The sequence below is a fragment of the Ascaphus truei genome, chromosome 4 (genome assembly GCF_040206685.1).
Source record: "Ascaphus truei isolate aAscTru1 chromosome 4, aAscTru1.hap1, whole genome shotgun sequence".
In the NCBI taxonomy this organism is placed as follows: domain Eukaryota; kingdom Metazoa; phylum Chordata; class Amphibia; order Anura; family Ascaphidae; genus Ascaphus; species Ascaphus truei.
This window is the reverse complement of record NC_134486.1, coordinates 264357473-264501651: the sequence shown is the minus strand read 5'-3', so window position 1 is coordinate 264501651 and position 144179 is coordinate 264357473. Positions and strand designations below refer to the sequence as shown.

General features: G+C 43.4%; 2 protein-coding genes and 1 long non-coding RNA gene across 4 annotated transcripts in view; all 3 read left to right on the top strand.

The window, feature by feature from the left end:
- Nucleotides 1–48043, top strand: part of RRAGD (Ras related GTP binding D) — a 51342-nt gene extending 3299 nt beyond the window's left edge. The window contains exons 2-8 of one of the 2 annotated variants that reach the window (XM_075597447.1): nt 9235–9530; nt 16146–16345; nt 24035–24149; nt 28242–28384; nt 29860–30002; nt 41584–41660; nt 45455–45589. In XM_075597447.1, the coding sequence (XP_075453562.1) occupies nt 9235–9530; nt 16146–16345; nt 24035–24149; nt 28242–28384; nt 29860–30002; nt 41584–41660; nt 45455–45460 (980 nt within the window). In that variant the 3' untranslated portion in view covers nt 45461–45589. Of the gene's footprint in view, nt 1–9234; nt 9531–16145; nt 16346–24034; nt 24150–28241; nt 28385–29859; nt 30003–41583; nt 41661–45454 lie in introns of both variants that reach the window. The other variant, XM_075597446.1, reaches the window with a different exon arrangement.
- An 11266-nt stretch (nt 48044–59309) lies between these two features.
- Nucleotides 59310–61847, top strand: LOC142493417 (uncharacterized). Its single transcript, XR_012801101.1, has 2 exons — nt 59310–61254; nt 61630–61847. It is a non-coding gene; the product is annotated as an uncharacterized LOC142493417 (long non-coding RNA).
- An 18457-nt stretch (nt 61848–80304) lies between these two features.
- UBE2J1 (ubiquitin conjugating enzyme E2 J1) lies at nt 80305–128660 on the top strand. The gene is made up of 8 exons (XM_075597444.1): nt 80305–80430; nt 93794–93867; nt 108098–108229; nt 108335–108419; nt 110629–110734; nt 111854–111977; nt 121390–121491; nt 127344–128660. Exons 1-8 carry the CDS (start codon nt 80400–80402, stop codon nt 127614–127616), a joined length of 927 nt encoding a protein of 308 aa, XP_075453559.1. The 5' UTR covers nt 80305–80399; the 3' UTR covers nt 127617–128660.
- Nucleotides 128661–144179: the final 15519 nt, after the last annotated feature.

Below are 144179 nucleotides of genomic sequence, written 5' to 3'. Positions count from 1 at the left end.
TTTATAATCTATTTCCTCTCTCATAATAAAAATATGATATGTGTAGCCATGCCATCTGTGGCTACTAGTTTGTTCCCTCCTGGCAGTAAGTCCTTGTACAAGCAGGCCTTGCCAGTAGTTATGGGGGTTTCCCCCTCCGAGGAGCTGCACTTGTGTCAGCGGGAGGCGGTGACATCAGTCCTGGGCATGACCAATCATGAGCCAGACCTGGTGCCCTCCTCCTGGTAGTACTTAAAGGCAGGACCGCCCTAAATTTAGTAGTGCCTGCCCCCACTTGAGGAAGGCAGGTCACACAGTGGAAAGGCTGAGATTGGACCTTCTCCTTTGGGGGAGAGTGAGTGTAGACCATTCCTCTGCTAGGGGGGTGGGGAGGAGCTAGGACGGCTGTGGGTGCCCTTGGCCTGTAGTAACGATCCAAGGACCATCATCCGGCAAATAGCTGAGAGTACTGCATCAGACAGAAGCCTACCGTGTAACTGTGCTGTACTGAGTGAATAAACCGTTCCTGTTGTTATATACCTCCTGCCTGGTGTGTGACCTTAGTGGGGACAGAGGTAATAAGTTCTACCGTGGGAGATCACCTTCAGTCCCTGGAGCCTACGACAGATGGAGGTGCTGCACTTCTAAAGAGGTATGTGGGGTATGAACCCCAGAAGCCTAGTCCTGTGTCCCCATTAGCATCGGCGGACGACTCGGCCCTCCTATTGGAAATGGGAGAGCAGCAGTCCTAGGGACCTTCTACTGCAGGTAACGTGAATAACATTATGCAATTTACCAGGGGAGCGCAATCTTTTTTTTCCCTGCGCCCCCCTGCCGGCTATTCCCCTCTCTTTGCGCCCCCTCCTTACCTTGGCGTCATGTCACGTTGATGACCGTGTTGCCATGGCGACGCGTCTCTAGGAGCAAGGTAAGTGCAGTTTACACAGAGGCCTTCAACGCTTCCCGGGCACTTGCCTAGTTGTGGCTATCTTTGTTCCTCGCAGCCTCCTTTATAAGGTTGCACTTCCTGCTGGAAGTTGCAGAGCAAGGTTCCTGTTTCTGCAACAGTCCTACCTGTTCCAGCGTATTCTTTTGTCCATGGATTCCCTGTTGCTGACCTGACCTGAGCCTGTGACCCTGACTGCACCTCTGCCGCCTGCCTTGACCTCAGCCTGCACCTCTGCCGCCTGCCTTGACCTCAGCCTGCACCTCTGCCGCCTGCCTCGATTCTCTGCCTGCGACCCGATTATGTTAACTCTAACAGGACTCTGTCTCTTGGCTTGGTGAATATATATCCCTACCTCAGCCCTGTGGGCCCACTTTCGGATGTGAGATAAGGACCCTTATACCATCTAATGAATGGGTTGTATGTCTTCCTGCACCACAAAGTGCCCTGCTTAATAAATATGCGCCATAATATATTCAGTGCTCCCCATATTTCTGCCTGGTCCACCAATTACAAATACAGGAGCTGCTTCTTAAGGGTGAAAAAAAATCCTGTCTGTACTTTGTCCTCTATTCAATATGCTGTGGGCCTATATTTCCTGTGCTGACGGCCAAATCAAGCGTATGGAACTTGCATCTCCTACAGCAATAGGGGGAGATGTGTGTGTGTGTGTGTGTGTGGTGGGGGGGGGGGTGGGGGTTGGAGGAAGGGTTGGAGGCAGAAAGTAAGCAGTTTAAAACAAAGTAATGAAGTTCTTACAACATATTGGTTCTTAAACACCAATTGTTAGTGTAGCCCTGTGTAGTTTTGGGGTTACATGCCTTTCTCCTCCTGTTCAATAATCCCTGCTAAGGGCAGGTTGCCAGGAGTAATCATGTGGTTTTTCCCCCACCCCATTGTGTTGTGTAGTATCTGGTGAAGGTAGTGTCATCAGGGGTGGTGTCTATTGGAGCTATTTAGTGCACAGCACTTCCTGTATTTAGGGAGTGTCTCACCCCACCTGAGTGAGACTGGTCTGACCCAGCAAACTGTCAAGGCTTTGGCAGCTTTTGTGGCCATCCCTTAGGGGAGAGGTGTGGGCAGGCTTTTCCCCTTACTCCATCAGGGAGTAATGGAAGAGCAAGGACAGCTTCTAGAGCCCTGACTAGGAGTGAGTGTCCAGGGACTTCCTTTGGGTTGGCAACCTAAGATGAGCGGCTAGACACCGGCCACTATGATGGGCAGTCTGCCAATGATGATGCTAATAAAGGATGCCAAAGATAAAGATCGCTTCTGTCCTGATTGTGGAGTCATTTGGAACGAAGGTGCACACAGAGGTTCTCTTTCAGAGACTCCTCCCTACTACGCTGGGGGTCTGGAAGAGATGGAGGCGCTGTACCATGAGTGAGTATAACTCAGCACTACCTCATAAGCCAGTCCTGATGCCATCCCCCATACCATCGCGGGAGACTCAGGGATTCTGTAAGCCAGCAGGTGCACCACACTACACCTTTATGGAACAGGGGTCAGTTTCCACATAAGGGGGTCAATATGAGATGGGCCCGGGCAAACACGGTTACATTTGGAGGCGCTGCTGAGATCAACAGGATAGGCTTTCAGCTAGGCGAACTGATGTAGAGACATGTATGCTTCCAGGAAAGTGCTGTAGAAGGAAGGGAGCCTAAGGGTAGTCAGGGGTAGGATGTCTACTCGCAAAGCACACCCTAGATGCCCTGTATGGTGTGATATAGATCTGGAGACAGGGCTATTGCTGTGTGGTCACCTGGAGGCGGGTAGTCGTTTGATGCCTAAGGGGGTAGCCTGTTAACATGGTCAGGAACTTCTGGTAGGGTCAGCGCTATGTGTAACCGACGATGGGTGATGGGATAAGTACAATAGGGCAGATCCTAAGTACTTCTAGCCAGTAACCAGACTATACACCGCAGAGCACTTACACTGGACTGATACCGTGTGCAGCGTACACGAGAGAGTTTAGCCTAGCATGAGGTAGTGCATTACAACTGAGGCATATACACTTGAGATACATGTAGATACATGCACGCTGGCATACTTTATTGCATCAGCATAGCGGCTGCCCAGCAGAGAAGCACCATGTGCGCAGTAAGAAAAGAAATGAAAATGGTGGCTATGTGTGATGTGGTCCCGCGCGGTGCGGAGAGCCCAAAATGGCGGTTTGCGCCAGAAATGAGAAGCGTGTGTGCTGTGTGGACAGCGGAGGAATCGTGTGTGGAGACACCTATAATGAGTAGGTTGTGGAGTGGCGCGAAAGCCATGGCCGTGCCCTTTTTGTCCTGCCTGAATTCTCTGGGTGCATCAGGGGAGGTGACCAGTGAGGACATTGTGATTGTGTGTGAGATGGCAATTGCCCGTCGGTGATTACTACGCAAGTCGAAGCTACTGTGAGTATGGACTGCAGTGTGTTCCAAAATGGCAGCTCCCACCAACCTGAGAGACCGCGTGGGCTGTGTGCAGAGAAGAATTTTGCAGGGACTTGGCCGGGAAGTGGCGCGAAAGCCATGGCCGCGCCCCCCTGTACTGTGACAGGCTCAGAGCCGACTCTGAGTCCTGACGTGTAGCTGAGTGACCCTCCTCTAAACTCCACCAGAGGGAGGGGTCACTGCACGAACCAATGGGAGAAAGATACCCTGAGTGAAGGAGGAGCCAGACGTGAGCTTTCTCTCCTTCAGTTGCGCAAAGTTGGCGAGCGAGAGAGACTGTTGTGTCGTGTGTCTCCCTTACCAAGTGCAACTATTGACAATAATATGGCGGACTTTGACATTCACCCTTACCAACTTCCAGGAGGCTTCCTGGTAGTGAAGCCTCGTGGTGGACGAGAAGTCCTCCGGTGTCTATGCTTGCAGTGTAGACTACCGGGAGGCGGGAGGCATACATCCAAGAGTTCTTTAGGAGCCAAGTTCAGTAATAGCCAAACCATTACATTTAATACTCAACGACTCCATTTCCACAGGCTCAAGATTGGCTTAAAGCAGATGAGGTACTGTACCTATATTTGAAAAGGAAGTAGATCACAGCCGGGGAATTACAGACCTGTAAGCCTAACATAAATAGTGGGGAAGCGCCGCTGAAATTACTTCCCTCCGGAGGGTTTTTTCAAATAAATATGAAGATTTGTGTCTGCTACTCTGACAGTCAGTAAGGATCGCCAAGTTTCTGGTGAGAGCACAATGTCTTTGAACAGGATTCAGGATATATTTTCACCTTCCTTTTATAAAAAAGCTAGCATTCTCATTTGCGGACCAGTGACTATTATTGGACATTTTGTTAATTCATCATGTGTTCTTATTTTTGTTGTTACTGCTTGTAGGAGATACCAGCAGAGGTGAAGACAAGAGACTTGCTTTGGAAACATAAATGTAGGCTTTTATTTAGCCATAAATGCAAATGGGCTGTAAAGAAAACAGGGCAAGCAGTATAAGGATAGCATGTTCCTAGCTCAAACTTCCATCCATGAAAGCTTATTTATATATGCACAACGTGGGTTTCCTTTTCCCTAGTCAGGGACCCATACCTGAGACCTGAACACAGCCTCACAAACACAGCTTCCTCTTTCCAGTAACAGCCAGTGTGTTCTGGATGTCTTGGATTTTGAAAGGCCTTTCCCTGACGGGCTTTAGCTGTGCTTGTTAATTACCTTGCCTTTACAGGAAGGTATTAACTCCTCGCTGTCCGAGGTCCAACAGTCTTGCTGGTAGTAGGCTTGCCCCTACTACACGGTTGTATGTAATATGTATTTTATTTCTGTATATGTGAAAATTAATACACAATTACCTTTTTTTTTTATTTTATACTTTTTTTTACAGTTTATTAGGAACAAGTGGGTTTTTTCCTTCTACTTTTGGATTTGGTTGGTTCCAACTAGAGAACCTACGCTCCTACAATTAGTGATTTATATATATTCAGAAATTCCTTCTCTGTCAGCAGAAGATTAGAACGTGCTATATTCCCAGCATGATGGGGTTAACTTCTGCTGACAGCAGTTTCCAGGTGCAACTAAATAACCTGAGCTGCAAGGTTTAAAAATACAGCCTGTGTCTTGCACAGAGGACGGAGAGAGAAGGCTGTCAGCCTGAGTCCTGTTACAATGTCAAATATGCACATTGGACCACCAGCAAATTATAATTCAACTTTTGATATGTTGTGTAGTCTGCTAGGGTGCACCACAACACAGACAGTAATCACGGTCTAAAAATTTTATTTTAGATTACAATGGCCTTGTAGGCTACTGCCCTGGGTAATGAATAGGACATTCCTGGCAATATATCCCTGTGGAGGAAGACACAATACCCCTTTCGGCACTTCATTGGATGTGTACTTTCAGAGAGCATACACTTTAGTGGGGTTATTTTTTTATGCTATAGGATTGTTGTTGTCTTGCCAAGTATGTCTCTGAAATGATAAAAAATATCAAGACCACTGTTTTTAACAAAGATTCTTGTCTATGTTTGGGGACACACGTTACCCATGTTTAAACAGCGTGTGGTGTATTCCCTATAAAAATATGTACTTTTATTGTAGTTATTTTTATACTAGAGAGTAGTTTTGCTTTGCCAGGGATGACACCTGTGTTCAACCATGACAAATTCAGGCGTAAGGAGCCTTCCTATTATTTTGGAAAAAAGAGGCCTCACATTTGTATGTTAAGCTATACATATTTGGTATCAGTGTACTACTCAATGGACCCAGGGCGATAACATATGACAGGGGTGCGCAAACTGGGGGGCCGCCCTCCAGGGGGGGCACAGGATTTTGTTGGGGGGGTGCGGCGGTTGCAGCGGCCCCGTGCTCTTCCCCGAGGCATTTAAGTTAAATGCCGGGGGTCCGCACGAGGCCTCTACAACCTCAACTTACTGGGGTTCTGTAGTCTTTTGGACCCATTGCCATGGTAACGAGCGTGAAATGATGCTGAGGGGTCACGTGACATCACGTGCTGGGTGCTCGTGTCAGTGAGAACAAAAGTTAATACAATATTGCACATTATATTTACCTTCTTTGGAAATGTTTCCGAACTTCAATGTTGATTTCTGAAAACATAACAAAAATGCTTTAAGTACACAACAGACATTCTCCACAGTCTGCGCATGTGTGTACTCATACTGTAATGCACATGTATCAATGCATTACCGGACTGGCTATTCGTGTCATTACAAAAGTTAATAATACTGTATATTATATTTACCTTCATTAAAAATCACGCCAACTTTACAGGTGACAGGCAGCCAGAATTAGCCACAGGGTTAAAATCAGGTTGAGATTGTTGCTGATAGCAGTCGGTTAGATCCCAAATGGTATATTTAACTTGCGGGGGGGGGGGGGGGGGGGTGTTCCTGTTGATACTCTTGAAACTCTTGAAACTCAGATTGTGGCTCATCAGATGGTGGCTCATTGTGAGATTGGGAAGTACAATTATTCTCATTTCTGGTCCCGCTTCTCGCTCGTACCCTTCTCCTTTGTCCATGGCCAAACATACCGGCACATGCTGGTGGCAATGACCGATAACCCTGTTTAATCCCTGGGCAGAGCGTTGTGCGAACAAAGCAATAATTACTTGACAAAATACATCAAACTGTTTTCTTCCATCAGTGGCCAGGTGCATTTCTGTAGTATTCATAATTGAGAATTATATAGTCATATATTTCTGATACAGCGGCTTTCTTAATTGCTCGATCATTAATTGCTAAAAAGATAATATATGCAAAACTGTCTTTATGTCTTTATGAAGCACCTGACATATTGCACAAATTGTCCCCCTCTCTCTCTTTCTCTCTCCCCTATAAACTTTCTCCAACTCTAGGTGCCCGAAAAGCAAAGTGAAAAAAAAAATGTGGTATATTTTTTGTAATTTTGTACAAGAATACTGCAACAAAAACCGCTACAACTCACATTTGATAACGCTTTGAGTGATCAAGGCTAAATAACAATGGGTTCTTGTCAGATGCTGTACTGTAGCATCAGCAGACAGGCACCTGTTCTGCGAATTGTAAATTCTCCCCCCACACCCCCCTATAGGCAAAAAAAAATGTTCACTTTGCCATCTGCTGGACAGACGAAGCAATGTTAAATACTGGATGTGAAAAACAACACAAAGAATTGCCGTGAGTTAAATGGGATGTATATTGATTATATCTTCCAAACAAAACGAGAGATGTCCGCACTATTGTTGAGGAAAGCTGGAAAAACAAACAGGCCACATCTGTATATCGTTTTCAACCTCATCTACTATGTAACTGGAAACTTATAGGGCAGGTATCACACATAACCTGTGATGCTTTTGCTCCAGATTTGCTTGTTTACATCCAGCAATTTACTACCATGTGGAGTTGAGGAATATATGCTCAGCAATTTGCTCCTACCTACTTCAGTATTTGTAAGACTTTCTTCACAAACTAAACAAATTGGTAGCTTTTGATTAAATTTCCACTTTATAACTAACTTTTAATATATCTTCTGTGAGCCACTGCCTGTGTTTAAGCAACCTTTCTAGGAATTCTGTATCTTTTAGATTTGCCCTTCCTTTTTGTTTGTTTTTGTTACAATTATATGCTTTGTTTCAATACCTGTATGGCATAGTACTGTATATCAGGGAAAAAAAACTTTTCATTGCACCCCATATTCTTCTAAAATATTTTGTTGCATGCTGGAGAATATGCAGTATCTCTTAAATTTGTATATGTTTTATGAAAAAAGACTATTGCTAGGGTGACCATATTTTCCCTGGGAGAAACGGGGACAAATTTCACGTAGGCGCAAATGGCAGATGCCAACCACACGTGCAAACTGCAAGCACGAACTGCATGCATGAACTGCATGCGCCCATCGTGCATGTGCCTGAGTGGCTGGCAACTTGCCGGCAGTGCATGTGCAATGGACGCTTACCGACCACACATTCGTCATTGGTGCTTGCCAGCTGCTTGTGCGCATGCGCGATCGGCACTTGCCAGCCACTCATGGACATATGCAATGGGCGCATGCCATCCGCTTGGGCGCATGCGTGATCGGTGCTTGTCGGCCAAGCATGAGCACGAGAGTCTGACAAAGCGCTGTAAAAAAACGTGACTTTCTTTTTAAAAGTCGGACCCAGCACAAGGTAAAAAAAAACAGTACTCTCCCGGCTATACCGGGACATCTGATAACCCAAACTATTGCCCTCTCTTTGGGATTGTTGTTCTGTAGATTCATTCTTTTGTGTTAGTGCTTTATTTTCAACGCATCATACCTTCATTCTATAATACACAACACCAGTGGTGGTCAACTCCAGTCCTCAAGAACCCCTAACAGGTTTGGTTTTAATGATATCCCAGCTTCAGTACAGGTGGCTCAATCAGAGGCTCCGTCGAAGACTGAACCTCTGATTGAGCCACCTGTGCTGAAACAGAGGCTGATTGAGCCACTTCTGCTGAAGCTGGGATATCCTTAAAACCGACCTGTTTGAGAGTCTTGAGGACTGGAGTTGAGCACCCCCTGGACTGCACTATGATAGCCGACATATTACCATCAGTTAATATGGTTGATGTGCATGAATGTACTGTATGGAAATTATATGCAATAATGATATAGGCTTCTAGACCTGAGCACTAGATGGTATTCTCTTCTGGGGAATTTATAATTACATACACCACTTTTGCATCCAAGCTATTTGAGTGTTGTTTATATCACAAATATTTGGCTAATTTAAAGTTGGTGTGTTAATCTGCAGTGGCGGTATTATGATATAAAAATGTAAATGTTTACAATACATGTTCAGATGAAGACCCCCATTAAATATGTTGCAAAGCTGCCTGTCGGTACTAGAGAATATTTTAGTTCTGTTCATTTTAATGGAGTGGTCTTTTCTAGCACTAGCAGCATTGCATTATATTGCTTAAAGGTTTACTGTATTCTATTAATTTTTGATTCACAACAGATATTGGAAGCATATTTTCTTAGTCAGTTGTACATATGTAGCAAGACTTGCTGTCTCCAGAGCTGCGTCTGAAAAAGCTAAAAGCTGTGGCTGTAGAAATGGAAATGGTTGCGCTGTGGGGGGAAGGGGGGGTTTCCATGTTTCCGAATTGAACACTCTGCAGAGATAATCCTCCAGCACTGAGGCAGTCACGGTCCCGTACCTTGCCCTGATTCCGAAAACAACAAGTCTTGCTACATCTGTATGTCTAGTTTAATCCTTTAAACATATCAATGAAAGTCTCGAAATTAGAATGAAGATAATATCAGGTTTTTGTAAGTCAAAATACATTGAAGGGGATAGGCATATACCTCCTACTAATGCTAATGTATTATTAATCTTTTTTTAGTCTTAGACTTTACTGATCCCTTTAGCACAGAGGTGAAGCCAAGAATTCTACTGATGGGGCTACGTAGAAGTGGGAAGTCCTCCATCCAGAAAGTAGTCTTTCATAAAATGTCGCCCAATGAAACCCTCTTTCTGGAGAGTACAAACAAGATCTGCAGAGAGGATGTTTCCAACAGCTCCTTTGTGAACTTTCAAATTTGGGATTTCCCAGGACAGATTGATTTCTTTGATCCGACGTTTGACTATGAAATGATTTTCAGAGGGACGGGAGCACTTATCTTTGTCATCGACTCACAGGTAATACTGCAGAGAGCAGATATCTCTGTTACTGTAGAATTACCAGATAATTTTAGATTTAAAGGTTTGCTTCAGGTTTTTATCAGAAGAATACAGCAGAATTAGTTAAATTCTACATACTAATAATACAACATAGGCTCACACCACATACTGTACCTTGTATAAGTTACGCTATCATTTAAAAAATGTTTGTCGAGAAGAGAAATAAACTTGAAATCCTAATAGAAGAAAATATCTGAATGTAAAATGTCTCAATGCGATTGCATTTTAGGTAACAATTTCTCAATATTAGGATTGATTTACGAGGTGGATAACAGAAGCAGACTGCGCCCACATCATTATATTCTATGATAAATCACGATTTAGGGATCAATGCTAATAAGAGTGCTAGATCAAGACACAAACATGGATGAAAATGTAAAACTGTTTGTGTTGTATGGGATAAGGTATAGCCTGTCTCATAACTATTTTTGTTATAACAACAACTATTTCCTCCAGATATGTGGCACAACCATGGGAACCAGGTTCGCACCAAGTTATGCCAACATATTTATGGGGATATTTATGTGGGAAGAGAACCATATTTTTGTATCTGGAATGGAAATGAGGAAGACCTTAAGAAATTCAAAAACTTTCTAAACACAAACAGTTGGAATCTGAAATTCACATCACATCATTCTTAACTGCAGTTAATTTATAACTGCCGATGTTGAAGATGTTGCTCTTTTTTACTGGTGTTTTCCTTGCTCTGTTTTTTTCCTTTCGCCTTCCTCCTCTCTTTGCTCTGAATCCTCTATTTGCTTTCTTCTGGATGGCAGTGGTGTTTCTTGCATCCAGAGGTTCTCTCTATTCCTTTCTCTCTCTCTAGAAATGGATCCAGTTAAAAAACTCTGCGGTGGTCTAAAAAACACATGGTATGTTTTTTAAACTCATGTTGTTTCTGTTGTGTGTCATGGAATCTGTTTTCATGTTTTTTTATCTGGATTACTTTTATGATAGACCAAATTATTTTCTCCATCATAATAACTACATACTGATATTTATGACTATATCTCTCATCCTGGTGATAACCAGGGTGACCGATATTTTTTTCTGTAGAATTCTTTTGGTCTAATGTCAGAAAACATTTTGATATTTTTGGCCTTTATTCTTTGTTTTATTAGACCCTTTCCTAGTTTTGTCTGTCTTATTTGTCTTATTTGATGTATGTGTAGTATTTTTTTGAGTAACATTTTCTTGAATTAGAATAGTCCACTCCTGATGTTTAGAAACTGATCTCTCTGTTTTCCAATTTCTCTGTTTGTTTTGTTCATAATCCTTTTTGTCCCTAAAGAATTTCTTTCATTTAGTGTGTATCACTTCCTTTTCTGCCTTTATGTTTGTTATGCCAACATATTTATGGGGATGTGGGAAGAGGACTATATTTAGTCCCGCAACCCATTTGGTGCAAACTTGGTGCTATGGAAACGCTATATAGATGATGTGCTATGTATCTGGAATGAAAATGAGGAAAACCTTTAGAAATTCAAAAACTTTCTAAACACAAACAGTTGGAATCTGAAATTCCCATTTTCAAGTATTAATACTACTATAGATTTCCGGGACCTAACTCTATTTGTAGAGAATGGAGCCATTAAGACCAAAACTTTCTATAAGAATGTTGACGCCAATACGTATCTGTTGGCCTCAAGCCACCATAATCCATGTTGGATAAAAAAATAGACCACAGGGTCAGTTTCTGAGGATCAAAATAAATTGTTCACAACCACATGTGTTTGGGGAACAAGCTCCCAATCTTCAGAAAAAAATTATAGGAAGGGATTACAGCAAAATAAGTATTTCCAAAGCTTTAGACATACAGTAGCTAACAATACTTGTAGAGATAAGCTTATCGGTATGAAAGGTAAAAAGAAAAAGGACTCAGTGTACAAAACTGAGTTTATTCCTGTCAGTACACAGTATAATGAAATGGTCCCAAGAATTACGAAAATACAGTACAGGTAGTCCTCGTTATCCAACGTTTCACTTTACAACGAATGGCATATCCAACGCTTTACAATGCAACCCTGAGGACTGTTTTTCAACGCCTGAATGCGTTATCCAACGCACACCACCACTGATTAACATGGGACTCACTTTACAACGGTTTCACTATCCAACGCTACATCCAGAACGGATTCCGTTGGGTAATCGAGGACTGCCTGTAATGAATAAACCTTGGGGAATCTTGCAGGGGAATAAAATACTCAATGCAATTTTACCTAAACATCCCCAGATTGTTTACGAGGGCAAAAAAATGTAAACTCACTTTGGCACTTAGCTGTCCTATTAGTATTCAAAAAGCAAAAAGCACCATGTGGTTAAAAGATTTGAAGGAATACTATATGTGTCCTAACTGCGTTGGTTGTAAGCATAGTCTTAAATGTAATGATTTTAAGTCCAATATAACGGGTAAAACTTTATTAACTGTTAAAGTAGCTATATTGTATACTTATGGAATGCCTGTGAGGGTTACAATACGTCGGAAGGACTGGTAGTCCCCTTAAAAGAAGGTTGCCCGAACATGTATACAATATAAAGAAAGGGCTGGTGACACATAGTGTCTCTAATCATTTAAAAATCAGACACCATCAAATCCTGGAAGACATAATATATAGAGGGATAGATTGCCCCAAACCTAATTGGAGAGGTGGCGAAAGAATTAATTTAATATCCAGACGCGAAAGCTTCTGGATCTATACCCTAAGAACATTGGCCACTGAGGGTTTAAACATTGAATTTGATTTGGCATCCTTTTTTAAAGTGAATTAAATAGTTCTTTGACTGCAAGTTCTGATCTCATTAACACCTTTTTAAAGGTGATAAGATTTTTCCACGAAGCAACTATTTTATTATTTTACTATAACTTTTTATTAGTATTGTAGTGATACAGTTTATGACGAGATTCTATTAGGGAATTTATAGCAGGAGCCAGCACAGTCAATTCATTTTGATCCAATCCATCTCTAGGGGGAATGATAATTTCTGTGCAGTATGTTTCCCATTGTGATGATTTGTTAACGTTGTCCCCTGTAGTTTAACATGTTTTTATAGCCCAGTGTCCCACTGTGTATTATAGTTTGCAGAGGAGCGCATGGGTTTATTGTATTATCTTCCATGATTTGTCCTAGCGATATTTGTGCAGGGACTCAGAGGGTTAATGTTTTAGCGATACATAGGTAGCAATGTTAGCACAGCTCCAAACCCATGAGGAAGTGACGTCCGAGTCACGAAACGTGTAGGGCGGAGCTAGTTGCGTTCCTCAGCAGGGAGAAGGGGTTATCTGCATCGCTGTGACGTCATCGGGGGAGGGTCTGACTCGAGTCGAAGACTGCGAGGAGAGCGAGAGGAGTGTGACGCCGACCCCAGCTGTTGGCGCCGAACGCCTGATACCCATGCTGCAGAAGGCGTATTTGAATCACGCGCCGAGACTTGAAACACTAGTTTCCAGTGGTTGAGGAGCTTTTCTTTGGATCAACGAACACTATTTGGGACTGATCTAATTATCCTAATCCAGGAATGGTATTATTGACTTTGTCTGCGCCAAGGGTTTTTTGTTCTCTTTACTGTTACATTGTTGTACAAGTCATTTGGATTGACTTGTTGTATGTCCCTTTGGCTGCTATACTAATAGCTGACATATTAGTCACTATAATATTCACTGACCATTTTCGGGTTATTACCCATTAAGTGTTATAATTCTTATTAGTCACAATTTATTCTATATTGTTTGTGCTCTTTAATCACTTTCGGTGCATTAGGTAGTAGCACCTTATTGTTTTTTTAAAATAATAGGTAGAGTGCTTAGTTGTATATATTTTTAGTATTAGTGTTTAATTACTTGGTACATCAGACTCCGCACAGAAATCAGAGCAGTAAATCTGTGTTTAAGGCGGGATCCTTTGAATCCGTAAGGATTATATCAGGTATTACACGAAAATCAGTGAGAGGTAAATCTGTCTTTTGAAGCAGAAGCCTTAGAGTCAGTAATGTGTACCTCAAACACTGCAGAAGAATCAGGAAGACATAAACTTGTCTTTGGAGTGGAAGTCCCAGAATCATCAAACATTAAATAAGGTATTGTATGGAAATCAATGAGAGGAACACTGCAAGCGAAAGCCTTGTCAGTAAGGCTTGGTCCCACCTGGCTTCTGCAGCGCCCGCTATGGCAATATACCAATTAGGTACTAGCTCGTTATGTGGAACATGATAGGTGTAGACCAAAATGCTAATGTATAATGCAATTGGATATAAACAAAAACACTTGGTCACAAATGACCTCTTTCCATACTTTCATATTTAAGACTGTCATGTTCGATGGCTTCACAATAAAAAAAATAGAGCGATATTTCAAGCCAAACAACTGTTTCTCAAGTGTTACTCATTGTTTTCTTAAATACATCCATCTAATGCTTAGTTTGTTACATGAGTTTTAAGTAACCCTACAACTGTAACAACTTTGAAAGCATTACCAGAATTTGTTACTATGTCTTGGCTTCCATGTAATATTCAGGACATTAGAAATGTATCAACGATTAAGTGCTTATAGGGCTTAGGCTATATATACCCGAGTATGGCAGCACATACTCCACTCCTGACGAAGCGGCTACAGTAATGCGAAACGCGTTGTGTACGAGTTAGAGACACAGGGAGAGACGGTCAGATGGGCTATGCTGTGCTGAACTCTCACTCACACGCAGGCATGGAGACACGGAAGCAGTGACGTCGTCAAGCTCCGACCGGAATCGGCACCAAGCGACGTGGTGGGATGCCAACACCGGCCGTTGAGGGACCGCCAACACATCACAGAGGTTGGTTGCGGGAGCAGACCACCAACAAGCAGGATTTCAATCACTGCATGTGGAGGATCAAAAACCTGTAACTTACCAGCCTGCACAGGAGTAGCACAGCCCATGGAACTTCACTGCCATTTGGACTGTTCACTTAGATAAGCATTGTTAGGCACGCCTATGGAATGCAATCTTTGTTTTTTATTGCATCTAGTGATTTATGTTATTAAAGTTTGGCTATTGTTCTCCCATGCGCTTCTATCACACACACAATCGATTTTCATGGATCCTTTGGATTTCAGGTGCTTGTCGGTGTAGAGCTGTATGCACATTGAAGGAGGACCCTAAGCTGATCAATAAATACTACAGGCAAAAGGTAGAAGCAGTTAAGCTCTCGTCAACAGTTATTCAGCAAATCTCTTCAGGCAGGAAAATTAGCTAAGGGGGAAAAAATCAAACATTGTATTATCGCATAATAAAAACCAGATACAGTAAGCTGCACACCTAGATGTTCCTGTCAAGAGTAAACACAGAAAATACCCGTTTTGCCTTCCCTGTTAGGGCTGCTGAATACTGGGAGATTATTTGCTATTTTCCATATCTTGTTATTAGATACAACATGTTTTTGGTTTGCAGGTAACTGGATGAAACTTGCTGAATACACACTACATGTTTACATATGCAGTGATGTTTCACTTTTAAAACATTTCAGAATACCTCGCATCCTCATAAAAAGGAATATGCACCGTGAGTATGTATGCTGCTCACAGCTAAGTGTATAAAGCTGCTTCTGTTTAGTGAAATGAAAAATCCCAAAACTGTTTTGCTTCTCTTCAATAATTACTGTTATATATAATGTATATTTATGTAACACAGGCAGGTCACTCATGTGCTGTATATAACCAAGAGTAGGGATATGGAAAATGTTCGCTTACGTTCACAAACCAGGCGAAAGTGTCCTTTTTTTTATTTTTGCGTAAAATCTTAATTATCACCAAAAATTTGGGGAGGGAGATCATCTCAAACTAGGTTTTCTCACTTATATTAGAGCCATTACCACAGGGACAACTCACTTTGTAACTGCACTGCTGACCCTCGCTGCCATTCTTAATGACCTATTATACTTACAGTATATACAGGCAGTCCTCGGTTATCCAACGGAATCTGTTTTGGAAGTAGCGTTGGATAGTGAAACCGTTGTAAAGTGAGTACCATGTTAATCAGTGGTGGTGGGCGTTGGATAACGCATTCAAGCGCCGGATATCGCATTCCGGCGTCGAAAAACGTCCCACATGGTTGCATTGTAAAGCGTTGGATATGCCATTCGTTGTAAAGTGAAACATTGGATAACGAGGACTACCTGTACTAGGAATATAGAATATGTACAGATGTAGCACCCGTTATTCAAAGCAAATTTGAACGCAAGATTTATTGTGTCTCCATTTGTTTGTGTTAAAACTTGCATGAAATTAACTCTGTATCACAACTTTTTGGGTCCGTTAACACGATTGCACTTTGAATAACGGTGCTACATTTGTATATCACCATTATCTTCAGTCATTGTCGATGCACTGCTGGATGAAGGCCTCCCCAATGACCTACTGGAGTTATAAGCCTCTCTTCTCCACGTTGCTCCAACAAATGTTATCTAAATATTCTTAGTGTACTTTTTCCACTATTTGTACAGTATGAATTGCTTTTAATACTTGAAATGTTTTTAGGCACTTCCTTGCCAGATGCTGTGTGAGGGCTCATACTGTATTTCTTTTTCCCCTGTGATTCGCAGGATGACTATATGGAAGCCCTCGCTAGGTTACACCTAACTGTGACCAGCGCCTACAAAGTGAACCCTGACATTAACTTTGAGGTTTTTATCCATAAAGTGGACGGTCTGTCAGATGATCACAAGATAGAAACTCAAAGAGATATACATCAGAGGGCAAATGACGACCTTGCAGACTCTGGACTGGAGAAAATCCATCTCAGGTAGGACACTGTAAACCAGTGTGGGTGATGGGTTACCGTGCTGATTTTAATTCTCATGGTATCATAGGAAACATACACGTGGCTTTGCCTCTTCTCCATCATGGCTAAAAAAAACAGGGTTGAACAGGGTTAACTTTCCTTAATCTCGGAGGGTAAAGTTGTCTGCCGAGTTTGACCATCAGAAATGGGGTTAGGTTTGGAAAGTATCACTTTTAAAGGTTCTGCAGAACAACATAAAATATCAGCAAGCTCAATCTTGGACAGTACATGAAGATTGTGTTCTACGGCCGTGCTTATAGTGCCGACGGCACCCGAAAACAAATGCATTGCCGCCGCGTGCGCTTATAGTAAGCACGACGTTGCCGTCGCGAAAACTGTTAGCCGGCAAAATTTGATTTTTCAAGGGCTGTTGACTCATGTGACGGCCCTTGAACCAATTAAATGGCCGGAAACTCGTGATGTCGCCGACCCGGCGAAATATAACTTTTGCCGGTGGCGACAGGTGACGTCACCCGTCGTGTCGCCGTTGACGGCACTATAGGTGCGGCCTAATACATAGCAAGTAATATTATTTAATAAGCTTGAATACATTTCAAGCTTTTAAGCATTACTCGTAAGTGAATTTGAATGTTATAAAATGCAGCTGATTTCAATCAAATGTATCTGTGGGAGAGGTGGGATGCTTTATTTGTTTCTCTTTCCATAGACTGACAATACAATTCACTATAGGAAAATACTTCTGGGAGATCAGTTGTCTTTAGCTCAATTGTTGTTTGCAGAGGCTCATAAAATAAATGACATATTGCAATATTACAAAGATACGCCCTTTCCTCTGTTGCTCGACTGCTAAAACTCTGACTCCGGCCCTTATTCTCTCCAGTCTCGATTACTATAACCTCCTGCTGTCCGGCCTTCCTGCCTCTCACCTATCTCCCCTACAATCTATCCTAAACGCTGCTGCCAGAATCAGTCCACTTTTTCCTAAATCTGTCTCGGGGTCTCCCCTGCTGGAATCCCTCTCCTGGCTTCCTATCAAATCCCGCATCTCGCACTCAATTCTCCTCCTCACTTTTAAAGCTTTATACTCTTCTGCCCTCCCCCGCCCCTACAACTCGGCCCTAATTTCTCGCTATGCACCACCCCGACTCTTCCGTTCTGCTCAAGGATGCCTTCTCTCTACCCCCTTTGTATCTAAAGCCCTCTCCCGCCTTAAACCTTTCTCACTGACTGCCCTACACCTCTGGAATGCCCTTCCCCTCAATACCCAACTGGCACCCTCTCTATCCACCTTTAAGACCCACCTCAAGACACACTTGCTTAAAGAAGCATATGAGTAGCACAGTGGCTAATAATATACACATGATACATAAAGCTTGGCCCCCTGCAGACGCACTTACCAGAACTCCCTCCTACTGTCTCTGTACGTTCTTCCTACCAATTAGGTTGTAAACTCTTCAGCGCAGGGACTCCTCTTCCGAAATGTTACTTTTATGTCTGAATCACTTATTCCCATTACCTGTTATTTACATTTGTTATTTATATGATTGTCACGTGAATTACTACTGTGAAGCACTATGTACATTAATGGCGCTATATAAATAAAGACATACAATACATATTTTAATTATACATTTTTACAGCATCATGACAAACTAGCAAGATAGCCAACCTACCTTTTGTGTTCTCAAGATGAGCCATTTATGTATGGTACAGTGCCTGTTTGTAAAACACATAGTGCTGTATATAGACTGGTGCCAAGTCTCCCTAGGCCACTAATTCTCTGGCCCATCCAGCACAGTACGTCCCAGTAAAGAACGGGCAGTGTTGGGAGTAAATCCTTCAGGGCCTGGGTATGTTATTATATGTGTGTTACCTAATACAGTTCAGGAGAAGCCTGGTATTAAAGGGGGTCTATGCATGATAGGAGGCCGACTTACAAGCCACTCCCCTGGGAAGGAGGGGGTTTCCCTCTAGAGGTTAGAGTAAGTGTTTATGGGAGTTAGTTCTGTGCTACCCTCCCTGCGAGGAGGAAGCAGTAGTAGAGCCTCTCCTGGATAGGAGTGGGCTGAGGCCTTGCTCTGTTTAGGGGGTAAGGTATGCTGAGGAGGGTGCTTAAGACCTCAGCCCTGGGTACTGCCTTCAGGGAATGGAGCCTGTAATGCTGTACTGAACCAATAAAACCAAGTTACTGTATATCATCTCTGGTGCAATGCTTGCTGTGTGATCACATGAGAAGAGTTGCCCGTGAGGACCATCCTGGCTGCCCCAGGATCCTCATAGGATGGAGACACTGCGCTGACAGAAGAACCATCATGGAGAGCCTGCCCTGATGCCTCCAGATACCACTCCGGTGCTCTCAGGCCATCTGTTCCACCAAACAGGTACGCACCGTACCAGAACACATTTGGTAGTGACATGATCTCCATTGGGGGGGGGGGGAGGTGCTACATTTGGAGGCGTTGCTGAGATACCATCAGGACAAGCTTTTGCAGCAAGGGAAGGCGGTACTCTCCTATTACTCAATTTCAGAGGGCCCATGGGTGTAGTGTCCGTAGGGGACTTTATGTGATCTGATGGACCGGACTCTCCACTAAATGGAGCTACAACGTGGACCCCTCCTCTCAAAGTACGTGCAGTGCAGGTATAGTCGCTCTATTACTAAGAAGAGGGACAAGGTCCCACAGGCTTCACCAAAGGGAACTGTGGCATGCGCCATGCAGTTTTATTCTCTAAAATAGATTATGTATAAGCGGGCAAGCATCTGAGGACTGGCGCTTGACCTTCAGGCAGCCAAGACCTCTGTATTAGGAGCTGCAGCTATACTATGGCAGTCCCCACCCAGGGGGCTGCCGTAAGGCTCTATTACTAAGACGTGGTGTGGGAGCAGTGTGCCAGGGGATGCATGGGACCTGCAAGGGCCGGACCCCGGAACTGCAGCTTGCACCGTGCGATTATATTACTAAGAAAAGGTGCAGGGGCAGTGTCCCAGAGGCTTCACCAACGGGAGCTGTGGCCTGCGCCACACAGTTTATTATCTGATATAAGTATTGTGTGAGCGGGCAGGTATGTGAGGCGCTTGACCTTCAAGCAGCTAGGACTTCTGTTTGTGGAACTGCAGCCATACAAGAGCGGTCACCACCAAAGGGGGAGCTGCATCCTGTTCTTTTCCATTGAAAAATGGCGGTTCCCCCCGAAATTGGGAAAACTGCATGGCAACTTGTGCAAAAGTTGCAAGGAATTGTTTGCAAATGTCTGGGATTGGCACGAAGCCTAGCCGCGCCCTTTTTGCAGAATTATCCGCGTTTAGCGCAAGAGCCAAGCTGCAACCTGTTCTCTACAGTCGTACTATTGAATTACTAGAGGGAGGAGCTGAGGGTGTGTCTACCTACTGCTGCACAGCGGATGTGGGGATTTAACCACAGTCGCAAATGGTAGTATTGCTGAACAGACGCCCGCCTACTCGCTCCCTCCCAACTAGCCGCCGACAATGGATGCGAAGCAAGGCACTCATTTTGCTCTCCCAGTAGGTCTGCTACTACTTCCTAACGATGGGGAGAACTCGCTCCAGTTGGTCTGCCCGTTGTGCGATCGGGTGGGGCCTGCACTGGGATCCGCTTCCCGGTGCTCTGAATGTGATGAACCATACCTCCGCCTCCAGGGACCTGGAGCGGAGATCGGCAAGACCCAGCTGCATCTTGAGGGGACTGCCTGATATCACCAAGTGCTGATGGATATGACTGAACAGCCATCCAAGACTCGCCGGCAAGATTACTGGACTCTGCATTGCAACCTGGTCAGTTCCGAAATACAGTATGGGAGCCGCAGTTCAAAAAGTATGGACTCCGGAGCGGGCTCTCTGGGAGCCATGGGAACTGACATCAGCGGTCTCTCCACCCAGGCCGGTTTGCGATGGCGAGAGTCCCCTTCTGCTCTCCAGTCAGTTCCTGCTCTGAGCTGCATCTTCGAGGAGGCGAGCCATTGCCTGGACAGGCACGGCCGAGCGATGCCCGCCACTCCCTTGGTGCCTCGCTCTCCACAGGAGGTACCTTCCACCGCTGGATCCACGAGCTTCCGGCAGGTCAGCAAGGGTGTGTCCGTCGATGAGGTCGAGGCCTCCAACGATCCTGAGGTAACGACCTATTCGTCCATCTCGAGCCCCAACATCTACCAGGGGATGTCGATCACCACTGGACCAAAGTCCCCTTCAGTTCCAGTGTAAAGCCATCTGCGAGGCCTGAGGTCGATCCATGGCCTATGTGGCTGCTGCCTACACCGAGTGGCCGGACGAGAGGACCAGCGCGGAGGGATCTCCACTAACGGTACCGGCCGGTACTGCTTCTCTTCCGGATCCTACAATCGCCTCTGCTGCTCCGGTGAGTGACTCTACAGAGAACCTTTTCTTGTTGCAGTGCACGGCGCGGAAGCAGGAGCATGGCAAGTGGAATAGCCCTTCTGCCATTCGGAGAATGGGAGGCCTTGCTAAGCCTCCGCCTGCCGCCGTCCCCGCTCCTGGACGCGGACAGTTGCAGGCCCTCATACGGACAACCTATCCGGTTGCCACCCAAGTTGAGGTATGAACACTCTATGCCTGGCTGAACGAGACTGTGAGGTGCTGGACTCACCCCGTTCTGCCCCATCCTGACCATTCCCACAGTCCTGAATTTCGTCCCCGCGGAGCTAACAGTGACCACAGATACAGGCCCCGGTCACCGTGACTTTTGTCCCCGGTAATGACCGTGGCCTTTTCCCCAAAAGTGAAGGCTAAAGTGTCTGAAGGGACAGAACTACTACCATGATGGGATCCATTATACAGTTGTTATGTGTTGCATCTGAAACGGTTCGTACCTTGAAAGGGGTTCCCAGACAGATCACTGGTTGGAGGAAGGCCGGTTCACCCCTGAGCAAGAGGCTAAAATTATGTGAAAGTGTTGCGCTAAGATGGAAGCAGGCCTTTTCTCTTCTCCAGGGGGAGAGGAACCCGTTAGTGAGCCCCTGTGGGAGGGACCCATATACTGTGTATTGCCAGGTCAGGCATACGGGCATAACTTAACAAAAAGCAGCTGTGCTGATAGGGTCCTGGTCCAAAGGTTTAGACAGGAAGGGTATGACTATCCTACCTTCCTGAGTTTTTCATGAGGTCAGCAGAGATTTACCGGTATAAGTGGGTGCGCGCAGCCATATTAGATTATATGAAGCTGCGGACCAGCAGCAGTATGCACTACAGCAGGGGGGCGCAAACTTTTTTCCCTGCGCCCCCCTGCCGGCTGTCCCCTCACTCCGGCGCCCCCCCCCAACCCCAACTTACCCGCGCTCCGGGGCAACGTGACGTCACATGACCTCGCAGCGTCATTTTGACGCCGCGTTGCCATGGCGACGCAGGGAGGAAGCCGCCGGAGCCACGGTAAGTTAGGTTTACAGAGGCCCTGCAGCTCCCCCGGCACTTAATTTAAGTGCCTTCGGGAAGCGCGCGGGGCCTCTGTAAACCCCGCGCCCCCCCGTCGGCAGTGTCGCGCCCCCCCTGGGGGTCGCGCCCCACAGTTTGCGCACCGCTGCACTACAGGGAAGACAGAGCCTGCTATTTAATGAAAGTGTGGCAGGTAGGCCGCAACATACACTTAGACCAGGTGGAGTATATTGGGGAGTCTGGATGCAAGCATTGCTATTTGGTCACGATACCGGATAGTGAAGGGAACCTTGTGCGCAAGCCAGATCCCGCTCACTATTACTGACTGTTACAGTACTGTTATTTAGGGTAAAGGTTCCTCCATTAAAGGTGAATCAGTTATGCCAATGTTTTAATGTTGATTGCTATTGTATTTTTATTGTATAAAAATGTGGTGGGATGTTATGCCCTCATGCGAGGTCGTGAGGAATTTCAAACCAGAGGGAGCGTTTAGTCAAGTCTCCCTAGGCTACTAATTCTCTGGCCCCTCCAGCACAGTAAGTCCCAGTAAAGAACTGGCAGTGTTAGGAGTAAATTCTTCAGGGCCTGGGTATGTTATTATATGTATTTTACCTAATACATTTCAGGAGTACCCTGGTAATAAAGGGGGTCTATGCATTATAGACCTACAAGTCATGATAGTCCTACAAGTCACTCCTCTGGGAAGGAGGGGGTTTCCCTCTAGAGGTTAGAGTAAGTGTTTCTGAGAGTTTGTTCTGTGCTACCCTCCCTGCGAGGAGGAAGCAGTAGTAGAGCCTCTCCTGGATAGGAGTGGGCTGAGGCCTTGCCCTGTTAGGGTGTAAGATTTGCTGAGGAGGGTGCTTAGGGCCTCAAGCCCTGGGTACTGCCTTCAGGGAATGGAGCCTGTAATGCTGTACTGAACCAATAAAACCCAATTATATCATCTCTGGTATGATGCTTGCTGTGTGATCACGTGAGAAGAGTTGCCTCTGAGGACCATCCTGGCTGCCCAAGGATTCTCATAGGATGGAGACGCTGCGCTGACAGAAGAACCATCATGGAGACCCTGTCCTCCCCATACCATCGCAGAGCTCTCAAGCCTTCTGTTCCACCAAACAGGTATGCACCGCACCAGAACACACTTGATAGCGACATGATCTCCCTGGGGGAGGGGGGGAGGGGGGAGGTGCTACAAGACTATAAGGCAGAACTCTATTTTAAATCAATTGTTTTTATTAAATGATTTTTTTATTTTTTTCAATTACATAATATGGAACATCTATTATGTACACCCCCGGAAGATTTAAAAAGCAGAGATCTATTGGAAGCTTCTGCATAAAATAGGCAAGACCTGATACTATAGATATACAGTAAATGTAGCACTATGGAATGACATGCAAAACATGGCACTTCCACTCCCATAGATACGGCCCATGAAAACTATGAGCAGATGTACTACTGTAGTGCCGACAAGTATTCTAAAACAAATCTGGGGCTATCACCAGCAAGACCCGGGTACATGCTGGGTACATGCTGCAACATTTCAGTGACATTTCTGCAGACAGACTAATGGCCCACCGGATTGACAGCGGGGTTCCTGGCAGTCCCATTCAAACTGAATGGGACTGCCAGGGGCCCCTGCTGTGTTAATCCGGTGGGCCATTAGTCTCTGCAGAAATGTCACTGAAATGTTGCACCATGTACCCAGCATGTACCTGGATCTTGTTGGTGATAGCGACAGATTTTCCCAGGCAAGTTTAAGGCAAGTTTTAGAATACTCGTTGGCGCACCTGTATTTGCCATTGGCCCAACTACTTTTATGGGGCTGTCTGAGCATCTCCTGATTTATGAGTTTTTATTTTGTGGTCCTTTTGTTACAGTAGTTTTGTTGAAGGCATGAAAACTGCCTGGATCCTGCACAAGTACTTATTTTGGGGCAGCATCTCTAACCAATGTGGTGAGTGTCTGAGTGTCACAGTTTAAGATGTTCTGCTCTGGTGATACTTGTTCTGCATCTACTGTACCTACTTCAGCTTCTCCTGCTATGGTGACACGTACAGTACTAATCATCTTACCCCAAGTGGTAAAAACCAAGAGTTTCAGGATTCCGGTGATCAATTGTACTACAGTGTTGCACTATACAAATAGCCAGATTTATAATTTAAAGACATTGCTGTGTTAAATAGGAAATGTTACTACAAGCTATTTTACACTGGGAAAAAAAGCTCCCCAAAGGTTGTGTTTATAAAATTAAGCTTATATACTTTTTTTCCCCTGTTTTTCAGCTTTTATCTAACCAGCATATACGACCATTCAATCTTTGAAGCTTTCAGCAAAGTGGTGCAGAAACTAATTCCACAGCTTCCAACACTAGAAAACCTGCTGAATATCTTTATATCTGTAAGTGACACTTAGTTTTCCTAATGTACTGTAGTAACAAAGGAGGGAGTAGGTGTTATGATACCTTTTTTTATTGGACCAAAAAGTAGTTGAAATTTTACAAGCTTTCGAACCTCTCCGGGTCCTTCATCCGGTATCGGGATAACATGTCAACGACTTGTTGGTCCAATAAAATGTATCATACCACCTACTCCCTCTCCCTCCTGTGTTACTAATGGAAGAAAGGACCAACACGGCTACCCAGCCTTCTTTGTTTTCCTAATGTATTGAGAATTTGTCTACATGTGATTTTATGAATGAGGATACCTACTTCAGTGTACTGTAATTTCGCTGTAACATTTTTCTCCATCCCCATTAACTAAACTACTAAAAAAGTTAATGAATAACTTGCAGTATTCCTGGCTCAGGGAGGAAAAGCTGTAACCTAGTGTTTTTTGTGGAGCTGATTTTGTGTGTGTAATTAACGCAGGATTCTTAGTCCTTCATATCCCTATTGCTGAATAGAAAGAATGAACGAAGACTGGAAGAGACACTATTATCTTTTAATGAATTATGATGGAATCGGTGAGGTATCTGATGTCACCAGTAGCTGACATTTGCCCATAAGATTTCTGGATTAGTGCACATGCTTGCATTATAAATACCAGGTCAATTCAATCAGCTGCCCTCCAAGGTTCAAAGGAAAAGCAAATAGCCCCAAGGCTACAACGGGAATAGCGCTGTTTTACTCACTGCTTCCTGACAGCGGATGTCATTTAATTAATGCTTGTGCAGTTTTTACCGTATCTTCGTTGAAAAACTTTTCCATTTCAACGCTCTGTTTTAAAGATTATTGCTGTAACTGTTACAGGGGCATAGTGCAGAGTTGCAAGTCTATCCAGTAAAAGATACACTCTATTCCGCGGCGGTTTCAAAAAGTGATGCCACACGGCGTCTCGTTGCCATGGTAACACGACGTCATGACGTAGTTGCCATGGCAATGAGATGGCGTGTAACGCCACGTTGGTGACGTACGTGACGTCATTTGATGCCGCGAATCGGAAGGAGGAGGCGAGCAGCAAAAAGGAGACAGCAAGAAGGCGCCCGGCATATGCAAGTGACTTCCCATCAGGCCCGATAGACTCGAAAGCGCTGCAAATGTATATAGGGGCGAACCCATAGGCCCGGGCCTAATGGAAAATCTGCCACTGACTCTATTAGAGAGAGCTGGGCTTCCTTACAATACATCTGATCTCAGACACGCTATCAGAGAGGGCTGGGCTTCCTTACAATACATCTGATCTCAGACACGCTATCAGAGAGGGTTGGGGTTCCTTACAATGCATCTGATCTAAGACACACTATTAGAGAAGGTTGGGGTTCCTTAATGCATCTGATCTAAGACACACTATTAGAGAAGGTTGGGGTTCCTTACAATGCATCTGATCTCACACCCGCTATTAGAGAGGGTTGGGGTTCCGCAGAAATTCACAATATAATTATAGGGTTCCTTAACCAAAAAAAGGTTCAAAAACACTTGGTATGGGGAAAATTAAATCAATAAAAAAAATAATGTAGTAGCTGTTTTTAGAGTAATGTGATAATCCACAGACTGTTGCAAAATTGTGTTTGAAGCTTCTATGCTTTATATGCATAAAGGAGTGTTTTACTCTGATGCCTATTTTTTATTTTTATTTTTTACTTGTAGCTGCATCAGACGTGAGGAACTTGCTAATCAGTTTTAATGCAGAACGTGAGCCAAAAGGTTTATGCTGCCAAAATAAGCGACAAAGACACCGAATCAGATACATTACAATGTAATATGTAATAACCCCCTTCATTGCCCCTCATCACAAGAGGATGACCTGAGCAAAAAAAGAATAAAGTACTTTAATATAGTGCTGCTAACAGACACAAGGTGAAAATGTCTCTAAGTATTTGTTTACTTATTTCTTTTTAAAATATTTTACCAGAAAGTAATACATTGAGAGTTACCTCTCGTTTTCAAGTCTGACCTGGGCACAGAGTTATAATGACAAATACATGGTTACATTAAATGAGCAAAGGTTATACATTCAACTTACAGATGTTTACTGGCAAAAAGGGAGATTTTTTGCCTTTATACATTCTCTCTGTTTTTGTGCTAATACAACAATACCGATACAATAAATTCCCAATAGACAGTCACTAAAATCGGGTGACAGTGCTGACCGCTCCGTTCGATCCCATAACCTCTATCTTGCCCTCTAAAGTCATTCTAAAAAGTTAATTACATTACTCACAAGGCTGTGTTTATGTTTAGGAAATACTATAGAGCTTGGTGAACTATTTTCATTTCATACAAGACGACCGTATTACTAATGTCTCTCAAGTCTGTGTGTTATGTAACATATCGGCCCTTAACTGAGTATCTGTGAAGTCACCCAGTGTCACTAAGTGTGCATTTAATGTGCTTTTTTACATGCCCATACCATATTTGTTTATTATTATTTATTTCTTAAGACCAACCATAAAGGCTGCAACACAGGTCATATCAATTATGAGGGAAATCCTAATACAGTGCAGGGATAACAACAAATAAACAAATGGAGGGAAGAGACGTGCCATTCTACGTGAAAGGAGGGAGATTTAAACTGATGGCATGAGGTCAATTTGCACAGTTTATATCTAGGTGGCTGGTCTAAATACGTATTGTTCCTTAGGCCGTGCATATAGTGCCCGTGACGGCGATGCAACGTCGCCCAAAAACAAATACATTGCCGCCGCGTGCGCTTATAGTAAGCGCGACAGCGACAATGCGACGGAGCGTCGCCAAATTTGGAAGCTGGCAATATTTGATTTTTCAAGGGCTGTCGCCTCATGTGACAGCCCTGAACCAATCAAATGCAAGAAAGCCCACGACGCCGCCGCAAAGCGAAATATAACTTTCGCTAGCGGCGACGGGTGACGTCACCCGTCCCGTCGCGGGCACTATACGCGCGGCCTAAAGCAGCAACCTGTGCTGATTCCCCTTTTTCTGCACTTTTGTTGCCTACTTTATGGGCTCTCATCTTGCCCTTTTCAAAGCCGTTATGAAATATTAATTGCCTGGGATGTTAAAATCAAGCTCCCCCCAGAAGCCCAGTGCAGTCTGCAGGTTTCCCTGGTAACCCCAGAGGCTAGGAGTTAAGAAATAATCATGGTTCTTAACATTAACTTTGTTTTTGTTGTTGTTTTTTTTTAAAGAGCAGGACATGCTCAGGGGGCAAGATACTAACATTATACGAGGTAACCTTATATAGGCTCCTGGGGGGAACTGCTGCTTTAAGTTCTTTCGTTTTAACTACTGTATTATTACAGCGTGTCTCCAGATATGAAAAGAAACCTGTCCCTGAGGCGGATTTAAATAATGATGTGCTTTTTGTAGATTGGCCTTTTTTGCCGATAACGTTGCCTTCTGAATGCGGATAAACCAGTTTACTGAGCCCTATGTGACAGAGGGAATGTTTGAATAGAAAAACTGAAATAACACACAGTAACTGTTTGTTCTGTACAACCTTACAGTTATGCTGCATGGACCCTTCTCCCATAGAGAAAACATAAACCTCTGCTGCTTTTCACACTTTTGACCACCACCTACTCCTGGAAATTCTTCACCGGTGCACTATTGCATGCAAACTCCCATTGAAGTTATTGGGACTCCTGTGGAATTTTCCGTGCGTAGTGCTCCAATCGGCACTATGGCAGTTTCATGACTAACCCCCTGAGTCTCCAGTGTGTGTTAATACTTAATCTGAGTTAATTATCAAGGCCCAGGTGCAAGTTGTTTTTATAATAACATTGCATTGGTTAAAGTATGTTAGATTCAGATTCTCCGCTACATTTTGCCACCAAACGTGGGAACAGCTAATAAAGACTCTTCTGCTTCCGTCAACAAAACTGTCTTTGTCTAGTAAATGTCTGTGCTTTACATCGGTTTAAATGATCCTCCATTTCATTCGGCAACAGCCATTTTTATTTATCAAGGCCTTAGTGTTTCAGTCCTATGATAACAATTAATTGGTAAAACCCCCTATTGAGTAGCTCAAAATAATATAGCATCAGTGTGCAATAACTCTGTGTAATCTGCTGCAGAATTCTGGGATAGAGAAAGCATTCCTCTTTGACGTCGTCAGTAAAATCTACATAGCAACGGACAGCACCCCAGTGGACATGCAGACCTACGAGCTGTGCTGCGATATGATCGATGTGGTTATTGATATCTCCTGCATCTATGGGTGGGTGAAGCCCTTTATCTATGTCATTTCAATACAAATACACAGTGTAAAAAAAAACCAATGTGAATATATATTTTTTTTTTCTTAGCCAGGGTTTATATTATTAAACTTTCAGTTTCTTAGAATATTCACTCAATATTTTTTCATGTTCACTGCAAATCACTATTTTAGATGTCATTTAAAAAATATATCTTTCCCAGTATCCAAATGTTTAACATTCACATTATGTGCTCCCCCTCATTACATCCTCTTGATTTGTATTCTTCTCTTTAAAGCTAAAGCACATGAAGCTTAACTTCCACAAATTAAATAGCAAATACAAATATCACTTGTGAGCACATTCACATGTCTCAGGTCTGCAACCCTGCTCTTCACTATTATCTCCTAGTATACAGTGTTTATACAGTGTATGCAGTGGCTGCTAGGGATTCTGGGAAATGACATGGAAATGAGCACACCAATTAAACAGGTTCAGTAAGTAGTCAACACTTAAACAGTTTGCACAGTCCCCCAAAATCTTTGATTTTAGTTTTTCCATCTGCTTTCTCCCACTTCCCATATATTTATTCCCATAAAACACTAACACTTTCCTTGTGCTCTCATTTTGATAACAGAGAGTAGTTACCAGGCAGTGCCACTGAAAGCTGCAGACCAAGCAATATCCTACATGTGTGGTTTTTTTTTGTTTCTTTTTAATAAATCAGTTCTGTACCATGAGAAAATACTTGTAGCATTTTTTTTAGAACAACTCTGACAACATTTGTAATGTATGTTATTGTAACAAGCCTTTTTGTTTCTCGATCAACCATTTACAAAGTCACACTGACTGCAGAATACTCCTCTGCAGCCATTTAGTGAACCCCCGGAGCCGAATCTTCTCCGATCGATCACAGGAGAATGGATGGATTTGGCAACTTAGCCAATTACTTATCATTGTGTGGATTATATTGATGCACATATTAAAGGGGGAGACAAATAATAATAAAAATAAACCGGCAGCTTGGACGGCTGCTTGAAAAGCAGGGATTTTTTTATTTTTGTAAACAAAGTGGAAGCTCTTTTCTGTTTTTGATATAGAAAAACAAACTCACCTATTTCTAATTTATATATGTATATTTTATTTTATCCATATTTCAACTGTGCATAAAAAAAATAAGCAGCAAGAAATAATAAGGAAGAGTGACCCAGGTGAAATGTGGTAATGTGTATATTGTATGGTGCATTTTTACAAACTACCCATTGAATTGAACTCTGGTGGTACTTTCCTGTATTGCAATTGTACCAATATTTACCATCTCAATGACGAAAAACGTATTAACTTATAAAATAAGAGTATGTGGGAACTACTCATTTGTACATCTCTGATCTGTAGAGTATTTCACACTGGTTTGCAGTATGTACCTGAGTAATAATATTTGAATGGATGTTACTGACCTTACATTCTCCTTAACATTTGTTTGTTTCTTTCTTTCCAGGCTGAAAGGAGCAGGGACACCTTATGACAAAGAATCACTGGCAATCATAAGGCTTAACAATACAACGGTTTTGTACCTAAAGGAGGTGACAAAATTCCTGGCTCTCGTTTGCTTTGTCCGAGAAGAAAGTTTTGAAAGGAAAGGTATTTTTGAAGCCTTTACATTTTTTTTTCTTTTAGGGAGAACTGTTAATGTATGTGTAGCACCTTTACCCCCACCCTCTGTGAGATTGGGTCGCTACCTGTACGTTTCCTTGTGCTGTGCATACCTGTGAGGCAACAGGAGGGCTCTGAGTTGCTCTGCGATGGTGTTGGGAGAATCAGGTCAGGTTTTCAGGGTGCTTCATTCTCTGTTGGCAGCGCCTCCAGTCAGCGAGGATCCTGTATCTGCAGGATGGACCATGCTGACACTTCTTTATCCCAAGGCAGTGAATCACACAAGCATATTTTTCAATGTTTATTGCATATTCCAGATCTTACAGCATGCATTGCTTCCCCAGGGAGGTTACCTTAAGGCTTGAGGCCCATCTAGGATCCCTTCTGCTGCTCCTCCTGTTCCCCCTTGTGGGATACAGGGTAGATGATGTCACACCACAGGGAGAGGAAAGAGACACAATGATTTCTGGGAAAGTGCCAGTGTCACGAGAGAACAGTACATATGTACAATAACCGGGCCAGATTGAACAAGACTAGGATATAGTAAACTGAATGAGTTTATTTCCTATGAGCAGAACAGACAATACATCAAGCAAATAACATTACATAAATATTTACACTTACTGGGGTTGGACAAGGAGATATTCAGCCGAATAGCAGCTCCTTAGTTGTTATAGGTCACAACAAGCACAAGCTCAGGAATAAGTGGTGCAAGCAACTATATAGATGCAGGGCTCCCATTCCTAACATGGCAGTTCAGTTATTGGTGAACAATTATCTTGTCCCAATCACAGGTTGCCAGGTAATACAAGAAGCTGGGTTTACCCAGCCCCTCATTAATACACCCCTCCCCTGTAGCTACTTGGCCAGACCATTTATAAAAAAATATGACATGATGCCTTTGTTGCCATCCTGTTTAGCCAAAATGCTTATTGGGCAGGGGTCTTTCATGTAGGGTGTTACGTTTGACAGGTCACAATGGTTAGTACTCATCTGTGAGAGCTGGCTGCATATGCAATGAGGCGAGTCACCTCCATTGATGTACAGGCTTTTTCTCACCTCTGAGGAACTTCTCCAAGACAAAGCCTTTCAAGTAGCCTCCTTTGATTGTACAATTACATATAAAAGCTGCCATTTGGCAAGCTTCCAAACCTATCCAAAGTTATAGTAAAAACAGCGATAACTCATAACTATATTTCCCATATATTAAATCAGCTTAACAATATGTATGCAACCTGTGTTCGTTGCATAGGAAAGCATATCCAAATTTCAGCCTTGTAGCACAAACACATACAGAGATATGGTTCTATGGGGTTTACATTATGACAAATACACAGTTAACCCTTTTCTCCATGTCAATACATAACATAGCAATTAATTCTGCTTAAGTGGGGGAATGCAGATCAACATATACACAGATCCCATTAACCCCTCATATCCATATCATGATAACAGGATATATACAATAACACACTACTGCTGGGGAAATACATCTAAGACCTGGGGCCATTCTGCTGAAGCAGGGGGATGCAGATCAACATATACACAGATCCCATTAACCCCTCATACCCCGATCATGACAGCCAGTATATACCCAGGGGATGGGCTTGTAGCCCTGCCCCATAACAGGGCAGGTCTGATACTGATAGGCATCACATTAACGGCATGAGACCCAACCAGTATCCTCTCCAGGGTGACACTCTCTAGTTGTTGCTAGACCCGCCCCTGGATACACTTACTGTACCCAAGGCTGTAATAGCGAACTAGGCCTTTATGAGGAATTACCCCTTCCAGTGCCTGTCCCTAGCAGGACTTATACTGTTAGGGCCCAAGAGAAGTAATAGCGGCTGGAGGCTATGCTATATATGTTAAAAATATTTATAGCTGTAGCCCCTTCTATCGGCCACACTGATAACACGTCTCCTACAGAATGTCAGTCTTTCCAACAGTAGATATAAAGATCTAGAATTTGCCTAACCAAGTGGGTGTTATCTGTGCTGTGCTATTAATAATACTGTGCTGGGTGCTCTGAATGTGGCTGTGCCCAGCCTGCCAGTCTGATACACAAAAGAAAGTCAGATACACAAAAGAAACCTCACAGCAAGTCCAGTATTCATGTGAAAATATAGATCAGCAAATCTACAGGAGGCATATTGGGTCATGTTTAGTAGCTGGAATTTACAGCCTATTCAGATTACAGATTGACCGTTTTTGTTGATGAGATCTTTTCAGATTAAGCGGCAGAAACATTTTGGGACTGAAGGGATATGCTGATCCCAATGTTGGCACTTGATCTCAAATTGTGTAAAGCCTTATGTAGGTTTACTCAAGTAAAATTGCAAGTGCTATGCTAATGGGATTCTTTCTAGAAACCTATAACGGCAAAGAAACTATGTCTATTGTTGCTATGTTTTTTATTGGAAAAACAATAGGAGCTTGATATGAAAATGTTGGTATCCTCATATTTTATGTGTGCTAAAGAGTACTGATATGATGGTCTAGCCAAAGTATAAACGAAACTATTTGTTGCTTAGAGATCTTGGCAAAAATGCAATATTGAAAACCATATTTAAACTACAAGCTGTCAGTCGAAACCTCATTCCACCCCTCAGCATAAATGACAGATTAGTTACTTGAAGACAGACTCTTACACTTGATATCATCTCTGGATTAAAGCCGCAATCCTTCCTACAATGTTTTTTAATTTAAAGTTTACCTGAAACAAGAGGCCCCTCAGAGTTCATCTGCAGTCCTTGAACTCCACTTCCCATGATATTTGCAGATGTTTAATGCCTGTTTTAACAGAAAAATGAACAACACAGCCGCAGGGTCACAAATAGAGAGTTGTAATGTGACATCGCAACTTTCTAGTGGCTGTGGGAGCCATCCTTGAACTCTGGGCCATTTTGTGTCCATCCGGCAAATATTCTTTTCCAGTGGACAAAACAGATCAGTAATCGTAAACCTGGCAGCTCCCCAGGCATCAGGGGACCACAAATTAGCTCCGCAGGCCCCCACGGTTCAGCTCCGCAGGCCCCCACGGTTCAGCTCCGCAGGCCCCCACGGTTCAGCTCCGCAGGCCCCCACGGTTCAGCTCCGCAGGCCCCCACGGTTCAGCTCCGCAGGCCCCCACGGTTCAGCTCCGCAGGCCCCCACGGTTCAGGTAAATGTGCAAATAAAAAACAAGCAGCATGAATTGCTGCTTTAAGGGACAGAGAAAGTGGGCACCAAACAAAACTGAAATGCAACCAATCTGTAGCTAGGTACGAGGTACTTTGGGTCCTAGATGTGGATGCTGACATTCATTATCTCTGTAGAGAGCAGCAAGTTCATTTGAAAAAGGAATATTCCAACCAGATGTACTAAATAAGCATTAAAAGAAAGTGATTGCAGACACCATTTGACACATGCATAATCTCTATTTCATGGTGCTGCATTCTATGAGCTAAGCCAGCTCAAGGCATTACATTGAGCTGTTAGAAGCTCAGTGGCAAAACCTAGAACAAAAGTATTATAGTGTATAAATATTTAGGGGGAAAAAAACATTAAATGGTTGTTGTCAATTCAGTGTTGCTTAACTTGATGTTGATAAAACTACCTTTAAGAAAAAGCTTCCATTAACTGATTGATTGTTCCATCACAATTACTCCTAGACTACTGCCAGGATATACCTCTCTGTCAACGTTTTATGCAGTTGGTATAAGCTTATAGGGGTCCACGTCATGATGGATTTGAAGCAAAAGGTGACATCTTAGGCCGCGTTTTTATAGTGGCCGCGACCAAAAGGGCGTACCTCTGAGGCAGGCCACAGAGTGCGCGACCGCGCGATTCTCGGACAGACAACAGTTTGTTGCGCGACGGCCAGATCATGTGCGCCGTTCAGCCAATGAGCGCGAACCGCTCACGTGATGTCACGGCCATGCCTCCCCGTTGCCTCGGACCTCAGTACCGGTTTTGCGCGAGGGACAGGTGCACGTGACGCCACGTGCTCTGTTGCGCGCGCCCACTATAAACGCGGCCTTACGGTCATTTGTATGTCACTTCCCAGAATACCTTGCTGCAGTGGAAGCACTGTATGCTAGGAGCTAATGGTGAAAAGCATTGCTGTAGACTGATCTGAGACATGTGAATGTGCTCACAAGTGATATTTTAATTTGCTGTTTGCTACTGTATAAGGTGGATGTTTTTTGTCACTTTTTTACTCACCATAACTTATTTAAGATGTGGTTGAAACCTATCCCAGCTTCAATCCACTAGTGTCACCTATTTCTATGTAACAGTCACAGTCAAATACGTAAGTCATAAACATAAGGATCATTGTGGTATCTGCTCCACCAGAGTTTCTTTTAGCCCTCGTTTATTTGGAATGTTTAATTTCCCCCCCCCCCCCCCTTCTTCCTTTTAACATTTCAAGGATCAATAGGAGTCCGCTTTTTTTACTAGGGTATTTACTGCTATACCGGTCCCGGATTGGCTATTTGATTTTCGCGCCATATTCACAGGCTCCGTAGCGACGCTAAGGGTTGCTATGGCAACGCTGTGCCTACTTAAAGCCATCAGGAACAGAGATCCGCCTACCCCCGAAGAAGTTCTGTAGCAGGAACGAAACGCGCGTCGGGTATGACGTCAGTAGCGCGACCGACAAGCAGTTGCTCAGTCCTCCTTAGTTCAGCATTTGACTATTTCTCATACACTTACCAGCTTTTAGCTAACAATGATGTGGGCCTTACATGGATCCCACTAGCTAGTGGTAGGGAATATAGAGCAGTGCACCTCCAGCAATCAGAGCGTCTCAACTTTTTTCAACCAGGGCTGCATCCCTCTCCGCCATGTGAACCCTCTTAAGATAGCGCCGCCACAGGTGTTCCAGAGACACTAGAACCCTTCCCCCCCCTAGGGTAGTATGGTCGAGAGAAGGGAACCCTTGACAGGGACTATATGGAAGACCTATTCTCTCGCATGCGTAGAGGCTTTCAAGAGGATTTGGCAGCAGCAATAAAAGATATGAAAGCTGAAATACACACTCTGGCGAAACGAATGGAAGCAGTAGAATGCAGAGTGGAAGAGGTGGGGGTGTCGCAATCTGCTATGGAAGATGACATGTCCCGACTGGGACTCGAACTGAGAGCTCTAAAGGATCAGGTGGAAGACCAGGAGAACCGAGAGAGGAGACAAAACCTCCGCATTTGCTATATCCCCGAAGAAGTTACAACTGACCTCCTGGAAGATTTCCTGAAGGACCTGTTCATATAACTTGTCCCTACCTTGAACAGATGCTCAATTGAAATTGACAGGGCCCATAGGGCTCCAGGCCCAAAGCACACAGACCCCAAGAGGACGAGAGACATTTTGGTGAAATTTCACTCCTACCGCATAAAAGAGCTAATTCTGTCTGCAAGTCGTAAAAAGTCTGAATTACTCTTTCGTGGTTCGCTACTCCAAATCTACAGCGATCTCTCCAGATCCACGATCGACCGCAGAAGAGAGTTGAAACCGCTCACTGAACTACTGCGAAGCAAGGGAATCCGGTATAGATGGGGATTCCCTTTCAAAATCATCGTTCCCCAGAATGGCAAATTCTACACACTCTCCTACCCAGAGGACACAACAAGGCTTCTCAAAGACCTGGGCCTCACGTTGCCCGAAACCGCGAAGAAGGAGCGACAGAGAAGAGACCCACAAGAGCAAGAAAGACAGAGACGCGCCTCTGAAAGAATTGCAGAAAAGTCTCTCGACTAATCAGTCGACCATGATCTGTCCCGCAAGTATACGAGCCTCGCTGGTTTGATCACCCCGGTGGGTGGGGGGCGGGTGGCACCAGAGCCCTGCCGCCTGTGGGAGGCGGGGGGGGGGGGGTCCGGGACGCTGGGGCCTATGGCGAGGATTCGGAAGGAGCGGATGCTGCATTAGGAACTGTACCTCATGGTAGAGCCTGGAACTCACGGGTTTGATTAGACGCAGGTGTCCCCCTCGAACCCGAGTGATCGATCAGGGGTGGGGGGGAGGTTCGTGTCCGCGGGGGGTTCAGGGTTTCCGACACCTTTGTGGCTCTTCATAACACATTCTGGCTCACAGAGCACCGGGGGATTTCCCGCTGCCGACCCCCATCCCCTCCTGGGAATTGTGTTAAGTGTTAAGTATATACATAAGCTTGAATCATGAGAGAAAAGTTTAAAATGTAATAGGTAATACAGAAATCTGTTTCCCCCTCGCCTGTTGCCCCCCCTCCTTTTCCTCCTCCCCCTTGCGCCCCGTCTGCTACCTCCCCCCCTTCCCCCTCCTCGCCCCTCTCCACCCCCATCCCCCCTCTCCACCCCCTTCACCCCTCTCCACCCCCTCCTCCCACCCTCCTCTCCCCCCCCTTACCCCTCCCCCTCCCTTACCCCTCCTCCCTTCCCCCTCCTCCCCTCCCCCCTTCCCCCTCTTCCCCCCTCCCCCTCTTTCCTTCCACTCCTTCCCGCTTCCCGCGTCCCTCCCCAACACGCCTCACAGACCTGCGGTTAGCAAAAATTCGAGCCCATGGCGCTGTCCCGGATGGGAATCTATTGTGTTATTCGGTTAAATCTGATATAGGGTTGATATGTGTTTTACTCTTCTGGGGATGCCTCCCCTCTCCTCCCTCCCTCCCCTTCCCCCCTCCCTTCCTCCCCCCCCCCCCATTTTCATTTTCCTCCTCCTCTTTCCCGCCCTCCCCTCCTGGGCTCCCACAGCTCCTTTGGATAATAGAATCGCTCCTACCAATGAACCGCTATCTGAGATTCTCTCCTCGAGTGTACTCTAGTTAAAAGGTTATTAAGAAAAGGTTGAAATGTTATGTTTAGGTTTATCACATCCACAATTATGCTTTATATGTATGTAATTGGGTGTCTGGGTGTGGCCAGACTATATGGAAGAGGGGGCTCGGCTTTCCCCCGGGGAGTGCCGGTGTCTGTTCGCACGAGAAGATCTCCAAGGGCCTTATGCCCACATCCTTCGCCATTAGGGCTAATCCATAGCCCATCTACTTCCTACTTTTCAGTAGAGGAACAAAGTTCCTCAATAGTGCTCAGAATGACTGTAGAGGAATACTTGTAATAATGTCCATATAGAATTTCTTGATTGAAGATATAGTGATGCAGGCGTCTGATATAAATGTGAGTGATAAGTGTATAGGTGAGCGTTGTGTATAGGACATATATATTAAAGTCCTAGGGGTGCTGTGAGTGGAGAATGATTAGCTCCACCACATTACTCCTAATGAGGACAATGTCACACACGCTTGCAACCACCTTGATAATACACCTTCCAGCAAAGAAAAGGATAAAACACTCACATGAGAAAAGCCTGTCTTCTTCTTGTTGGTGGCGTGCATCCGTGATAATGATGAGTAGATGAGTATGCTGCAGGACGCAGTGTGTCAGGGCACAGCCAAAGATGATCAGGATAACAGCTTGTGGTTAAAAGGTAATCTTTATTCGAACATCATGGTGCAGACAGAGGAATGGAGGGTAGCTCTTACGCGTTTCACGCCTAGCTGGCGCTTCGTCAGAGAGTGAAAATGTTATGCTGGGACCCCCTTAATATAGTGCTTCTAATTATGGTTCAAATTATTCACAGCCGCGGCTCCGTTGGCCGGAAGTGACGAAACCGGAAGTTGAAAAACGGAAGTGACGCGACGGACTCCATGCAAGGAATGGTTGTTTACAAGCTAGATTTGTAGTCATGGAGACCGCAGCGTCATCCTTCGGTATCAATGAGGGGAAAATGTTACTCACGGACCCAGCATTATCACCCCACCATACAGAAAAATACATCAACGGTGGTGGTTTAAAAACAATAGTTAAAATATAATAACTATGCATATACTGAAGGACTCAGTAGTTTATAGATGGAATGTTACCCATAATGTATGATTGCACTGATGTGATTAGAGCTTTTTTAGAGCTTTATAGAGCTTTTTGGATTTGTTGAAAGTCAATAAGGAATTAATGCAATAATAACAAATCTATAATCTCTTGTTGGTTGTTTGGATGCAATCTAGCAATCATAAATAATGGGTTCGTATATTGGTGAGCTAAATACCAAGTTTTACATAAAAAAGTGCAATTGAAACAGTTATACATATCTGATTAGTATTTTTACAGATATTAAAAAACAACTTAATGGCAATATTGATTCAATGGATTTGTTCATATTTTAAGATAATATTATAGTTGTTTTCAATAGTGATTAAGGAGCATAAACACAATATATAAATGAGAAGCAAACATATAAGTCAATGTATAGTTGTTTAGAGTCTGATGGTCTATTACACATACACATATTAGTTTCTATGTTTACACATTGAATTTATATGAATTGAATTGTTAACAAAAGAAACACATTGACAGAAAGAATATTTATAACTCACAAAAAATGTTTTAGCTCCCAATCCGTGTTTATACCCCCGGGTGCCAGAGACCCGAGGGTATAAATCCAGAACATTTCTCTCTGGTTCAGTATGTTCTCTCTATTACCTCCTCTTCTATGTTTTGGGATATGCTCTAGAGCACTGAATGTGAAAGTATCAATGGAGCCTCTTGGACAATTTGTGAAGTGCTTTGACACTGGTAAGTTAGGATCTTTCTTTTTTATAGATCGTAAGTGCTCTGAAATTCTTACTTTTAAAGGTCTGATAGTCCTCCTGATGTAGGTACTGCCACAAGCACAGTTGAGTTTATATACAACATAGTTAGTGGAACATGTCATAAAATGTTTTAACTTATATTTTAGATTAGTATGTTTACTAGTAACTAAGAATAATGGTGTTGCATATTTACAATATGTGCATTTGCCACATTTGTGAAAACCTTTTGGGAGACTATCTTGAGATATATTTTGTCCTGCAGAAAATAAACTTGGAGATAAATGATATCCTATGGTTTTTGCCTTTTTGTATACAAATTTCGGTAGGCACTAGCTGCCTTCATTAACTATTTGAACGATAATATTTTTAATTTAAAATTCACATCCTCAGTAAACATCAATCATATAGACTTTTTGGATATCAAATTATTCATTGATGTGAATTGTACAATTCAAACGAATCTATTCCGTAAAACCAATGCCCGCAACTCTCTTCTAAGAGCAAACAGTAGTCATCCAAGACCCCTGCTAAGAGGCATACCCAAAGGTCAATATCTCCGACTGAGAAGACTTTGTTCTACTGAAGAAGCCTTCATACAACAGTCGGAGATACTGAGTGAGAGGTTCAGAAACAGAGGATATCTGGAAAAAGATATCCACTCTGCCTTCATACATGCATTACAATCAAATCGCTTGGATCTTCTAAAAAATCCAAAACGGAAGAAAAACACTACAAATAACACTACTGCAGTATCTGAATCTGAAACCCCACTCTTCATCACTACCTTTAGCAATCAAGCCATAAAAATCAAAAACATTATTGAAAAACATTGGAGGGTTTTGCAGTTAGACAAAGGACTAAAATTAGTTACAAATAACCTACCGAAATTTGTATACAAAAAGGCAAAAACCATAGGATATCATTTATCTCCAAGTTTATTTTCTGCAGGACAAAATATATCTCAAGATAGTCTCCCAAAAGGTTTTCACAAATGTGGCAAATGCACATATTGTAAATATGCAACACCATTATCCTTAGTTACTAGTAAACATACTAATCAAAAATATAAGTTAAAACATTTTATGACATGTTCCACTAACTATGTTGTATATAAACTCAACTGTGCTTGTGGCAGTACCTACATCGGGAGGACTATCAGACCTTTAAAAGTAAGAATTTCAGAGCACTTCACAAAAAAGAAAGATCCTAACTTACCAGTGTCAAAGCACTTCACAAATTGTCCAAGAGGCTCCATTGATACTTTCACATTCAGTGCTCTAGAGCATATCCCAAAACATAGAAGAGGAGGTAATAGAGAGAACATACTGAACCAGAGAGAAATGTTCTGGATTTATACCCTCGGGTCTCTGGCACCCGGGGGTATAAACACGGATTGGGAGCTAAAACATTTTTTGTGAAATATAAATATTCTTTCTGTCAATGTGTTTCTTTTGTTAACAATTCAATTCATATAAATTCAATGTGTAAACATAGAAACTAATATGTGTATGTGTAATAGACCATCAGACTCTAAACAACTATACATTGACTTATATGTTTGCTTCTCATTTATATATTGTGTTTATGCTCCTTAATCACTATTGAAAACAACTATAATATTATCTTAAAATATGAACAAATCCATTGAATCAATATTGCCATTAAGTTGTTTTTTAATATCTGTAAAAATACTAATCAGATATGTATAACTGTTTCAATTGCACTTTTTTATGTAAAACTTGGTATTTAGCTCACCAATATACGAACCCATTATTTATGATTGCTAGATTGCATCCAAACAACCAACAAGAGATTATAGATTTGTTATTATTGCATTAATTCCTTATTGACTTTCAACAAATCCAAAAAGCTCTATAAAGCTCTAAAAAAGCTCTAATCACATCAGTGCAATCATACATTATGGGTAACATTCCATCTATAAACTACTGAGTCCTTCAGTATATGCATAGTTATTATATTTTAACTATTGTTTTTAAACCACCACCGTTGATGTATTTTTCTGTATGGTGGGGTGATAATGCTGGGTCCGTGAGTAACATTTTCCCCTCATTGATACCGAAGGATGACGCTGCGGTCTCCATGACTACAAATCTAGCTTGTAAACAACCATTCCTTGCATGGAGTCCGTCGCGTCACTTCCGGTTTTCAACTTCCGGTTTCGTCACTTCCGGCCAACGGAGCCGCGGCTGTGAATAATTTGAACCATAATTAGAAGCACTATATTAAGGGGGTCCCAGCATAACATTTTCACTCTCTGACGAAGCGCCAGCTAGGCGTGAAACGCGTAAGAGCTACCCTCCATTCCTCTGTCTGCACCATGATGTTCGAATAAAGATTACCTTTTAACCACAAGCTGTTATCCTGATCATCTTTGGCTGTGCCCTGACACACTGCGTCCTGCAGCATACTCATCTACTTCCTACTTTTCCCTTCTTACTGTCTCCCCCCCCCCCCCCGCCCCACACCCCTTCCCCCCACCGAGGAACCCTCTCCCCCCTGGCGGCTCCGCCCTGGGAGGACGTTGGTGCTGGAAAGCCAAAGTGCAGTGGGTTTCTCCCCCAAAGAAAAGAGAGGGTTGACTGCCTTGGGAAAGTAGTCGCTAACCTGGTTAAGAAGACTCAGACAAAAATATGTCTATTGCTCAAGATATAAAATTAGTATCGATTAATGTAAAGGGGCTTAACTCGGTACCGAAGCGTAGATTGGCCCTGCAGGAGATAAATACACTAAAAGGGGACATCATCTTCTTACAGGAGACACATTTCAACACCTCAACGCCGCCCAATACGTTCAGCAATATATACCCACAGGCATTTTTTGCCTCTTGTAGATTTAAAAAACGAAGAGTTGCTATTTTGTTTCGTCACAATACCCCATTTACTCTTGAATCGTCCAGTGCAGATCCAGAGGGAAGATACTTAATACTTTCAGGTTCTCTTGCAGGATCGCCAATCACCCTAGTGAACATCTATGCGCCCAATGAAGGACAAATACCCTTCCTCAGATCAGTCCTCGAAAAAGTGAGTAAAACAAGATATATACCACTTATCCTGGCAAGAGACTTTAACATGGTAAACTCGCCAGATCTTGATAGAGCCAGCACACAGGGCACAGCACCACCGAAGTCCACCCTCATTAATGCTAAAAACCTTAAAGATGTTCTCAGGGACTTTTCCTTGTTTGACATCTGGAGGTTACAGCATGAGGGACAGAGAGACTACACATTCTTCTCCACCCCCCATCAGTCCTACTCGAGGATTGATTTCTTTCTAGGTACCAAAGAAGCCCTCCAGGCATCCTCCCAGTCTAATATTGGCCTTATATCCTGGTCTGACCATGCCCCCATTGACTTGTCGCTCTCTTTGCCTTTCTTTAAGAAAACCCGCCACCAGTGGAAACTAAATGATGCTCTGCTAAACTCTCCAGAGGTAATCAATTCGGTATCACAAAAAATCTCAGAGTGTTTTGTTTTGAACAAGGGCTCAGTAAGTTCTCCAGCAACGCTTTGGGAGGCCCATAAGACAACAATCCGAGATTCCCTCATTTCCATTGCGTCATTCCAAAAGAAAAAAAAAGGAGAGGATATATAAAGAATTATCAGAAAAGGTTCGATCGCTAGAATCTGAACACAAAAACAAGCCGACAAAACAGCTATACAAAAAACTTAACACAGCGAGGATGGAATTAAAAGCCGTCCAACTTGATGAGGTGGACAAAACAGAGATATTACGACAAGGGCAATAAGGCTGACCGGATACTGGCCAATAAATTAAGAGGTTTTAGGGTTAAATCCCAAATTACTGCAATTCGGACGAAATCCGGTTCCAAAACACTCAAAGAGAGCGAAATTGCCCGAGAATTTGCAGACTACTATACTAAACTTTATAACCTGAACCCCTCCCCAAGAACGCAAAGTCCGGGTTGACGGTTATCACAAAATATCTAGAGGAATGCAGCCTACCGGCCCTCTCAGAAGAAACCGCCCTAAAATTAAATGAGGAAATAAACGCCGGTGAAATACTGGAAGTTCTAACACAATTAAAAACAAACAAGACCCCGGGCCCAGATGGTTTCTCTAATCTTTATTACAAGAAATTTAAGGCAGTGCTGATCCCACACCTAGTAGAAGTTTTCAACTCTTTTATGAAAGGGGAAGATATTCCTCCCTCAATGTCCCTAGCGAACCTAGCAATAATCCATAAAGAGGGTAAGGATCCACTAAATTGTGGCAGCTACAGACCGATCTCCCTTCTTAATTCAGACCTGAAAATATACAGCAAAATTTTGGCCAATAGACTAAATCCAATAATCCCGAGCTTGATCCACAAAGACCAGGTCGGCTTTGTCATGGGTAGACAAGCGTCGGACAACACACGTAAAATTATAAACATCAACCATGTACACCTCTCTAAAACAAAGGCCTTTATTTTGAGCCTCGATGCTGAAAAAGTATTTGACAGAATTAGATGGGACTTCTTAGATCACACTCTGATCAAATTTGGCTTCCGAGGTCCTTTCCTCGAGGGAATCAGAGCTCTGTATAAAAACCCGTCTGCATTGGTAAAGCTCCCGGGCGGAGGCTCAAGTCCCGTAATAATAAAAAATGGTACCAGACATGGCTGCCCCTTGTCCCCTCTCCTCTTTGCCTTATCGATAGAGCCCCTGGTGGCCACCATCTGAAAATATATCAATATAAAGGGAATCAAAATAGGTCAAGAGGAATACAAGATATCCCTGTTCGCCGCCGATGTAATATTGTCTCTGGCGGAACCCTTGACGTCCCTCCCCAACCTTCAATCACAATTAGAAAAATTCGGCCAGGTGTCCGGATACAAAATCAATAATGACAAATCTGAAGCCCTAAATGTATCCCTGACACCAGCCGAGGTAAAACTATTACAAATTAATTTCCGTTATAAATGGAACTCCTCCTATGTTCGATACCTCAGAATTAAAATTACGAACTCATATGAGATATTGTTTAAGCATAACTTCCCCCCTCTATTTGCTAAAATTAAAGGAGACCTACAGAGCTGGAACGAACACCATATCTCCTGGCTGGGTAGAGTTGCTTCAGTAAAAATGAATGTCCTCCCCAGAATTCTGTATCTATTCCAAACACTCCCAGTCCAGGTCCCAGGAGCTGATCTCAAAAATATCCAAAATAATATACTCCAATTTATCTGGAATGAGAAAAAGCCAAGAGTGGCACGATCGATTATGATGGCACCAAGAGAGAGTGGAGGTCTGGGAGTACCAGATATTTCCAAATACTACCTTGCAGCCCACCTAAAACAGGTGGCCACATGGAATAATGACCCAGCGTCGTGCAGCTGGTTGGAGATTGAGGCCTCCTACATCTCTCCCCCCTCCATTCCCTTTTGTGGGCGGGAGGGGGGGCGGGAGACAATGCCGGGCAGGATGGGCCTGGGAGCAAAGAGGTGTACATGGGGGATATGGTCAAAAACAAGAACTAAATTTGGCTTATCATCTTCCCCTTCAATTCTGACCCCCCTGTTTGGCAATCCGGACTCCCCCCCCCCCCCCCCCCGGATTGAAGTTCTAGGGACTTGACTGTTCAAAGCAGCCAATTTAACAAAAGTGTCCAATCTGCTAATCAAAGGACGGCCTATGAAATTCTCCGAAGCACAGGAGAAATATGCCCCCGGGGTTCTCCCCCTATTCGCTTTCCTCCAGATTAGACAGTTCTTAACAACGATCTCCCACAACTCCAAGTTTGAAAACCCCTCTAACTTTGAAAAGATATGTGCAGTAGGAGCATATCGGAAGGGTCTGTTCTCTGGGATTTATATGGGACTAGCACGTGCCCTGATACCCGTCAACCATAGCTATATGCTTAAGTGGACTGCAGACCTCAATATATAAATAGATAGAGAAGACTGGGAGGATATCTGGGAGGCCGCAACCAAAACCTCAATTTGTACCACCATCAAGGAAAATATATACAACATTTTATTCCACTGGTACCTCACCCCGAGTAGGCTGAGCCAGGCCTTCCCTGGCCTGTCAGACCTCTGTTGGAGGGGATGCGGCCAGCAGGGAGACCTGGTACACATACTGTGGACCTGTCCCGTGTTAAGCCCTATTTGGGAAATGATCCGATCCATGGTGGAGGAGATAAGTGAGGTGGAGGTCCCACTGGACACAGTGTCGTTTCTGTTGGGTAACGTTTCTATTGAAGGCCTCCCTCCTCAGATCAAAAAATTAACATTCTTTGTACTAACGGCAGCCCGCCGCTCAATAGTGGCAAAATGGAAAAAAACTAGACCACCCAACAGGGAGATGGTCCTCACCAGAATCAGGGAAGTCCTTTTGATGGAACTCCTATCAGCTCGATTAAATCAACTAGACAAATTCAACAAAACCTGGGAAGCTTGGCTATATGATTAAACCCCCATAGAGGTCTCAAACTCTGTTCTAGAGCTCGGTGGATGTCAGGCCTTGGGCGACCCCCTCTTATGCCGCTCCATACCACTCCCCTCCTCCCCCCCCCTCTTTCTTCCTTTCATCTATCCTTTCTCCTCTTGAAAAGGAGAGACGGGTGCAGATCCATAGACTCCCCCCCTCCGGACGGAGAGGAGGGCTTGATACTCCTGGATCCTAACAGGTTGTGCGGAAGCTCTACTGTTGTCAAGTTGTTTAAAACTAACTAATGACTTCTGTATCAGTTTGTTGTGATATATTATGCTGTACCCTACCCTCTGAAAAACCCAATAAAAAAAAATTGAAAAAAAAAATATTACTATTGAATTCAACATTCCAATATTTCTTTTTTTTTGTTTTTGTTGCATAGGGTTGATAGACTACAATTTCCATTGCTTTCGCAAGGCTATCCAGGAAGTATTTGAAGTGAGGGTGAAAGTACTGCGATCTCGCAAACATCTGAGTCAGATTCGGAAGAGCAGAAGAGCGACCCTCAATGGCGCACCAAGAGTTCCGCTGTAGGCGCCGAATGCTATTAAGCAAGTCCACGAGATGCCTGCAGGACACGAGCGCTGCACCTTAATGCACTGATTTTAAACTGAAGAGGCCACATTGCAATACAACAAACTATGTCTACAAGTCTGTGTGTTCAATGGATGCTTTATTAACTCTATATGGTAACCTCATTCGGTGCTGGACGAGCTCATCCTCCGTTAAATGAGAACCGCCACTACATTGAAGCTGGCCCAAAGCAGAATATCACGCTGAGGGTCTCCTGAAAAATGCTGCAGGGAATAGTTGTACTTTTGCAATGTGTTGCAGACCCCTCGGGCAGTGAAAGTGTTAACAAAAGAATGAAGCACTAACAAAATCATTCTGGGAAGGAACGCAATAGTAAAGCAGCTTCTGCTGCCGTTCACCCCGACTGATAAATGATAGGTCCGTCACTGTGGTACATGAGTCTCACCTAGTGGCTCGTAGTGAGTAGCTTTGGTAATGATGATGGTACAGTATGTTTCTTTTCCCATAGTAAAAATATTCTTCTCCATTTTTGAGATGGGACAGTTGGGAAATCAAGTGTAAAGAGAGACCCTGTATCAGTATACACTACCAATGCTAATTGTTGGCGTGATGCTGCTTTAATACAGCAATATAATGATATAGAAATAAACTATTTTTTAGCTTTTCATGATTTTATATCCCATATTACTATTAATGACTCTTCTGCTAGGTGGATTGGCATTGAAATAATAACTTTATTTCATATAGCATTTTTCTCCCAATGGGACTCAAAGCGCTTCACAATTACAGTATAGTGCGTGGTACGCAGCACATGGGAATTTTTACAAACCCAAATAAGCTTACAATCTATGTTTTTGGTGCCTGATTCACAAGGAGATAAAGTAACTGCCCAAGGTCACAAGGAGCTGACCCCGGGAATTGAACCAGGCTCCCCTGCTTCACACTCAGTGTCATTGTTTTACAGTCAGTGCCTTTACTCACTCACTCCGCATTGTGGGCCCCTCTGACAGTGAAGGGGTTAAATAATTAATGTTGCTGCTTTCTACCATATATTCTACTAGTTAAAGGGAATTGAGGTATAATTGATTTCTTTATTGGCCTCACCGAATCAATGCAATAGCTCCTTCCAGATCCCATTACATAACCCATTACATTGGATAAAAGAAATGAATGTGTTTGCATTGTTATATTGTGATATTGTTATTTCTGTACACTACACACTGGTTACAATCTTAAACTGTCCTTCAAGGAAACAACGCATTTAAAAACCTAAGTTACTCAAGGCACAATATCATTATCTTGTCACACTATTATAGATCAAAGGTAAAGTACACACGAAGTGACAACATGTTATAGATATACTGTATATGAACAAACTGAAATAAATACAATAAATGTAACATCACCCTACCTACCTACCTCCGGAGTCTGGAATCGGCCATCTTAAATGTGAGATGATGGTTATGACAGAAAGATTGAAGTGTTTAAAGATTTGCTACTGTCCTTTAGAACAGTAAACATCTCTTTAAACACTGCTTTATAAAGCAACAATAACAAGTTGACCTGTTTGCACTGTTTCAGGAAAATCAGATGTACTGTACAAGGAGGGTTCCTAACCCACAGTATTCGTACTGTACAAGGAGTTACGTGATGAACCTTAATATGCCTGACTGATACTTCAACATCAAGTAAACCAGTCTTCTGCATTTTATTTACAAAAATGTATACACTTGCCAACATTTAGGCTGGACATTCTTGCAGCAAAAGTAGAGACGGGGGGATGCGTTACCCTTCTACAATACTACTATATTTTTTAATAGCCATTTACATGAATAACTTTGGACAGCCTCTCCCACCCCCTCCAATCGTGGATCCTCTGTATAACATTGATTTGAATCCTTGGAGAAAAACGTTTAACATGGGTGATGGAGTGTGTGCAATACCTACTATTTCCTTCTCAAACATTGCATTGTTCCTTTGGCTACGCTTATGGTGCTGGCGACACTAGAGATGACTTCCAGCGATCGCGACCAAACCATCGCTCCGTCAGCGCACGCGATGGCGGCAATGCATTTGTTTTGTCGCGTCGCCGGCACTATAAGCACAGCCTTTTACTGCTGCAGGGGCTTGTAACATGAATGCTAACCTTCCAGCAGAGAAGAGTGTAGTTCAATTTCTGACTATTCTAACTGCAATGTTATTAATTCCTTTCCTAAAAGTGCGATAAATCAATCAGTAGATGCTGCTGTGAGTTAAACTATTTTTTTTGACAGAATATGGGCTTGTTCTTGACTATCGTTGTCTGCTGTGCACACGTTTCTACTAAGATTTTCTCTGAAATTGCTGTGCATTAAATCACTGTAATAACTGTCTGTGATAAATTATATTTTTACCAACTTTACTTCACTGCATTTAAAAAAAAATCTAAATGTCACAAGGTCTCTTTCTCTTCCTATCGCTCTCTACCTCCAAATGTGTACAGCTGTTTGTGGGTTTGGAAAAGATGGCCATATTAAAGCAGAATATGCAAAGGCTCAGGGCTGTAGTCTGAGGAAACATCCTGGCTGGACCCATGAGTACTGCAGAAAAGTGGAGATCTTTCCATGCTGCTCACCCGGTTCATAGTGACTATCCAACTGGCAGCAGTCCAGACTATATTACTAGAACCTGTAATATGCTCGTTTCTGTATTATAATATGAATAACTAACATATTTACACTTAAAGTGTTTTCATTATTTATAGTGCCCTTTCATTTATTGTAATTTTACATTATTAAAAGTTATTTATTAATATTGTAGAGGTATGTATGGATGTACAGTATTGTGCAATCATATTTAATAGTCATGATTACAGTGTGTACCATATTAGATCACACAAACATAGCCTACTTTCACTTTAATCACTGAAAACCATACTATAGTTTTGAGGCTTTTCAGCATTTACAGTTGTGTGAAAAAGAAAGTACACCCTCTTTGAATTCCATGGTTTTACATATCAGGGCATAATAACAATCATCTGTTCCTTAGCAGGTCTAAAAATTAGGTAAATACAACCTCAGGTGAACAGCACATGACATATTACACAGTGTCATGATTTATTTAACAAAAATAAAGCCAAAATGGAGAAGGTGTGTGTGAAAAACTAAGTACACCCTTACTGCTTCCATGGGAATTAAGATGCTAAGTAGCAGACAGGTGCTGCTAATCAAATGCCCTTGATTAATTGATCATCAGCAAGTGTGAACACCTCTATAAAAGCCATCGTTTTAGTAGTTTGCTGGTCTGGAGCATTCAGGTGTGTGTTAACACAATGCCAAGGAGGAAACACATCAGCAATGATCTTAGAGAAGCAATTGTTCCTGCCCATCAATCTGGGAAGGGTTATAAGGCCATTTCCAAACAATTTAAAGTCCATCATTCTACAGTGAGAAAGATTATTCAAAATTGGAAAACATTCAAGACAGTTGTCAATCTTCCCAATAGTGGACGTCCCAGCAAATTCACCCCAAGGTCAGACCGTGCAATGCTCAGAGAAATTGCAAAAAAAAACAAGAGTTACATCTCAGACTCTACAGGCCCCAGTTGGCATGTTAAATGTTAAAATTCATGACAGTACAATTAGAAAAAGACTGAACAAGTATGGGTTGTTTGGAAGGGTTGCCAGGAGAAAGCCTCTTCTCTCTAAAAAGAACATGGCAGCACGGCTTAGGTTTGCAAAGTTGCATCTGAACAAACCACAAGACTTCTGGAACAATGTCCTTTGGACAGACGAGACCAAAGTGGAAATGTTTGGCGAAAACCAAACACAGCATATCAGCACAAACACATGCCAACTGTGAAGCACGGTGGTGGAGGGGTGATGATTTGGGCTTGTTTTGCAGCCACAGGACCTGGGAACCTTGCAGTCATTGAGTGGACCACGAACTCCTGTGTATACCAAAGTATTCTAGAGTCAAATGTGAGGCCATCTGTCCGACAGCTAAAGCTTGGCTGAAATTGGGTCATGCAACAGGACAATGATCCCAAGCACACCAGCAAATCTACAACAGACTGGCTGAAAAAGAAAAGAATCAAGGTGTTGTAATGGCCCAGTCAAAGTCCAGACCTCAACCCGATTGAAATGCTGTGGCTGGACCTTAAGAGAGCTGTGCATAAACAAATGCCCACAAACCTCAATGAACTGAAGCAATGTTGTAAAGAAGAGTGGGCCAAAATGCCTCCACAACGATGTGAGAGACTATAAAATCATACAGAAAACGATTACAAACCCAAATAAGCTTACAATCTATTTTTTTGGTGCCTGAGGCACAGGGAGATAAAGTGACTGCCCAAGGTCACAAGGAGCTGACACCGGGAATTGAACCAGGCTCCCCTGCTTCACACTTAGTGTCATTGTTTTACAGCCAGTGCCTTTACTCACTCCGCATTGTGGGCCCCTCTGACAGTGAAGGGGTTAAATAATTAATGTTGCTGCTTTCTACCATATATTCTACAAGTTAAAGGGAATTGAGGTATAATTGATGTCTTTATTGGCCTCACCGAATCAATGCAATAGCTCCTTCCAGATCCCATTACATAACCCATTACATTGGATAAAAGAAATGAATGTGTTTGCATTGTTATATTGTGATATTGTTATTTCTGTACACTACACACTGGTTACAATCTTAAACTGTCCTTCAAGGAAACAACGCATTTAAAAACCTTCAAGTTATTGCTGCTAAAGGTGGTTCTACAAGCTATTGAATCAGAAGGTGTACTTAGCTTTTCAAACATGACTTCTCCATTTTGGCTTTATTTTTGTAAAATAAATCATGACACGGTGTAATATGTCATGTGTTGGTTTTCATCTGAGGCTGTATTTTAAGACCTGCTAAGGAACAGATGATTGTTATTATGTCCTGATATGTAAAACCATGGACTTCAAAGAGGGTGTACTTTCTTTTTCACACAACTGTATATTATCCCTAATATACCGTATATATCTTTGTATGACACAGCTAACTTTTTGTAATGAAAGGGTTAAGTACTATACTCAGTACATTGCTTGTCAGCTATTCCCAGAAATAACGCTATGATAATCATGGTCTGGATGCCAGTGACAGCAGGTTTCGGTGTGACCCAGTTATCGCAGCGTTATTTCCATGCGCTAACATGAACGGAGGTTTGAGGATCTACGATGCTATGTAAATGGCTCGTTAACATAGGAGTAAGCCATGTGTCCGTTAAAAGTTATCAATGCGATATTTTTTGCGTTTATGTGAGTGAATCGTAACGCAAATTACCTTTGTGGATATGCGTTATGTTTATCAATAGGATAAATGGCAGTAACGTACCGATAAAATATTTAACTCATTAGGGCCATCCCAGACATTTAGAGGTTTACAGATAAAAGATACTTCATATAAAGTCTCGTTATACGCAGACAGTATTTTATTGTGCATCACCAGACCCTTTACATCCATCTCAAACCTATTTCAAGAATTAGACGTGTTTAAAAAAAGCTCAGGTTTTAAAATAAATAATAACAAAATATAAATTTGGTCAAGGAGGATATCAAATTGATATGATTTAATTTCAATTTCAGGTGGTGCCAGGGAGCAATTACATATCTGGGAGTTAAGCTAATGGCCAACTACAAAGACCTATTTCATTAATAAGTGTGCTTAAAAATAACCTCTGGCAATGGTCCAAATTTAAATATTTCTTGGATTGGTCTGATAAACTCCATGAAAATGAACTTCCTTCCGCGGATTCTCTACCTCTTTCAAGGAGATCTTGCGGTTCCAGATGTAAGGCGTTATTACTTGGTCACACACCTTAGACAGATTGCCTTAAGGTATTTAGATAAGGGCATTAAATGTTGGGTCGATATCGAATCATCATTTTCGAACAAGATTGGCCTATCGGCTCTTCTATGGTCAACTAAGAACTCTGTATGTGACTGACTATCTACTTCCAGTTATTGAGTTATTAAGTTCTTCACACAAATTTAAATTGCTTTTTACCCCCTGTAGGCTGACACATCTATTTGAAAATCCTGACTTTCCCCTTGGGCTAAATTCAAGCTACCTTTCCAGTTGGAAAGATAAAAATCTTGGTGACTAATTGGTTATGGCCGACATGGAAACTGGCATTAAACAGCAAGAACTGTTAACTAACAAGAAGGGGAAATTTCTATGTTTAGACTACTGTCACTGCAACAGTATTATACGGGGAGAGAAATTCAATAACCCACGGAGTGGGAAGGTGATTACATTTAGAGGATTCTATACCAGGTGATAGGGCATTTTAAAGCATACACAACCCATGCCCTATGTGGGATCCTTTATGTTAGTCAGACCTCCAATTGAATAAAACAATGATTATACCAACAAAAGTCTGACATGACCTTAGAGAAAGAGGAATCTCCTGTGGCCAGACACTTCTTAGAATGTAGACATGTAACGTAGCTCAGATATTTTGTGTTGGATCACGTCCAATGTCCCAACAGTGGAGGCAACAGACAAACACTTCTACTCCAGTGGGAGTACTAATTAAAAAGATAGAGACAGAAAAATAATCATCCCAGTAGATGTGCACTCATTGAAATGCCATTTATTGACATAAATTAGTCACTTATCTAAATATATATATATATAGATATCACACATGGCAACATTTCCCCTACAAAATTACATATAATATAGTAAATCACTCAATCAAATACATTGAGACCGTGTCTCATCTATGAACAATAGATCTTTCTAAATTAAGTCAATTCTCTGTCTAAAATAGTATCTAATTGATAAAGTGCATGATGAGAGAAAACACGGTATATTAATAGGTTTGCAAACCTAAAAGGAACAATCGTTCCCTTTATTTGCTGTTCTATATTAATATGAAGCAAACAAAGTGATCCCGCACATCACAATGAACCTGCATGATAGTTCTTACTCCCATCATATAATTGCGGTTGAAAAAAAAAACTTCTGCAAAAAATAGATATAGTGGCTGTTATCCGATCATTTCACGGGTTGTATTCCTTTGCACACCCTGTGTTGGCTCGAGACTTCTTGAAATTTTCCCACGTTAAGACGCAAGTTTACTAGTGTTTTGATCGAGTGCAGAAAATTGCATTTTAGCGTTGTCTGCAATACCGTCGAGAAACTCAAGTGGGCGAACGCAAGTTGTTGTCTTAAAAAATCTAATTGCAATTCAACCTGTCTTTTATTCCCGTACAGTACTTCAAGTGTGTGTGTGTAATTGTTATTGTGAAGATTAAAAATATGAGTTCATACTATATACAGTACAGTACATAGGAAAGAAGTTCTTTCTGAGGCTCCTTAGCTTTTAGTTATACAAAAATTCTCGAACTGTAGAAGATTTAAAATATGAACACACACAACAAAACGTATTTTTAACTAATTAAATGTTTTATTTGACCAGGATAATAAAGTTAAAACGAATAATACAAAAATACATATATAATCCACACATGCGTTTATTTTAAATTGGAACTTTGTTGAAATGCATATGCGTGTCATCACATTTCTGCACACGCGTGTATGTGATTGTCAATTGTATCTGTTGTACATTAAGTACTGCTCTTTGTGTATCTACAGTACAGTACTGTATATAGTAAAAGCACTGTTTATGTGCTACAGTATACTGTACAGTATCTCAATGAGACATTTTTATATATTTAAATGCATTTAGAACTTTACATTACAGTATGTACTGGATTTTAAAGATTTTTATAGTGTACTGTATGTCAAAGATTAACAGTATTTATATATATATAATATATTTAAACTACTGCACATCAGTACTTTATTTTTTTATAGCACTATTTAAGCACTAAAAGCTGCTTAATTTCAAGATTGATATAGTGTATACGGTACTGTACTGTATGTCAGATATTTAGATATATCTAAATGCCTTTACAATGTTATGTACAGTACGGCGTAGTACTGTACCTGTACTACTGTAAGTGTGTAAACAGTAAAACATGAACACACCAAAAAATTATATATAAAGAATGAAAATTTTTATTTTTCTAGATAACCAAGGAAAAATGCATAATACAAAAATACATCGCCTCTTCTGCCAAATTTACAATCTTGTCTTTTTCTTCTCTATGGATGGTGCTTCTTGGACATCTTGGTCTGTAAAGAAAGAGACAATATTATATATTTACAATCGCACCGTACATTATTCAATCCAGATTTTTGGGGTGTTTTGGGATAAAGGGCATGACATGGGAAGCAGTACATTATGACTACAGTGCCTTGTATCTTCTGCTATGGGGGGGGGGGGGTGGGGAAGAAGTGGAGGAGACAAAGCATGCATGACATGGGCTACAGCACGTTACAATAGGACTAAAGGTTTACAGTACCTTACGATTTGGGGGGAAGGGACATGGCATGCATGGGTTTGAGCACTGTGTGTCTTACCTGGCAGTATTGCTGGGAGAGTTTCCTGCACCAGGGACGGGGGGGGGGGGCAGTCCTGCACATTGTCTTTGTCCAGCTCCAGACATGCAAAACAAAAAATAAGCATTAAACAATGAAATAATGAAAAAAAAATCAACTGGTTTTTTTTAGATTAAAAAGATTGGCGGCGCATCTTTATTTGTAAATAAATGTATAAATAGTAGTCCTCAAACAAGTTTATGGACCTCCAGGGAAGAGTCCTTATATGCCTCAAAAGGCTATTGATGCTGTCTCTCACGGTTTTCATAAGAAGACTGGTAGCTTTAAAATTGCACTTCACTTCCTCCATAATTGTTCTCCTTACATTTGCTGGAAGAGCCTTCTTGAATTTTACTTTGGCAGTGAAGTCATTGTAGACCATTTAGTATGGATACATAAATCCAAAGGGGGGGGGGGGTTGAAGCCCCCAGTGGAGCAAGAAACCCACGGCTACACTCACGAGAGAAAGGTAGGAGGGACCACACAATGTGTCCCGGGCCAATAGCCCTGTGCTACGCAACGCAAAACAAAAAAGGTTTATTTATATACAAGGGAAAGGAACATCAGGGGGTGTGGGGTAAGTGGGGAGAGAGAAGTGCATTAAAACATGAGGTGGGTGGTGACCTGTGTAGAACAAGGTCCCATATATCAGGTATACAAAGAGTATATATGGATTCCCAGTATATATGATACTTAGGGTATAAACTGATAGGGACTTGAAGGGCCAGAACGAGCAGGGTGTATATATATAGCAGCTAGCAATCAGCTAAGGTACATATGAGTAAACCTAGCAGTAGTGATGTATATCATAGCTGCTAGTGTCCCAAGCTGACATAGGAGAGACACCTAGTGGATGCCCATACATCTGTACTCCAAGCTTGCCACTGTTATAAATCGGGCGCAAATACATACACAATAAATCCCCTACAATGGGGAACCGTAGGTATGAATAGCCTCCCGCAAAAGTGCTGTGTACTCCAACCTTAACACAGTTGTGGATCGGGCACATATAAATACACAATCCCCTGTAGTGGGAAGTCGTGCGTATGAACAGCCTCCCGCAAAAGTGCTGTGTAGTACTGTATCACTTCACACAAGGCTGTGTAACCGGCATGAAAGGTGTATAAGTCAAAAGACAAGGTCTAATACAACCCGTTCCGCCGCGTGACTGATGGTAGACACGGTACACCAACTCTCCTGGCCTCATCCTGGTCGCCCCCACATACGTCAAAGGAATGACGTCATCTAAAACCGACGGGCCGTTTCGCATAGGAACCTATGCTTCGTCAGGGCTTAAAGTGATAGGAGACTCACTTCACTAATTCCTTAAATACCCGTTTTCGTAACAGGAAGTGGGTAGTCCCGTGATAGTTAACTCCTTGTTAGCATCCTGTTATGGACCATTTAGTATGCAGGGCTTCTCAGGCATTCGCATGCGCGTGAAACCAGGCAAAGTAAATTCTCGGCCAAGAACAAAAGGCTCAAACATAATGATACTTTCTTGTTTAAGGTCCCATGGCCCGGGGGAGTGGAGGTGTTGATAAGGAGCCAAATGCCTTTTGCTCAGTTTACTGAGGGAGGTGTGGGGGAGGGTGCAACTCCGTAAATTATTTCATCGTTGTGTAATTCTTGGTTGACCGTGTAAAAATTGATAAAATATTCTTGCCCGAATAAATTACACCTGCAAAGCCCAATTATACAGTAAGAAGCAACCTCATTGCTAAAATAATAATGCTGTAATTTGAACAATGTTGAAAATGATGAAATATTTTTAAAAAAAAGCAATACATAAAGTGTTTAATTAAATCACTCATTTATGAATCCCTTCAATAGAAAAAAAAGAAAAAAAAAAAGGATATGCCTTGTGAAGTCATTCTAGCCAAATTACAGTGCAGCTATGCAAGACCCGAAGCATACGCAATGTGTCTGCAGGCTTATAACCTTTTGGTATGATGCGCTGGCCTTTCTGTTTTTGTTCATACAGTGGCGGCCGCCTTAAATCTAAAGCGGCTGACTCAGCGGGTTAGAAATAGCCGCGGACGGCGAATGGCAATATTCGGCCGTTTTTCCCGCGCCTCGGGCACTTTCAATAATAAGCGCCATTAGCGCTTATCTATTGAAGCGGCCGCCGCGCGGGAAACTCCGTTTCAAACGGAGAAAAGCCCTGCGGTTAGCCCGCATTAAACCCGGCAAGCTTTAGAATAAGCTTGGCCGGGACAGTATGAATGTGTCTTTCTGTGTGAATGTCCTGGATCGGCCGGGGGAGGTGTTGATAATGAGTCGAATGTCTTTTCCTTTGTTTTATGGGGTGGAAGGTGCAACTAAAATGTTTCATCTTGGTGTACCTGTACATAATGCTGTAATGAGCGTGCAGGATTACAGTTGAAAGAAATCTTTTGAAATGTTGTAAAATATAAACAACATTTTTCAGTCCCTTGAGAGTCATAGAGAAATAAAAACGTAGTGGTTTTATAAATGTTAAAATTGATTAAGTATTAAAAAAAAATGCATCGCATAAGGTTTTGTTTAGAGCTGACAATAATTTTCTCCTCTAAAAAAAAATGTTACTTTAATTTGTTTTGTTTACCGTTGGATTTCTACAGTACTGTAAGTCCGGTTGGCAGTGAAGGCTTTCTATTGTACACTAGTTCACAATGCGCATGCGTGAGGAACCAGAAAATGTAAATTTCTATACCAGCAGACAAATCATGAAACCGTCTTAGACTTTTAGATAGCTACAGTACTGTAGTTCCATGCCATTGCTTTGTGAGGGTGGTAGAGAGGTGAGATGCAACTCAATTGGTCTGTCTTACAGTACTGCACGGATGATCGTGAAGGATTAGAAAACAACTGTTTGAACTGTTTGCAAATGTAGTTATTTTCTAAATCTTAACATTGATTAAATATGTAAATTAAGCATCACTTAATATTTTTCATTAACCATGAGGTGGAATAAAAACAATCAACATCTCCATGCTATAAATTCTTGTAGTGTGCATGCGTCAAGTAACGCTCTAGTGCGCATGTGTACAAGCATTGACAGGCTGTGTCAGGCATACAGTACACTATACCAGGCTACTCTCCTCTGCTCCTCGCACCACCCCCTGCTTGGCCCCGGCGTCAAATAACGCGCAGAGCCATGTGACATCATGTTGCCATGATAATTTGGCGCCGGGTTACTATGACGACACATTGCGGGAAGGTACTGTAAGTGTATTATGAAGGCTTCGTGCAATCCCCCGGCATTTAATGTAAATTCCTGGGGGGAGAGCGCTGGACCCCTATAACTGCCGCCCCCCTTCCCCCCCCACAAAAAATCTAGCGCCCCCCAAGGGAATTAAAGTTAATACTGTATAGTACATTATATTTACCTTCATTATAAACTTTGACAAACGGGTGGAGATGAGCCAATGTCAGAGGTGAATTGTGCGTACAAGCTGTGGTCACTCATGTAGTCTGCATTATATTTATCTTCATTATATACATTGCCAACCTGTGTGGAAATGACCCAATGTCAGGGGTGTGCAGCATTGTGCGTAACAGCCGGGATCACTCATGTAATCAGCATTATAGTTGACAGGTGCCTGCTGAAGCCCGTAATCAGGCGGGCCAGGTAGAAAGGATTGCAGTTCACCAGGTTTTCAGTCAAGGTCGGCCCGTTATTGCAATAGTATTGGGAAGCCGGTTTGGGTACCTGTACACTGCAGGGTCGGGAAGTACATACAGGTACTGTACGAATCTTAAATGGATGAAACCTGACCTTTCTTCATTTGCAGTCGCCATGAGCAAACATACCGGCAAAAGTTGGGAGCGCAGACCAATATCCTCTTGTACAGGTATCTCCCAGAGGAGGGGCTGTGCAAAAAAAGCAATCATTAGTTAATGTTTGCCTTATCGAATGCTTCCAGCCACGTTAGTCATAAATCTCTGCTAAAGTCGCCTTCTTATCTGTTCCAGCATTAATTGCAGAAAATATGAGAAATGCGTAACTACATTGTGGTTTGGTATAAGGACTTGACAAGATGTCCATTCAGCAATTGCAGGGATAGCAATGTAGAATAACGGGACAAGCATTGTGTATACTGTGGAGATTTTAATTATGAAACGACTAAATTTGATAACGTCTTCAGTGATCAAGGTCAATTTACAATGGATGACTGTAGCGGCCACTCTTTTTATCTAGTTTTTAAACACCTGCAAATTGACTACACACAACTCACTGGTTGCTCTGTGCAAAGGGATTCACTTTTGAAATCTGGCGGAAACACGCAGAACTGCGCCCAAACAAATCACAATCACATTAGTCATGGAAAATCAACAACGGTAAACATACGTGTGATTGACAGCCTTCACGGAAGATTAACGAGTGAATGCCGTGTGGAATACAGCAGACTTTACGAATATGGCACGAGAAATGATCGAATAATAGCCGCTGCATCTGTAATGCAGAGTTCCGATACTTAGCATGGATAGGGGGAGTCGTAGTATGCCGATAGAGATTCCAATCCGCTCAAGTCCAAAAGAAACACTGCAATCAAGTATAGTGTCTTAGACACGGATGTCGGTCCAATCGATATGCCGGTGTAGTTATACTTCAAACCGTGCTGCAGTCCCTCAACACAAACACCCAATGCGTGTTTCTTATTGACGTATTTCTTCCGGGAGAAGTACGTCAGTATGAACTGATTTTGCACACACAAAACATGGAGGTTACACTGCTGCTGGGTCCATTGAGGCAATAAATAGTGGCCCAGGAGAGAGGTACAGATCTATATCTATACGCACAGATTCATAGACTCACTCACCTTAGTGGATGCCTGCCTGCCGCCCTCTCCTTACAAAAGCAACTGCATAGCATAGTTCCGTTAGAATTGAAACATTGCTCCCACGCTGTGCAGTTGCTGGCAGTCCCCGCCCATTCAGACATCTCCAATTCAGGCTCGGGGGAGGTGGCAAGCCTGAGGACTGTCTGTAACTCATGATGCAGGGAAAATCTGCCGCCCTCAAATTCTGCCGCCTTAGGCCTGGGCATAATGAGCCTAATGGCAAATCTGCAACTGACCAAGAATGAGAGGGTGCTCTCTGTGTCATAATCTCTGATATCTGTTCTCATGCAAATATAGAAGTTTAAGGTGTCATGTTTCATATCCAGGTGAGCATATTAAGTACACAGACACAACAGTGAAGATGGTGTTTGTCTCAGTGTTATAAAAACAACGTTATGAAGTCTTTTATATATTGACACAAAATGTAAAAGTCAAAAAAAAGTTTTTTTCTTTCAGTAGTAAAACTATCATGGGGGCTGATTGATAAAAAGGGATGGGTTGAGACCACATTCAGAAGGTATTTCAATGTGGAAGGGTTTAGGATAAAGACCCTGCAACTGAGTTATGAAGTTAGGTTTCAACTAAGAGAGTGTCCATGCTGGAACATGTGAAATCTCAATTTCCACTCAAGACCATTTGGGAAAAGATCTGATCAATGTTAACGATAAGTAAGTTATATTTTTATTTTAAGCAACTGTCTGCAATTTACACGGTATGTTCTTGTAATAATCCGGGAGCGGGACAGCGGCACAGCACTGTGAAGGCAGCTGAGGAACGTCGGCGCGCGCAGGGGTCTGCCCCGGCAGCGCGCACGTCCTGTAGGTGGTGCGTGTGCAGCAGGTCGGGAGGAGGAGGTGATGAGGGACTGGAGTTCGCGCGCCTCAGTGGCAAGAGGTGCGGGCGGTGCAGAACAGGGATGGAACGCCGCGGGAGGTAGGAGACGCGGCGCCCTTACACTATGTCAAAGCTGGTAATGGGTAAAGCCATGTCTCCCAAAGCTAAATTGCATTTTAACTCTGTGAGTGTGTCACGAACGGTATACCTGTGAGCATGTGACTTGTATACAGTATGTGACAAGGGTTAAAACACACAGCAAACTAGCTGACACTAGCTGGCTGGTAATGGGTAGCGACCATTCTTTTGTAGGTATGTCTTATCTCCTGCTCATCAATCTTTCCTTGACATTTTTAAGGCTGGGAGAAAGAGAATGATTTTAAACCCAAATGTAGCCAAGATTATAAAATACCCCGTAACTCCAAATAATAATATAACTATTAGAATAATGCAACCCACCTTATTGTGTTCCGATGATTTTACCACACGCATCTGTTTTGACAGGACGAATTCTAATTTTGAAATGGAAAACACATTATCTGACATGGGTAACATAGAAAACCTCTTATATTAATAGCATTACAACCAGGTAGTTCTGCTTGTCACAAATCTATATCTTATATCATTGGGACGTGCAGCAGATTTGAATTATCTCGCATTATGGGGGATCTTTAATAAGTAATACAGTGACCCTCTTCTCAGCTCTGTCTGCTGACCAGAAAGGGTCCCAGAACTTTACAATGTGTCTTGGAATGATCATACAGTCAGATCCGGTAAAATCTCTGGTACATCTGTATAATGACCCAAGTGAGCTCAATGGTTCTCCTCTGTATTGTTTTATTCATCCATAAACACAGACACCATGAGGACACGGATTACTCCCACATGTTGCATTCTAGAAGTCTGTTAAGTCCAGAATGTGTGGGACACTTTGGCCTTTTGTTTGCTACATTTTGCAGCTTGCTTCAGCTTGCATAACGTACAGTATTAAGCATTTACTTTGACAAACAGTCACAATATTAGCAGTATAACAAAAGCTATGCACTGCAGCGTGATCCCAGCAATAACAACGGATCTGCTGAGCTGTATTTTTCACGCTAATTTGTCATTTCAGCCGTGTCACTGAAACCAAATGATTCTGTATTGGTTTGCACCACACTGACCTATTTTGTTCAGGTTTATAAGTGTATCACCAAATCTTCACAAGTCTTTACTCTACTGTAGGTAATAAATAGGTACATTGTACTTGTATGTGCCACTTAACTTCATCGCACCACTGTCCTCCTGCAAGAATCAAAATGAATTTTGACGCTGCACACAGTATTTGGTGAAAACAACAATTAAACTGCATAAGAATGATAGAAAGATCAACAATTCAGGCTCTTGAGTCTGTCATCATTCCACTTTATATATTCCAATGTTGAGCGTTCAGCTGCACAGGGAGAATAATAAAAAGTCCATGAATGTTGGCATCTTACGTCCAAATCTTCTGATATCCCCCAGCTGTCTTGATTACTGCCAACATGAAGATACAGGTACCGGTACATTTACTCTAATGAATTCTATCATTTTTAGAGATGCGGTTACCACTTATTTTTTTTAATACTATCGGGATGTAAAAGTTAGCAGATACAAAACAGAACGCATAAGATACACACATATTAGCAGTTAAAAGTTCTCATATTATTACATGTATTTACTTTATATATACACAGACATTGGAGGTTGTGTATCCCAGATGCAGAAGTAGACAAATTCTCAGTAAAATAATTGTTTAACAGTGTTAGACAGTGTGATATATAGTATGTTTGACAGTAGTACTGTAAATGTATCTGAATGTGACCCTGTCTCCGTATAACAGTGTTACATTTGTTTTTCGTCCAGGAATCATTGATAAAGTTTATTTACAGGAGTCCATTATCTCGCCGATAGTACCATAACATTAGACAAGAATTCCCATCTGGTCACCGGTTCTTCCAAGATAACAACCCAACTCACTTCACACCGACTGTAGCTACTGTAAACTGTAAGCACCAAGCACAGATTCTCAGGAGAACCTTAATGAATAAGATTTATTATAATGTATTTTTTCAAGTTATGTTAAACAATAAAACAGTTTTATAATCCCCTTTTTTCTGTTTTCACATAGCTATTGCAGCTATAGTGTTTTTATTTCTGTGAAACACCTACACACAGTAGTATAAAAGTATAAAATGTACACAATATATCTCTATGCTCCCACTACGATTAAAATATAAAAATATAAAAAAAAGTAGAAACCCCTGTATTATAAGGAGTCGCTGTGCATTGCATTGGCAATGCTTTTTTGGTAGACACGTCTTTATTCCGTGAAAATCCCCTAGTATAAAAGTGTCTAATTAGTGTATATGTCTCTAATAAGGTATACAGTATATATCTATGTGCCCACCACAATTAAGATAATAATAATAAACAAAAGATTACAGTTATTATTTACAGTTGCTATATATATATATATATATATATATATATATATATATATATATATATATATATATATATATATATATATATATATATATATAACCTATTCAATATACTGCACATGCAGAAATAAAGGCTACACAGGGGTTGTGTCTAGGCTTTGTCTATGCGGGTCTATGGAACGCACAGTCTATGCATGTCTTGCAATAGGAATTTGAAATTCAGAGAAGGGAAGAGGAGGCGGTCAGAGGGGAAGGGAGGGCAGCTGCGTATATCTACATGAGGGAAAGGCAGAGAAGTGAGAAGGGAGCTTGGCCACTGGTATTTCACATGGGGGAGAGTTTTTAGCTAGGTATAAGCAAAGTGGAGAAGGAGGGTTGCTTTGTCTATTCAATGCATCCATCAAGTCGATAGTGTGTTCAAATCCCACAGCACTAATGTGAACACTGAATATTGTCCTATTACCCAAAAAAAAAACAGTCACTTTGCATTTGCAATGTATTGCGGTTACAATGTTTTTATTTCTATGAAACACCCACACACAGTAGTATACAAGTATAATAATATATACAGTATATCTCTATGTACCCACTACGATACAAATATAAAATATTTAAAAAGTAGACACCCCTGTATTACAAGAAGTCACCGTGCATTGCATTTGAAATGCTTTTTTGGAAGCCACATCTTTATTCAGTGAAACTCCCCTAGTATAAAAATGTGTAAATAATGTATATGACTCTAATAATGTATACAGTATATCTCGGTGCCCACCATGATTTAAAAATATAAAATAAATTACACCTACGTGTAGTCACTATACTGCACTTGCAGAATTAAATGCTACTGGGGTTGTGTCTGCTTACAGGTATGTTCCTGCCCACGACAATTACTATATATATATATTACTATATATAGTAATCGTCGTGGGCAGGAACATACCTGTAAGCAGACACAACCCCAGTAGCATTTAATTCTGCAAGTGCAGTATAGTGACTACACGTAGGTGTAATTTATTTTATTTTTTTAAATCATGGTGGGCACCGAGATATACTGTATACATTATTAGGGTCATATACATTATTTACACATTTTTATACTGTGTGTGTGTGTGTGTGTGTGTGTGTGTGTGTGTGTGTGTGTGTGTGTATATATATATATACACACACACACACACACACACACACACACACAGTGTTCGACAAATAGTTATAACCACACGCCCGTGGCGAGTGGATTTAGGCCGCTGGCGAGCCGTGCTGCGGCTCTATGAATTCCCCTGCTCGCGCCAATTTAAAAAAAAAATATATATAAATAATCCCCCTCCCTGATTTGTGTGAGGCGGGGAAGAGGGCTGGCTGCTCTGGGTCAACCCCAACCCGCCCCTGCCCCCGATCCCCGCTTGCTGCTCGGGCGGGAGGTAGGCTGGGGGGGTCCCATGGCTAGTGCCCAGGCGCTTCCCCTCGGTCCCACACTCCTTTGGCACATGCGCAGGTAATGGGAGCGGGGAAGCAGGCTGGCAGCTCTAACTCCCTTCACCATGGCTGCAGCATGCGCACACGGGCGGCGGGGGCCGGGAGGGTTTTGGCAAAGTTCCCCGTCCGGCCACGTTTCTCATGGGGAGGTTGGTGTGGCCGTGCAGCTGCCCTCCGCTGGCCCCTGATCCCCCCGCACTGCCCGACCTCCTGCCTGGCTGCCCGACCTCCGCGCATGTCTGCTCGACCTCCCGCCTGCCTGTCCGGTTGCCCGACCCCCCCCCCCCCCCGATTGGCTGTCCGACCCCCCCGCCTGGCTTCCGACACCCCGCCTGGCTGCCGACACCCCGCCTGGCTGCCCGACCCCCCCGCCTGGCTGCCCGACCCCCCCGCATGGCTGCCCGACCCCCGCGCCTGGCTGCCTGACCCCCCAGCCTGGCTGCCTGACCCCCCCCATCTGGCTGCCCGACCCTCAGCCCGCAGCTGGCATGTGGAGGAGAAAGCTTGGATGAACAGGAGGGCCACCTCCCTTCCAATGATTTCCCACCCAGTGTGTGTGTCTGTGAGTGTGTGTGTCTGTGAGTGAGTGTGTGTGCCTGTGTATCTGTGAGTGAGTGAGTATGTGGGTGTCTGTGAGTGAGTGTGTGTGAGTGTGTCTGTGAGTGTGTCTGAGTGAGTGTGTGTGTGTGTGTGTCTGAGTGTGTGTGTCTGTGAGTGTGTGTGTGTGTTTGTGTCTGTGTGTGTGTGTGTGTGAGTAAGTGTGTGTCTGTGTGTGTGTGTCTGTGTGTGTCTGAGTGTGTGTGTCTGTGAGTGTGTGTCTGAGTGTGTCACCCTCTCCCTAGCACCCTTTCCCGGTGTTGCCCTCACCCTCTCTCTCTCACCCTGTCACCCTCACCCTCTCTCACCCTGTCGCCCTCACCCTCTCTCTTACCCTGTCACCCTCTCTCTTACCCTGTCACCCTCACCCTCACTCTCTCACCCTCTCTCTTACCCTGTCACCCTCACCCTCACTCTCTCACCCTCTCTCTCACCCTGTCGCCCTCACCCTCTCTCTCTCACCCTGTCGCCCTCACCCTCTCTTTCACCCTGTCGACCTCACCCTCTCTCTCTCTCTCTCTGTCGCCCTCACCCCCCCCCTCTCTCTCTCGCTCCCTGTCGCCCTCACCCTCTCTCTCTCACCCTCTCTCTCACCCTGTCGCCCTCACCCTCTCTCTCACCCTGTCGACCTCACCCTGTCGCCCTCACCCCTCTCTCTCCCTGTCGCCCTAACCCTCTCACCCTGTCGCCCTCACCCTCTCTCTCTCTCACCGTCGCCCTCACCCTCTCTCACCCTGTCGCCCTCACTCTCACCCTGTCGCCCTCACCCACTCTCACCCTGTCGCCCTCACCCACTCTCACCCTGTCGCCCTCACCCTCTTTCACCCTGTCGTCCTCACCCTCTCTCTCTTTCACCCTGTCGCCCTCACCCTCTCTCTCTCACCCTGTCGCCCTCACCCTGTCGCCCTCACCCTCTCTGTCACCCTGTCGCCCTCACCCTCTCTCTCTCTCCCTGTCACCCTCACCCTCTCTCTCTCACCCTGTCACCCTCACCCTCTCTCTCACCCTGTCACCCTCAACCTGTTGCCCTCACCCTGTCTCTCTCTCACCCTGTCGCCATCACCCTCTCTCTCCCTGTCGCCCTCACCCTCTCTCTCTCTCACCCTGTCGCCCTCACCCCCTCTCTCTCTCACCCTGTCGCCCTCACCCTCTCTCTCCCGGTCGCCCTCACCCTCTCTCTCTCTCCCTGTCGCCCTCACCCTCTCTCTCTTTCACCCTGTCGCCCTCACCCTCTCTCTCTCACCCTTTCGCCCTCACCCTCTCTCTCTCTCTCACCCTGTCGCCCTCTTGCCCTCACCCTGTCTCTCTCTCACCCTGTCGCCCTCACCCTCTCTCTCTCTCTCACCCTGTCGCCCTCTTGCCCTCACACTGTCTCTCTCTCACCCTGTCGCCCTCACCCTCTCTCTCCCTGTCGCCCTCACCCTCTCTCTCTCTCTCACCCTGTCGCCCTCTTGCCCTCACCCTGTCTCTCTCTCACCCTTTCGCCCTCACCCTCTCTCTCTCTCTCACCCTGTCGCCCTCTTGCCCTCACCCTGTCTCTCTCTCACCCTGTCGCCCTCACCCTCTCTCTCCCTGTCGCCCTCACCCTCTCTCTCTCTCACCCTGTCGCCCTCACCCTCTCTCTCTCTCACCCTGTCGCCCTCACCCTCTCTCTCCCGGTCGCCCTCACCCTCTCTCTCTCTCCCTATCGCCCTCACCCTCTCTCTCTTTCACCCTGTCGCCCTCACCCTCTCTCTCACCCTTTCGCCCTCACCCTCTCTCTCCCTCACCCTGTCGCCCTCACCCTCTCTCCCTCTCCCTGTCGCCCTCACCCTCTCTCTTACCCTGTCGCCCTCACCCTCTCTCTCTCCCCCTGTCACCCTCACCCTCTCTCTCTCTAACCCTGTCACCCTCACCCTCTCTCTCACCCTGTCGCCCTCACCCTCTCTCTCTCTCACCCTGTCGCCCTCACCCTCTCTCTCTCTGTCGTCCTCACCCTCTCTCCCTGTCGCCCTCACCCTCTTTCACCCTGTCGTCCTCACCCTCTCTCTCACCCTGTCGCCCTCTCTCCCTGTCGCCCTCATCCTCTCTCTCTCTCTCCCCGTCGCCCTCTCTCTCTCTCTCTCTCACCCTGTCGCCCTCACCCTCTCTCTCTCTCCGTCGCCCTCACCCTCGCTCTCTCACCCTGTCATCCTCACCCTCTCTCTCCCTGTCGCCCTCACCCTCTCTCTCTCACTGTCACCCTCTCTCTCACCCTGTCGCCCTCACCCTCTCTTTCTCACCTTGTCACCCTCACCCTCTCTCCCTCACCCTCACCCTCTCTCTCTGCCTGTCGCCCTCACCCCCTCCCTGTCGTGCTCTCTCATTCTCTCTGTGTGTCTCTCTCTGTGTGTCTCTCTCTCTGTGTGTCTCTCTCTCTGTGTGTGTGTCTCTCTCTCTGTGTGTGTGTCTCTCTCTCTGTGTGTGTGTCTCTCTCTCTGTGTGTGTGTCTCTCTCTCTCTGTGTGTGTGTGTCTCTCTCTCTGTGTGTGTGTGTCTCTCTGTGTGTGTGTGTGTGTGTGTGTGTGTGTGTGTGTGTGTGTCTGTCTCTCTGTGTGTGTGTGTGTGTGTGTGTGTTTGTCTCTCTCTGTGTGTGTGTGTGTGTGTCTGTCTCTGTGTGTGTGTGTCTGTCTCTGTGTGTGTGTGTGTGTGTGTGTGTGTGTCTGTGTGTGTGTGTCTGTCTCTCTGTGTGTGTGTGTGTGTCTGTCTCTGTGTGTGTGTGTGTGTGTGTGTGTCTGTCTCTCTCTGTGTGTGTGTGTGTGTGTGTGTGTCTGTCTCTCTGTGTGTGTGTGTCTGTCTCTGTGTGTGTGTGTGTCTGTCTCTCTGTGTGTGTGTGTGTGTCTGTCTGTCTGTGTGTGTGTGTGTGTGTGTGTCTGTCTCTCTGTGTGTGTGTCTGTCTCTGTGTGTGTGTGTGTCTGTCTCTCTGTGTGTGTGTGTCTGTCTCTCTGTGTGTGTGTGTCTGTCTCTGTGTGTGTGTGTGTCTGTCTCTCTGTGTGTGTGTGTCTGTCTCTCTGTGTGTGTGTGTGTCTGTCTCTCTGTGTGTGTGTGTGTCTGTCTCTCTGTGTGTCTGTCTCTCTGTGTCTGTCTCTCTGTGTGTCTGTGTGTCTCTCTCTGTGTGTCTGTGTCTGTGTGTCTATCTTTGTCTCTCTCTGTGTGTCTGTCTTTGTCTCTCTCTGTGTGTCTGTCTTTGTCTCTCTCTGTGTGTCTGTCTTTGTCTCTGTGTATCTGTCTTTGTCTCTCTCTCACCCACACTCTCTCTCTCTCTCTCTCTCTCTCTCTCACCCACACTCTGGATCTCTTATTTACCCTATATATCTTAACTGCCCTATACTACACCGAAATAACCTACTGTATACTGCTTTCTTCCAGATCTGACTCTCGAGCTTCACACGGAAGACATTGGAATCCCCTCTAACCCAGAAGACAGGTAGGGAACACATCCCCTCCAATGTATAACATTGCAGGAATGCGGGTACCTGGACATTGAGGGACTGCGGATCAGATAAGATCCCAGGTGGGATTGCTGCATTAGATATTGTGAAGCGGGGTCGTCCAGGCACAAGTTATGGGGTTCAGGGAACTAGTCATTCACATCTGGCTTTTTTTTCTAAATCCGACATATACACACACACACACACGTAACAAGGACTAATTGTAGTATAATGTACTACAATAAATAAACTTATGTCAAAAACTAATGTTGTTCTTACTAGGAAATTATTTTTTTTTTTGTTAAAAAAGCTGGCCTGGGGCGGGACTGGGGGCGAGTAGATTTTTTTGTTCGGCAGTAGATTTTTGGGTGATTTGTCGACCACTGTATATATATATTCAACAGTATTAAAAAGGTTCTAAATTATACTAGTTTGTAGACTTCCATCAACATCTTCTTCTTGTGGCTGTCGATTTGACGATTATGTAAAATAATTGTGAGATAATTTACTGTACCCTTTTAATAAACAAGAAATTATTAAATGCTTAAAGTACAGTATGCGCATGCATGGTCTATGGAATTAATATGTGGGTCTTTTAATGTAGGTGCATGCGTGGTCTATGGAACGCATATGCAGGTCTTTTTTTATGTAGGAGCATGCATGGTCTATGCAACACATATGCCGGTAATTTGGGAATGACAGTTCAACCGCACGGTTGTACAATACTGTATGTAAACTTGAGTACATTTATAATTAACTTGATTATACACCTTGAAAATTGGGTGGCAGTGACCCATTGTTGATTCAAGGGGTGTGCTGTATGTATATGTTCAAGTTGGTCATGTACTTGGGATGTAGGTTCATTTGTTTTCAGAAGAAAAGTGGGTAGAGCGATGCTCAAATACCGTGTGTGCACACATACATCTTTGTAATTGAAAAAGATAGTCCAGAAATAGGAACACTGTATTTAGTTCATAGGCTCATATATATAGCATCATCATATAAGGGGAGGCAAAAATAAAGACCTAGCGGTCAGTCTGCCTGACTACTGCAAAAGATGGTCAATATTGCACATCCCACCCTTAGTATATAAACATCCTGTAGACGGACGTTCACAGAGGTACACACTTGGAGTCGTTTATAATGTGAAATTATAATAAGGCTTTATTGTGCCTTTTCCTTTTCATCAGGAAATTCATCCAAACACAGGGGGGGAACAAAGCTTCTATTCACTTGGGAGTATTTCTAGTGAAACACATGAAACACTATGCAAGAATTCACATCTCCCTTAGTCAAGCAGTTCTCGCAGCCCCAAACACATAGCATGCAATAAGCCGATATAAGCAGTCTTTTAAGAATGAAAGTCTTCCCCTTGTGGTTTGGAGGGAAAATCTTCACTGTTCCTGCTTCAGCTCCCTTGTCTCCAGGGTTGGTCAGCATACAGGTTTAGAAGTTTTCCCTGTGTCTTGTAAGCAGCTCTGCTGTTTCTTCTGGCAGGGCTCAAGACTGTTGTGAGAGTCAAAGACAATCTCTGCTCTCTCTCCCAAGTTCAGCTCTCAGTCACAGCTAATGAGTTCTCTCTTCCTGTTTTAAAAGACAGGCTTTCTAAACCATCTAATCAGGCAGGTGGTGTTTTGTTAATTGACTACCAGCAGTTAACCACCACACTGCTGGATTAGAGGCACATTACCTGAACAGGGATAAGTCCCCTGTTACACATCCCCATAGGGGTATCAAGTAATAACATGAGGGCTAATGCCCATTACTTGCCCTGGGGGTATCCTAGAATCTGAAGCGCCAAAGCCGGATGAAGGTTCCTCTGCGTGCACTCCTGATATTTTGAAACAATGGAGATGAAGGGAAGCAAAGGATGCACAGCAACTGGATGGTTATTTGGAAATAATGTATAGGGCAAACTCCAAAATAAAATCGAGGGTATTTATTAAATGGATCCACACATGGGTGTATAACAGCCGCACCAACGCGTTTCGTCCAACGACTTTATCAAGGTGTATAATGAAACACGTACCTTCTGCCAGATATAGCCCATATTCGCGCCAAAAGTCCGCAATGATGCAACGCGTTGGTGCGGCTGTTATACACCCATGTGTGGGTCATTTTTAATAAATACCCTCGATTTTATTTTGGAGTTTGCCCTATACATTTTTTCCAAATAACCGTTCAGTTGCTGTGCATCCTTTGCTTCCCTTCATCTTCATTTGTTTTCAGAGTTGGTTGGCCCGTACTGGTAATGGTATTGTGGCAAGTACTCAGGTGGAGGCAGGTAGTTGGGATTTAGGTTTATCTCATTTTCGGGGTAGGTTGGACTGTACTGGTAATGGTATTGAGGCAGGCACTGTACTGTAAATACAGATTACACTGCCATGCTCTTCCTCTAACAGTTTTTCTTTCATCAGAGATCTATTAGTCCACAGCCACATCAATGATATTCAACCTAGAACATGGCTCCCGCCCAAACCTTTGGGATCTTTTGGTTGTAATAGATGCAAATTGGGATAATTCAAAATCATACCAGATCCGTAAGTTCATTAACTGTCTCAGCTCAGGTGTCATCAACCAGGGAGTGTGCACATGCGGAAAGATCTATGTGGGCACAACAAGACGCCTACTGAAATTAAGGGTATTGGAACATTTCCGTACCATCCGCAACAACTGCCACCGTGGGGCCCTTACATCTATTAAATTTGTTGGCATAGATCAACTCTCAAGCGGTCCAAGACTAGGTGACTGGGACACAGTCCTCTTGCAAAAAGAGGCAAAGTGGATTTATAGAAAGGAAAGGGGAGGGATCCTCAGGCGCGTTGTTCTGCTTGTGGTTCCAGGACATATATGAACGTAGAAAATAAAAAAGAGGGGGGGACCACAATGAGGAAAAATTCAACACACATAAATACCTTAATTCTCTTTAAGGGGGTAAATAATAGATAGAGGAGGAGACACACTCACGTTAGGTGTCTGCTCTTGGTCAGATGATTACTCCTCTGGGGGGAGGGTGGGTTGGGGGAGAGGGGGAGCCCCCTGATGATTCCTCAGAGAATAGGGAAAAAAGGGGTAAAAATATATAGTGTAAAAACGTTTATTAACATAAGAAAAATAGAGATTAAAAACTCACAAGCGGCCAAATATTATTGGCATAGGGAGGAGATATATCCAGACTCCACAGAGCGTTCCTCTCAACGATGGGTTGTCTTGCGTAGCCTGGTTTCCAACTGGTAGAGTCTTTGGCTAGTGCGTGGAGTTCAGCAAGCGGCAAGGGAAGTCTCCATAAGCCCGTGCACGAGCTGGGTCCTCCTCCGTCTGCTTTCCTCTTTGCACACACCTTACACAGCCCCTGTTCCGTCACGCATGCGCATGCGCTCCCGGCGAGATGCTGGCCAGAATTGGAAAAATCAACTTCCTCACTATGGTGGCCTGTGATGACCTAAAACCGTCGTTGAGAGGAACGCTCTGTGGAGTCTGGATATATCTCCTTCCTTTGTAATTCTTCACAGAGCAGATCCCAGTCATGCCTGGCAATTTTTAGGGCGTCTTCAGGGCTGGTCAAGGGATCGTCACTCACTGGTTCCGGCTCCACTTCCCTGGGATGACTGGTTGAGGGCTCCTCACTGTTGGCACCGGACAGACACTTCTTTGGGGTACACGATTTCTGCCTTGGGCCCTCTGGATATTTGGTTAACCGTGGGACGAATTCTCCATTTTTTCTAGGCTGCAGGGCAATTCGGTCCCCCTTTTCCTCCACAGGATCTGCGGACGTATCTGTTACTTCCACGGTAAGTGAAGAACCGCTTTTCTTTTTCTTTTTCTTCCTTTTTGATTTGGATGACACCGTCCCTTCAGGGATATTGGGGTCTCCATCTTCGTTTGAAATTTTAGCAGCTTCATTATATACGCCAGGCTTTTCTTGCAGCTGCTTTAGCTGACAGAAATATTCGGTGATCCGCTGCTCCCGCTCTTTCTCCTGCTGATCATATTGGTCATCAAAGGGAGCAGTCTTTTCTGTTCGTGCCAAGTTCAGGCACCCCCACCATTCTTGGGGTGTTTTGTGGGTGTGACTTGGTTCGGGTTCCCCGTAAGAGATGTCTTCCTCTTTATTGGACTGGAAGGGCCACTCTTCCGTGGGGTAGGGTTCATTACAGGAACGCTGCATCTTGTCCTCCATTTTTAGGCTATCAGGTGTAATTTTCTTCCTGACCTCAGGAGGCGCTATTGCAGCTGTTGCCACTGTATTTGCTAGAACCCCCAATTGTGGTAGTCCTACAGGTGGGTATATTTTGCTTGTAGAGGTCGTAGCTTTCACAGGCATCTCTGTAGAGTTTTCTTTCTTGGATAAATTTTTTTCAATATCAGCAGTACTGTGCATGCATTTTCTTTTGTCAGGTGTACAAGTTGTGCAGTTGCTAGGTAAAAAAGTCTATTTGCTTTACACCATTTTCTTGCAGGGTGCAATCTCCCCGCTTCAGCAACAGAATTTGGTTTTCTGCCTGAGTTCAGTAATTTTCAGTCTCATCTTTGGGTATTATGGCATTCACACTTCACTCTTTGGGTGTCTGTTTTGCTCCCTAGATAATAGGCATACTTTTTTACTTGCAGAAAAAAAACATTCTTTGCAGTGGACTATTTCTTTCATTCCCGGCAGGGTGACTCAACACTCAGCAAGAGAAAAATAGAGATTAAAAACTCACAAGCGGCCAAATATTATTGGCATAGGGAGGAGATATATCCAGACTCCACAGAGCGTTCCTCTCAACGATGGGTTGTCTTGCGTAGCCTGGTTTCCAACTGGTAGAGTCTTTGGCTAGTGCGTGGAGTTCAGCAAGCAGCAAGGGAAGTCTCCATAAGCCCGTGCACGAGCTGGGTCCTCCTCCGTCTGCTTTCCTCTTTGCACACACCTTACACAGCCCCCGTTCCGTCGCGCATGCGCTCCTGGCGAGATGCTGGCCAGAATTGGAAAAATCAACTTCCTCACTACGGTGGCCTGTGATGACCAAAAACCGTCGTTGAGAGGAACGCTCTGTGGAGTCTGCATATATCTCCTCCCTATGCCAATAATATTTGGCCGCTTGTGAGTTTTTAATCTCTATTTTTCTTATGTTAATAAACGTTTTTACACTATATATTTTTACCCCTTTTTTCCCTATTCTCTGAGGAATCATCAGGGGGCTCCCCCTCTCCCCCAACCCACCCTCCCCCCAGAGGAATAATCATCTGACCAAGAGCAGACACCTAACGTGAGTGTGTCTCCTCCTCTATCTATTATTTACCCCCTTAAAGAGAATTAAGGTATCTATGTGTGTTGAATTTTTCCTCATTATGGTCCCCTCCCCCCCTCTTTTTTATTTTCTACGTTCATATATGTCCTGGAGCCACAAGCAGAACAACGCGCCTGAGGATCCCTCCCCTTTCCACACATCTATACAGAGGTAGGCGAATCACCTCTGAGAGACTCGGGCAGCGGAACTGTATTGTGTGAAGGACTGAAGTTACGAACTGTACAGTAAGACTTTTTTGGCGCAACCTTTCTATCTCTCTTAAAGTGGATTTATACACTGAAAACACTTTCACCTAACAGCCTTAATGAAGGTTTCCTATTTACTTCTTTCATATAAGTACATGGGGTCTGTTTTACTTACCATCAATTCATTAGGTCATTTATGTGTCACATCCAGCGCGGTGGCCTCCTCTTTCTTTCTCTCTCATACTCCTTAAAGGAAATAACAATGTCAATTAACATTAACAGCCTAACATTTTTGTTATTACCTGTTATGGGGGGGTTCTAAAATTCTGCCAATACTATATCTCAACTACTATATGATATTATATTAAATACAATTAGTGGAAGTTCTGTACCCAATAGACGGCTACTCTGACTGACAACCCTTATTATCATTCCCCACAATCAGATGGGCCATTGTGATCACTAAATATCTAAAGTAACATCTACTTCTCACCCTGTTACAACTGTGGGAGGTAGTCATATCTCTCTGCTGCCTGATAATTTTTATTTTGAGCACTTTATTATGCACTTGAGACCTGCTCATTCATTTCAACAATATTCTTAATACATAGAGGTCGTACGATATAACAGACCTTTATACAGGCATACCCCGCTTTACGTACACCCGCTTTATGTACAATCGCAAGTACGTACATTTATTTTTAGTTACACCATACCCCTGTGTACGTACGCATGCTTCGCGACAGGGTGCGGCATGCGTGCGTGCGCACCTCATCAATACTGCAACCTCCTTCATTGTGGTCCCTAACTGAGTGGGAGTGCAGGTAAGGGGTAAGGGGGAACGGGGAGATCGGGCGCGCGATCAATCAGCAGCTATAGCAGTGATTCCGCCCGCACTGCAGCTCCTGGCTCTTCTCCCTCCGTTCTCCTCCCTCCTCCCTCCTCAAAGCTCGATCTAGTCTGCTGCTGCTGCTGTAGAACAGAACTTTGCATGTGAGTTGCAGGCTACGGGGGAGGAGGAGGTGCTCTTCTGCTGTATTCTGTGCTTGTGTGTGTGTCTGTGTCTGTCTGTGTGTGTGTTTCTGTGTCTGTCTGAGTGTGTGTGTGTGTCTGTCTGAGTGTGTGTGTGTCTGTCTGAGTGTGTGTGTCTGTCTGTGTGTGTGTGTGCCTGTCTGAGTGTGTGTCTGTCTGAGTGTGTGTGCCTGTCTGAGTGTGTGTGTCTGTCTGAGTGTGTGTGTGTTTGTCTGTCTGAGTGTGTGGGTGTCTGTCTCATTGTGTGTGTGTGTCTGTCTGAGTGTGTGTGTCTGACTGTCTGAGTGTGTGTGTCTGAGTGTGTGTCTGAGTGCGTGCACGTGCGTGACTGAGTGCGTGCGTGACTGAGTGCGTGTGCGACTGAGTGCGTGTGTGTGTGCGACTGAGTGCGTGTGCGTGTGCGACTGAGTGCGTGTGCGTGTGCGACTGCGTGACTAAGTGCGTGTGCATGCGTGACTGAGTGAGAGTGCGTGCGTGACTGAGTTAGAGTGCGTGAGAGATTGTGTGACTGAGGGAGTGCGTGAGAGATTGTGTGACTGAGGGAGTGCGTGAGAGATTGTGTGACTGAGGGAGTGCGTGAGAGATTGTGTGACTGAGGGAGTGCGTGAGAGATTGTGTGACTGAGGGAGTGCGTGAGAGATTGTGTGACAGAGGGAGTGCGTGAGAGATTGTGTGACAGAGGGAGTGCGTGAGAGATTGTGTGACTGAGGGAGTGCGTGAGAGATTGTGTGACTGAGGGAGTGCGTGAGAGATTGTGTGACAGAGGGAGTGCGTGAGAGATTGTGTGACTGAGGGAGTGCGTGAGAGATTGTGTGACTGAGGGAGTGCGTGCGTGTAAGCCAAGCTGATCAAGGACCTGAGTAAGGCCGTGCGTATAGTGCCGGCGATGCCGCCCAAAAACAAACACATTGCCGCCGCGTGCGCTTATAGTAAGCGCGAGAGCGGCAATGCGACGGAGCGGACTTTGGAAGCCGGGAATATTTGATTTTCAGGGGCTGTCACCTCATGTGACAGCCCCTGAACAAATCAAATGTCCGGGAGTCTGCGATGCCGCCGCAAAGCGAAATATAACTTTCGCTAGCGGGGATGGGTGAGGTCGCCGGTCGCGGGCACTATACGCGCGGCCTAAGCAAGCACAGCTTTGTAAAACACTGTACTGTACAGTATTGTACTGTACTGTTTTCACCAAAGTCACAAAAAATAAGTCCCAAAAATATATCAGTCAGTCAAATAAATGCACCTCACCTTCATGCCCTTTCAGGAAAAATACTGTACAGTAGAAGATATGCCCTCTCCTTCATCCTTCCTACATATTTTTAAAATAATTTTCCATTCATCCATGTTGTATCTGTCAGCACATAAGAAAAATCAGCTGACATTAAAGATTTTATTTCAATAAAGCCTACTGTATTTATTTTGGTTACAAATGCATTATTTACATCAGTTCTGCATGTATATGATGATTGCAGTACAGTACATGCATTGTAAAGTGGAAAAAAGGGAGTGCTTCACTTTAAGTACATTTTCACTTTACATACATGCTCCGGTCCCATTGCGTACGTTAATGCGGGGTATGCCTGTAATGTACTAGGACACATTATATTTTATGTGCATTCACCTGATTGTACTTGCTATTTGCCACATATAAAACTAAGTGTCATCCCATTTGCTATGGTCTCAGCTGAGCTCACTGAGACCATCACATATTGTGGCAAACAAAGGGAGTATTTGGACCAATGAGATTGTGAGACACCACTATATAACACGCCCCCTGTCTATGGGACTCCCCTCCCTCACTTGCTGAAGCCTTGAGAAAGCGTTTCAATACGCGAAACGCGCGTCGGCTAGTTTCACTACATGCACGCACTGGGACCGCTGACACATGGCAGTATTCAGTTCGCACAAGGATTAGCCGCCTGTTCCTGCTCCTGCTCAAGGAAGACTGCAGCTGTTATCCACAGGGATAGAAGAAGTCTCCTCACGAGTTTACTAGGTATTAGAGTTGACATCACTGTATTCAGCTGTTACCATTCATTAATATGGGGCTCAGCTTACTTTCAATCTAGATATCATACAGTACTTAGCGGTTTGAGCCCACTCATTAATATGGGCATTAGGTATACACATTACCACACCGCATACTAAGTACTATTGGAGCAAGTTAGGCTCCATCTCCAGATAAGCTGTTTTACTAAAAGCAGCCTTATTGATACTGTACATATCTATTTAGCAGTTTGTGCCCATTCATTAACATGGGCAACAGGTATACAAACTACCACACCGCATACTAACTATTATTGGAGCAAGTTAGGTTCCATTTCCGGAGAAGCTGTTTTACTAATAGCAGCCTCTATTGATACTGTACATATCTACTTAGGATGGTTGGAGCCCATTTATTGATATAGGCTTTAGGGATAGTTTAGATTATATACTTCTCACTGTCCTGGTAATAGCAGCCTATATATACGAATAGGCTAAGTATCAGCTTTCAACCACATCACACTCCAGACATTTCATTGTAGCTTTAGTGTGTATTTCTGCAACTGTGGCTGTTCTTTGCTACACTGTATCACTATTCAGTTGATGTTTCTCTGAGCAGAGATAGGTGTTGACACTAAGGTATAGTGGGTGTTCTTTGTGTTACTATTTGCACCAAACCTTGGGAAGTCAGACTTCTTAGGTGCAGCATAAGGCTGCGGTCCCAGTAACTGCCTGTGCGCACGGCGGGGTGTGCGCTGTGCGTGTAAGCACCGCCCCTCAATGGGGCTGGGCCCAGAAGACACCGTCACGCTGACGGTGCAGCCGCGCCGTAAAGGTTTTTACAACTCAATCAAATTGAGTTCAAACCTTGCGCCGGAGGCGTGGCCACGCCCCCACCGGCGGTTCACCCAATGAGGGCGAACCAGTCGCGTGACGTAATGGCCACGCCCCCGCAAATCTCCGACCACACCCCCTCCCGTCGCAAGCTTCCCTCTCCTGGAGACCGCAGTTAGCGCTGTGCACGCGCCGCCACCCGCCCCCGCCACAAAACGCACTGGGGACTCAGCCTTACAGCTTGCTTCTTACTGTCACAGATGTAACTCATTACATCATTGTCTGGTACACCCCCATAATTGAGTTATTGATTAATTAAGTGCTCCCAGAGCAGCATTACACATGTGTTCACTCACAGCCCCTTCTCCACCCCTATATACCTAGTAACACCATTTTGCAAGGGAGATATGCATATCAGACCCCTATCAGTTAATTGATCCAATCAAACTCAATTATCTATTTTAACATTGTTGATCCAGAGTGCCATATGCACTCGACATGGGTGTCACGATAGAACCAGCTTATTACAACTTTTAATTACCGGGATCATTGATTGAGCAAGCAGAGAGATAAAAATAAATTGCGTTTATTCACCTAATGAACGCACACAACTATGTTACACAAAATTACAGTAAAAAGACACACTTACTTTGAAAAACTGGGATAACAAAACTAATCTTTCCTAATTGCAAAAACACAGCAAAATATTCCAGGCCACTTTTCATTCCTCTGGCCTCTGGCTGTTGAAAAATGCGGTCACTTATCCTCTGAGAAATTTAGACGATTTACTCAGAGCTGGAATTTCTCCAATGGGACTGAATCTCAGGTGAATCACACAAGATGGAACTGATGAAACTCTTAGATGGAACTCTTAGAACAGAAGAATCAGACCTGTGTCAGGGCTTTTTAAACCTCTGGTGTCCAGGTCCCAGAAAACCTGCAGCCCAATCAAAAAACCTTAGCAACCGCCTAGCGACCAATCTAAAACACTCATACAGGGTTTCCCACCCCTGAGCCTTTTCCCCGGGCAGGTGAAATATCCCCCTCTGCCCCACCACGGTGCGAAGCTCCACAGCGGTTGGCTGTTTAGCAAAGGGTGTTAGGTTGCCTTGTTTCATGCCAGGATACGGATGCTCTATAATAATGGCAGGGCCCATATGGCATCACACCTAGGCATCTCTGAGCCCTTTCAAGTATAGCCCCTGGACAGACACACCGGAGCCAAGCCTGGTAACCATCTGTGCCTTCCAGAGTCTATAACTTAGAAAGCCCTCAGCTCATATACTGGTCAGCAATATCTATACATATTAAACTATTCCCGTTTAATAAAAGATGTGGTGTCCTGTCTGCTGCATGCAAAATGTTATGAGTTCCTATTCTGGTGTCATGCATGGAGTGAGTGTATATCCCCTACAAATCACTAGCCTCATTCCTGGCACACATTAGAAACATACTTTTAAACGCTGCAAATCTGCTCAGCTTCATAACCTTAGCGTGAGCACCTTCCTGAACCCCTATTCTAGGCTCAGGATACCTGGGCATGTACAGTATGGGGGTACCTCTGCTATACTGGGGAGCCCCATGCTATACTAAGGACTGTGTATACCTGCAGATATCTTTTAACCCCTTCATACCCATTTACCTTGTCTGTAAGATGCTGCAGCAGGGACTCTGTCAGTGAGTTGTAAGAGCGTTTTCATGGTACATGGTTGGCGGAGTAATGCGCTTAGCTGTATCAGAGGATATCACTCAATCTCCATATACAACTTTTGGGATATCCCATAACCCGGAACCCCTCTACATAGACACATTCTGCAAAGACTTTCTTCACCAAACCCAGCCTGAAACTTACAGCCTAGAAATCTCCCGATCCCAGCATCCCCGGAAAGGAAATAAAATCACATCATTCTTTCATGTCGCAAAATCAGTATACAGTTGCAGTAATACATTTTTGACATCTGGGTCCCAGAGCTGACACTCTAAGACCTTAACACACGGGTCAGGGTTAACCAAGTGGGCCTGAACTTTATTATAAGCCCAGTTAACCCCTTCCCCGCCACAATGGGATCATTAATGTGTGTCCATTGTGTTTATTTTAATCACCATTATTTTAGTATTTATGATTATTAAAGATTCATTTTAAATTACATACCAAATCATTCAGTTTAGGGAGCACGAGTGCTATTAGTTGGTTTTCTTTTCCTTTTCAGTTTATCACATTTAACTTACCCATCAGCACCCCTCATTCTCCCCTTTTCCGTTCATCAATTTATTAAGCTGTAGTGGGGCACCCCTATTGTATTTACATTGACGGTGAGACGACCGGTGACGTTGCTGTTGCATAAATTGGAATTAAGGCTGCGGTCCCAGTCACTGCCACAGCGCACGGCTCGGCGTGCGCTGTGCGTGTAAGCAGCGCCCCTCAATGGGGGAGAGCACAGTACGCACCTTCCCGCTGAAGGTGCAGCCGCGCCGTGCTGCAGGGTTTTTTCCAACTCAATGAAATTGAGTTCAAACCCTGCGACGGAGGCGTGGCCACGCCCCCACCGGCGGTTCACCCAATGAGGGCAAACTTGCCGCGTGACGGAATGGCCACGCCCCCGCAAATCCCCGACCACGCCCCCTCCCGTCGCAAGCTCCCTCTCTCCGTCAGACCGCAGTTAGCACTGTGCATGCGCCGCCCCCCTCCCCCCCGCCGCCGGACGCGTCACAGACATTACTGGGACCGCAGCCTAAGTGTTGCTGGCTGCAAGGGTCGGTGACGTCAGGCAGAGGCTATGTGATTGGCTTATTGCAGTCACATGGTGTGGCCGTCGCGGTAAATATCAAAATCTATTAACTTCGGCGATTTTGGTCGCTGTGTCGCGCCCATTATAGGTGCACGCGACGGATTACATCTACTTGCTTTGGTGCTGTGCGCCGTCGCTGTAGCCGACACTATAAGCGCGGCCTAAGAGGGCCCGTACACTTCTATGGAGTCTGAACGCATTGCCAGTAACAATTCAGGAGTCAGATATCCGAGTTTGGGCATACTGGAAGCTGACATCTCTGTGGCTTCCTGTCCAGTTAAAGCACTTAGTGACAAGGAGTCCAAGGATGTGTGCGCCTGAGGCTGACACACACAGGACTGGATCAGGTGACACTGACATGTAAGAACAACAGCTGCCAATACTGCTGCATTGCTTTGCTTCCCCTCTCCTTCACTGTGACGTGGCACGTCCTGTCCCCGCCCACGCTGTGACGTGACGCCTCCTGTCCCCGCCCACGCTGTGACGTGTCACCTCCTGTCCCCGCCCACGCTGGGGCGTGCCATTCTGGTGACACGTGAGGCAGGATGGGCGTGTCCCCGGGGGAGGCCGCCACTGTCACGGAGATATGGAGACCCGATACAACCTGAAGAGCCCGGGTAACGAGGGGGAGAGGCCGGGGTAACACGGGAGGGAGGCCCGGGTAACACGGGGAGGGGAGGAGGAGGCCGGGGTAACACGGGGAGGCCGGCGGCATCACCCGTGCGGCGGGGATTGTGTCCTCATGACCGGGCCCCGAGTGTGTGAGGTGCAGGATGATGTCACTGTTGTGTGATGCTGTCATGATTGTGTCATTGCGATGCACTGTTGTGACTGATTGTTGTTCAGTGTGTTATGATTGCGTCATTATGTGTCATAGGATTGTCATGGTTGTGATATTGTTCGGATTGTGTCCTGAGTGTGTGATTATAATGTTATGAATGTGTGTTTTTGTCTCCTGGGTTTGTGTTGCCTGCATCCTGTTTGTGTCATGGGTGTGTTATTGTGTAATGCTAGTGTAATTAATATATTGTTGTTGATGCTTGTGCCATTGTGTAATGATTGTATTGTGCATCTCTTGATTTTGTATGTTTCTTGTATGTGTGAAGATATCACGGTTGTGTTTTTGTCAGTGACTGTATGATGTTGATGTGAGGATCATAAATGATTTTTTTTTTGTCCAATGTTCAATTTGTGGGGGGGGGGGGGGGACTTTGATGTCATGAGTGAGCTTTTTGTGTAGTTATTGTGTGATGTTTGTGTGTCTGCTGTGAGATTTTTAGATCAGTGTGTTTTGTTTTGTTTCTGGGCTGTGTTGTTAACAATTGGGAAGTACCAGACAATGTCTGTGTAAGGTTGTCACTTCTGTTGTCTGACCGGTGTTTGTACAAGTTATATTTTCCTGGTGCTGTGATCCATGTTGTGACTATATAATATTAGTTGCTGTGTGACCCTGGGGAAAAGCACTTCTTACTGTATATTTGTGGTTTGCACAAGTCTCTAAAATAAGTTAGAAGCGAAACCAGGCCACCTGCTCTAGCGCGCACATATGAGCTGGCTTTTGGAAATCCCCTCTGGGTAGTATATTAATCATAGTAAGAGGGGCCTCTGAGTTAATTTTTTTCATGGTTAGCCCTTTAGATCTGGAGGTACACAATGGATAGGGTCAAAAGGGGCTTGTAAAATGACGTGGGACCCTTTGTCACTTAAATGGGACACTTATGAAGATATATATAGCGCCATTAATGTACATAGCGCCTCACAGCAGTAATACACATGACAATTTTTTGTAATTTATTTTCACACACACACCTTGACAAACCCGCTCGCCTGTGGCGAGTTGAAATTACCAGCTGGCAAATTTGGAAGCGGCGGAGGTGGCTGCAGAAGAGGGGGACTACAGGAGTGGAGCAGCAGATGAAGTGGTCGGCACGGTGGAAGACGACTGAGGAAGACCACAGGAGCGGAGGAGGAGGAGGACAGCGTTGCGGCAGGTGAAGAGAACTGCAGACCATGTCAGCGCAGCAGGAGCCGCACAGAAGGACTGCCAGGAAAGTTCGCGCCTCAGCGGTCCCACCTTCCGGGTCGGACCGCTGAGGTGCGCTCCTCCCCGGCAGCCCTCCTGTGCTGCTCCTGCTGCGCTGATATTTTTCACAGTTCTCTTCCCTTGCCGCGCACAGTCTTCCTCCTCAGTCCCCTTCCGCTGCGCTGTACACCTCTACTACTACTCTCCCGTAGTCCTCCTTTTCTGCTGCTTCCGCCGCCCGCTGTCCTCCACCGAAGCCAGGTAGGTGAGAGGGAGAGGGGTGGAAGAGGGGAGGGCGATGGAGAGGCGAAGGAGACGGGTGAGAGAGGATGAGGAGAAATAGGGGGTGAGAGAGGGAGTGCACGCTCGGTTGTACAGTGTGATTAATTTATTTTTGCAGCGGGGAGTAGCATTTTTTTTATAATTTGTCGAGCCCTGTATATACAGTATCTATACATCTCTCTCTAACTCATCACACACAGTCTCTATTGAAGTCTGTGGGGATTATCGGCAAAAAATGGCCCCTTTTGGTGTAGTCAGAATAAAGTCTTTGAGAAGTATAGGGATATTTTATGCTTGGTGCTGTTTATATTTTAGGCTTAGTCCATAGAGACTGAAGCCGTGCTGAGGCGCGCTGAGGGGAAACATTATCCCTATCAGCGCGGCTTTAGACGGCGCTTCCGCAGGCGTGCGGAGGCGTGTGGAAATGCAGGAGACAGGCAAGTTTAAATTTTGCCGCTCATGCAAGCGCAGGGCCGGTCACGTGACTGCCAGAAGCCAATGGCAGTCCGTGACGTGGCGCCCTAGCCCCGCCTCCCGGCCCGCTTCCATGCCCGGCTCCCGCCCGGCTCCCACCCTGCACACAAGTGCGCTCGCTGACGCTCATGCAGGGACAAGAAAAATCTCCTGCGTGAGCAGGTGAGCATGAGCGTCAGCGCTGTTCAGCGCTCTTCACTACACTATGTCCCAGGCCTAAGTATTAATCTACACAACTGTACTGGTGTCTTGTTTGTGTTCACCTATATTTCCAGTGTCGGAATCTTCCTCATTTGGTTCACGGGTTGTCCCATCTCTCCCCCAGGGTGGCCGCGGAACCCCTGAGGGGTTCTCGGCGAACCCCGGTTGAAAACCACTGCAATAGACCAAATATACAACTTCTGCGTTGATAGTGAATGTTTAAAGGGAAACCACCTTAAAATGGCAGAAGTCCTGCAACCTGGATAATCCTTGGATTAACCAAAAAATCCTTCTTGATACTGCATTTTATATACACTGCACAGGACAAGGATTTATATACACGGCAAAAGGCCCTTTTATGTGGCTTCTTAACAATCAGGTTATTTATTTATACAGAAACAAATAAAGGCTGATAAATAATGAGCTGTCCCACTTCACCCGGGAGGCCAAAATCTGCTTGAGATGTATTTGCTTCCTGGTTAGCTGCCGAGCATAGGAAAGGATTTGTATTGTTTTTGGTTTTGCAATATCCTTCTGCCGTTTGAGCAGGAAATGTTTGCTGAAACCCGTAACCACACACAAAACGCTATTACTGAGCTTCACTCCTGTGCTTCACATGGTGACATTTGGAAAGCGCATGCATGAACAAGGTCATTGATCTGAAAGGTTCAGCTACAATCCTATCTACAAATGTGTGAGAGAGAACAGCGGAGGTTGATGTTGCATTATTAATGTTCAAGTGCTCCAGTGCCACGTATCACAAAGGCTTATTCCATTTTCAGTCACCAGCGGCAACATTGTCGCATGCACCGATTTGATTATTCCGTTTGTTTAATCAGAATCCGAACAAGATGAACCGATGATGGTTTACGTTTGTGATGCTTTATATGAAATCTTAGCGTCTTGATTGTCCTGTATCAAAGTGCCAACTCTTTCTGCTTGTTAGTGTAATGGGAGATTAATGACGGTGGCAAAAATATAATAAAACATCTAATGTGATAGTCGCATAAGTTATCGCATACAAATTCAAGGAGCGGGTGTAGGGGATCTTGGCTGCAAAACTACTGTCAAAACAGTACTACTTTGTAGAAGATAAGATTCCTTTTTAAGATCAATAAGATATTTTTCTTTGATAAAACGAATGCATTTATTTTGCAGCCAGGAGACTTTTTGGTAAATAACCCTCTCTGACAAGGTCAAAATCTTTTGGCGCGAAAAGGTTTCTAATGTAAACGTTGATGACTTTTGACCCCTTTGCTGTCAGAGTTGCAGTGGTCTCTGTGGCAGTGAAGAGGTGGAAGCAAGTGGGTAGTAACGCAGTCTAATGGATCATCCACTGTTTCGGAGAGCAGTAGATTGTTATGCTCGCCCTATAACCATACTACTCATTTTTTAATTGTTGTACAGGTTTGTACTTAAGTTTTTTAAATGGTCCCAGACTAGCTGCTTGTAGCATAGAATGTTACACAAAAGTCGTCTTCTGTCCACTTTCTCCATAGCTGCCTCGATGATCGGTGTGATGTTCCCTTTTGTGCTGTAGCGTCGCTTCTCACTCTTCAGCTCTCTTGCAAAGTACTGCAGTGCACGGAGACTTGAGTTTCGCCACGGGCTGCCTACATTTGCCACGTTGATCAGCTGTCAGTTTCAGTTTCTAAACTTGTGTGGTCTATACTTTCATTTTAATAAAATGTCTCAAGTTAACGTGGGGCCTTTAATTATTTTCTCTCAGCTTTGACTGCCTTCCAACTTGTGCAGGTATCCGACATAGGACTGCGCTATTAAGAGCAAAAACAAAGGTTGATACCAGCACTTCTAGATAGGGAAAGGTCTGATTGGTGCACTAGAGAAGAGGTATACACAAAAATAACTCTGAAATCTACTGCATCCAGATAGAGGCAGTGAGCCAGAAAGTCCCCAGTTCGCAGGGGTTTCAGGCTCACTGCCGCCATCTGGATGCAGTAGATTTCAGCATCCTGTTTGTGTACTCCTCTATTAAGAACCTTATAAGGTTTAGTCCAGGGGGTTCAAAATTCTGTTTATTGAAAATGACTTATGTTATGAATGATTTGGAAGACCCCTGTACTTTCACTTAGGGGGGTGAGGGGGAGAAGGAGCTGCCCTGGCTTTCCCCCCTGTTGGTGGCTCAGTGTCAGGGTTTATCTGACACACTGTCCCTCCTGCCCCCTAGCCAAAGGCTGGCTGTCATTGGCAGGATTGATTGATCCTGCTGGGGTGGGCAGTGTTCTGTAATGCTTAACCCTGCTCATCTCCCCTACCCCCCACGTGCCCGAATAAGCGACGCATTGCTGACCCACCTGTCAGTCGCCACCACAACCGATAACCGTACGCCCAATCAAACTTTGAGCATGCGCTAGCAAAGCATTATTGGGTGCAGTGTTGCCAGTCCCAGTCCCAGTGGTGATTGACTATCAGTCAGTACTGCACTCGGCATAGGCGTCAGATGCAACATTTTAGCACACGGGATTTTATCATCTCTGATCTGACGACAGCTTTCAGTAGTGATAGAAGGGCCATGTATTGATCTGACAGAAGTGCAAATGGAGAGCTCCTGGGACGTGCCACCAAGGTCTTCAATGACCAGTTTGGAACCTCTGCTTCAGTTTACAACACATACATACATACATGCATACATACATACATACATACATGCATACATGCATACATACATGCATACATACATGCATGCAGGAGCCACAACTCACCTGCTATACAGAGGTAAATTTCTAGTTTGTCAGTTTCCCCGGCCACTTGTGTACAGGTATATTTTCTATGTGAAAAAATAGGGGAGCCCCTGCTGCTGCTGCCACGGTAGTGATAGTGAGCGGTGCTCTTGGGCAATATTATATATGAGGCTGGTAGAAAAGGAACCCAAGTGTAGCACTCAGGCTCACCCTCTGGTGATAAATGTAGTAGTTAAAAATAATCTTTATTATGCAACCACAAGTAAAATAATGGGTTTTAACACCCATTATTTTACTTGTGGTTGCATAATAAAGGTATATTTTCTAGCCAGTATATTTTCTAGTCAGATGATTTATGTTGTAGTTTAAATATAGAACTTGACCAAAAACAAATTGTAATTGTATACAGTTTTAATATGCTTTCAGCGTAATAGTTTGACTCTGCCTATATTTTAACACGGTCCACTATGTGCAATGATGTTGTCCTAGGCCAAAAAGACATAGCTAATGGGAGAAAACCCTGACTTCAAAGAGTAAGAGCATACTGTATTGACTTTTCTGATGCTGGTGTTAATGGCAGATTTGACAGATGTTGGCGTACCCTTTTTGTTAGAGAACAAACTTTTGCTTATGGTATACATCTCCTTATTGCATTGCACACAGTTTTGGAAAGAGAGCCTTTTCATGAAGAAAACAAAGCCTTAGTAAATCTTGACATTAATGACAATTAAGATTGCCGCCTCTCCCTTAGTAAATAGAACATGATTATATTACTCGCAAAGAACCGGTAGTGTTTCTTTACGAGTGAAATAAGAGTGAGTCAGGTGTTGAAATGACCTAACCTTATTATGTAACCGTTCAGTTTTTGGGTTTGTTACATCTGCTGTGCACATTTCTCCTTTATGATGACCGCGCAGTAGTTCTGGTTCAAGGCAAAGACCTTGCACTTTATTTATTTTTATTTATAAAAATGTTTTACCAGGAAGTAATACATTGAGAGTTACCTCTCGTTTTCAAGTATGTCCTGGGCACAGAGTTATAAAAAAACATGGTTACACTAAAAGAACAGGGTTATACAGTCAATTCACGGATATTTCATGGACAGATAGAGTTGGAAAATTGGGTAAAGGGGATAAAGGGCTTGTGATTTTCTGATGTTAAAGCTGCTCTATTTCAAATCAGCGAACGGCAGCAAATGGCTCACACCCTTTGGCTGCGCCAAAGGCTGTCCGCCTTTGGGGCAACGAGACGTACACTGGGGTGGTTGAGATTCAATGCAGCTGTGAACAAAAGTTCTTTGTGTCCTCTTGGCTCATTAACATTCCAGTGGGTGGGGTTGACATTCCACAAAGTACAAGCAAATGTTAACCCTTAGCACGCTGAGGTGTACTTCTGAGCCCACTGGAACTCCCTAATCTTATAAAGGTCTATTTCCCTGTCTCCGGTTACACATACAGCCACAGAGCTCCTTAGTTGGCGTTTTTGCTAAAGCCTGCAATACAAATCTCTGCTCGTTTACGATTCATAAAAAAATGATTTCTTTACAAAAAAAAGAAATTTGAGTTCTCCTCCACTTCCCCCCCCCCCCCCAAACATAAGTTTGGGAATACACGTATGGGTTTATTATTGAAAGGCAATTTGTAAGAAAAGTACATTTTAGTTGATTATGTTTAGTAACAGACTTCTTACACGGTGCGCGAGCTCTAAAGTTTTGTACAAAGCGGAATAGTTGTGGTGGAGCTATGGCTGACATATACAGTATTTTTGATTCTTGTGCGTTACGTTCTCACGCTGCATTTGTTTAGTTAACGCACCAGGCACACTTTGACTTCTGGGGGGAACAAGCTGAGGTTTGGGACCTGTGTCGGTGAGGTAATAAAGTCAACAGCACTAGTCCCCTATTTACTATGCTATTTACTTCTCTGTGCTGGAGAAGATTTGGGTCTGGTTCACTGGAGTGGAGCTGGTGTCTTCTCTAGTAGAAGGAATACATCTTCACAACAGCTTGGATGTGTTGTATGAAGTCCTATATTTGGCAAACTGTAAACTATCTAATCCACTGTGACATTAGGAGCAGCAATCTTTCAGAGCTTTATTGTTGGGAAAGGGTATCACAACGCTCACCAAATTAAATCAATATTAGGTATATGGATTTGCCTATGTTGCCAAGATTGGCAACTGGTGCTACCTATGTGCTAAGATAATGTTGGTTTATCAAAAAGGACGACAGTTGAGAAGAGATAACTGTTGTCCCAAAAAGAAGCACATTTGAGTGGTGCACTCTCAGGCGGTTAAAACTTAACTTTTAATTCTACAATTGTAATATATATGTATACACACGACAATACATTTTACATAAGTGTATGTTTAAAAATAAACAAATAAACTGACAGGGTGTGAAGTGCAATTATTTCTGCTGTTATAGTGTTAATGTGTGATGGTACAGAACCGTTTATTATTGGGTAATAATCCAATGGAACAGTGATGTCTTATTGTACAAAATATATGAACAAAATGGAGATATGGAGACTATATACTAAATATGAAAGTCACATGAAGAGTGACGCAGCTCTAACATCACTGCCAATAATTACTCCTCATCATAAATTTATACTAATCTCCATATGATACATGAGTGGATGCGCTGTAGAAGATGACGATATTGCATAAATGCTGGGGTGTAGAATGTTGAGGTGCAGTGGAGATATAATGCTAGAAGCTAGATATGAAAGTCATGTGGAGCATGACGCAGCTCTAACATCACTGCTAATTATTACTCAAAAAATTAATTTTAAGCTAATCTCCACAATGTGATGACCTATACGTAATATTTATAATGAGGTATTACAACATTGCGGGTAGTCTATTGGTGGGTGTGTGGTATGGTCAACGGTATAGTTGATTGTGTATCCATAGGAAGAATCTCTATGTAAGAGAACGGTATGCCTTGATGTCCTTAAACAGAGTTGCACCATGGAGGTGCCACAGTCCAATGATCCTTGTAATTGGGAATCACTCTGATTATTTAAATCTGAACTCGGGCATCTGATGTTATTACCTTCAATATACACATGAGCTAGTGGCTAGATTGACACATTAATATGCTCATAACCATACTCAAATACAACCTAAATCTGAAAAAAAGACTTTGCCAAAGCTGCATGGCATATATAGTCACAAATAGCATAAGTGCAAAAAAGGCAAATAATGCAGCTTGGTGGCTGTTCAGAGTATAACAATAGACATGTAAGCTAGCAGCACTCCAATAGCATAGACACTGATCATTCAGCTTGAACTGATTTCAGGGTGATTTATAGATTGTAAGCAAAGCTTTATACAGCCATATATTAATAGCTTGATTGCAATGCCTTAAGCACAATACCTATTTAATAAATATAGTCAAGGGTTTAACTGGTAGTCTCATTGCACAGATGCAAAATGTATGTATTCACAGAAAGAACTGATGTCAGATATCTGTTATGCTTTGTGCAGCTAAATAGCTATAAATGAGACGCCTTCAAGCAATGTAGCCTATTTTCCATAATGCCAAATATAAACTGCAACTCATAAGCTGGTAACAAGCTGTTGAAACTTTTCGTGTACGTGCCACTATTTGTGCCATCTAATACAGACCTTTGCTAGTATCAAGACTGGCCGCAAATCATGAACTGTTAGCACACATGTGGATACTATTGTTGCTTTTGAATACAGTTAAATACTCTGATTCAGCCCTGTAGTAGCGTCTGAGATCAAGCACATCACACATAATACATATAAGAACGCCACGGTCTGGAACACCACATTTAGTATCGAACAAGCAGAAGTTACTTCCCTGTCATGACGTCATCACATCGTACGCCCAAAGCACACTTTGACTTCTGGGGGGGAACAAGCTGAGGTTTGGGACCTGTGTCGGTGAGGTAATAAAGTCAACAACACTAGTCCCATATTTACTATGCTATTTACTTCTCTGTGCTGGAGAAGATTTGGGTCTGGTTCACTGGAGTGGAGCTGGTGTCTTCTCTAGTAGAAGGAATACATCTCCACAACAGCTTGGATGTGTTGTATGAAGTCCTATATTTGGCAAACTGTAAACTATCTAATCCACTGTGACATTAGGAGCAGCAATCTTTCAGAGCTTTATTGTTGGGTACTTACACATTCAGTATTATGTTACTTACGCTTCGCAAATATGCTCTTGTACAAATTGTGCAGCCTCTTGGAAATCGCAATGAAGCTGCCGGAGGATTATGAGCAGGGCTTCTGGTTTTGTGTTTATTTTTTTTGTTAAATCTGTGTTTATTTCTTTCCCCCTAGTGTTTCTTTTTCATCTTTAAAAAAAATCAGTTTTAACAATGGAAAAAAATGGGCACGCGTTTGAACTTTGGTGCTTATCTGTACATTTTCTTTATTGCCCTACTTTTTTTTGTATCCTGTCTGTGGCTGGGTTGCTGCAAGAGGTATAATTCGATAAGAAATGATGCTTCGTTTCCGGTTCTGATCCGTTGTAACTGGAAGTACAAGATGTTTTTTCTGTTTTTTGGTTAAAACCTAAAACCGTAATCCCTAATTATGAGCCACTTTTACTGAGTCATGCTACTCCATAAAACACCTTCAAGCAAGGCTTAGGCAATATGGCCCCCTAAAACCTGTTCAAGTGAATGGGCAGTAAGGTGTCTTGTTGAGTAGCCCTTCTTGGCTATGGTCCTTCTAAATATGGTTCATGCAGTTGAAATTCTAGGTCACCCTCTAAAATTTAATAAACTGCAATATAATGCATTAGTAATTATAAAATGTATTTTAAATAATCTAAACGGGTACCTAAAAAGATATTTTCCGCAGAAATATTTATAACTTCTTATTCTTGACTAGTGATTCAGAACGGTCTCTAAGAAAACAGCAAAATAAAAGATCTCATACATTTGAAGGACTCTCCTATGTGCCCAATGAGGAAGGAAATACACACACTATCCACCCCCTCCTCTCTCCGCCCCCAATGTACCAGCAGTATTCTGTTCTGCAAAAATACTGACTTAAACAAATAGTTGAGGAGACTCTTGGAAGCAGCTGCTGTTGGGAACATTCAGAGAATGACTTTATAACTCAGCCATGGTTTGGAATGACTTCTTCACTCTTTCCTTAATGAAAGCAGGTTTAATGTTTTTAAATCAGTAGATTTAAGCCATAGGTTTATTGATAAAGAATGTGTTGCATAAGCAACAGCTATTGCAGTGAAGTAAACGTAGTCGGCTAAGTGAATGGGTGTCTCTTAAATGCTGTCTTCAAACTCAATTGATATATTCACAGAAAACCAAAGCACTCCACACTCATTAAATACAGCCAATATCTACTTACAGTATATACAGTATCAATAAAGCCTTTAGCATTATATTCAATGGGCTGGGTTTTTATGTTTATTTTTTTAATGAAAAGTAGTGTGCTGTTATTAAAATAAAGATATTGTGTCCCTTCCATTGCTTTCTACTGTCTTGCTTGTTTCCATCACTCCACCTTGTTTTCAGAAGTATGCCTGCCAATAATTGTGCATGTCCCTGACAACTAGTGAAAGAAAACTAGTGCTATATGTTGCAGGCCCCTCTGTATTTTCTTTTGTATAAAATATGGGGGCATATTTTACCCCTGTATTTCTCCAATGCAGAAAGCAAATGAGTATTGGAATGCAGTCAGGATGAAAAAAAGAGGACATTTGTGAAAAAAAAAAATACACACACACACACACACACACACACACACACACACACACACACACACACACACACACACACACACACACACACACACACACACACACACACACACACACACACACACACACACACACACACACACACACCCTCTCCCCCCCCCCCCCCTGACTGGCTAAGTTTATGAACTCTTAAATAACGCATCCATTTTTGCTTTGGACCTTCATGTGGGAAGTGTCATGGTGCGAAAATTACTTGAAATACCCCTTTTCTAAAGTGTAACTGAAGGGTAAATATAAACTGATGCAATATCGCAAGGGACATGAAAGTGCCACGTGTGGAGTGTTGGTTATGGGAAAGAAAGCAAGGTCGTTCCTAGCTGTTGACATTTCAATTGCACAGATAAGTAGTCTCCGTGCACAAAAGTAACTACTTCTGGAACAGAGTAATAATGTTCTGGACGTAGCAGGGGAGCGTATTCATCATATTTGAGTGACCTTACTATTGCTGTAGTTTCCTGCACACACCGTATGTGCCAGTGTACCCAGAAACTAGCCACTAAAAGAGGATTCTTTCCTTTTTGAAGTTGGTATTCGTGGTTTCTGGGCTTTTAATCTGAACTAAATTTACATTTCTTAGCCAAAAACTGAGACCAGTAGTTTGACTCTTAACAGGAGTTTGACAGATGAAAATCGACAGAACTTTCTTCCCATTGATATACGTTACCTTACTGTCATTCCCTTTGTCTTGCTTCTGCCACCTCAATGTCCTTGTAAGTGTTGATGACAACAAAAAGGTGCCTGTGACTGAGCCACTGATTGAGCCACCTGTGCTGATGCAGGGATATCCTGAAAACCTGATCTGTTGTTGGTCAGCCTTGGTCTACTGTCACCTAAAATTGCAGGTATCTCAGGAACCAGTAAAATAGCACAGTCGAGATCAGGAGAACACCCCGGTTTAAACAATGTGAAAAAAAATTGTGGGTTGCGGGAATATCTCTATTTCCCAACATGTCCAGAATTAGAATTGGCTGCCATGGCAAGACAATGTGGGTAATTCAATATTAGATCACAGGACAATCGGCCAACTGGACACACACGGAATTAGCCCCAATATGTAAAACGAACACAAATAGACATGCATTGTGCATTGAGTGAGCCCAGAAGTGGGAGATGTTTGTGCTTGTTTCTCAGTTCATTTTTGAGCAGTGGGTGTAAAGCAGGTGGTGTGCTTGTGCCAGTCACTGAAGCGGGCAGCTGTTCTTGTGCAGGTGTCTTTGGATCTCTCAATCTGTAGTCTTTACTTCAGTTGGAGACCTTCACTGTTAATCTGATTCCCATATGTATTTATTCATTCATGAGTCCAGCTTTATTTACACCAGATGTTTGTACTTTGTTAGCAGGCAGCACACCTTTAAATCAACACTCCATGCTCATTACCCTTTTTTTTTTTCTTCATGCCATTTTCTAGACTGTTATTATTTGTATAGGAGCAGTCCCTCCTGCTATTTATTTGATTTTATTTTTTTGTGTCCCATTTGTTTATGTGTGGGAAGCAGGGGGTTTCTGTAGCTGAATTGTATTCATTTCAGCTCCTGGGTACTCCCTTGTTTCAGAGACTTAAAGCACAGGATGCCTTTTGCAGGGGTAGTTTTCCTGAACTTTCATCACTTCCGTGTTAATAATGGTGTGGAGGTCCATCATGCATTTTTTTTGCCGTGTTCATGAATATGTGTATACAGGCATACCCCGCTACACAGACCTTCACTTTACGGACACTCGCGAGTACGGACATATTTACAATAGCACCATTCCCCTGCGCCCATACGCTCGCTTCGCAAGTAGGGACACTTATTCAGAACTACAGACCGCCGTAGCTGTGTGACGCGCTGATTCCCCTCGCCCAATTGGAAAACGGCAGCTGGCGCAGGGGCCTGTGAGTAGGACACAGACACGTCCTGAACAGCAATACCGGCTCCCTACCTCTACCGAAGTGAAAAGGGTAGTGATTCACTTTAAGTACATTTTCGCTTTACATACATGCTCTGGACCCATTGCGTACGTTAATGCGGGGTATGCCTGTATTGTAAAACTTATATCACAAATGCTATTGGATCTAATGTAAGCCTTCAGCACTGATGGACATGCAGTAATAGAAAAGCCACACACATTACAGGACAGAGCTAATTGAAGTTGTTTCTGAAGGACCTGTTATATCTGTGGGGACAGTGAGGTATGAGAATACCTTCTTTATACAGCTGTATAATATTGGGCATTTCTGCTTAGACTTGAAGCTTATTTTGGGGCAGCTGCTACCTCTCCCCTGTGAGTACCTAAAGTTTGTGACGGGTGCTCTTCTCTGTGGTTTGTGTTTGAATCTGTGTGTGCTTATGTATGGCTGGTACTATATAGTGATAACACAAGAAATATTCACTCTCACTTTATCTGTGCAGCGGGTCTGCATTTCTCACAATAACAGGGTGGGTGTTGGCGACACATTACTATACTATGCAATGCATTGAAGGCCCCTCCTGCTCACGGAGGAGCTAAGAACAATGCATATTAATGTTTGAAACCTTCTCTTATGTCTTCAGCGGTGAAGCGATTGATGAAGGAAGCTGCGGAGTTGAAGGATCCAACAGATCACTACCATGCTCAGCCGCTAGAGGTACGTGCTACAGGGACAAGGTACATATGTAGCCAGACTTGCTGCTTTCGCCAACGGGGCACACTGTGGTCACGCGATCGCGGTGGTCCTGGCGCTGGAGGGTCCAACCTGTTAGCAAGGTCCCCTGCAGCGCGACTGCGGCAGACAATGACTCAGTCGCCGCAGACTTTCACCTTTCGGGCCGCTACTCTGGAGGAAGCAAGTCTCGCTACTACATCTTTAGTACAAATACAATCAAAATCCTTTTTTATCTTGGAGAACCTGTGTGTTGGGTGTTTAGTTACAGTATGGATGGGGTGCTGATGGGTCTAATGGTGATCAGAAAAAAACGAAATTGATTGTTACGTCATTGAGATAAGAGATTAGCAATTATTTTTATACTATGTTTTATTATAGAAACTAGTGTTGCAAGTGCATGGTGCATTCTATATAGCAGAACAATATGCACACATTTTATCTCTTTTCTTAAAGCAGATAAAAAAAATTACGAAGATTTTGCTGTTTCAAATGCTGTTTTATATTTTGTTTTAATCTGTTGCTTCGTCAAAGAGGTATAAGCGTTTGCTTTTCTGCCAATTTCTTATTGGCTTCAATGGGAATTTTGGTCCGTTTTGTTTTGGCAGGTATAGAATAAACCTACGTGGACGGGAGGTTAAAATGGAGCTAGCTCCAGATCCCAGTGCAGTCTAAAGGTTGCCATGGTAACTGCTGAGGACAAGATACTAACATCGTATGAGTTTTACTTGTATGGGCTGCTGGGGAGCTTGCTGAGGTCAAGAGGTCACAGTTTATTTGTTAAGAGGGACACTTACTAGGCATAAATCGCCAGATCAACATCTCGGAGCCTGCACTGTTTCACAATTTATTTGCCAGTACCCTTCAAGCAGCAATTCCTCCCAAATATGTGTGTGTGTGTGTTTTTGTGTGTGTAACACCCCTATCCCCTCGGGCATTATATATATGGTTAGGAGATGATCTGTTGGTAAATCTGGAGCCTGAACCTCCATGTATAGAGAGCTTGGGGTCTGGTGCGCAGCGCCTCCACCTGTATGGGCCCAGCCAGAGGCAAGCACCCCTCACAGGAACTTGTAGTAAAAGGAATTCACTTCAGAGTGACAGGAACGGTATAACTGAACAGGGTTATTGACGTAGTCGTCAGCAGGTACTACATCTCATACTGCTCCTTCTGGCAAGAGAAATATCCACCTGCCCTGGTCCCTACATAACCCAGTAAGGTAATACCTTGCAGCTTGCTTCAGGAAACTATTCTTGCCTGGGTCTCTCACCCTTCTATTGGCAATAGAACATCCCCCCCTTCCTGAGCAGATGTGAGGTTCAGCAGGACCTGATACCTAATGTAGTTAATCCTCACCCTTCCCTTGGCCAGGTAGACCTCAGCAGGAACTGGATAGCCTCGGTCTGTAGTGTCCTCACCCAGGGGTCTCATCCACCCCCAAGGTAGGACAGGACTCAGGAGGAGTCGGCCTTGCCCCTGACTCATCCGAAGTCAGGGCAATACCAGCTCCCATCCAAGGGACTGCTAGCACACGCCTCACTAATTTGCATGGGATCACACTTTTATACCTGGGGAGTGGCTATCTCCTCTGCCCCAGTAACTGGGCAAACTTTACTGTAGCAAACCCTCACCCAGTCATGTGACTCCAGGCATGTGCCTGAAAACTGAAACAAAGTAACTTTCCTGGGAACTGACTGCATGCGGGGCCATGTGCTAGGGGGTTAACTCTAGCACTGCCTGCTATTAACAGGATTTGCAATGCTAGGCCATATATTTTTAAAATCTTGCCTTAATCCAGAGCTCATCCGTGGTTTCCCCCCCCCCCCCCCACCTGCTTGCCAAAATTTGCATTTATTTTATCCCAATTTTGACACACACAAAATTACAAATATGACTGCTAGGCTATAAACATAGTAATCATTGTTACACAGTAGATAAGATTAAAAAAAGACATATGTCCATCGTATTCAACCTATGTTAAGTTTAGACAACAGATACTTATCCTATATTTTTATTTATAGTATTTTGGTCCAGAGGAAGGCAAAGAAAACCTCCAGTGAAACATTATCCGTCATTGTCTGATAAGGGGAAAAATAAATTCCTTCCTGACTCCAAAAATTGGCAATCAGGTTTCATCCTTCCCATGTTTACTTATTTGGCATGTTCCTGTATATCTTTCCTTTCTAAAAAATATGTCCAATCTTTTCTTGAAGATATCTTTATTGTTTCTGCTATTCGTCTCCATGGGTAATGAATTCCACATTTTAACTGCCCTTACTGTAAAGAACCCTTTCCTTTATTGCTATTGAAATCTCCTTTCCTGCATCCTTAAGGCTACGTCCATAGCAGGGGAAGCCGCGCTGAGCCGCGCGGACGATCCGCGTTGAGCCCCTGCATCCTCAATGAGGATATCTTTAGAGGGGGCTCACGCGAGCGTCCGCTTGGGTGCTGAGGCGCAGGGATTTTCAGCCGACAGCAGAGCCTCTTTCTCATTAGCTGAAAACCTCCAATCACTGCAACGCAGCGTCAACGTCACGGCGTTGTGACGTCGGTGCGTTGCGGGCTATTGGCCCAGCTACGTCACTTCCCCGCAACCCCCCTCCCCCGCCCACCCGATCGCGCACACGCTGGCTCGCCTACCAGTCCATGGGATCGCTCCTGACCGGGCAGACGAGCCTCCGCATCAACGCGGAGGAGCGCGGGCTGAGTCTCTATGGGCGCAGCCTAAGGGATGACCCAGAGTCGTTTGTACTGCCCATGGGATGAATAGTTCTTTTGAAAGCTTATTGTATTGACCATGAACATGTTTGTATATAGATATCATATCCCCTCTTAGACGCCTCTTTTCTAATGTAAACAAATCTAAATTGGCTAGCCTCTCCTTATAAATCAGATTATCCATTCCCTTTATTAATTTGGTGGCTATTCTCTACAATTTTTCTAGTTCCATTAAGTCTTTATGGTGTGGTGCCCATAACTGTACTCTATTCAAGGTGTGGTCTTACGAATGATATATACAGTGACATAATTATGCACCCCTTCCATCCATACCCCGTTTAACGCAAGATAAGATTTCATTTGCCTTTGCAGCTACTGTCTGACATTGAGCACTATTGCTAAACCTGCTGTCTACAAGCATTCCTAAATCCTTGCCTGTTTGTTCTTGTTTCCCAAATGCATAACCACACATTTATCTGTATTAAAGATAAACGTAGTCTGCCATTTACCTGCCGAAGTTTCCAGTTAATCCATGTCCCTCTGGTGACAAATTACATCCCCTCTGATTTTACTACCTTAAATAAATTAGTGTCATCAGCAAAGATATAGACTTTGCGCTCTATGCCAACCTCATTAATAAACAAGTTAAAAAACATGGGTCCCAGTACCGATCCTTGAGGTACTTCACTTACACCTGTAGCCCAACCTGAAAAAGTTTAATTTATTTAACGCTCTGTTGTCTATCCTTCAACCAGTTTTTAATCCAGCTGCAAATATTTTTTTTACCAAGACCAATTTTCTTTATTTGTACACTAACCTTTTGTATGGCACCGTATTAAGTCTTTCCAAAATCTAAGTGGACCACATCAACTGCATTACCCTGGTCTAAATTCCTCCTTTCCTCCTCAAAGAAACTAATAAGGTTAGTTTGGCATGATCTATCCTTCATAAATCCATGCTGACTATTACTAATAATTTTGTTTCCCATTAGGTATTCCTGAATATTATCCCGTATTAAACCTTCAAGTAGTTTCCCCACTATAGATGTCAGGCTTCCAGGTCTGTAATTAACAGTTGTCATCTAGCTCTCTTTTAAATATAGGCACCACGTCTGCTTTACGCCAATCTTGTGGTACTGAGCCTGTGGAAATGGAATCCTTTAATATTAAAGGAGCAATCCAAGAAGTTTTGTCTTAGCTTGTGAATACAGCTTTGATGCAGGGGGTTTCTAGAGCTGCGCCCTACTAATTTTAGCTCTGGAGACCCCCTGCTTCCGGAGATGCTGGTGCCCCCTTTGGAGGTATCTGTTGTAGTTTTCAGCTTCTTTGTCACATGGGCCTGTAGGAAGCCGGATCGGATAACATCACAACTTCCTATTGGCCTGCAGGACCAGGGAGCTTTTAAAAGCATTTAAAATCAGAGACAGAACATAAAACACAGACAGAGCTCAGTTTTAGCACATCCAGTGAAACTCATACACGGTACAGTGCCTAAATATATATGTATAAATATCTATTAAATAAAATGGTCTTTTAGTTTAACATTTTTGGCCAAAATTGTTGTAAGCCCCTGAGCCAGCGCCAAGGCAGACCACATTTCCAGGGGTCCCTAACACTAATATCAATTCTTAATAACCTGTGCAATACCAGGAAGAATGATTTATAATAAATCTGTCAATATTAGTTGCAAAGTTCTAAGTCTGATTTAAGCTTTTATTAACCTGTTCATTACCAGGAAAAGCACTCTGTATTAGATTTGTCACAACCATACTGCAAGCAAGCAAGTTCCCCTGAGTGGGAGATGCTATGGAGTGAGCCCTTAACCATTTAAATGTGGGAGGGGGTAAGCTTCAAGCACATTTATATTAGTGTTAGGGACCCCTGGAAATGTGGTCTGCCGTGCAGTGGCTCAGGGGCTTACAACAATTTTGGCCAGAAATGTTAAACTAAAAGACCATTTTATTTTATAGATATTTATAGATATATATTTAGGCACTGTACCATGTATGAGTTTCACTGGATGTGTACTGAGCTCTGTCTGTGTTTTATGTTCTGTCTCTGGTTTTAAATATATATTGCCATGCTCAGTAGCACTCCTCTGTGACACTCATATGCTTATATATATATGTTGTGGTTTTTTTGGGGGGTTCAATAGAAGCTTGTTAGGTGTCCAGTAGCTTTTAAAAGCAGCCATATTATGAACCCTGGAGTGGACCCTGTGGAATCAGGGGTCCTGGAGCTGAAACTAGTGGGGTTCAGCTCCGTAGACCCCTGCCTCAATCCTATATTAAAAAAATGAAACTAAGGAAAAACAAAATAACAAAACCAGCTTGGATTGCCTCTTTAAATGTAATGGTTTAGCTATTACTGAACTTGGCTACTTAAGAACTATTGGGTGCATGCCAATAGCGCTATGTGCTTTATTTACTTTCATTTTATCAAGCTGCCTATGTACTTCTTCTTCCTCAGTTAACCAATTGTTTCTTAATACAGTATATTTTATGGCTTCCTCCTGTTGCAATATTTTTTTTTTTTATAACTTGAATTTTATTGATGAGTACATGCTTGTTATACATATATATATAAAAAAAAAACATTTAAACAAATATTGTTCAAAATAGCATGTAGTGAACATTAATTAACACATAACTGACCCACATGGTTTTTCGAGCCCTATTTAACCATGTGGTAAAGGATAGTCATTCCTATTGTGAGGAGTCGGGGGATAATAATAACAGAAATAAATTATAACAAAAAAAAAAAAAAAAATTAAGACGGGGAGGGAAGAGGGAAGGGGTGTAGGATGGGAATGGGAGAACGGAGGAAATGGATGGAATATTCTCTGAAGGCTGTTGAGAGGTCTTTGCTGCCGCCGAATAGCCGCAGTAGCTAAGGAAAGGTATATATGAGCGAACTCATATTGTGTGAGGTATTTGTTGTGGAAATGGGCTTCACCTCTCTGTAGGAGAACGCATCTATTGCTATCATAGCCAAATTGTGTCACGCTCTACCCCGGGGATGTCTGTCTGTGCTAGCCAAGGGGTCCAGACTTTTAGGAAATTGTCGCCAGTGTCATTAACTAAGCTAGTTAATTTTTCCATCTGGCAAATAAACCAAATACGATTCCGAATCTTTGGGATAATTGGAACTTCGGGGCGTTTCCATAGTGCTGCGATCTCACACCGCGTTGCTATTGCGAAATGTGCAATGAGTTTATTATGCGATTTTGATAGGCCTTTTACTGGTCTGTTTAAGAGAAACAGCCATGGGTCTGGGGGAATAGAGAGGTCAAAAATCCTCTGGATCCAATTCCTAATTTGTTCCCAAACTAGGGAGATCCGAGGGCAAGACCACAGCATATGTAACAGGTCAGCTGTTCCTCCACATTGTTTGGGACACAGTGGGGAGGACCCTGGAGCGAACTTAGATAATTTGAGTGGGGTGAGGTACCACCTCATTAGGACTTTATATGCGTTCTCCTTCAGTGTTGTGCATATGGAACTTTTGGCAGTGGCTAAAAATATGGAGATCCAATCTTCTTCCTCTAAGGTCTCCCCTAGGTCTAATTCCCATTGGTTTTGGAATGAAGGGGTTTGCAATTTAGATGTAGCGGACTCGACTACCTCTCCATAAATCGTAGATATAAGTCCCTTAGTGTCGGTTTCTACCCGGCAGAGCTTTTCGAAATTTGTCAGGGGAGGGTATGGGGCGGATTTGTTGTAAAATGCTCTTATCTGGAGGTATTTATAGAATTCTGTGTGGGGGATGTCTTTTTCTAGTCTGATATGGTCGAATGTTTTGATTTTTAGGTTGTATCCTTCTAAATCTTTGAATCTATTATATCCTTTTAGTTTCCAGATAGAACTGTTGTTACCAATTAGGCCCGGTGCAAAATTCGGGTTGTTCCAAATAGGGGACATCAAAGAGCATCTTGATGTGAGTGAGTTTTTAATTCTAGTTGCTTCCCAAACCGATAGAGAGTTGATCATTGAGGTGAGCGGCAGGGTAGCGGGTTTCCTCGCTAATTTAGGTAACCAAATCAGACTACTGAGCTCTAATGGAGAGCACGCGGCACTTTCTAATTCTACCCATCTCTTCAATGTAGGGTCAGAATGCCATTGAATAATATGACTTAATTGAGCCGCTTTATAGTATGCTAACAGGCAGGGTACCGCCAAGCCGCCAGCTAAGGTAGGTCTTTTCATATTCAGTTTATTTACTCTCGGTTTCTTTCCGTTCCAGATAAAGTTAGATATTGCAGACTGAAGTGAGAGTATATCCTTCAGTTTGAGTGGCACTGGTAATGTCTGGAAGAGGTATAGGATACGGGGAAGTAGATTCATTTTAACGCTATGTATCCTACCTATCCAAGAAATCTTCTTGGAAGACCATCTGATTAGGTCCTGTTTCAACGTCCAAATTAGGTTGGGATAATTTGCATTGTAGATGCTTTTTGCATCTTTGGTGATATGAATTCCTAGGTATTTTATAGACTTCTTCTGCCAATTGAATTTGAAATTTAGTTTCAATAGTTTTTCCGTATGTCTAGGGAGATTGATATTCAGAGCTTCAGATTTGGTTTGGTTTATTTTAAACCCAGAGATTTTGGAGAATTTGTCTAGTAGATCAAATAGATTTGGTAATGAAGTGAGGGGTTTTGAAATGATTAGTAAGATATCATCTGCATACAGGGCCGCTTTATGGGATTGAGCGTATGCGTTTAACCCTGAGATATCAGTATTATCTCGAATGCGTGCTGCCAGAGGTTCGATACATAGGGCAAACAGGAGGGGAGATAGAGGGCACCCCTGTCTTGTGCCGCTTTGAATTTGAAATGGAAGTGAGGGGTAGCCCTGATGTATAACCCTAGCGGATGGGCTTGAGTACAGCGACATAATCGCTCCGCTCACCCTATCCCCGAAGCCAAATGCTGTTAGCGTCTCTTTTAAGTATGGCCAGTCGATCCTATCAAAAGCTTTTTCAGCATCCAGACTTAATAGCATAGTTTGAGTGTTATTTTTATTTGCCAATTCTAGCAGATCAATAAATCGTCGGGTGTTATCCGCTGCTTGTCTTCCTTTGATGAAGCCGACCTGATCTGGATGTATTAGTCTGGGTAGGATTAGACTTAATCTGTTGGCCAACAATTTAGCATATATTTTTATATCGGTATTGATTAAGGAAATTGGCCTATAGCTTTTACAATTCAGCGGATCCTTGCCAGGTTTGTGTATTAGAGATATAGACGCCCGCAGCATATCCTCGGGGATTGGGGCTCCTGCTAGTATAGCGTTGAACATGTGGAGCAGCTGTGGGGCTAGTGAATTTGAAAACTTCTTATAGTATAGCCCCGAGAAACCATCTGGTCCTGGTGCCTTTGATGGTTTAAGTTCTTTGATGGCCTGGGACACTTCTTCTAATGTGAAGTCGGCGCCCAGGGCCTCTTTGTCCTGCTCTGTCAATCTCCCTATCTTTGAGCTGGTTAAGAAATCTCTTAGAGCTCTGCTCGTGTTGATATTATGTGCCACTTTCTTACCATCATATAGGGAACTATAAAATGAACCAAATTCTTCTACTATTTTTTTGGGGTTGGCTGTTTGTATGCCTGATTTTAAGCGTATAGCTTGGATGTTAAACTTAGATTGCCTATCTTTTAAAGCTCGAGCTAGCATCGTATCCGGCCTGTTAGCTTTTTCATAGAATTTCCTCTTGGACCAACTCAGGGAGTTATCTGCTCTGGAAGTCAATAGCATGTTTAGTTCAATTTTTGTATCTTTTAGATCATGAGTTGTTTGTGAGTCGGGATTAGATTTGTGGTTTAAGATAAGGGAATGTAAATTAGATTGGAGCCATTTAATCTTTGAATCTCTTTCTCGTTTTCGTTTAGCTGTGATGTTGATCAATATGCCCCTTAAGGTTGCTTTATGAGCCTCCCAAAGTATCATATGGGATTCCACAGAGCCTGTGTTTATTGTGAAAAATTGAACTATTTCTTGATCTATTATATCACATATTTCAGGTATCTTTAGAATAGACTCATTAAGTTTCCAGTTTGCACCTGGCCGATTGGGTCGGATATTATTGCACCTTAGCTCTATTGGTGCGTGGTCAGACCATGAAATATCATGGATCTCTGTTTGCGTGACCATAGGAACCAGGTGGCACGAGATAAAGAGGTAGTCGATTCTACTGTATGAGGTATGTGGGTGGGAATAAAAGGTGTAATCTTTGGTAGATGGATGGAGCTCTCTCCATATATCCACTAACTGGGTGTCTTTCAGGCCTCTATGAAGGGCGGATTGCGCTTTTTTATTGTCAGAGACTCCTCCTCTTGATCTATCTATATCTGAATGCATTGTTATATTGCAATCTCCTCCTACAATGACGCAGCCTTTGGCTATTGAGTTTAGTATTTTGAAGAATTTATCAAAGAAAGTTGCGTCTTGTATACAGGGAGCGTATAGGGAGGCCAATGTAATAGGCTGTTCATGGATCATTCCTACTAATATAATATAGCGGCCTTCGGTATCTTTTTTAATTGTCTGTGAGACAAATGGGATTTTATTATTGAACAGAATGGCTACCCCTCTTTTTTTGATTGAAGCTGATGAAGTGAAATATTGGGAGAAGCCCTTGTCTAGGAATTTGGGTGGGTTGTTCTTACTGAAGTGTGTCTCCTGCAAGAACAACACATCTGCCTGTTTTCTCTTGTAGTCCGTAAAAGCTAATTTTCTTTTGATTGGACTATTAAAGCCCTTTACATTGTGAGATATTAAGGTTAACGCCATGTGTCATAGTGGTAGAAGTAACCAGTGTAAAGACCCTTATACTCACCTTTAGCTATTGCTCCGTTGAATCTATCCGATGTTCCTCTCATAAGTGCGTCGATTAGTCTCATCCATAGGGCTCCGTTTGTCCATGGGAAGGTAGGGAAGGGGACATAGGAAGGATAGGTAGACAAAACAAGGGAGGCTACAAGAGGGATATAACGTGGGTTAAAAAGCAACATATAAAAAGGGAAAAGTATAAAAAGGAGTGAACAAAAAACAGGAACGTGTCTCGGGAGCCCCCGAGGGATGTTCCTGTGCCCAGTAGGTAGGTCTGCTGGCTCCATCTCATGGATGAGCCGGACTCCTGTATTGGAGGCAATCCTACCTGGGACTTGTGGTTGGTCTCTCCTGTTGAGGGACCAAAAAGAAAAACACATGCGCGTCGCCGGGGATAACCCCACCGGCACAATTTCCATAAATTCAATAACTTATTAACTGCGGCAGCTTAATTTGGGTTTCTTGAGTGCCTCATAACATTTAGAACCTTAATATGAACAGGAATATCAATTATATTCCTCCAGGGTAACCGTAAAACCCAATGTCAATCATAATCAAAACTTTCTCAACGTATAGCAACTATGAGGCAATATTTGGTAGACTATCGTAAATAATGCTCCGATCTTATTGCGTATATTATTGCGGGGAATGCCTGTACATGACATATGACAAATGATACAAATAAGGCATATAAAACAGATATATGGACATATAAGGTAGATAGGGCGACTATATATTCCTAGAATAAATAAACATATCTTTACCCAATGCATAGGATAGTGAACAATGTAAAATGTATCAACTGTATTAACTGCTATTTTGTTGAGGATAATAATCCAAAAGTTATGAGAGATATAATCATATACACTTCATATACCTCTTATGTAAAGTATAGATCCTAATAGTTATATATACATTACACTGCTCAATCACTTACATTATCGATATAAATTATGTGTGGATCTTTTAGGAGTCTGTCGTCTCGTATGGAATCTCTGAGTCAACTATATTGAATGCTATTTTTATATGACATTAGGTGTCTACTATGATTATCTGGGGTATATTGGTAGAGATAATAATGCGACTAACAGTGTAGAAAGTGAATAATAGAGGATAATAGTATATAGAATAAACAGTGTCTTGTATATAGCTAAAGATATACATATAGAATATAGCATAAATTATACGTATAAAGTCTACCTACCTATATATATATATATATTCCTACGAATGTATACCTGAACATCCCATATGCACAGATTATTCATATAGTACACCTCTAATACATGCATACTATAGTACATCTCAACATATTATAGCTTAATATAGTATATTACAGAATATATATATACACGTCTACATCTCCTAATTATACAGCTCCCTAGTATATATATATATCGTGCATATAATATAGCATATAAATAGAGAACAAAAGGTATATGTACTACCTATATACATATACCGCACACGTACAACATACACATATATACAGCACGTATATGGCACATAGCATACAGTGTAGTACAGTATGATATAGTATATTACAGTATATATATATATACGTCTACAACTCCTAGCTCTGCAGCTTCCTAGTGTATATATATTGAATGTAGATATACACTATATAAATATATACAGTGTATATATATTGTGCATACAATACAGCATCTAAATAGAGAACAAATAGAGAACAAATAGAGAACAAAAGGCATATGTACTACATATATACACATACAGCATACGTACAACATAGACATATATATAGCATGTTTATGGCACACAGCATACATCAAATATATATTATAAAGTATATAGCACATTTATATTCATTTATAATCTTATGGTTTTTTGAAACTTTTGTGATTATTGTAACTTTATTGTAACTTTATTTTGAAAACTTAATGTAACTGTAACCGGGAACGGGACCTGTAAGTACTTGAAAGTGGGGCAGGCTATAAGTCCAATCGCCTACTGCCTCTCCACCTAAGTCTCACAGAGGAGTTGCTGTCTCTAAGATACAGGCTCCTGTATCGGGGCACAGCCATCTTGGGCATACGAGATCTCCAGGAAGTGTCCAAGATCTCGCGAGAGGGAGGTGCTTGGCGATGACGTCAGATCTCTAGCGCGGGAAAGCCATTCTGCCTCCCGCTCACCAAGGAGAAGGACCAAGGGAAGATGGCTGCCGCTCTAAAGTTGTGGACGGAGCTGCTCCGAGCACACCATCCTCTGCAACGGCCCTGGTGAGTCGTCCTCCTGCTTGGTGGTGTGTAATTAGAGTATATAGTTGGGTGTAAGGCTTCAAAAAAGGGCACTGCTGCATGAGAAGGATTTATTTGGCTTTATTTGGTGCTACGGGTATCGGTGGCATCGTTGATCCTTGAGCCATTCTTGGGACGGGCAGCCTTGCTCCCAGTGGTGGTAGGTGCCCTCGAGCTGGGTGAAGGGGGGCGAGACGGGCCTTGAGGTGATCCTGTGGCCCCAAGTTTGGCCAAAAAGCCCTCCCCGTCCTCCGGTCTCCGTAGAGTGTGTGCAACACCATTTTTGACAGAGAGCAAAGCACACGGGAACAACCAACGGTATTTAATGTTGCTATCCCTGAGTGTCTTTGTGATATGGGCTAGAGCTTTTCTTTTGGTGAGGGTAGCTGGTGCAAGGTCCTGGTAAACCTGGAGCTTGACTCCTTCAAACTCCAGAGACCTTGCTTCCCTGGCAATCCTACACACCTCCTCCTTGGTGCGGTAGTGATGGAAGCGGGCCACAATATCTCTAGGGGGGTCTCCTGCTTGCGGTTTACCACGCAGAGCTCTGTGGCATCGGTCCAAACAGATTTCTGACTCCGGTTTATCTGGGAATAGGTGTTCCAGCCAGTTGTTGGTAAAATCTGCTGGATCTGTTATATTTTCGGGTACTCCTCTCAGGCGTATATTACACCGTCTGTCGCGGTTTTCTGCATCTTCTGCCTTATCTTCTAGAAATTTAATTCTTTCATGCAGTGTGCTGAGTTGCTCTTGAGTTTGTGTTAGGGCAATGGTTGTTTCCTCTGTTGTTGTCTCTAAGGTGGCCGTCCGCTCACCTAATGCATCTACATCTTGTCTGATGGCCCAAAGCTCTGTTTTGAAAAATGTCTGCATTTTGGCACAGAATTCTTTAAGATCTTTTCTCCGGACCATCTCTTCATCTCTATCCTCTTCTGTAGAGGATAGATAATCGGGGTCCATGTTGGTTGTTTGCGCGGGAGTCCCCGGTTTATCTGCTGGAGTGCCCCCTTTCTTCCTGAGATAAGTGGAGATTTGCTGGTTTTTAGTCCGCGCTGTTTTATTAGAAGCCATCTGTGGAGGTTTATTTATCTTTCGTTCTGTTTTATGACTGTGAGTATCTTGTTTTGCCGCTTTTATTTCAAAATCATGTGCCGGTGGGGACGGAGCTCTGTGGTTAGGACTCCATTCTCTCCACCGCCGCGCATGCGCTCTGTTGCAATATTTTTGCAATTGACTCCTCCTTGGTAAATACAGAGGCAAAGCATTTATTTAATACCTCCGCCTTCTGCTTATTTCTAATAATTTGCTTGCCCACCTCGCACTGAATGGGTCCTATATTTTCTTATCTAATCTTTTTGTTATTAAGGTAGTTGAATACATTATGACGTTTGAGTGATACTATCTTAAAATGCCCTTATGGAGTATGCAGCAAGGAAAAGGATTGGCCTAATATTTGTGAGTGACTGTACATATTACCGCGCTCCTCCCTATAGAAGTTTGCTGCTGGTAAAAAGATAGGCCTTACGTATAGAAAAACAAAAAGAACGATTCCTGCGGTCCTATATTTTCTTATCTAATCTTTGTTATTAAGGTAGTTGAATACATTGTTTGGGTTGATCTTCCTATTGCAATCGTTTTTTAAATTTTTGCTAATCTGATTGCCCTTTTGCAACTTTTGTTCCATTCCTTATAATTCTGATATGATACCTCCATCTCTTCTGACTTTAAGAATATTAATGCCGGACTCCTCCTTTCTATTTCACCCCAGCCTGTTCTTTCCCTTTATCACTTTGACTAATAATGACAAGATAATTAGTTAAAACCAAACAAATGGGAAAAGTCTAGATAAGCTACATATATTCAGTGTAGGTACCTGCAAAATTTGGTTATGCCTTGACGTGGATTGCAGGCGCTTTGGCCAAAGGGTTGAACAAAATAACCCTTATTCATGAGATCACTATTTTATTTTAGCCTAATTGGTAGGAGCGCAGGAATCGTTCTTTTTGTTTCTCACAAAGGAGACTAGATAAACACTTAGGATTTGTTTGTGTACATTGTGGTTATAGTGCAGCCTCATGAAGGCACAGTGCAGAAATCTTTTAATGATCCTTCTGACAGCCTTTTGCTACCCTTGTGACAGTCTTAGGACATTGGAAGGACTGACACACCAGGGTCCATGAGCAAGTCTTTGCTAGTTTTCCGGAGGGGGGGTGGGGATTAGAGCGAAAGTGGAGGGCTGTGTCATCTGAAAATACCGAGATCACTTGGTTGCTACTTGCTGGAAGGCCCATGGTTCTCAGATGTTGTGACTCTTCTGACAGCAAAAAGTTTAATTTGCCTCAATTGTATTGCTGTTGTACTCCACATCTCTTTGGATTCATATAGGCTTTAATCTAAATTTTTGTTTTTCAGGATAATCTCTTTGAATGGCACTTTTCTGTCAGGGGCCCTCCAGATTCAGACTTTGATGGAGGAGTTTACCATGGACGAATTGTCCTTCCACCAGAATATCCCATGAAGCCACCTAGCATCATTTTATTGACTGTAGGTTCTCGGTGTCATTTGAGTTCTCATTCCAATGTCTGATTTGTGCTGTGTGTGTTGAACATACATGCATCTCATGTCTGTTTCAACTTCTATATTTGGCAGGCCAACGGCAGGTTTGAAGTGGGAAAGAAGATCTGTTTGAGCATTTCTGGCCATCATCCTGAAACATGGCAGCCCTCTTGGAGTAGTAAGTCTATTGTATTAATAAGCGCACAAGTACGTAAAGCAGCAATTCCCTCCATTGCTCACCACGTTTTTAGAAGGGTTTTAAACCAAGAGGTCTCCTAGTGTAGGGATTTATTGCATCTTCACCTGAAGAACCCACAGTGGGCCTTTTACTGTCTACCAAAATGGCTGCTCAGCAGTTTCCTACCACACACGGCAATCTGGAACAGTGACCATATACTGTAAGTCGGTTATACTCATTGGCTCACAGGCAGCTTGCTGACATCCTCCATTTAACAGTGACACATATTAACCACTTCCCCTCTGCCATGCCTCTTAACCCTTCCACCATGGCTCAACCCCTTTCTCTCCTCCCCCCGTATTTCTCTTGGTTCTCACCCGTGCCTCTTGACCGCCTCCTTCCCCATGCCCATTAACCCACGCCTCCTCATGCCCTATTAATGTGTACAGGAGAAGGGGGGTCGAGGGGGTAATTGTAAATTTTCTTACTGTGCACCCCAAAACTGGAACAACCTAACGGAGACTCTCGCATTCACCACCAGTTTAAGTTCTTTCAAAACTAAGGCTGTCACACATTTTAATCTGGTCTGTAACTGTTACATACGCCTATAATATATATTATCTTTAACTGTGCATGCAATGTCCTGTATATAATGTATAACCTGTTCACTTATGTAACTGTATTTGTAACCATGTATTATTTGTCATCTTAACTCCATGCCCAGGACATACTTGAAAACGAGAGGTAACTCTCAATGTATTACTTCCTGGTAAAACATTTTATAAATACATTTAAAAAAAGAGACTACCTAATTCAAACAATGTAAAAAATACAGAGGCCCGTTCTCTTCCCCACCGATTGCCGGGGGAGAGAGCGTGGGGCCTCTGCAAAGGTCTCTTGCCTTCTACTTCGCGTCGCCCTCCTCCTTCTTTAGCAACGCAGCGTCACGCGATACTGCAGGAGGAGGAGGGCAGCGCGGCAGGGGGAGGCGGTCTGGGCGGCAAAAAGGTAAGTGCCTATGGGCGGTAACATTTAAGTCCGCCACTGTTTCTGCAGCTGGAAGAAGTACAGATTTGTGCTGTACTTAACACAATTAGTAATATATCTCCGTGCACTTAATTACTTTGATGCTAAATGCCATTCACAAAGCAAAATTTACTATCTCCTAACTCCTGAGAAGAAGATACCGATATCGCAATCATTTTAATGAATGTTTTAAAAGGTGCAGTTATCCTCCGTTTGTTAGTTTAAAAGAGAGAAACCAAAGTACAGTCCTAGAACACAATGAATAAGCCTTCGGGGTGCAAAATTGGCAAATGTCAACCTCCATTTCTATTCCCCTTGTGTGCACCTGTTGGCTCTAATTTCTCCATCTTTGCCAGCGGCGCCAGTCAGAAAAAGACAGTGCTTGGCGTACAGCTGTGAATTGTGCGTACGGAAAAATAATATTTCTCTGTGCCACAAAATCAATTAAGTGCGTCAAAATCGTCAGCGAAGTTAAAACTTGGCATGAACCCTAAAAAGACTGTTAATAGTGTTGGCCCAGAATGAGGTTGCTATGTATCAACCCAAAAATGTACAGTATTTGACGCAGTACAGATGTTTTCATTATATAGCTAAGAACAAAGTGTATTACACTAATTCATTTCTATTTACCAACACTAGTCCTAAATAAATAATACGCATGATTCTGTCTTCATTTCAATTGTATTAATGGTGTATTGAACATGAAAGATGCCTCAAAGTCTTTAGACATAGGACGCACATTTTTATTTTTTTAAAGGTTTATATGACTTTTTGTTAGCACTGACATATTGACACTATACTGTTTTGCATGAGTTTGTTAACAATGTTGATCACTGGCTGAAAAGTGACCCCTTAAGGGTCAAATAGTAGTAGTCTTTGTTGTAGGTGATTCACCCCTTCTTTTTAACTATAACCTTACATTTTAAACCCAAAACGTTAGTCTCCCTTGATTGGGACGGGTTAAAACAGGAAAGAGAATGACTTATAATTTTTGACATAACAACCAGGGGAGGGATGGTTGTGGAGTTATGGCCCATGCATGCGAATTGGAAGCATATCATTGGTTACTCATTTAATCCTGTGGCAACAACATATTTTATTTTGTGGCTGTGCTCTTTATGGTTCATGCATTTATCAATGTACTCACAAGTTGGTTATTGTGCCCCCACCTCACATTTTTTAGTAAGAACTGCATTATTGGCCATAATTGGATTCATGCCAACCAAAGGAGAAGGTGCCATAGGCTCTCTGGATTACACACCTGAGGAAAGAAAAGCACTTGCCAAAAAGTAAGCGATTACACATTAATCTTACCCTCTTTAAAAACGCAATCCAAGCAGGTGATTTTTTTTGTTTTTGTTTGTGTTTATAGGATTGAAGCAGGGGTTCTCTGGAGTTGAACCCCATTTTATTTCTGGAACGCCCTACTTCCTGAAATACAGACCTCCAAACTGGTGTCCGGTATCTCTGCAAAGTTTTCAAAGCTCCGGCACCTCGCAGGCCAATATGAAGCCGAGCCTGATGATGTCCCGGCTTCCTATTGGCACGCAGGGCGCGGGAGCTTTGAAACTCTGCCATTATGTGAACCCTGCTAGCCGAGCGGCTACCAGCAGGGGTGGATTGGAGGTGAAATGTGGCCTGGGCATTTTACCCACATGGCAGTCCTCCTCCCATGATGTCACTGTGTCACGTGATGGTGCATTGTCAATGGAGGAAGGCTGCTCTCTTAGAGGGCCCGCTGTCTCCCTCGGCAATCGGTTTCATTGCTGTGAGGAAGCGCGCGGGGGCTTCTGTAACCGCAATGCCTATTGCAGCACCGCCCTGTGGGGGTGCTGTGGGCCGGTGCTGCGGGCATGCTGCGGAATCTGCCCATGGACCCACCGGGCATTCGCCATGTTCCGATGGGCCAATCCGCCCCTGGATACGGACACCCCTATGAAGGTATTCAGCTCCGGAAACAGGGGGTCCCCGGAGCTGGACTTAATGGGGTTTCAGCTTTGGAAACCACCTGCTTCAATCCTATGATAAAAAAATTAAATAAAAATTGCAAAACAAATTGCATGCTTTGATTGCCTCTTTAAGAGAGACGTCTCTGGCTTTCCTTAAAGCAGTTACCTGTGATTAACACTTCCATTGAGTCCGTAAGATTGTCCTTCTGTGTCCTGTCTGGTGGGGCAGAGCTGCATTACTATCCAGCTTCCAAGATATCAAACTACTGATGGAGATGGGTTCACCAAATTCAAACAGATGTACTATTCATTTCATGCATAGTCACAGCCCAAATACATAAACAAAATTTGGATTAAAAAAAATAAATGTTTTTGAATGGTATCTTTTGGCTTCATTTTGTTTATTTCTAGAGTCGCCACTGGTGTCGTGATACATTTCTATCTGTGTTGCACCTCCAGGTCCCAGGAGTTCTACTGTGAAGCGTGCGGGCTGAGCATGAGCTCCTCTCTGCTCCCACTGAGTTCAGATTCAAGCCAAGCTGATAACGAGGCCAAGGAGCTTGCTAGACAAATCAGTTTTAAGGTACGTGAACCACAAGATGATTTTGAAATCTGGGAGGGCTGTAGGAGATTGTGACATGCAGACAACGTGTAAATATGGGCTAGTGTTTAGGAGAGCGGTCTGATTAGTTGCATGCGTCTGTGTCACAGTAGAAATGTTGTCTGTGGTATAAAAAGCACTGAGAGTTAGCAATATAGATTTTTGAACACCACTCACATGAAAAGGAGGGACAATAAGGAAAGAAAAGGTTGAATGCACGTAGTCAGTGGTATCTCCTTTATACCCATCTTCATATATGTACAAAACAGGGCTCACAGCATAAAAATCGAGTGGAATTAATGTATATATGACACAAGTTCATAAAAGTGTTTACTTAAACTGCTTATTCAGAACAAAACATCTTTACAAAAATGTTTTCGAGAAAATAAGCCAGGTTACAAGATATAACACAGAACCCCACAAGGTAATGGTACATTATATGCAGTTTATAGTTCAACTGGTGCAGAATAGGTAACTAAATGATAGATCCATTATTGTCCAGTTAAGTTGGTCCCAAATTGTAGTCCCTGGGCTGCACTGATGGAAATCCTGATGAAAGCTCTCTGCCCTTTTTCAAGCCATCATGGGGATTGGTATCCTAGTGTGGTCTTATAACCGTTCTCCAACGTGTCTCAGCCGGATGTCGGAAGTGACGTCAACTTCCGGTAAAGTCGCCATCCATGCGTTCCACCGCAATGTGTGTCAGAAAGACAGATGCAGAACCGTAAACACACACTGCGTGCAATCTTCTGTGTTCCAGATAGGCAATTCTGGAGGATTATACAATATGACACTAACATGGTAAAACCATTACGCAAACAAGCAAAGAGTTTACTCCATTTAGTCGTATATCGTACGTGGAATAATATAAACACCACACAAACGTAAGAAATATATAAGGAAATAGAAAAACAGTGCAATCTAGTATATTACCTCATAATACGAAGCATGTTACATTATAGTGGACACAATTTAATAATACCCAATGTTATCAGATCCATTTGAGGCATTCTAGACCATAATGGGTACATAATCGTATAGCCTGATGTAAACAGACCGTAATAGTCCCTATTGTAGGTCCATGTGAGGAATGCAATAACATAATTGGTACACATTAGAATATCATAATCTGATCAAGCCAAATAGTCCCTATTGCGGGTCCATACATAAAATGTATAGTTGGTAATATTTTGGTTTAGAAAGGTCACAAATGTTAAGGGCATGGAGACCCTAGTACATTAATAGTATAAATGGGGTTCAAGATATTACTGTGACGTGTGCCAGCAAATACATTGAGTCAACCCAGTATACCAGACAACCTTCAGTGCAGAATGCAGTGGAGAAATAGATCATTCCAACGATGGTATAAAGAGAATGTATAACAAATCAAGAGATAGCGCAGGCAGGTACACCATGTGGAAAGAAATCCAGAAAGTTAGCAACAGAAGGGAAAGGTGACCACATAGATGGCTAAGAAGTTCTGTTGGCAAAACAGGCAAGGCAAATGAGAAAAAACACCAAACCCACCAAAGGAAGGCCATGACATAAACCGAAACCCTAACCTCTATCAGAGTCCAGGATCATGGGTCAGGTGGGCTGACACCAATAACCCACCCTCGCTAAAGGGAAACAGTCTGTGAGGTGTCAGTGAACACACCCCAGATCCAGTTATGGATTTGAGTCTCCTCTCTAGTTGCATTTTCTGGCTTCACTCCATGTCGTGGTGTCTGTACCCCATTAATAATTTGAAAGGTTAATTGGCAAGTATTATGGCCTGCCTATACAAAATAGTGTGCCAGAGCCTCACTGTCCCATCTCTTCTGATAGCTGCCTTGTGTTGGCGAATTCTCTCCTTCACCTGTTGGGTTCTCTCTCCCACATATCTTAGTCCGCATGGGCATTTTATGACGTTTGACATACCTGTATGTGAAGGTGTAAAATTCCCTTATTACGAACCTCTTGGGGGGTGAGTGAAACTGTTTCCCAATTGTAGGCTGTCTCATTGTGAGCATGGTTGCTAGTTTGTGTGGGCTTAGGAGGGGGGTGGTGTCTTTGTCTTAATTGAACTGCCAAAATCAGCCCTTACGAGTCTATACCGTAGGTTTTAACCCCATTTGTATGCGCACAATGGTGGTGGAGAGAAGCAATCTTTTGGGTTTGAGTTGCTCCGTAATACATCCCAATGTTTAAAAATGATTTTCCAATCTGAGTGTAAGAACAAGCAGAGAATGACCTCCAGAGACCGATGCTCCAAATAGTGCAACAGATTCCACAATGTCCACAATAGAAGTGATAATAAAGAAATAGAAGCGCTGCTGATCATATCCTAAATCTAAGAAATATGAGCCAGGGAGTAAGACTGTGTACACGAGACTGAACATCAGGATGGGGCCATAATGTGGTAGGGAGACAAGCTAACGGTGGAGCCGTGTTCCCTGCATGGAACCATATACCGGCCCACTACAGCTGATCTCCGCCACTACCCTCACACATCCCGGCATCTAATACACAGCCAAGCATCCCCGCAAAGAGTAAGTACTCGTCGAGTTCAATCCTTCAAACACTGTAAATAGGAAGCAGATCAGGTGCGCCACAGAGCGTGCTCCTGCCGAGTAATCAGGTAAGTGAAAGAGAGTTGGTATAGGCGGTTCACAGCTAACCGTAGGGGTACAAATATGTCCAAACGCAATGGAAAAAAAGGGTTGTTTATTCAGTGCATATTAAAGTGAATCTGCCACAGAGTAACTCTGACGCGTTTCGTCCACCAATAGGACGCCGGGACTTCGACAAAGTCCTATTGGTGGACGAAACGCATCAGAGTTACTCTGTGGCAGATTCACTTTAATATGCACTGAATAAACAACCCTTTTTTTCATTGCGTATGGACATATTTGTATCCCTACGGTGAGCTGTGAACTGCCTATACCAACTCTTTCACTTCCAATCTGAGTGGACTGAGTATTTATTATATGTGGAAACGAGGCACTGAGAATTCCCTAGAATTCTTAGGGACTGACTTGTCCAGAAGTTCTGTGCGGGGAACTCTCTCCGCTTTAAGACGTTGAGAATGTAGTGGTGTTTTTGGGTATCCTGTCTGGGTGAATTTACACTCCATATCACTACAGTTTTGATGTCTTATTCCTCGTCCAGCCATGAATAGTTTTGTATACATCCATCCCTCATGCTGAGGGTATCGGGCCAGCTAAATCTGCTGTAGATGAATAAAATATATTTACTCCAAATGAGAGGAGGTTCATTGTTGACATTCTGGACATAACACACACCCAAAATGTATTTCTGAGGATACTGTTTACGTCCAAAAACAAGGTACAGCCATGGGATCGAACATCGCACCCACATACGTCAACATCTTTATTTACTCGTTTGAAAAAACCTTTATTTACTCCAGGCCCATCAAATTCAGAATAGCTTGTGGGGGGGGGGGGGGCAATTCTTGAGTCTGACTGCAAGCCTTGGGCTGCAAAATCAGAGTGGTGGAATGAAAAAATTAAATAGGGAGACTCCCCTCTCTCCCTCTCCCCCATCCATCCTGTCTCCCTCGCTCTCCTCCCCGTCCCCTCTCTCTCTCCATCCCCTAGCTCTCCCTGTGGGGGCAATTTGACTCACCTGCTCACACTCTGGGTCCCAGCAAAGCAGCTGCCTGACGTGGTCTGTCTGTGCGGCACAGGGCGCATGGCGACACCTTGTGGGCCGCCTTAGGCCGCATGTTTGACAGCCCTGGTTTGCTCATACTCTCTCTTTGAGAAATACAGACTTATGTGGTTGCAATCGATTACCCGTTTCTCATCTTGTCTGGTAACACATCTACCCTACTGACTTCTGTTGAGCATATTAACCATTCATCTGAGACAGTAGGCTTTACTTTGACCTAGACCCCATCTCGGTAAACGTCTTGGAGGATACAATTTCCTTGGATTTGGTATGACCGGTATTGGATATGTTTAGTTAACCCACTGACTGCAATAAGATCCTACATTACTGCAATTTCCACCCACAAGGCACTCTGGTGGGGATTACCATACAGCCAAGTCCTCAGGTCCGAATGTGTAACTAGTACTTTGGAATTAACCAACAAAAGAATTGCTGTTATGGAGTTTAAATTCACCCAGATGGGATACCCCAAACCACCACCATTCTCGGTGCCGTTCGTTTCGATATGTAATACTCCGTCTACAAAGGTTAGGAAAATCATTTGCAAACATTCTAATGCATTATGGGGCGACCAGAACCTAAAAGATTGCTTCTCTGTACCACAATTGTGCTCAAACAAATGAGTTAAGAACCTATACAATAGACTTGTAAGGGCTTATTTTGGTAGTTCAGTTATGACACACACCCCTTTTGAGTCCCTCCCCTCCCCCCCTACAAACTAGGCAACTATGCATGTCTAAAGTGCTCCCAATGGTACATACAATTGGGGAAACCTTTACACTAACCCATGACAAGCAAGAGGATCGCAATAATTGGTTTTACACCTGCACATTCAGGTATGTCATATATCTGATAAAATTCCCATGTGCACTAGGAAATGTGGGGGAGAGTACCCAACAGGTGAAGGACAGAATTCGCCAGCACAAGGCAGCTATCAGGAGACGGATCAGTGAGACATTTTGTATAGGCAGGCCATATCGCTAGCCGACTATGCTTTCAAATGATTGATTGGGTATAGAGAACACGACAGGGTGGCAACAAGCAGTAAATGCTACTACAGAGAAGTGTTCTGGATAAGAAGACTCCATATATCGATACCTAATTGGATGAACAAGGACCTGGATCTGAGGTGTTTTCGCCCACCCCTGGCCCATGATCCCGATAGAGGTTAGGGTTTCCGTTTATGCCACTGGCCTTCCTTTGTTGCGTTTTTTTTCTCATTTGCCTTGCCTGTTTTGCCAACAGAATTTCCTATCTGTCTTTGGTCGCCTTTCCCCTTGAGTTGCTAACTTTCTGGATTGCTTACCACATAGTGTACCCGCCTGTACCATCTCTCGGTCTGTTATATATTCTCTTTATACCATTGTTGGAATGATCTATTTCCCCACTGCATTCTGCACAAGAGGTTGCCAAGTATACTTTGCTGACTCCAGGTATTCGCTAGTACACGTCACAGTAATATCTTTTACCCCATTTACACTACTGTGCTTGGATCACCATACCAGTAACATCCATAACAGTAACAGCCATACCAGTAACATCCATACCAGTAACATTTGTGACCTTTCTGGTTCAAAATATTACTAATGACAAATGTCATTTATGGACAAGTAATAGGGACTATTTGGCCTGATCAGATTAGGATATACTAATGTGTAACCATTATGTTGTTGCATTCCTCACATGGATCTACAACAGGGACTATTACGGTCTGTTTACATCAGGCTATATACTATTATGTACCCATTACAGTATGTTCTACTGTAGCGTCCCTCACATGTATCTGATAACATTGGGCATCCTTATATTGTGCCCACTATGATGTAACATTCTCTATACTATGAGGTAATATACTGTACTAGTATGCACTGTTTTTTCTCTTGTATATGTTTCTTAAATTGATTATCTTATTCCACATATGATATCCGATTAAATGGAGTAAACCCTCTGCTAATTAGTGTAATGGTTTTACCATGTTAGTGTCATATTGTATAATCCTCCAGGATTGCCTATCTGGAACGCAGAAGATTGCACGCAGAGAGTGTTTCCGGTTCCGCATCCGTCTTTCTGACACACATTGCGGTGGAACGCATGGATGGCGACTGTACCGGAAGTTGACGTCACTTCCGACATCCGGCTGAGACACATTGGAGAGCGGTTATAAGACAACACTAGGATACCAATCCCTATGATGGTATGAAAAAGGGCAGAGAGCTTTCATCAGGATTTCCATCAGTGCAGCCAGCTAGCCCAGGGACTACAATTTGGGACCAACTTAACTGGACAATAACTGTGATCTATCATTTAGTTACTGTACCTATTCTGCACCAGTTGAATTATAAACTGCATATACTGGACCATTACCTTATAGGGTTCTGTGTTATATATTGTAACCTGGCTTCTTTTCTCAAATAATTTTTGGACGTTTGCAACTTGTATACGTTTTATTTCACTCTTTATTTGTGTGTGGGAGTTCTCTTTTTTGCACTTACATGTAACCTCTTTGGTGCAAGAGGGGCCAGCGACATATATAGCAAAGCAATGCCCCTCTGGCAGTGCAGAGTTTTGAGCAGCATGTGATGTTCCATGGAGATGAAGAAATTGTGCTCCCTCACTCTCCTGAATGAGCTGCGTGGTATGTGTCCTTATGTACTTCTAGTCACCCAAAGTCACTGTTCCTTGGAAGCATAACTCTAGATACCTACAACACCCAGACTAGGAGGATTGACTTCCTTACTCCGTTACCAAAAAAATGCTTTCCTATGAATGTTTAAAAGTACAGTAGATAAAGAGTTGAGGGTCGCAGGATGGTTAGTGACCCTAATGGCTTGGTGGTAAGCAGCTGCAGTTCTGTGATTTTAGTAAGGTTTTGGGGGTTCATTTTCTGATAAGAATATGCATTCTGTGGTTATTCTACTCAGTGCTGCTTTAGATAGAAGCATATTCTTTTTCAAAGGACTCACATGTGTAAAATGCTGCTATATTAATGATTTAACAGCTAAAATTCTCATTTACAGTGAGGTGCCATGGGCATATTCACCACCCGCATGCCGCATCTGTACAGAGAAAACGGCTTCTGCTGTTTGTGCAAATCTTCCTTTTTTATGCTGTGGCACCGCAGTTTTTAAAAAAACCTTTCTCAAGGTTTTTTTTAATGGGTTGTTTTCTCTTCTATAAAATAAGGCCGCGCTTATAGTGCTGGCGACGTGACCGATGCCATCGCCACCCGCGAAAACTATCATTTAACTTTCAGCGACGTCGCTAGCGACGGGGTCATTGATTGGTTCAGAGACAGTCACATGTGGCGACAGTCTCTGAAAAATCAAATTTCCCCGGCTCCCAAATTTTTCGTCGCTCTTACTATAAGCGCTCGCAACGGAGTTCATTGTTTTGAGCGACGTCGCCAGCATAATAAGCGCAGCTTAAGTCTATTAAATAAGTCTGCTAAATAATTGTTTTTTTTAAATAATTTCTATTTGGACTAAATTAATAAAGGAAACATACTGCTGGATATTTCTCACTTGCTACCCCACACCTCTGGAATGTCCTTCCCCACTATATCCCACTGGCACCCTCTCTCCACCTTTTAAACCCATGTTAAAACACACCTCGATAACAAAGCATGTGGGTAGCTCTGTGGCTGATACTATATATTGCCCTTGACCCTTAGACGCTGTCACATATGGCACACCTGTGAGCATGTTGTGACCTGCATATGGGACAATACACAGCTCGCAAGCTGTCCCACTTTTCACCAAGGTCCCTCAAATGAACAATATCTCCCCTAAATCCATCCCCATATACCACCTGTCACAAACAGCACACAAGTGAGCACGTGACTTAGATATGCAACCAGGGTTAATACACACGGCTACTCTAGTCAACTCACCTTTCTCCTATGAAGGTACGTTCAATAAGATAATATTAACCCCTTACTCACAAGCATATGTATATGCTTCCACCACCCGAGAATTATGCATAATATGTAAATTAATATATCTGCCAGGGTTTCAGGTCCCTGTTTATTATAGAAAAACTATGCACTCAACCCACAAAAATCTGTTGTAGCAAAATGTGTCCAAAACTGTAAATGCTCACTTCAGAGCGTCCAACAATTCATTCATTCTTTCAGAGCCCCAAAGCATCACTTATTAAAGAATTGTTTAATATATCTAAAAATACAGTGCTTCAGATTACAGAAAAAGATAATTACAATACATACAATTACAGTAAATGCAAAACAGTTTCTTAAAAGAACAGGATAAAACAATACTCGACCATATATGCCATAAGATTTCCCCTGAGAGGTCATTGGCGTAGAAATATGAGAATGCATGTGTTGGGTCCAAAACACAACTCTGTTGAATTCTGGATTCATAACGCCAAGGCATGACCTATACACCATTCTTTTCCCATTGAAATAATATAAGCCTACTCCTGTCGTAAATCAGCTGCTAGGTTGACGGTTTTACGACTTGGAAAAAAGAAACCTCCCCTTCTGGTTTAAAAGTGTGCCTAGATATATGAAAGACCTCACAACTTAGTGGCCCTGATACACAGATACACGTGAGTCATAAATAGGTTCAGGCAATAATGACGAATGTAACAAGATTAATATTGACCGACTTGCTCCTAAATTTGAGTGACAAATGGATATCTGTCCCTTTATCACCTTTATCACCTCTTTTCATTGAGGACCACATAAGCCCACCCTTGTCATAAATCAGATGCTAGGTTAACGGTTTTGTGACGGAGGGAAACCCCTCCTCCCCCCACTCTTTTCACATTTCAAGAGTTTTTCTCAATACATATACGTGCTCATAACTTCCTTTGTGTGATACTTAGACAGACGTGAGTCATATCAATAGATTCAGGCTATTGTGACGGATGTAACGAGATTAATTATGAACATCTTGCTCCTAAATTTGAGTGACAAATGGATATCTGTCCTTGGCACCTCTTACTCATGCCATGTGTGGTCTCATTGCATGTGTCTCTTTGCCACTATTACAGATATGCAACTCTTATTATGCACAGTAGATGTCACATGATATTCTTATAAAGTCACTCTTTCGTTGAATAATTTCTTAGCCATGCCCCCATGAACCTTGCAGAACCTTCCAGAGAATGCCTTTGAAAGTAGCTCTAAAATGATCCAGTTTAAAAAGTTGTCAAGCGAGCAATATTTTAATCCCATCTCTGGCATAACAACTGCCCTTATCTCGAGACTCTTATCAGCTCCATACAACACATCTTGTACTTTTAGTGGGCCATAAGTGATAACGCAGCAATTAAGTCCTCTTTGAAGCTCTGGACAGACCTAGGAAGAGTCTTAACCTGTCATCAACCCAATATTTTGTATTTTTTAAATCAAACTGTAGCTACATTAACCCCTGAAGCGCCAGATTTAATATCTCATGATATTATCACGACAGACACACTTATCAGAACACACTCCTACTTATTCTCATTATGTGTTCTATTGTTATGTCCCGTATATTACTTCTGTGAAGCGCTATGTACATACATGGTTCTATATAAATAGAAATATGTATGCATGTATATCTTTAAGTGCTTTAATCCTTGTGTTTCTTACAATAAATTTGAGATTACTGTAGTAGCTTTATAAAACATGTACTGTTTTTTGCATGCAAACATGTTCCATCCATCATAAGTTAACTGTAGTTTGACAACCCTTGCTGTGTGCTTCTCTCATCATCAGGCAGAGGTGAATCCTCCTGGAGGGGCTAATGCAGAAGCAAGTCACTCGCAGCCGCAGCCAGAGAGACCCAAAGCGGTTCAAGATGTTGACATGTCCCCTGAGGTATGATATGAATCTGATGGTGTTTGTGCAGCAGTTTGCATTTCACACATTTGTTTCCTATTTTATATAGGGATCATCATTTTGATACAGGAGGTTTACAATCATTTTTGTGTCCCTAGTCTTAAAACATCTGACATTTACATCAGCAAGTCCCACATACTGTTTGCTTTGGCTTCGAGGTACAGGGCTTCATTTACAATGAGACAATTACCCATATTCCCCAAATACCATATGCTTATGGTTCAAGCGGTAGATGAAGTATGAGATTTCTGTTGCACACTTAGTAAAAAATGCGAAAACAAGACATTTTATAGATTTTGTACATTTTTATATAGCCATTTCCACTGCAGTGGTTATGTAAGTAACTGTCAAAATTTGTCAATCTAGCAGTAATTTAAAGGAAAACAAAAGCTGTGTGTGCTGTGCACACGCATAGTAAGTGAAACTTCTTTGACTTTTGTCACAGAAATTGTATTTGTGTTGGTGATGTTTTAATTAAAAATTAAAATACAATTTCATTGACAAAACGCAAATAAATTTGACTTATAACGCGTGTGCTCGGCACACATCCCCTGTATTAGCTATTTGCACTACAGTAAGTGTGAATTCCTTGTGTGTATGTCAGTCATTGAGTGTTTGTGTATGTGTGTCAGTCAGTGTCTGTGTGTGTGTGTGTGTGTGTGTATGTGTGTCAGTCAGAGTGTGTGTGTGCGTGTGTGTGTGTGTCAGTCAGTGTGTGTGTGTGTCAGTCAGTGTGTGTGTCAGTCAGTGTGAGTGTGTGTCAGTCAGTGTGTGTGTGTGTGTGTGTGTGTGTGTGTCAGTCAGTGTGTATGTGTGTCAGTCAGTGTGTGTGTGACTGACACACACACACACTGACTCACACACAGTGTGTGTGTGTGTGTGTGTGTGTGTGTGTGTGTGTGTGTGTGTCAGTCAGTCAGTGTGTGTATGTGTGTCAGTGTGTGTATGTGTGTCAGTCTGTGTGTGTGTGTGTGTGTGTGTGTGTGTGTGTGTGTGTGTGTGTGTATGTATCTGTGCCGGTCAGTGTGTGTGTGTGTGTGTGTCAGTCAGTGTGTGTATCTGTGCCGGTCAGTGTGTGTGTGTGTGTGTCAGTCAGTGTGTGTATGTGTGTGGGTCAGTGTGTGTGTGTGTCCTGCTGCAGCCAGCCCCCCGACGACAAGGTAACAACCCTCCCTCCCTCACCGGACCGGAGCAGGAGCTTTTCCTTCCTCCTCCTGCCCCGTCTGGCGGTGCTGCGTGATAGGGGGAGATACTCAGTGCCACACCGGCCAGGTCACCACACTCCCCCCCTTTGCAAATCCTGCGCACCACATGACCGGGGGAGAGCTCCCATTGTCCGCGCATGCTAACCAGGAAGTGCCCGTGTCTGCCTGGTGCTGGAGGGCAAAGCGGAGGCCTCGGCTATCACAACCGCCATGAGCTTGCCAGCGCTGCGGGAGTGGGAAGACCTGCATGAGCACTACCAGGAGATCCAGGTCAGTGTGCTGCTGGGCCTGCACCCGCCGGGGGCAGATAGCGGCTGCGCGCCACCCCCTCCCCACTCCTCCAGCGGTGATTGGATGAGTCAGTGGCGCCATCACAACTGCGCATGCGCGGCATGGACGCGGGCAGCGAGCGGGGAACGGCGGCCGTTAGGAGCGGCGCCGGTGGCTATAGCCGCCGCATATGTCTGCGGCCGTGTGGGGGGTGTGGCGGCCATTAGGAGCGGCGGCGATATGTGACAGGAGACGTGCGGGGGGAGCGGCGTCCTTTACGTGACGTCACTTCCATTTCACATTTCGTCTCCCATCTCTCCAGTTTTGTCCCATCAGGACTAGGTGCCACTAAAGAAGTTTCACTTCAAAAAGTGAATAATTACAGTGAGTTACACTCCTCCTGTTCCAGCTATAAGCCTGCAACGCTTTATTCATTTTATGGCATTAACATTTTTATATACAAGCATTTTTAACTCCATTGCTGGAGGGAACTTTGAAAGCCCACCAGTACTAATGGGGTGACAGCCCAGGTTTGTAATTGGACATAATGTGTAAAAAATATCTTGTATGATTTTACATAAAAGGTATCACAGGCCACAAAGTACTCCCAGCACCCTTCAATAAAACACCTTTTCAAAAGTGTTAAACTGGTCAATTAATTGTAAATCAGATTGTTCTTCAGTTCATCTTAGTTAGCTACTTTCTTATTCAGTCCTTTTGTCGCCCCTTTGGAAGGGAAAGCATATGCTAGGGATTAACTTCTTCCCCTTTCTTTCTGCCAGATACTAACATGGTATACACTTAACCTTGCAGTATCTGTAGTCACAGCTGGACAACCTAAAATACTGGGATATAATATGTTCCGCCCAATATCTTAGAAACATTACATACAGATATGGAGGGATGATAGAACATGCATATCCTGTTATTAATTGGGGTTAATTAACCAATATCTACTCCTGCAAAGTCTCTGTTTTGCAGCCAATCATTTCCTAAAGTTGTGTCATCCTTGGTAGCTGGCCTACAAACAACATTTTGTAAAGAATGTAACAATCTAATTGTCTTCCTCAAACAAATGTAAAGGATGAGAAGAAAAGAAAGCGCACACTTCCTGGTGCAAATAAAGTTTTACTAGGTTAAAATCACAGAAAAAAAAATCAATCAACAATACACTCACAAACATCCGGTCAGTTTAGGCAGTATGTGGTAATCCACAGATGCGTGCTGGAGTTGTGCAGGGTTGTCTTTGCGTGGGGATACTATGCCAGCTGTTACAGCGCGTCCGCTGCCTGCTTCCGCCCCCCCCCAGGGGTTGGAGTGCCCTTCCGTGTCACGTGACGGCTTCAGACTGCGTCACCACGTGATCTCCTCAAGCTCCCCCTCCTCCGTAGGGCGTCGCAACAGCGCGGCACTTCCTATGGAAGGAAACCCTGCGCTCCCATGTACAGGCAACGTTTTCACTGCTCATCAAATAGATGCCAGTAATAGCCTTCTTGTGGAGTTATTGGAATACATTACAGAATTGCAAAATGTAATCCAACTACCAGCTGTCTAAAGTGTAAGCCTAGATGGGTATGGGGTTATGTAAATAAACATACAGTTACTTAGAAACCCATACTATTTGTTTGGAACACAGGAGAAGAGTGTGTGAGGTCTTGAAGACTTATAATAATTACTACAATAAACATGAAGACTTGTGAAATCTTATACAAAGCTATAGCTAGAAAGTACAGTTCTGTTTGTGCAACAAAATGCATTACAGCCTCCAATAAATGTACAATTGTGTACCAAAAAAAGTGTTCTTTTCAAAGCAGCAGTACTGGAGTAAAATAATAAAACATAGCTAAAGTATGATGCAGCCATTTCCAAAAAAGCTAGCGTGTGCTCTGAAGAGCTTCTAGCTTTTAACTGGGTCAAGTGGTTGTACATTATTTGGTAAAAATACTCTATACTAAAGGTTTTCTTTTCCCAACTCTTCTCCTGTTCTGACTATTTTTCCTTTGTCAGGAACCAAATATAATAAAAATTATATATAGATATCGATATCTATATCTAATTTTTTTTTACCTTATAACAATGGCAGTGGCTATAAAGACAACGTTAAACCTAAAGTAATTACAGTGATAAATAGCCATTTTAAATAATATATTTTACAGCAAGCGTAATATCACAACACAGTTTTCATTTGCCCTACAAAGCCCATAGCGATAACTAATAACAGTACGTTTAGTGTGTCTTAAATATGAAATGTAATGAGTGCTTCCTTTTCATATAATATACTGCTTCTATAATTGAAAGTATTAATTTGACATTTCCCTAATTCTTCCAGGGCCAGTACTTATATAACACATCCATTATGGGAGTGGATGGGCCCTGGTACTGAGCCAAGGCAGCTGCCACTAGACTTTTCTAAATGCAATCTAAATTCAGTGATAAATTGTGCTCAAATCCCAGATAAGCTGTGCTTTATATATTTATTTGTTTATTTTAGCGGTGGTGGGCCTGGGGATTGGTAAAGACAAAAACACGTCTAATAACGTCAGACCATCTGCTGTATCAGGCTTTGCATTTTACAAGCTCGGGATACGGGGGAATACCCACCGAGTGTAACTTCACACAATGATCATTACTCTTATTAGTAGTCTTGACTTTTTCATAAGCCATCTCCTCTCCATTACTTTGTACCGTGCGTCTGAAAAAAGTCTTCCACAAAGGACAAACAAAACTCCCACGCAGTGTGGTTGATGTACAGTACTCTTGAAAATATGCTACTATATGAAGCAATCCTGGGCATAACTATACACTTTCTATTATCAACACATCTTCTGGTTAGAGAAGGTTAATTAGGGGTTGAGTGGCACGCCATATGGTCCTCGTGAACCAGATGTGCTTGTTTCAAAGAAACATAGTCCAAAAGTATAGTACACCTAATAAAGCAACCCAGTGTCCAGCTCAAATATTCTTATAAATCATCCAATACCCACAGAGGAGTGGGTATCGTTTGGGGTGATACAAATGATGTACTCTTGATTCCTAGCCAGCAGGGAAACCCATAAAAGTTATGTGGTGTTGGGGCAAAAGTAGTTTCAAAGAAAACATACTGTAACTTTTATCGATCTGCAAGATTGATAAGATTGTCACTATAGCAACATATATTTTTACAGGGGGATTTTTGCACAAACTGCACTTTACTTGCAATCTTGTACGTTTTCCATAAACTCTTGAAATAATTCAGAGAACGTGTGCGCAGTTTAAAGTTACTGTACATCAGATTAACATGCTAATTTAATTATTAGAGTTTCTTCACTCGACCAGAAAGCCACAAGATGTTTCACAGCACATATTGAGCTACTGTAACTGCCTGACAAAACTACCGGTTTTCTCTCAAACACTTATGCTGAGTAACATTTAAAACTCCTAAACCTACAGAAACATATTTGCTACACATGATCGCCTACTAAGTGTTGACTGTGGATTAGTGCTTTAAAGGATTAAATGTTTAGCACTTTGCTGGTATTGCAACTATAAGCATATACTGTGCTTGCAAAGCTGCCTTTGACTTCTTGCAAAGAAAAACAAGGAAACCTTGAAAAAAATGTTGGGCTGGGAAGGACTTCAATACATTATCGCATTATGCAGAGTATGTACATCAATATTTAGATTGCAGAATTGGTTTTGTACAGCACTGTGGGTCTCTCCCAGTCCACTGACCCATATCCCTGACTGCTTTAAGCATGTCCATAAATAGATACATTTGTGGTATGCTTTTTAATTTAGTGATCATGGGGATTCATAGCTGGTAATCTGCTCACTTTTTGGGTTTATCTTTGGTAATGTTAGCACTCTCCAGGAGCTAGACACTTGGAAAGTGCCTCTTGTCTCATTACACTTTATGTTAAAAAAAAAAAAAAAACTTTATTCCATCTTTATGGCTTTTGTTGTTTTGCCTGTCACGGTAGTCTATATAGGGCCATATTTACTCTAATTATAGGCCATCATTTTAAAGAAATAAGTTGCTGGTGGTGTTTCGTCATCTCCTGTCGGGCTTCCGTTGCTAGATGAATATTGCCTTGTTACATTTTTGTGTGTATCTGTTCAGACAAAGGGGAAATTCGCTAAAGCTTGATGGTAATTTTCAGTAGTTGTTGCTATTGGACTTTAGTGAATATGCCTTATGGTCTGTTTAAAGTATGCTCCTGGGAATGTACTGCTACATGAGAGCATCATGTGCTGCTCTAGTGATGGTCCAACACTGGAATGAGTTACAACCATTTGAGTAGTGGCGGGTCTGAATGGTTAAATCATAATACACACAGAGGCTGAATATGAATAATCTTCCCCGTATCTCTTCTTCAGGCTGAGACTCAGGACATGGAAACATCCCCTGTTCAAGGAACCCCTCAACCGGTACCAAGTACTAATGCTTCCAGGAGCCCTCGGCAGCGGCGGGCACAGCAGCAGAGGAGGACTCCAGCCTCACCAGGCCTCATCCAGGTCCAACAGCGCGCTGGCAACGAAAGTAACACCGGATCAGCCGTGCTTATTGTTGTTCTGACATTAGCACTGGCAGCACTTATTTTCCGTAGAATATACCTGGCCAATGACTACATCTTTGACTATGAGCTCTAGTGTTTGGTTTGGTCTGAAAGGCATTGACTTGAATGCCTCATTAAACCATGTGCATCAGGTATGTTATGAGAACTGTTTACAGAAATAACTATTTGTATTCACCCCTTTTCATCTGCTTTAAATGACTGTTAATGCCTCAAGGTAGCTTACTTTTACTAGAGGGAGTTTTGGTAGCCGTATTTGTCCCGGAGGCATTTTAGGTTCATTGCTTGTTGTGATGCCTTTCAATAGATCAAGTGTGAGTTTTTAAGTATATCTAGTTGAACACAAGCTCTGGTATTCAACAGTGAGGCCTTGAAAGCCTGTGTGTAACTGTATATAAAGAAACCTTGTGTTAATTTATTTAGAGGTATCGCAACCAGCAACAAATCTTCATTATATAAAGAACAAACACAAATCCTTCTTCTAATTACTGATATTGATCTCTAATATTGTGATGGGTCATTTGGTAATATATATATATATATATATATAATTTATATTTCCGCGCACACACCAATTATTTATTTACTTCTTGCCGTCTTTATGGTATATCTTTGGCAAAACAGCATAGCATTTTTGACATTTCGTTAACTGCAGCTGAATAATATGACGGTGTTATTATATACTGTAGCTGCACACTTTTATCTGTGAAACATTGAGGCATGTACTAACCTACATGTTGGTATCAATTTATACCTCAGAAAGGAGTTTTTAACCTCTTCCCTGTGCAGCGATAAGATGAGATTTAGCCATTTTCATAGATTTGTTAGTTTCTCAGGAAGAGGATAATTATAACCACTTTCAGTTGTTTCAGAACAAACCTACAGCTTAAAAGGTGTCAGAATTGAATATTCTCTTAAAAATGGGTCCAGAAATTGTTTAATGTAATTCTCGCTCTTGAGTTTGCAGCAACAAAGTCTTCTTTCGATAACTTTAAATGTATATCTTGCTTTGTTTTATTTGAAGATCATTATCTAAGATGTTTATTCTTGCATTTGTTATATAAATGTACTATAATTAATTACCTAAAATTATTGTCCTCTACGAAATATACAAACGATGAATAAAAGAAGTTGTGGAGAGTTTTATTAATTCCAGTAACAACAAAATATATTGGAAAAAGGTACGGCAAAAACAAAAGCTTTGGTTAAACTTACATAATGGTGCTAAGCGGTTTAGAGTCCTGGTCCCTTATCCAATGAGCTATGAAGCCCGTATCTCCTCCTTAGCGAGCTATACTGCTTAACGATTTAGCAGTGATAGTGTCTTCACAGCACGATGTAGCAAGACTTTCCGTCCCCCGCGCCGCCAGCGAAAAATCAAAGGTCTGCGGCGCTGGAGACAGTGTCTGGTTGCCATTGCGGTGGTGGAGGAGGGGGGTCCATGCTTCTCAATGGGACCCCCTGCTTCGTTAATCCTTACGGGCCGCGACGAACGCAACGCAAACGCTAAGGTTTGCTACATCTGTATTTCATCACACATACACAGTGTTCGACAAACCTATACATTTGCACGCCCCGGGCGAGTGGATTTAACATCGTGGCGAGCTCCTATTGGCCCAAGCAGCGCACGTGTGGTACTAGGTGGCGAGTAGATTTTTTTTGTTCAGCGAGTAGATTTTTTGGTGATTTGTCGACCACTGCACATACAAGCAATAATTCAGAAGGTTCCATAATTGGTACAGACTCGTGTCCTTTTAGGGGTATTTCTACAAATTGTGGGGGAAAATATTTGATTTGGATTAATGAGGCACACCAAGCTAGGCTTAAAAAAAAAAAAATAGGATTGAAGCAGGGTGTCTCCGAAGCTGAGCCGCGTCAATTTCAGCTTCGTGCCAGTAGCATCCCCGGCTGGGTTCACAATATGGTGGCTTAAGTTCTGCTGGCCAATAGGAAGTCACAGCGTGATCCCTTGTGTCTTCCTATTGGCCCACGTAATGTGGGAGCTTCAGCACCTACAGAGGTAAGTATCTCGAGAAGCAGGGGGCCCCCCTGAGCTGAAATCAACATGGTTCAGCTCCCAAGACGCCCTGCTTCAAGCCTATTAAAAAAGTGTTGCCTGGCATGCTCCTTTAATTAAACTGGATTTATTTGCAATAATTCCATGTCCCCAAAAATTGTGAACTTTTTTTGTTTTGTTTTACTCTTGACTTCAAGGAGGATTTGTAGGCTGAACGGCTGCTTCGGACAATATAGAATAAAAGCTCTTAATCCACATCATCATCTACATCTATAAGGGGCAATTGCCTGTTTGCAGTTTTTGGGCTGCCCCAAACTGATGAAGTTTTTTATTTGCAGTTCTTCACAGTTACAGTTATTCTGACCACTACAACTTCAGGATTGTGGCAGAATCCTTTCCTCCCTTACCAATGGATGTTACTTCCTAACGCAAGTTGAGTCATATGATATAGTTCTTTTTGCTGTTATATTTTGGGTCTTAATATGCTGGTAAAGAATGTTACATGTTTGAGCCATTTGCACCAAACACGGGTACATTTTTTGCATCATGTCAATTTGGGAGCAGTGAAATAGTGTGTATGCATCTTGCTAATCTTGCTGCTTCCACTTGGCGCAGAGGCTAATGCCACCTAAACCTGGCACATTAATTATGCTCGGAGAGATCAGGAAAACAGCACCTGTTACCGGCTCAACTTTTGATGCCTCTCATTATAATATTACTCTAACTCCTTGTATAACCATTCCCCAAAATGCTCATGGTGCAAGTGTAGCAAATTGGGGAGCAAAATTAAGTAAATAAAGCACCTTGATACCATAACTCAGAGTAAAAAAAATGTAGCAATTTGTGCCAATTTTGGCTGTGAGTGTCAGTAAACTCCATGCTTCATATATTGATCTCCCTCTTTCCCCGACATCTATTAGTTGTTGCCAAAAGCACCTAGTGCTTCAATTCAGTATTTTCTCACTTTTTAAAACATAATTGTTGGTGTCACATAAATCTAACCTATAGCCTAGTCAATGATGTAGGAGCTTGGAAGACATTTCTGTCCTTCATGCGACTGAAAGAGCTAGAAACATATGACTCCTAAGGGGCTATTCTGAACCAAGCGAAGCAGCAGTTCGGCCAAAACAGCCATATCGGTGGATCTAGAATAATACCCTTACAATGGCAACAAGATGGGATGCATGGGTTATATGTCATAATCTGACCCAGTTTCTTAGTAAATCAACAGAATTATGGTGAGCTATTTTTATTTATTTACAGAGACAGCATTGTGCATTTGAAGTACGTGTATTTCCACTGACTATCGTGGATTTCTTATTAAAGTGTGCTCTTCAGAAATCCTTGACAACATTTTTACCCCCCAATAAAATGGATCAGACACCTTTTTGTTAAGTATATCCGAGTTGATTAGGCACATCGGATGGTACTAGAGTTTTCTGGACAATTCTCAGCCTATAGAGGGCAGACCTCACACAGCAAACAAAGGTGTTCCACAGTTACTCCAAGCTGTTATCAATTCACCACACACAACCATGAACCGCATTCTGTTTGGGCATTATTCATTTTAAGGGCTTAGCTGAGAAGTTGGTTTCTTAATCCACCTGCACATTTGCAATACTTAAAAATATGAAAATGTGTGTGAAGTGCTGAGCACACTGACTGCAAAAACAAAATATCAGCACACATCCTGGTTATTTATATTAAAAAATAAAAAATAACCAGGAAATTATACATTGAGTTTCCTCTCGTTTTCAAGTATGCCCTGGTCACAGATTTATAACAAAACATGGTTACATTAATAGAACAGAGGTTATAATGTCAATTCACAGACATTTCATTGACAGATACTTGAAAAATTGGGTACAGGGGATAAAAGGGCTGGTGAGTTTCAGATTTGAAAGAGAGACGCTTGAACAGCAGCAAACGTCTCACTCACCCTTTTAGCTGCGCTTCACTTGTGCCAAAGGCTGTCCCGTTTGGGGCGACGCAGATGTACATTGAAGGGATTCAGATTGAATGCTGCTGCGAATTAAAAGTTCTTTGTTCTCTTGGCTCATTAACATTCCAGTGGGTGGGGTTGACGTTCCACAAAGTACAAGCAAATGTTAGCCCTTAGCACGCTGGTCCTGTGCATAGGGGTGCAGCTCTTGGGGAGCTCCATCAGGAGTCCGCCTTTGGGGCGAAGCAGCTGTTGTAATGCTGCATCCAAAAAAATAAACAATGTGTAATATACAAAGGTCTTTTGTTGTATTCATTTAACTAAAAGATAAATATGCCACTTAATTGAAAAGCAAAACGTGGTATCCATGTTTATACTAAGCAGCAGTCCTGCCCTGTATTTTTTTTTTTTTTTTTTTTTACAATACAAAACCATGGAGTTTAACAGGTATTGAACTTCCACACATTTCCTCTCAATATTTGGGAAATCCCCTGGGACCATGCTACCTCTTGAGAAAATGACATGGTACATGTGTGTGAAGAGAGACTTTGGATATGTTGGTAGCTGAACGGGATGGGGGAGGGGGAGGGGGAGGGATGTTTCGCTCTAACTATGAATGTAGTGTAAAACTTTCTAGAATTGAATCCAGGTGCCACCTGAGGATCACAATGCAATTAGCTAGGGAATTAGGAGAGGGATTCTCTTTGCTGGTACAGACCCTAAAAACGGCAAGCACTCGGCCATTCGACATCAAACGAGCCTGAGGAAGCCCTCATAGGGCGAAACGCGTAGCTCTGCATCCGTGACAGTCTGCAGCCATCACAGAGGAGCCAGAGGTGACATGGTAACTCTCCATCCGGACGCGGAGACAAGGGATCCCTTACCACTTACCACTGAGTGACTCCACTTGCTGTTTGCATTTCCCTTAGAAGCAACAGTTACTTCTTTGTTTTTAGCATTTATTCATTTTTATTTCTATTTTCATTGTATACCATTGTCTTTATTTTATTGCTTATCCCCTAATAAAGTATACACCTTCCATAGACCTCAGTGTCCCATAGTCTATCTACACCCCTCACAACAGCACATAGGTTTCCACCCTAGGAACTAGAAGCTTAAAGAAACTTCTACAAGTGTGTACTCACACTGGCCTGTGTGAGTATTTGGATTTATTTATTATTCTGCATCCCTTCCACCCACCTCAATTACCAGGTGAACCGTAGATCTATTTCCTGTACTCATCTGCAATCTGTTGCAAGATGGCCACAGACTCCTCCATCTGAAGACCTTATCAATCTTTGACCCGAGTGATAACAAGATACCGCTATAGGAGAACACTCACATTAGGCCGTGTGAGTGAGACATTATAATAACACCACCAATTTGCGATAATACATTGCCTCACAGTCTCTCCCTATATCGCAGTTAATATTTACGTATGTGTATCTAACTGCCTTTTCATTTTTATGGGAGATAAACTACCGTGAAGGAGCCACTCATACAAACGAAGAACATTCAAGAGACAGCGAGGAACGAAGACAAAAAGAAGAATCTGCATTCCAAAGGAAGATTCAGCAGTTAAAGAGACCTTGATGTGATAGAACTTACACAAGGCCGTGTAAGTTATTTATTTATTTTTTCATCCACTTACACACTTCATTTCATGTGCGTCTCCCACCCCAGGAGTTTACTTCATAGACTGACGGTTCAATAGAGGTGTTTGCACCACATTGATCATCAATGAAAGAAAATACACCTTCAATCTACCTTTCCTCATACTGTGCTCCCCCATTTCTCCTTGTGTTCACATACTCTAAAAAGGAAGGTGGCCATACAGGCCAACAACATTACATTAGAAGAAAACTATATTGGTGGTCTATAGAGGCAGAAAAACAGTATGTTTAAATTTGAAACCTAACCAGTAGTACAATTTGGCTAATAAGGGCTAATGCCAAATTGTGAGACCTGACAATAAAATGGTAGCAAGCACTTGGAATTGTATTGTATGTCTTTATTTATATAGCGTCAAAAGTGTACTCAGCGCTTCACAAAGAATACAGTACAGGGAATTATAATACATTAAGCACAGCAAAATCAGACAATAGGAAGGAAATCCCTGCCCCGAAGCGCTTACAATCTAAGAGGTATGATGGTAGACTTACAGAGACAGCAGGTGAGGGAAGAAGTGCTGTAGATGGCAGTGCTTGGTCACAATGGGTGGTAGGAGTGACTGGGTGTGGGACAATAGCCATGAGGATGCTATTATGCATAGGAGGCTATTAGGATGCTTGATTTGTGGGGCAAGTTTTAAGGTTGGTCAGGATTAAATTAGAAGGTTAACAGCATTTGCATGGTTGGAGACGGAAGGGAGGCGTGGGTGAGAGCAGGTGTGTTTATGTCTGAGTTCAGGATTAGGAGAGATATCCCCAGCAGCAGGAAAAGGTAGAAAGAGGGTGGGAATAGAGGATTTGTGGGGGGTGCTTTTTATTGAAGGGTAAATAAGTTGTTGGGAAAGAGCTGTATAAATAATGGTGCAGTGTGTGGCCACATGCAGAGGTGGAGGGGAAGAGGGATTAAGAAATGTGGAGAGGAGGGGTGTGGGGAAGTTGGAGAGAACATTAATGTTTAGAAAGATGTGAGGAGACATTAAACAGAAAAAGCAATAGGGAGGGCATAGTGAGATGCAGGTGGGGAAACGAAACCAGGTTATTGGAGGATAGGAAGAGTACAAATTATAAAGTGCTGCTAATAACGAGCTATAAAAAATATTTTACTGACCCATAAGGTAAAACTAACGTGAACTAAAGAATAAAACAGCTGCAATAGCAGACGGTTAAAACAATGTGAGAGGAGGGGTGTGGCCGGGAAGCTGTGCAGTCGCACATTACCTCGACTCCGCAGACACCCGCAGTATATTAGCATAAAAATGGGGAGAAATAAACATAAAAAACAAAGCAAATCATAAGAACAAACAGCGCAAACTTTGGTGCTCCTCCAGAGACCTGACTTGAAGGTGAAAAATAGGTAATCGACCGGAGACTTAGCCCCACGAGCGACCTAAAAATGCCGCCGGCCAGCACGGCTGCACTAAACTAAATGCCAGGACAGCCACCTTACACGGAATAGCAGCTGAGGCTTTGCTGAAACGGTGAGCCAGGTAAACTGGACACTGGAGTCATGCGTGGGGCACAGCGAACTTACCACTTGATGACCGGGGCCAGTGGTGGTGGGAGCAGGAGGGAGGCGGCTAAATTAGGGCTCTGGCATGTGTTGGCGCGGCAGCAAAATGGCCACCGCGGGCCTGTAAAGAGGTGGAGGTGAAATGGCCAAACGTGAGTCGGAGGCAACCGTCTTGTTCCTGAGACCCCTGCGGAACTGCTGCTGCTGCTGGTGGAACTGCCTTTCCTTCGCAGCTCAGCCCGGTGGATCGAGCGAGTCGGAGCGGAGCCTGTGGAACAACCCAGACCAACAGATAGCAGGAGATCACCCAGCTTATGCTCCGCTGGTGAGTGGACCGCCGCCAAATAAGAAAGCATCCCAATCAGATAAGCACACGAGAGAGCGACTAAGGAGCCAGGGCTCCCAAGACTAGCAGATCTCATACCTTGATGGTGTGCTGGTTGCAAGGGTGCTCTGAAACCAAACGCACAAACATAGGAACACCTGTAATAATCTGTTAACTATTGAATATATATTATATTATATATGACTAAAATCAAGAATCCAATTACCCATTAAAAACATCTGGAAAGAGGGTGCATGTGCAATGCGAAGCCACGCAGATGTGGCTTAAGACTGCGCCGTTCCCAGGAGACCCACAATAGCGGCTAAATGAGATGAAAAGCCCCTAAATCAAGCCCAAAATACAAAACTTCGTTAGCGGAATAGTCAGTGCCCATAATCATGCACCCCAAAATTAAAAAATAAATGGTATACAATGATGTGCCAAAAGCACGCTCAAAGTGAACATTCCATATGGATTTGCTCCATATAGTAGTAGACTGAGAGGCGATGAAACCACACTCCCAATGACCATATACCAGCACTGGAGGCGGGTGTCCGGAAGATGATGAGATTGCTGAGATCGAGGCCACTCCGCCAGGACGATGACCATCTGCTAACCAGAGACGGAGAAAGAGAACAGACTGCTAAATGTTACGCAGGTTTTCAGTTAGTTTAGACTATAGTCTATAGTAAGGTTGATGCTTGATTGTTTTGGGTAATTATAAAACTAAGGGGTGCAGATGAATATAAAAACAGTTCAGTAAAGCTGTACAAGCCAGGTTGTGGTGTTTTCCAACATCGGTGGGGAAGATGCCCAGAGGTTGCGGAAACGACCATATGATCTCACAAATGTTGGCCCGGACCACACATGAGGTAGAAGTAGGATGAGCTGCGGTAAGCTTCTCCCTGACCTGAGGTATCGTGAGCTGAATCAGTTTGTATAAATCTGCACCCTAGATATACAAGATAAAAGGAGGCCTGTGTGTTTAGTGGGCCTCCTGGGACGCACGAGTGCTGCTGGATGCGTGAGTATCGCGTTGCTGTGTTACCCCCTTTTTTTCTAACGTGTTTCTTTGTTATATGCATAAGTTCTTTTGTTTCTGTACCACAATATGGTACCAACGGAACCAAGCCCTCCTGATTTTCCAGGTTCCTCTTGGGTATTTGCTTTATGTTATATGTAAATTAGAACCCTATGAAGGGATCCCTATATGATGGAGGGGGGAGGGGAATGAAACAGATAATGAACTTAATGGAATAGAGGAAGAGACAAGGTGGTATGGAGGTAGAATGGGGGCAAGTGCGAGTTTGACAAGCAGTGAGACACCCATAGTAAATACAGATAATATTAGAAAACTTCTAAAGACTAAACCAAGTGGGCGCAGAAAGGAAGGAGCAGATAAGATAATAGTACAGGCTGAAAAAAAACTTAAATGTATGCTTGCTAATGCAAGAAGCCTGACAGATAAAATGGGGGAGCTTGAATTAATAGCTGCAAGGGAGCAGTATGATATCATAGGCATTACTGAAACATGGTGGGATTAAACTCATGACTGGACAGTTAATTTAGAGGGTTATTCCCTTTTTCGGAAGGATCGAACAAATAGAAGGGGAGGTGGAGTATGTTTATATGTTAAACCGGATCTAAAACCTATTATAAGGGATGATGTCTATGAAGGGAATGATGAAAATGTAGAGACTTTGTGGATAGAAATTAGCAGTGGAGGTAAAAGTATAAAAAAAAATGTTTGTGGGAATATGCTATAAACCACCAAATATCTGTGAGATTGAGGAACCTAAAATACTTTTGCAAATGGAGAAGGCATCAAACCTGGGTCATGTTTGCATAATGAGGGATTTTAATTATCCAGACATAGACTGGGGCAATGAGATTAGCGTTACAACAAAAGGAAACAGGTTTTTGGGGGTGCTTAAAGACAATTATATGACCCAAATTATTGAGGAACCAACCAGGAGAGGGGCAGTTCTGGATTTGGTCATATCAAACAATTTAGAAGTAATACCCAAATGTTCCAGGACTTGAATATTTGTTAACAGTGATCATAACATGGTCACCTTTGAAATAAATTATCAAAAAAACAGATTACTTGGGTTCAACAAAGACCTTAAACTTTAGAAAGGCAGATTTTAATAAACTGAGGTCTAATCTACAAGTAATACACTGGGACATGGGCGTCCGCAGAAATGTTTTCAGGGGGGGGCATAATGTTAACTAGACAGAGAGAGAGAGTGGTTGGGGGGGGGGTGACGGGGTATGGGTGACTGACACTTGGGTGACTGACTGATACTTGGGTGGGTGACTGACTGACTGTGGGTTGGTGTCTGTATTCATTCACAGACAGACACAAACACACACCCTCCCCCTCTCAGACTCTCCCCCTCTCAGACTCTCCCCCTCTAAGACTCCCCCCCTCTCAGACTCTCCCTCTCAGACTCTCCCTCTCAGACTCTCCCTCTCAGACTCTCCCTCTCAGACTCTCACTCTCCCTCTCAGACTCTCACTCTCCCTCTCAGACTCTCACTCTCCCTCTCAGACTCTCACTCTCCCTCTCAGACTCTCACTCTCCCTCTCAGACTCTCACTCTCCCTCTCAGACTCTCACTCTCCCTCTCAGACTCTCCCTCTCAGACTCTCCCTCTCAGACTCTCCCTCTCAGACTCTCCCTCTCCCTCTCAGACTCTCTCTCTCTCCCTCTCAGACTCTCTCTCTCCCTCTCAGACTCTCTCTCTCCCCCTCAGACTCTCTCTCTCCCCCTCAGACTCTCTCTCTCCCCCTCAGACTCTCTCTCTCCCCCTCAGACTCTCTCTCTCCCCCTCAGACTCTCTCCCCCTCAGACTCTCTCTCTCCCCCTCAGACTCTCTCTCTCCCCACTCCCCCCCTCAGACTCCCTCCCCTTCAGAATCCCTCGCTCACTCAGACTCTCTCTCTCTCACTCAGACTCTCTCACTCAGACTCAGACACACACACACCCCACACACCACACACCCCACTCTAATGCAGATAGTCCCAAGGTGTAGCCCCATCTCTTTCTTACCCCCTCTCTTCTTCATTCACTCTCTCCCCTCACCCCTCTCTTCCTCACTTCCTCTATTACACCCCCTGTCTCCTCACTCTCCCCCCTCCATCAATTATGCCCCTCTGACTCAAACCCACTCTCTGAATCCGTCCTCCTCACATTCATTTCCTCCCCCCCTGATCTCACACACACACAGACACACTCAGACACAAACTCAGACACTCGCAACAAGGGGGAATCGGAGCAGGGGGGGGGGGAATCGGAACGGGAAGGGGGGACCCGGAGTAGGGGGGGAATCGGAACGGGAAGGGGGGACCGGAGCAGGGGGGGGGGGGGAAATCAGAGCAGGAGGACAAGGGGGAAGCGAGAGTGGCATGGAGCAGTAGTCACCTGACTTGCTCCATGCAGGAAAGGGCAGGCCTCGCTATGCAAGGTCAGATAGACTCGCAGGGGTGAGCAAACTTTTTATGCCGAGCCCCCCTTTTCATCCATTTAATTTCTCGGGCCCCCCCTGCCTGACGTAATCAAAATCACATGAACCCCCCCCCTTTATTAAACGATATACAATGTAAATACAAATATGTTTCAACAGCTCGCGCTTGCAAAATTAGGCTGCGTCCACGCTGCCGCCGAGAGTGGTGACATCACCAACTCTCCAAGCATGAGCACAGGGTGTCCTGCATAATTTTGCAAGCACGAGTGGGGGGTATGGACCAGGGCTATTTCTGTGTTTGAGTGTGGCTGTGTGTGGGTGTGGGGTTGTGCGCATTGACTGCTGCTGAGCATGCTTCAATGTCAATTTTGTTTGTCTCGCCAAGCACACAATCAATCACAACACAAACAACACCCCCCACACCACACACAATCACAGCACACATTCAATCACAAAACACACACATTACTACACACATATATATATATATATATATATATATATATATACAGTGCTTGACAAATCACCCAAAAATCTACTCGCCGAACCAAAAAATCTACTCGCCACCTAGTCCCGCCCCCAACTCCGCCCCTAGTCCCGCCCCCAACTCCGCCCCTAGTCCCGCCCCCAACCCCGCTTTAAAATAAAATATATAAATAAAATATTTAATAAATTCCTAGTAAGAACAACATTCGTTTTTGACATAAATGTATTTATTGTATTACATTATACTACAATTAGTCCTTGTTACGTGTGTGTGTGTGTGTGTGTGTGTGTGTGTGTGTGTGTGTGTGTGTGTGTGTGTGTGTGTGTGTGTGTGTGTGTGTGTGTGTGTGTCGGATGTACAAATAAAAGCCAGATATGAATGACTAGTTTCCTGAACCCCTTAACCAGTGTCTGGACTTCGCCGCTTCACAATATCTAAAGCAGCAATCCCGCCTGGGATCTTACCTGATCCGCAGTCCCTCAATGTCCAGGTAGGCTCATTCCCGCAATGTTATACATTGGAGGGGAGGTGTTCGTTACCTGTCTTCTGGGTTAGGGGGGTTCCGATGTCTTCCGTGTGAAGCTTGAGTCAGATCTGGAAGAAAGCAGTATAAGTTATTTCTGTGTAGTTAGGGCAGTTAAGATATATAGGGTAAATAAGATATCCAGATCCAGAGTGTGAGACAGACATAGAGTGTGGGTGAGAGACACAGAGTGAGACACAGAGAGAGGGTGAGAGAGGGTAAGAGAGGGTGAGCGTCAGAGAGAGAGAGAGAGAGTCAGAGAGAGAGAGAGTCAGAGAGAGAGAGAGAGAGAGTCAGAGAGAGAGAGAGAGTCAGAGAGAGTCAGAGAGAGAGTCGGAGAGAGAGAGTCGGAGAGAGAGAGTCGGAGAGAGAGAGAGTCAGAGAGAGAGTGAGAGAGAGTCAGAGAGAGAGAGAGAGTTCAAGAGTCAGAGAGAGAGAGTCAAAGAGAGAGAGTCAAAGAGAGAGAGAGAGAGTCAAAGAGAGAGAGAGAGAGAGAGAGTCAAAGAGAGAGAGAGAGTCAAAGAGAGAGAGAGAGAGAGTCAAAGAGAGAGAGAGAGAGTCAAAGAGAGAGAGACAGAGAGTCAAAGAGAGAGAGAGAGAGTCAAAGAGAGAGGGGGGGTCAGAGAGAGAGAGTGAGAGTCAGAGAGAGAGTCAAAGAGAGAGAGAGAGTCAAAGAGAGTCCAATAGTCAGAGAGAGTCAGAGAGAGAGCGTCAAAGAGAGAGAGAGTCAAAGAGAGAGAGTCAAAGAGAGAGAGTCAAAGAGAGAGAGAGAGTCAAAGAGAGAGAGAGAGAGAGTCAAAGAGAGAGAGAGGGTCAAAGAGAGAGAGAGGGTCAGAGAGAGAGAGGGTCAGAGAGAGAGAGGGTCAGAGAGAGAGAGAGGGTCTGAGAGAGGGTCAGAGAGAGAGAGAGAGTCAAAGAGAGAGAGAGAGAGGGTCAGAGACAGACAGAGAGAGAGGGTCAGAGACAGATAGAGGGTCAGAGACAGAGAGAGAGAGAGAGAGAGAGGGTCAGAGACAGACAGAGAGAGAGAGAGAGAGGGTCAGAGACAGATAGAGGGTCAGAGACAGATAGAGAGGGTCAGAGACAGATAGAGAGGGTCAGAGACAGACAGAGAGAGAGGGTCAGAGACAGACAGAGAGAGAGGGTCAGAGACAGATAGAGAGAGAGAGGGTCAGAGACAGACAGAGAGAGGGTCAGAGACAGACAGAGAGAGAGGGTCAGAGACAGACAGAGAGAGAGACAGAGACACACAGAGACAGAGAGGGCGAGAGACAGAGACAGAGAGGGCGAGAGACAGAGACAGAGAGGGCGAGAGACAGAGACAGAGAGGGCAAGAGACAGAGAGGGCGATAGACAGAGACAGAGAGGGCGAGAGACAGAGAGAGGGCGAGAGAGAGAGGGCGAGACAGGGGGTGATTGGGTGGGTGGGGTGACAGGGTAATTGGGTGGGGTAATTAGGTGGGGTGACAGGGTGATTGGGTGGGGGGACGGGGTGATTGGGTGGGGTGATGTGGTGGGGTGACACTTCAGGTATCCTACACCTACACACGCACACACACACACACACACACACACTCTCTCATACATACACACTCATACACACACTCGTATGCATGCACACACACACCCACACACCCAGCATGTCACACACACACACACACACCCAGCATGTCACACACACACACCCAGCATGTCACACACACACCCAGCATGTCACACACACATCCAGCATGTCACACACACATCCAGCATGTCACACACACACACACACACACACATCCAGCATGTCACACACATCCAGCATGTCACACACACACACACACACACACACACACACACACACACACACACACACACACACACACACACACACACACACACACACACACACACACACACACACACACACACACACACACACACACACACACACACACACACACACATATCCAGTATGTCACACACACACACACACACACATCCAGTATGTCACACACACACACACACACACACACACACATCCAGTATGTCACACACACACACACACACACACACATCCAGCATGTCACACACACACACACATCCAGCATGTCACACACACAGACCCAGCATAGCACACACATAAAGACAGATAGACACAGCATCCTTTGGACACAAGGAGGGAGGGGGGGTCGGGCGGGCTGTGGAGATGGTAATGCATGAGGCAGGGGGAGCACTTACTTCCTCTATCAAAAGCCCTGGAAAGGATTGAGGACGTCACTGCTCCTGCTCATATAGAGCAAACCAGCCAGCCCAGGCGCTCAGCACACACACACACACACACCCAGCATGTCACACACACACACACACCCAGCATGTCACACAGACCCAGCATAGCACACACACACAGACACAGCATCCGTTGGACACAAGGAGGGAGTGGGGGGGTCAGTGATGGTGCGTGGGTGCGTGGGCTCCTGATTGGGATCGATGCTGGGAGGGGGGGGGGTTAGTGATGCTGCTTGGGTGCGTGGGCTCCTGATTGTGATCGATGCCGGGCTGGGGGGTCGGGAGGGGGGGGGGGGTCAGTGATGCTGCTTGGGTGCGTGGGCTCCTGATTGTGATCGATGCCGGGCTGGGGGGTCGGGAGGGGGGGGGTCAGTGATGCTGCTTGGGTGCGTGGGCTCCTGATTGTGATCGATGCCGGGCTGGGGAGGATGGGAGGGGGGGGGTCAGTGAGGCAATGGTGTACTGTGGCAACGGTGTACTAACCTTCAAGCAGAATACAAAAGGAAGGATGATTCGTGTGCGTGGGCTTATATAGAGCCTGTAGCTGGCAAAAAAAAAAAAACCTTGCATCGCGCCAAGTCCCGTCAAACCAATCAGGAAGAAGGATTTTGGAAAAAAATGTTTTTTTTTTTTTTTAAACAAGCATAGAACCGCGTGCGCTGCGCGGCCATGAGGCTGAGTCGCCAGGAGGCCAAATCTTGTTGGCCCTGGCGACCTGGCGACCGTATTTGTCGAGCACTGTATATATATATATATATATATATATATATATATATATATATATATATATACATACATACATACATACATACATACACACACACCACTATACATATATATATACACACACACACACACACACACACACATCACTATACATATACACACACACACACATCACTATACATATATATATATACACACACACACATCACTATACATATACACACACATCACATACATATATACACACACATACACACACCACTATACATATATATACACACACACACACACACACACACACACACACACACACACACACACACACACACACACACAGTGACATCACTATACATATACATATACACACACACACATCACTATATACACACACACACACACATCACTATACACACACACACACACACACACACACACACACACACACACACACACACACACACACACACACACACACACACACACACACACACACACACACACACACACACACACACACCTGTACTGCTTGCTCGGCTCCCCACTCAAATAAAGACAGGAAGAGGAGGGCTTGTGTCTGTGTGCAGAGGGACGCCCCGCCCCCTCTGCAAGCACAGGGAAACACAGCACGGATCTTCTGCCTGCCACTGCTCTGCTCTGCCCCTGCTCTGCTCTGCTCTGCCCCCAGGTTTCGCCGCACAGGCTGCGCCCCCCCCTAAATAATTTGGCGCCCCCCAGTTTTGCGCACCGCTGAGATAGAGCTTGCGAGGGACAAAAATAAATAAATCCTGGCAGCGTGCCAACACGCGCCAGCCAATCAGGAGACAAGGGAGGTTTTTTTTTTTTGCAGAAGAGCGCGCTAAATCCTGTCACGCCAGTTCCACCCTGTTGGCGGCCCAGGATCCAGGGGGGGGGGCAAGCGCCCCCCCTTGCCCCCCCCTGCGGACGCCCATGCACTGGGATGACGTTTTTGCAGGGAAAAGTGTAGAAGATAAATGGGCAGTCTTTAAAACATTGTTAGTAAAGCACACTTATCAGTGTATACCCTTGGGTAATAAGTATAAAAGAAATAAGTCAAAACCAATATGGCTAAATAAACAGGTAGGAGAGGAAATGGACAAGAAGAGGAAGGCGTTTAGATTCTTTAAGTCAGAAGGGACAGAGACATCGTATCAGAATTATAAGGAATGTAACAAAAATTGCAAAAGGGCAATCAAATTAGCAAAAATGGATAATGAATAAAGGATTGCAATAGAAAGTAAGATCAACCCTAAAAAGTTCTTTACCTTAATAACAAAAAAATGAGAAAAGAAAATATAGGACCCTTTCAGTGTGAGATGGGTAGGCAGATTATTGGAGATATTGAAAAAGCAGAGGTATTAAACAAATTCTTTGCCTCTGTGTTTACAAGGGAAGAATCAAGTTCAATAGTAGTGCCGCAGGAGGAAGCCACAACCTCCATATTAATTAACAGTTGGTTAACTGAGGAAGAAGTTCATAAGCGACTTGAAAAAATTAAAGTAAATAAGGCACCTGGCCCCGATTGCATACATCCAAGAGTTCTCAAGGAGTTAAGCTCAGTAAGATCAAACAATTATATTTAATATTCAAGGACTCCATTTCCACAGGCTCAGTATCACAAGATTGGCGTAAAGCAGATGTGGTGCCTATATTTAAAAAGGGAGCTAGATCACAACCGGGAAAT

Bases quoted from the DNA above. Each gene is read 5' to 3' on its own strand.
- UBE2J1 (XM_075597444.1), top strand. From the start codon at position 80,400: ATGGAGACCCGATACAACCTGAAGAGCCCGG. The intron at 108,230-108,334 runs GTAGGTTCTCGG...TATATTTGGCAG, and splicing joins CTAGCATCATTTTATTGACT to GCCAACGGCAGGTTTGAAGT. The intron at 121,492-127,343 runs GTATGATATGAA...TCTCTTCTTCAG, and splicing joins ATGTTGACATGTCCCCTGAG to GCTGAGACTCAGGACATGGA.